General features: G+C 52.4%; 9 protein-coding genes across 12 annotated transcripts; 4 read left to right on the top strand and 5 right to left on the bottom strand.

The window, feature by feature from the left end:
- Positions 1-14480: 14480 nt before the first annotated feature.
- Positions 14481-21779, bottom strand: CRYGS (crystallin gamma S; the record flags this gene model as incomplete). The annotated part of the gene is made up of 3 exons (XM_084211959.1): positions 14481-14753; positions 16908-17150; positions 21759-21779. The coding sequence occupies 3 exons, from the start codon at positions 21777-21779 to the stop codon at positions 14481-14483; spliced, it is 537 nt and encodes a 178-aa protein (XP_084068085.1).
- A 1819-nt stretch (positions 21780-23598) lies between these two features.
- On the bottom strand, positions 23599-32983 carry TBCCD1 (TBCC domain containing 1). Its single transcript, XM_084212192.1, has 7 exons — positions 32631-32983; positions 32380-32529; positions 30560-30926; positions 29368-29554; positions 27863-28360; positions 24602-24777; positions 23599-24035 (listed from the first exon to the last, which is right to left on the bottom strand). Exons 1-6 carry the CDS (start codon positions 32970-32972, stop codon positions 24648-24650), a joined length of 1674 nt encoding a protein of 557 aa, XP_084068318.1. The 5' UTR covers positions 32973-32983; the 3' UTR covers positions 23599-24035; positions 24602-24647.
- Positions 32984-33292: 309 nt separating this feature from the next.
- Positions 33293-45341, top strand: DNAJB11 (DnaJ heat shock protein family (Hsp40) member B11). Its single transcript, XM_084212464.1, has 10 exons — positions 33293-33433; positions 33672-33828; positions 36873-36970; positions 37825-37957; positions 38867-39009; positions 39562-39644; positions 40139-40196; positions 40692-40803; positions 41323-41482; positions 44528-45341. Exons 1-10 carry the CDS (start codon positions 33366-33368, stop codon positions 44590-44592), a joined length of 1077 nt encoding a protein of 358 aa, XP_084068590.1. The 5' UTR covers positions 33293-33365; the 3' UTR covers positions 44593-45341.
- Positions 45342-50452: 5111 nt separating this feature from the next.
- Positions 50453-53347, bottom strand: PROCR (protein C receptor). Its single transcript, XM_084212319.1, has 4 exons — positions 53185-53347; positions 52860-53096; positions 51763-52029; positions 50453-51681 (listed from the first exon to the last, which is right to left on the bottom strand). The coding sequence occupies exons 1-4, from the start codon at positions 53237-53239 to the stop codon at positions 51569-51571; spliced, it is 672 nt and encodes a 223-aa protein (XP_084068445.1). The 5' UTR covers positions 53240-53347; the 3' UTR covers positions 50453-51568.
- A 2360-nt stretch (positions 53348-55707) lies between these two features.
- PFKL (phosphofructokinase, liver type) lies at positions 55708-61961 on the top strand. Of its 2 annotated transcripts, XM_084212182.1 has the most exons (22): positions 55708-55832; positions 56355-56428; positions 56525-56602; positions 56687-56876; positions 57016-57181; positions 57267-57311; positions 57396-57504; positions 57834-57929; positions 58009-58101; positions 58390-58515; positions 58603-58667; positions 58845-58908; positions 58995-59141; positions 59239-59309; positions 59396-59483; positions 59604-59756; positions 59894-60058; positions 60220-60281; positions 60584-60695; positions 60776-60875; positions 60991-61096; positions 61181-61961. In XM_084212182.1, the coding sequence occupies exons 1-22, from the start codon at positions 55748-55750 to the stop codon at positions 61326-61328; spliced, it is 2343 nt and encodes a 780-aa protein (XP_084068308.1). In that variant the 5' UTR covers positions 55708-55747; the 3' UTR covers positions 61329-61961. The 2 variants fall into 2 exon arrangements, with proteins under 2 accessions (XP_084068308.1, XP_084068307.1); XM_084212181.1 differs by having other exon boundaries at positions 59396-59756.
- A 3062-nt stretch (positions 61962-65023) lies between these two features.
- Positions 65024-70846, bottom strand: CFAP410 (cilia and flagella associated protein 410). Its single transcript, XM_084212259.1, has 7 exons — positions 70746-70846; positions 69983-70001; positions 69366-69412; positions 68445-68674; positions 67532-67700; positions 67063-67156; positions 65024-65916 (listed from the first exon to the last, which is right to left on the bottom strand). Exons 1-7 carry the CDS (start codon positions 70820-70822, stop codon positions 65791-65793), a joined length of 762 nt encoding a protein of 253 aa, XP_084068385.1. The 5' UTR covers positions 70823-70846; the 3' UTR covers positions 65024-65790.
- Positions 70847-81690: 10844 nt separating this feature from the next.
- Positions 81691-97077, top strand: TRA2B (transformer 2 beta homolog). 2 transcript variants are annotated; one of them, XM_084212151.1, is made up of 9 exons: positions 81699-81811; positions 87919-88052; positions 91401-91563; positions 91789-91977; positions 92793-92908; positions 93786-93869; positions 95597-95659; positions 96093-96166; positions 96672-97077. In XM_084212151.1, the coding sequence occupies exons 1-9, from the start codon at positions 81776-81778 to the stop codon at positions 96680-96682; spliced, it is 870 nt and encodes a 289-aa protein (XP_084068277.1). In that variant the 5' UTR covers positions 81699-81775; the 3' UTR covers positions 96683-97077. The 2 variants fall into 2 exon arrangements, with proteins under 2 accessions (XP_084068278.1, XP_084068277.1); XM_084212152.1 differs by lacking the exon at positions 87919-88052 and having other exon boundaries at positions 81691-81811.
- Positions 97078-102643: 5566 nt separating this feature from the next.
- Positions 102644-124439, top strand: IGF2BP2 (insulin like growth factor 2 mRNA binding protein 2). Of its 2 annotated transcripts, none has more exons than XM_084212481.1 (17): positions 102644-102939; positions 103428-103488; positions 112168-112216; positions 112514-112565; positions 113094-113157; positions 114449-114721; positions 118339-118473; positions 118626-118748; positions 119244-119379; positions 119550-119678; positions 120402-120422; positions 120998-121066; positions 121288-121404; positions 121638-121712; positions 121921-122052; positions 122363-122476; positions 122905-124439. In XM_084212481.1, exons 1-17 carry the CDS (start codon positions 102750-102752, stop codon positions 122998-123000), a joined length of 1836 nt encoding a protein of 611 aa, XP_084068607.1. In that variant the 5' UTR covers positions 102644-102749; the 3' UTR covers positions 123001-124439. The 2 variants fall into 2 exon arrangements, with proteins under 2 accessions (XP_084068607.1, XP_084068606.1); XM_084212480.1 differs by having other exon boundaries at positions 120399-120422.
- A 729-nt stretch (positions 124440-125168) lies between these two features.
- On the bottom strand, positions 125169-134799 carry SENP2 (SUMO specific peptidase 2). Its single transcript, XM_084212118.1, has 17 exons — positions 134665-134799; positions 133528-133583; positions 132705-132835; positions 132410-132476; positions 131688-131766; positions 130943-131072; positions 130713-130816; positions 130209-130297; positions 129542-129599; positions 128447-128510; positions 127954-128097; positions 127684-127815; positions 127130-127333; positions 126944-127023; positions 126197-126281; positions 125854-125949; positions 125169-125386 (listed from the first exon to the last, which is right to left on the bottom strand). The coding sequence occupies exons 1-17, from the start codon at positions 134790-134792 to the stop codon at positions 125309-125311; spliced, it is 1725 nt and encodes a 574-aa protein (XP_084068244.1). The 5' UTR covers positions 134793-134799; the 3' UTR covers positions 125169-125308.
- Between the last annotated feature and the right edge of the window lie 1008 nt (positions 134800-135807).

Here is a 135807-nt window from a genome sequence, read left to right as displayed (position 1 = left end):
CTCACTCCCCACGTCAGCACAAACCTTGCTCCTCTCCAGGGAGATCTGAGTCTGGAGGATGGTGGAGGGGCTCCTCCCCAGGCCCTTGCTCTGCCTTCAGGAACTGATTGAAGGAACTGAAGCTGAAGTTTCTCCCAGTTCAGTCCCATTTCTCCCAGTATCATCATTCCCTTGGATCCAAATGAGCCACCAACCACTCCAGTGCACTCTGTCTGGGAGTAGAGAAAGCAGCACCCAAACCTCCTGGCACAACCACAGGCTGAGTGATTAATTACTATTTTAATTAAAGTTTTGCCTTGTAGCTCTAGTCAAGAATCAAACATCAGTATCATGGAATCAGAGAATCATGGAATGGTTTGGAAGGATCACTAAAGCCCATCCCACCCCCTGCCATGGGCAGGGACACCTTCCACTATCCCAGGTAGCTCCAAGCCCCATCCAACCTGGCCTGGAACACTTCCAAGGGGAGATGTTGACCTGAAGTGAACATGTGTCCTTCTGGAGAGACCAAAACCAACACATCTGGCAGTGGGAGGACTGATGAGTGCCACAGGGCTTTGGAGACACTAAAAGCTGTGGGCTCCTGTGACACTTGGGATTGCACCTCTACGGGAGCCAGCTGGGGTGGATGTGCCACACAGCCTCAGCACCAGGTTGGCACCTGGAATAAGGATAACTGGCCCATGTGTCACCAGATTTGGGGTTATGGCTCAGATGAGCCTCCTATTTCTCTTTCTTTTCCATTTCTCTGCCCTCTGCCAGTGCTGAGCACAAAAGCCCTCAGTACTGGGAGAGCCCTGGGCTCTCCAGGCAGTTACAGCCACATCCCAAACCTCCTCTTCTGCTTTGTCTTCCTTTGGAAACCCCAAGCTCTGCTGCTGCAGTGGAGACAAACCATAAGGAACAATCAAAAAGGTAAACAAAAAAGTTGAAAACACTCTTAAATGACAGCTCAGGCTGGAAATGTGAGTCTTCTATTTGTTTTTCTTTGTAGCCTGCCCTGAATATCCCTGCTAATTTTCTGACTATTGCTGGCATGTACAGAAGAATTGCTGATGACACATTTTCCTAACACACACATTACACAAAAGGAGATTATATTTTAGCCTCTTTTAGGGACTATAAAATCAGATTCATCCTAACGAAACAGCAAATAAAAAGGGGTTTCCCTTTTCTTCCTCAATCTCTTGGCATTTTTCCTCCTGTGGTTTTATTCCTCTCCTCCCACCCCCCCACCCCCCCCCCCTTCTCCCTGTTATCTGTGTTTCCTGCTCATTCCAACTTGATGACATGTTGCTGGGACAACTAAGTCTCGTAACCTTCTTAACTTTGCCATTGTTACTGCCTGGAGTGTATTTAGAAGGAGTGTTTTAATTTCTTTTCGAATGCAGAGCGCCTGCCCCGTCGGAAGATATTAGAAATGGGGAAGAAGGGGGGGGAGGAAGCTTTTCTTCTCTAAATGTCTGCTATTCAAATCACCTCTTTTTTTATTTCCTTTAAACCCATCATTTGTATGCTGTAGGTCGCTACTTTAAAACCCAGCTCGCTGTTGCTGAAAGGATCACCCGTATAATGATGTCATCCATATTCAGCTGGAATCTTGGCTCTGCTGGAGCCCAGCGCTTCCCTCCTCTCCCGCTGGAAGCTCAGCCCCAGGCTCCCCTCTGCTGCTCCGCGCTCACCTGGAACTTCCCAGCGGGAATGAGCGGGCTCGGATGGGTGTTGGGATTACCAATAGTGCGGACGGGACCTGCCCTGGCTTGTCTGGCCCCTAGGTGCTGAACTAAATAGTGGCAACTGTGGTGTTTCACCCCAGAGACACTTTTTGGCTAGCTGGATGTTGCAGCTGGGTGCTTGGAGACAAGTCCAAGCATGCCGGGGCTCTGGTGGCTGCAGGATGGAGCTTCCCCCCATAACTGGGTCTGATCCTCAGGTTTCCCTCTGATGGAGAAGCTTTAATGTGATGGTGAAGGAAAGGAGTCGGTTCTGATGGAGGGTTTAGATCCAGAGCTTTATTCCTGGCCCACAGGCCTCTGAATGCAGCAACTCCTCCAACAGAGCTCTCAGACCGTGTGGTTGCTGGCTGTTTTAACCCCAGGGAGAGGGGGAGGGAAGGGGTAGGAATCCCACCAGCCAGGTACAGGAGAGGAGGTCTCAAGGGACAAAGGACACCTGGATGGCCCAATGCCCACCCCAGGGGCATCTTTTGAATCTGTCAATCACTCGATGCCCTTCTGGAATGCCAGGATTGACAGACAGTGCTCAGCAGGGCTCAGGGTGGGGAAAGGAGAGGTGATTGACACACCTGGGAGGGAATCTTCAGGGGAGGAACCCAGGGTCCTGAGGTAAAACCTGAAATCACACCACAGCAGATGGGGATGGGGGAGGAAGCGGGTCCTGGCAGGAGGGGCATCAGGCATGCAGAAACACGCCCTGATGTACAGATTATGGATCAGGAAGTAGTGAAACACCTGGCTTGGAAACCATCCTGGTGGAAAGTCCTTCCTTGGGGTCATCCCACACAGGAGAAGCATCTGCTGTCACTGACATCGCAGGAGAGAGAGCTGGGGGTGCTCACCTGGAGAGGAGAAGATTACAAGGAGACCTCAGAGCCCCTTCCAGAGCCTAAAAGGCCTCCAGGAGAGCTGGAGAGGGATATTGGACTAGGGCCTGGAGTCACAGGACAAAGGGGAATGGCTTCCCACTGCCAGATGCTAGTGTTAGATGGCGTATTGGGAAAGAATTCCTGGCTGTTAGGGTGAAGAGGCCCTGGAAAAGGTTGCCCAGAGAAGCTGTGGCTGCCCCTGGATCCCTGGAAGTGGTCAAGGCCAGGCTGGATGGGGCTTGAAGCAACCTGGAATAGTGGAAGATGTCCCTGCCCATGGCAGGGAGTGGAATGGGATGAGCTTTAAGGTCCCAACCCAAACCATTCTGGGATTCTCTGGCTGGGTCTGTCCTGGCTGTCCCAGCCCTGCCAGCCTGGGAAGAGCCAGGTTTCACACATGGAGCAATATCTCAAGCCCACCTGGATGCCTCCTGCCCACTCTAGCTTGTCTTTATTAAAATCCTAATTGTACACATGTCGTGCACAAATCCCCCAGCCCCTTCCATGTCAGCCCTGATGTTTCCCTGACACACTCATTGTACCTGGATCAATGCTCTGTTAGCAACTAATTGATCTTTTATTAACATATAATAACTTACTTATTAAATAGAAATTAAAGACTTAATTGCAACACTTAATCTAGAGTGGCTCAGTATATCACCCTCATAAGCATAATGTATAATTTAATTAATTGACAGAGCTGATAATAGCATGTCATCTGTCACCAGTTCTCCTGACCTGGGAGCTGGTTGCAGCCGGAGGTGTTTGCCACGGATACAAACACAGGGCTCTCCCAGGAATGGTACCGTGGGATTTGGGATATTCTGGCTCATTATGCCCAGCACAGACAACTGCAAGTGATCTCCATCCTGCCAAAATGCACTCAGAGAATGTGGCCAGGGTCATAAATCCATTCTGAAATTTATCTGTGGATAAGGAGAAGGCTGATGGGATGGACCAGCTCATCCCAGTGCTCCCCAGTGCTGGCAGGGGAGGAAGCAAGGACATGGCTGTGCTGCCTCTCTCTTCCCTCCAAGCAGAGATGTCTCTCCAAAAACAGGATTCAGGCAGCACCCCCCAAGTGGGGAAGTGGCCCCACATTCCTTGGACCAAGCAAACAGGGATTTATTTTCCCACTGGTCACTATTCCTTCTGTGCCAGCTAAAATTTGGGTCCGTGCACCATTTTTTCACAGCCAGGCACTTACATCCTGCTCCCCCTTCCCCATCACCATCTCCCAGCAATAAAGAATTTCATTTTAAAAACTGAAAGATTTAATTTAAAAGTACAAAATGGCAAAGGGAGGGTTTTTTAAATAAAAAAATAAAGGTAAAGAGATGATGGTTGGAACAAAATGTTCTAGAAGAAAGCTGTTCCCTTGGGGTTTCTTTTCTTTAAGCTTTGCATATTACAATTTGAAATTTTTGTAAAGAGATCCCCATTTTATATTCACACTGGTAGCCTGAATTTAAATATCTCTCTCACCTGAGATTAATACAGGCTTCACCCTGAATTACTTCCCAGCTCTGAAGTACAGCTCTGGAGAGCTCAACTCTCCACAAATTCACTTCTCTTTTAGAAGCATAAAAGCTTATGAAATATATGAAATATTAAAATAGCATGTGTGCCAGGGCAGAGAGGGGGAAGGGAAGGCTGGGTCAGTGCAGGGGGGCTCCTTTGATATGAAAACACACTTTTCCCTCAGATGAAACCACGGATCTGTTAGCACAGGACAAGAGCCCCATTAAACACTGAAGGCAAAGATTTGAGCCCACAGGATGATGCTTTTCTTTATTTAATTTAATTATTAAGCCCTTCAATCCGTGTTGTGTGGGACAGAAATTGTCATTCCCCTCTGCAATAGAAAATATCAAGTTTCTCTGGAGCAAAACAAAGTATTCCCTGCAAACCGGGTTATAAACAAAGTTGTAAATGCTGGCTCCTTGTCAGGCCAGCTCAATAATAACCAAATCCACCTGAAGGAGGGAAAATACCTTGTTTAGATGCTGAGCACCCATTAGCTGATTGCCACAGAAATCCAGCAGTTTATAAAAGGATTTAATCCCTGAGGAGCTGTCAGGCTGGTGGGAGAGGCTGGCTGGCACAGCAGCAGGGTGGGCAGGGCAGGAGGACATCCTGATGCACCCACATGGATCTCCTCTCCTCCTGGGCTGTGACATTCCTTGTCTGCTTCCTTGGTTTTACAGACTGGAGGATCGTGGTGCTGTGAAAACCAGCTCCTGCTCACCCTGAGTTTCCTTTCATCCTCTGTATCTACAAAGAAATCAACTCCATCAAATTTAGAGGGAGGTGATCTTTTAAGGTTAGAAGGTGATCCCTTTTAACCCAAACCATTTCATGAAAATTAAGCTGTTTTCTTCTCAAACACCTGCTGGTGCCTGGTAGCCCCTCTCACTGTCCCCATCTCTACTTTTCCCCTCCTTGGTGTTTTTCCATGTCCTTTCCTCTCTGGCTGCCCCCACCAGCCTGCACAGCCCAAAGCAGGAGCCCTGTCCCCACCTGGCAGGGAGGACAGAAGCCAGGATAGGTAGGGTGAGACAAGGTGAGACCTCCTGGAGACCCAACACTGCTCAAGGGAATTCTCAGGAGCTGGAAGTCCTGCAAATCCCTGTTTCCTCATAAGCCATGAGTGGAAGATGGTGGAATCACAGTCACAGAATGGTTTGGGTTGGGAGGGATTTAAATTTCCATCCACTCCCACCCCTGCCATGGGCTGGGACACCTTCCACAGTCCCAGGTTGCTCCAAGCCCCGACCAACATGGCCTTGGGCACTTCCAGGGATCCAGGGACAGCCACAGCTTCCCTGGCAGCTTCTTTGTTCATCTGCAGTGAGCACCAAGCCCAGGAAATGGTGGCCCATCTCCAGCTTGGGATATCCTGGATGTCCCCAAGGCCAACGTGGTGGCTGCCAAAGTCAGCTGGACAGGTACATCTTGGGAGATGTCATGATGTCAACACAAGGTTTGCTCTTGATAGGATGAGAAGAAATAATTTCAAGCTGGATCAGGAGAGGCTCAGATTGGATCTTTTATTATGTCTCTCAGCCTTGGCACAGCTGCCAGGACAGTGGTGGAGTCCCCATCCCTGGAGGGATTTAAAAGCCGTGTGGATGTGGCACTTGGGGACATGGTTTAAAGGTGGCTTTGGCAGCGCTGGGGGAGCAGCTGGACTCAGTGATCTCACTGGCCTTTTCCAAGCTAAACCTTTCCATGATTCCGTGATTCTACAGAGGTTTCTCTTCGCTGCAGCATTTCCCAGGTGCCCAATGATCCATGTAAGCTGTTCCTGGGGAAGGTCCCCAGTGCTGTGGCACAACGACTTCAGTGCAGCTGCTCCATTCTGCCAGCTGAAATAAATTCCTTTGCTAGCACTGCTCATCTGAATCGAATATAGTTTATTTCATTTTAAGAAGTCCTTTTTCTTTTTTTTTTTTTTTCATTTCAGGAAAATGAATGTTAGAGCCAGATAAGAAACTATAGTCTGCTTTCAAGAAGGTTACAAGAAAACTGCATCTTGCATTACTAATCCTTTATCTTTCATGTTAACAAAAAGATTACTGACATATTTTTGAATGAAAGAAAATAAAATAGCAAACGCATCTAAAGAACTGTGTAACTTTCATGCAACACACAAATCGGTTGTTAAACGGGGCAAAAAAAAAGGAGGAGAATGAAGGGAAAATTCATAATACATTTCCCTTTGTAAAGTGAGCAAATCAACTTTCTATAATAAGAGAAAACTAGTGGAGGACTAGAAGATGCTCCTTTCATGAGCAGAAAACCATGCTATTTTTGCCAGAGGCTGGATTCAGGCAGCAGAGGAGGAAATCTCCCTTGCCCAGGTTTTCCAGGGAGGGGATCAGGAGATGCCAGCCATCCTGCTGCATCCCACAGCTCCTTCCAGCAGCTCTGGCTCCAAAGAGCTGTGGATCTGCCCAAACTCAGAGGTGGGGGGAACATGTCCCACCCCAGGGACATGTCTAGGAGAGACAGCCATCAAAGAGAGCCTGGATGGTGGCAGATGGAGCTCACAGCAACCCGGTCTAGTGGAAGGTGCTTCTTTCCATGGCACGTTGGAATGAGATGAGATTTAAGGTCCCTTCCAACCCAAACCATTCTGGGATTCCATGATTCGATGATCCCTGTCCCCCCTGCACCAAATCCACTCGGGAGGAGTTTCTCTCCCAGTCCCAGCCCTGATCCTCAGCCGTGCTTCTCCAGAAGAAAGCATCCCCCTGCCTTGGCACAGAGTGGTTCATTAGGAAACCCATAATTGAATTCCCTGACCATTCAGTTCTAAAACCCCTTTGATCGCGAATTAGTTAATTACATTGGGCCCGGTCTATTCCTTGTCACAAATTTTGCCCATGTCCCCCAGATATGCGGCGGCAGGATCCGCTCCGCATTGTGTCCTTTGAAACGCATTTAGGAGCCTTTGAAGCTCTCCCCCCTTAATGACGCATTGTTCGTTAATAAGTTGCCTGTAACGTTTCCCCATTAGGAAATAGCTGTCTGCGGCTCGCTTGGGCTTCAATGAGGAATAATAATCCAAATGTAATTGATCATGTTGGAGAATAAACGGGGAGAGGCGCTACCTGGGGAATGGGCTGGAGCGGGGCGCAGGGGGAGAGCGGGGTCCCCGCAGCCTCCCCGCAGCATCCCCGCCACCGCCCGACCTTGGGCGCGCTCGCCCCGCCAGAAAATCCGTTTGACTTTGAGACAGGGGCTCGATCAGGATTCAGGGAGCCTGATAAGAGCCGGGGAGATCACAGGTGGGGAGTCTGGGCAGCCGGCCCTGCCCCCAGCACGCTGGCTCTCCGGGAAGGTGAGAGGAGATAAGGAGCATCTGGAAGCGTGGCAGGAGAGGAGGCAGATCGGGAGATAACGCTGAGATGGGCAGATCGCACCGCGCTCGTCTCGGCAAGGACGGGCTTAATGAGGCGGGTGGGGGGCTCCGCAGAGGAAGGTGGGGACGACCCTTCCTTCTTCTCCTCTAAGACCAGAGCCCAGTTGTGCTCTCTCCAAGAAGCAGCAGCTTAACAGAAAAGCCTACGCCAGACTCCCAAAAAAACATCCTTTTTTTCCTGAGGTCGCACCCCACAGTGGCAGCAGCGGGGTGGGGCTCTGCCCGATAAAACCCCAGAGCTGCTTCCTGGGGTGTCAGGCCCTCCTGGGCATCCTGCCTGTTCCCAGCCACCTGCAGCTGCGAGCCACAGGGATTTGAGCCTTCCTTTTGAAATAATTGTTGTTTGTCCCCAAAAAAAGACGAGGTCTCAAGCGGGAATCTGCCAGGAGTGACTCCCCCTGTGGCTCTGCAGATGCCCTGTCCCGGCTGCGAGGATCACGCTCCTGCCATGGAACACTTCCCTTGTTAAACGTCCTTGTGCGACTCCAAAGAGTTTGGACCAAAAAAAGCTTAAAAGCCCTAGGGAGGTGACCTGGATATGTGGGAAATCCAGCCGGGAATATCTGCCTAGCCGGGCAGGAGCGTGCAGGGAGCAGGAACAGAGAACAGGAGAGGAACTCCTGCCCAAGCTCCGTCCCAGCTGCTCCAGCAGCAGGAAGGTGGAAGGGAATGCCGTTCCCAACTCTTCCCTGCTGCTTCGCCCCCACAGCCTGTCGTTGTTTTCCCTCTGCAGGGAGGAAGGGAGCCCGTGGCCACTGCCAGCCCTAGCCTAGCACACCCCTCCTGCCAGGGCTCAGGCAGAACCCAGAGAAGGCTCCAGGCACGCGTGGAATTTGGTTTCCAAGAGAAACTGAGCTGGGCTCAGTCACACAATTAATATAATCGGGGCTGGGAATTCTCAGAGCCTTCCCTCTCAGCATCATCCACTGGAGGTGCTAAACCGTGCAGCGCGTTTCGTTAAAACTGACATCAAATCCAGAAAGTTTAAACCAAAGGGTTAAATATTTCCCTTTCCTTTTCCATCCAGCCCCAAAGCGCTGAATTTAGGAGTTAAGAAAGCATCGGTTTGCTTTAACTCCTTACCAAAATAACCTTTAATTGCTGTTTTGCTCCTTCAGCACCCGCCCCCAGCTCTGCTCCCCGCGCAGCGCTCCGGGCGCACGGTCCCTGCTCTTACACCTCCCTCAGCCTGTACATCCCTCCTGCACATCCCTCCTGCACATTCCTTCTGCACATCCCTCAGCCTGTACATCCTCCTGCACATCCCTCCTGCACATCCCTCAGCCTGTACATCCTCCTGCACATCCCTCAGCCTGTACATCCTCCTGCACATCCCTCAGCCTGCACATCCCTCCTGCACATCCCTCCGCTTCCAGATCACTCTGCCTTGGAATCTGCTCCTGCCGCACGTCCCTCATAAGGTTTCCTTTCTTCCATTTGCTTCTATTGCCCTCTGCTGGGCTCTGGCAAAGGGAAGGATGGGTAGTGAGTGCCCTTTCCCTCTTTCCCTCCTCTCCTGCCCTCTCCTCTCCTGTTCCTCTGCAATTCTAGGGGATCTCAGAGCCGCATTTGGGGTGTCAGCATCCCTCAGGGCCGTGCACACATCCTGGAGAGGCAGGTCCCTCACACGCTCACAGACACGGCCAGCCCGGCACCTCTGGGTGACAGGACATGTGTGACAGTGGCCAGACACTGATGGAGTCTCCAGAACGTCTGTGTGTGTGAGAGATACAAACCAGCTCCATCTCTCCCTGCCCAGATTTCAGCCAGACTTTCTCCATGATGTCTCGGGTTTTAGCTTTTATATTTTTCAGATTCTGTGCTGCTTTAGTCATTCTGAGCTTCATAGTAGGGGATGGTGAGCTCTCTGCACAGAGCAGGGAGACAAAATTCCTTCTCTAGCTGGGCACCAAGGACAAATGATCCAGATCTCAGGCCCAAGAGCACAAACAACGTGGGCTGGAGAGAGAAAAACAAGCAGGATGGGACTTCATAAGCTGAAGCTGAAACTGGACAATTAACTCCAATATGCAAATGGAGCAGAACTTATAAGAGACCCTGTGACTGGTTGTGCATTTTGTGACTATTTAGGGTTCATCTGGGGTGCAGCCCTGGCTGGGCTCTTGTGCTGCCCAAAGTGCATCCATTGAGGCTTTCTAATAAATTCCTCTTTTATTCTTTAACTCTGTCCAGCCTCTGTTCTAGGGCAGCCTTCACAAGGCATCACCCACAGGCTCAGAGCAGGATGGAAGGAGCACCCTGAAACCACAATTCAGCCAGGCCCAACAAGGAAGGCACAGGGTGAGTCACATATAAAACAGAGAAAAAAACAACTCCTGGAAAGAGTTTTTGCCAAAACCAAAGTGGGGCTGCAGTCATCTTCAGACTGCCCAGGCAGGGGTGGAGGTGGAGGCTGAATCCCTGATTCAGGGACTTGGGGTTCAGTGAGCAGATGGTGGGAAATGCGGGATCTGAAGTGGAAGGGATCCAAGGGACGGCAATGAAGTGCTGCCCTGAGTCACAGAATCATGGAAGGGTAGAATCATAGACCATAGAATCATGGAATTGTGAAATCGCAGAATTATAGAATTGCTTAAGTTGGAAAAGTCCCCCAAAAGCACCAGTTGTTCTCCCAGCACTGCCAAGCCCAACCCTAAACCAAAAATTAAGAACTAAAATCAAGAAAGTTTAAACAAAAAGATTAAACATCTCCCCCTCTTTCTCCATCCAACACCAAAACCATTAATTTTGCAGTTTTGAAAACATTGTTTTTCTTTAACTCCCACCAAAGTGGCCTGGAATTGCTCTGTTTTGCCACATCTCTGTCCCTAAGTGCCAACATCCACACACTTCTTGAGCCCTCCCAGGGAGGGGAAGGAAGGAACAGTGGCTTTCATCCAGGAGTGATCTTTGCTGGCAGAAGAAAGATGCATCAAGGTGCTGACACCTTGAGACCAAGGAGCACCAGCAACACCAAGGGAAGACCCACAAAGCCCTGAGGACCTCAGGAAGAGGAGGGAAAATGGGAGCCTGGGCTGGTTGTGGCGGCTGTGTCCCACTGTCAGGGCCTGGGAGCAGTTTGGGGGGAACAGAGCTGAGTTTGAGTGTCCCACTGGGGCTGTGCAGTAAATTCCTGGCCAGATCCCAGAGATGTGCTGCTCCATCACAGTGACATCCGTGCCCCATGCTGGGCCACCACCAGCCAGCCCAGGAAAGGAACAAATTTGCAGCTTTTAGAGGAATATTCTGTAGGCACACAGCTTGTGGTAGTTGAGGGTGGGGCTGAGCCTCATCCCTGATGGGCTCCAGCTGTGAGCAGCAGGTGAGCAGCACTGACAGCAACGAGCCAGGGAGTGCCCAGGGGCACTGAGCAACCACCAAAGGGAGCAGAGGGCACACAGGGGCAAGGCATCAACAGGAGGGGATAAAAGGCTGAGCTAAAGAACAAGAGGAGCAGACCCTTGCAGCCTTCTGAAGTGCTGAGGTGTTACTCTGTATGGGCTGAAGCCTTCTGAAATTGTGTGGTGATATTCTCTGTGTATCATGCCTGTCTCTACTGCAACAACATTCTTCATTTTCCAAGCACATCATTTCTGTCCTTTGGCAAAATAACACCCCCCTCAGCTTTTGTGTTTTGTCAGGCTGGACCCAAGATGGAAAAGGGAAGAAACTGGCCAGCAAGGACAGGTCAAGGAGCAGGAGAAAGAACCAGGATGCCCTGGAATCCACTGGGGATGACCAGCTCTCAGGGGGATGTTCTTTCCTCCTTCAACACAGTGCCACCTCCCACCATTGCCTCATCCCATCCTGACCTGCTTTCCCCAGCAGCCAGAGAAAAATTTTGGAGGAGAGTGGCACAGGAAGGAAAAGAGGGAAACATTACAAGAGGTCCTTGGGTACCAAGGGGATGGAAATGAAGGTGACTTCAAAATTTCCAAACCAGACAGTGTTGGGCAGGCTGAGGAGGGGGGACAGACAGACAGACGCCTGCCTGGAGGTCTCTGCTTCCAGAAGTCCTCACACACCCACCGGATTACGGATGATGGAGGAGAGGAATGCCTTATACCAATTAATTCCCAAAGTGTAATTAACATCTGGGCCTGCTCTGTGTGATCCCCAGCTGCTAATGAAGCATGGCACCGCTTTAATTCCTGCTATGCCACACCATCTTCTCATTAAATCCAGGAGCAGGTTCCATCACATTTCCCTTAGAGGGGAAAAAGGGAAAGAGAAAGGGAGCAGAATTTGTCTCAATGAAATATGATAGATTAGAGTTTTCTGGATAAAGAAAGTAGGGATGGGGGGAGGGCATGGAATGGGAAATTTCGAGGGTGTGTGCACGCGGGCATCTGGAAATTCTCTCTCCCCATGACCTCCTTACACCCCATCCATCAGCCTGGGGTTGGCTTATTCCAAGCAGCAGAGCCTTTGCTCGTGTCTAACAGGCCCACCGGACACAATCTGCATGCCAATTACTGGAGCAGACCCCCTGATACTGGGGAATGGAAATTAGCTGTCAAGGAAAACCCGGCATCAGCACGGCTGGGCTCGCATTGCTGCGCTCCCCGCTCATCTCCACAGGCACCCTGCTCTGCTGTGGCAGGGGAAAAATGGAAAAAGTCACCTGGAATAAGAATAGAATAAAAACTAATGGTAAAAAAAACACCCAAGTAGCAGTTTATTGTTATTTGTGTCAGTTGCAAATGTGGAGGACACGACGTTCACCCAAGGGCAAGAGCCTGTGTCACTGTGATATTTTATGAAAAATCCTTTCACCAGGATTTCTACTCCTGGCAAGATGAGAAGCCTCAGCTTCTCCACATTCTGTTGCTCTGAAATGTGATTTGGAGAATTGTTTACCCAGCATGTGAATTGTTTTAACTTAATGACCAACCCCAGTCGAGCTGTGTCAGCACTCTGGTCAGTCAGGAGTTTTTATTATTCATTCTTTTACAGCCTCCTGAGGTATCCTTTCTCTTTCTCTGGTATAGTTTTAGTATATTTTTTTCTTTTAATATAATATCATAAAATAATAAATCAGCCTTCTGAGAACTTGGAGTCAAATTCTCATATCTCACCTCCTCCTGGGGACCCACAACACCACAACAAGCCTGGAGGACAAGGAGAAGGAGGGAAGACTTGGGTTAATTGGGTTTTAAAAGTGGGGAGGTCAGCAGTGAAAGGGTAGGACATGAGAAAATGTTACCTTAAGGGCAAAGCAGATCCAGGTCTGGCTTCTCCAGTGCTCTGGGGTGGATGCATACCAGCAGCCACAGAGCTGGAGCATCCCAAACCCATCCAGTGCAGGGCATGTGGGATGGGGACAGGGGGACATTGCCCAAAATCAGGGTGGGAGGTGGCTGGAAATGCACTGGGTGGAGCTCCTACCTACAGGTTTTCCACCCACAACAGGGACAGCAACAGGCTCACTGTCAAAAAAAAAAAATAAAAACAGGAGCCAGGCTGTGCTCAAGCTGCTGCACTCAGAGAGCTTTGGCAGGAGCCAGGGGGGAAAGGGAAGCTGGAGCTGAGGGTTGGTCCTGGAGAAATATTGTGGAGAAAAATAGAGTGAAACCAAACTGTGTTGTTGGACCATCTGCATCCTGCTGATCCATGATGGAGAGGAGTGAGGAGGGATGGAGGTGGGTGAAGATGCATCACCATTTGCAGGGAAAGGCTGGAATGGGGCAGGGTGCTAAGGGAGGGGATGACAGCAGGGAGAGGAAGAAGAGGGGGAAGGCAACTCTTCAGCTCCTCTTTGTGCTGGGGTAAGTCCAGGGGGCTGGACTTGGCAGCTCCTTCCCCTTCCCCACTGGCAGCACCTTTCCCAGGAGGTGGCAGCCCTGTGGCTCCCTGCTCCATAATAACCTCATCCATCAGGGGGAAGAGGCTGCAGAGCATGGCTGGGAGGGTTCTGCTTCCACCTCCAGCCTCATTGTCCCAAAGCCCCTCAGCTCCATGTGCAAACAGGCTACAGCTCCCTGGGCTTCCCAGGGGAAGAGTGCCCAGCCGCCAGTTATTCCTGCCTGGGAGGCTGTGCCGGGGAGCTGCCTCTCCTCTGGCAGCACTGGGCAAAATGGGATGTTCCTGGCGGCAAATTGGGAGCCCCCTGTACTTCCTGCACATCTCAGGTGTGCAGGGAGCTCTTTCTGCCTTCAGCAGCCACCTCCCAGAGGCACTGACTGCCTCTATCCCACACCCAGCCTGCTCTCCTGCTTCCAGCTCCCGGCTCCATGCAGTGCCCAGCCCCAGTTTAAGCAGCTGAATCCCTTGGCTCACACTCCAGGGGACGTCCTGTACCTGACACACTGGGCTGCCAGTGTCCCCAGCATTCCCCATGGAGATTATGGCTCTTCCCCTCCTGCTCCATCTGGGATCTCCATTTTTTCCCAGTCCTGTCACCCCGTGCATCACAAGAAGCACAAACACATCCAGTACCAGCACAGTAGCTGCCTGCTCAGGGTGTCCAGGAGGACACATGGCAGCGACAAAAACCTCATCCCTTCTCCCAAACCACCATGGAGCAACAACAGAGCAGGCAGGGACTCCACAGGGACGTGACAGACCGAGCCACCCACAGCCACCATCGACAACTGGAACCCAGGGATGTGTGGTGCCACTGCTCCACCCGCATGGCCAAACACTGGAGCACAAACTCCAGCTTGGGGATGGCTTTTTCCTAAAGGAACGGTGGGACAGAGGGCAGGGGATGGGGAAGGGGGTGACAATCAGGAAGGGAAGGCTCTGCTCCACCCCAGCTCCCCCGGGATCAGAAGGGCAGGGGATGGGGAAGGGGGTGACAATCATGCAGGGAAGGCTGCGCTCCACCCCAGCTCCCCCGAGGCAGGACACGTCGCACGCAAATCCCGGGAATAAGGAGGACAAGGCGGAGCTGAGCGACTCAGTTGCTTTATTGGGGGGGGTGTGGCAGCCCTCCACGGGGCTGGCTCACTCGGAGATGCTGCGGAAGGACTGGACGGCGGGGCTGGCCGCGCCCCACTCCACGGGCTTGCGGTACTCCCCCTTGGGCAGCACGTACTGCCGACCCCGGTAGTTGGGATGCTCGTAGAACACCCAGACGCCCTCCAGCACCCTGCAGGCGTGCACCTCACGCATGTGCCACTCCTCCATGATGGAGGGGCAGTCTTCGGTGGCTTCGAACATCTGCCCGCCAAAATCTCCCTTCTCAAACACCTGGATGTGGCCTCGGCCTCCACTTGGCTAGAAAAGAAAAAAAGGAGGGGGGGGGGAGAGAGAAAATTATAGAGTCATGGAAAGGTTTGGGTTGGAAGGAATTTAAAGATTATCCAGTTCTACCTCCCTGCCGTGGGCAGGGTCACCTCCCACTACCCCAGGCTCCTCCAAGCCCCCTCCACCCTGGCCTTGGACACTTCAGGGGTGGGGCAGCCACAGCTGCTCTGGGTGACTCCATTGGCAACCTGAACATCGGATGGAGGCACTGACACATTCCAGCTCTGACGTGGGGGCAGAATATGGGCACAGCCAGACTCAAATCAGGTACCTGCCACCCCCAGCACACCAAGACAGGGCTGAAATCTCATCTCAGCCTCCAAAAGCACAGGGAGAAGCAGCTAGGGTAAATTTTAACATGCAGAACCGGGATAAGCTTGAGTCAGCGGTGCCAGTCTCGCTATCCCGGGCAGCCTTGAACCCTTCTGTGCCCCTTGTGAGCATCAGAGAGCCAGACCCCCTCCAGTCCCCTCTCCTCCGGGCGCAGAGCAGTTTAATGAGCTGCTGGCGCCGGCGGGGCCGTGTTGCTGCGGAGGCAGCTCTGGTTCCCACCGGGATTGGAAGCGCTCCTTGCCCCAAGGCACCGCGGCAGCGCCTAATCTGCAGCTGCCCCGACACCTCTTCCCCCGCCTCCCCAGCCCTCCCCAGCCGAGCTCTGCGGGGTCTCGGGGTCTCCCCAGGGCAGGGGAAAGCCAGGACCAGGTGGATATGCAGGATAAGGCTCCCACATTTCATCCTGGTGGAGGAAGCTGTGCTGCTCTTACGTCTCACACGTGTTTTGACTCCGTGTCTTAACCCAGATCAGTGCTCTGAACGGGCTGGAAACTCTCCTTGCCCCATGAAAAGGGATTTAGACCCAGCTCAAAGCCAGAACAGGCTCAGAGGGGCGTTGGACTCCCAGGCAGAAAAGCAGAACCCGTTCTCAGTTGTGAGATCTGCTCCATGCAGTGGGAATTCACGGCCTTGCTCCAAGTCAGCAACCCAGGGATCACCAGAGTCTGCCCCACTACTGGAGATCCTCAGCAGCAGCAGCACCAATCCACACTTCACCCACAATTCTGGTTTTAAAGGATGCTCCTCCCCACAGGCTTCCCAAAAGGATCATTCCCTCTGTTCCTTTCTCCCATCATCAATTAGGAGGGGATTAGCACTCCTCCTGTGCTCTCCTCACACCAGGAGGCACCAGGCTGCTCCAAGCAGGGCTCCAGGAACCCCTCCTGTTTCTGGGCACTCCAGGGCTGCTCCTGGGCTTGGCTGTCCGCACCCAGAGGGGTTTGGTGACACAGATTTAGTTCCCTGTATCAGAAGGGAGTCCTGGCTTGCTGGAGAGAAAACTTCCCCTCATTTCAAATGTTCCTGCAAAACCTACATTCAGCTGTTACAGGCCTTGAGTCTGTTTGGGTCAGTTGGTTACACGTTAGGGAAAAGGCGAGAGGCAAACTCTGGAGCAACCTGCCTGGACACTAAAATCCCTAAAGGAACATGCTGATGAAACTACCTATGGAAACTCACCCACACTCAAAGGGACCTGTGTCATGGACATATTTTATGAGAAATCCTTTTGCTAGGATTTTTTCTCCTGAGAAGCTGAGAGGCCTTAGAAACTAAATGTAAACAATTTTCTGCTGCTGTGGAATGCAACAGGTGCAGCTTTGATTGGTCTCATGTGGTTGTTTTTAATTAATGGCCAGTCACAGTCCAGCTGTCTCAGACTGTCTCTGGTCAGTCACAAGATTTTATTATTATTCCTTTTTTTTCCTTTCAAGCCTTCTGCTGAAATCCTTTCTTCTATTCTTTTAGTATAGTTTTAATATTATATATATTAAATAAAATAATAAATCAGCCTTCTGAAACACGGAGTCAAGATTCTCATCCCTTCCCTCATCCTGGGACCCCTGTGAACACCCCCACAGATCTGCCTTTTCCCACTGCAATCCAGACTGGGAGCCATTCACCTTCTCCCCACACCAAACACCTTGTACTCCCTACAGCAGCACGGTGGGAGCAAACCCCTGCAGCCCCCCCTCTGTGGCTCCCCAGGGAGATGAACCCCACATTCCCCCGTGTGAAACCCTCCCTCCATGGGATAAATGGCAGCATCCCCTGGCAAGGGGTGACACCTACGATCTGGATGTACTTGCAGGAGCCCAGGCGGTCGTTGAGGCCCATCCAGTGGTGGTAGTCGGGGTACTCGCCGTGGGTCAGCACGTACATGTTCCCAGCGTAGTTGGGTCTCTCGTAGGCCACCCAGGTGCCTCCATCCACACGGATGGAGTTGCAGCGGCTCAGGTAGGTGTGGAAATCGGGGCAGTCGCTGTCGCACTCGTAGTAACGGCCCAGGAAGTTCTTGTCTTCATAGAAGGTGACCTGAAACGAGCAGAGGGGGCAGAGAGGGGAGGTTCCTCATCCAGCACAGCTCCATATTCCAGCCACGTCATGGCAGGAAATATCTGAAAGCAGAGCCCTCAAGTGTGGCATTCATGTCCTCTGAAAAATCCCTTCACCCAGGATTTTTCTCCTGGGAAGCTGAGAATCCTCAGAAAAAAAGGAAAACAATTCTTATCTCATTTGAGTCTCCTGTGTTTTACTTGTCTAGAATGTGTTTGGAGATTGTTTACCCACAGGTGATTGTTTCATTGGATTCTGGTGAGTTGTTTTCACTCTTTGGCCAATCAGGGCCAAGCTGTGTTGAGACTCTGGAGAGAGTCACCAGTTTTCATTATTATCTTTTTAGCATTCAGTAAGTATCCTTTCTGTATTCTTTAGTATAGTTTAGTTTAGTATTCTTCAATATGATATAGTATCATAACATAATAAATTCGCCTTCTGAAAACATGGAGTCAGATTCATCATTCCTCCCCTCATTGGGGCACCCCACAAATACAACACCTGAGATATCAGAAATCATCAAGCCCAGCCTTGGAACGGGACCAACTGCAGTCAGTCAGACTAATTCACCTGTCTGGCTCCAATGCCTCCAGCTGCCACCAATGTTCTGCCCTTCCCAGACCTTTGTTCTGTCCCGGTCCAACAACACTCCCACAGAGAAGTCCCTGTCCTTTTGCCAGCAAAACACCATCAAAGCAATTCCCTCCCGCCTTCCCTAGATCAGGAGTTACTGAATTATGGCTGGAGAGCTGTGAAAAGTCAATGGAATGTACAAAGCAGGTTTCTGGGGACATGGGTGGGTCTGGAAGCACTGGGTTAGTAGTTGACTTAATGCCTTTAGAGGGTTTTTTCAGCCTTAACAATTCTATTATTTCCTTTATACTGACCTACCAAGTGTTTGCAGCAAGTTCTTTACTGATGAGAGGGTGGAGAAGTCTCTTTCCTCCCAGCTCATGTCTTCCAGCCCATCCTTGTGCCCACTTGAACAACCCAAAACTTCCTTTCTCAAAACTCACTGCCCAAAGCTGGACATCACACAAGCTTTGCCCTTGCCAGGAGAAACTAAGGGAGCACTCCATGTTCATGGTGGGGAGCAGTTTTATGGATATCCAAGGATTGTATTTGCAGTTGGCTCGTTCTGCTTTGCTTGCTGCAAATCCACAAAACCTCTCACAAATTCACAATCCATCCCCACATTTCTTTCCCAAGAGCTGCTCTATAGCCAGGCTGCTGACCCCAAAGCACTTTATCCTTGATCACAACCTGGCTTGAGATGATCTTGGGAGCTGATGAGCAAATCCCATTCCTCCCACACAAGGCATCACCCACCCAGCCAACCCTGGAGAGGAGACCCAGTTTTCCTCACAAATCCCTTCATTAAAATATTACCAAGCCCTAGACCAGACCAGTCCTTTCTCCAGCCCCGTTTTTAGATCCTCCCAGGTGACAATTACCCATCAAACATTGCTCTTTCCAAGAGGATTCCCAAGCCATCACGTCTATCTTGACTACATCCCTTGCTTGCTCACGACACCAGATGGTCTAGAGAGATTCTTTCTGGCCACACCCAACATGCAGTGGTCCACAATCAATTTTTCCCTTTTTTTTTTTTCCCATAGTTTGAGTATTAAGACACACTCCCACCTGCAGTACTTCACCTACAGCGCTTTGGCTACTGGTATTGATATAACCTCCCTGTTCTTAAAAAAATCATTCTTTGTCAATGTTTCAACACAAATCCAGGACAACTCTCTCACTTTTTATTTTTAATCATTTGTTTTGTGCTAAAAATTAAATTAGCCAGAGTTTTCCTGGAGCTGGTTGGTCAGCGTGCCCCACCAGCCTGACCAAGGGGTCTGGGGAGTCAGACTGGTCGTGCCAGAGGATTCCTGCTCTTGATTTTGTGGCCTGTTACTGGACATTTATTAGGATAATTCTGTTTTCCTCTTAATTTCAAGGACTGATTTGCCATCACAAAGCAGTTGGTGCACACAAAACACCCTGAGCAAGCTCTTCCCACCTTCAGTGGAGAGCTGGGAATCACTCTGACCTTTCCAGCAGTGAATAAAGGCTGTGAAAGGAGAGCACTGAAATGCCCAGCTCCTGTTTTCCCACTCTTGGGCAGTTCCCCATACTGGCCAGGTCTTCCTGGCCACACCCCACTGCCTTTTCCAGATCCTGCTTTTGGATCATTGTCCCTAAAGGTATCACCCAAAAAATGACCCAAAGACAATCCTGAAAGCTCAGCTCGCTGGGTTTGGCAGTCATGCATCACCAGTCACCCTCTTCTCAAAGCCACTGGTCAAGGAAGCCACAGCACCCCTGGAAAACCCTCTGCAGGGATTCATTTACTCCCAGTGTAGCATTATCCTCTGCTGGGCTGGCTGATCCCTCTCTCTAATATCTGTCCCCAAGCTCTGATCCTGTCCCACTCCTGTCCAACATGGTTGATGATGATGAACTCTGCCCAATGTGGACCTACTTTAAACTGGAAGAGTTCAAGGCCAGGCTGGACAGGGCTTGCAGCAACCTGAGGTAGTGGAAGGTGTCCCTGCCCAAGGAAGGGGGTGGAATTGGATGGGCTTTAAGGTCCTTTCCAACTCAAACTATTGTGGGATTCAGTGATGTTCCTTCCCCACCCAGCCTAACAAAACCAAACTGGAGCCTGATGTTTCCAGGGGGGATTTCCCCTGTATTTATAAAATCACAAAGACAAAGAAATCCAAAGGCACATTAAGCATATGGCTGCTCCTACAGAACTGTGTCCAACCTAAGTCCTGCTCCTTGGTTTAATTTCAGAATTTAAGGGATCCTCCCCACCTGTTCTCGAGCACAGCCCTTCAGACACACCCTCCTTTCAGACCTTTCCTTCCCAGCTTTCCTGCATGGATTCAGGCACCAACAGAGCAGGTTGATGTTTCACCCACAGAATAATTACAGGCGAATTACAGATTCCAATTCCAGATTTGCAGTTTTATTTCTGTCCCCTCTCACTTGCAGGGAAATCACTTTCCTTCAGCCAAACCCTGCAGGAGCTCTGCTCCCAGCACTCTCCTGTTAACCTCTCTGTGCCCAAACCTTGCCTTTTGGAGGTTACCAGGCACATACCACATTTGCCAGAGCAGATCTTCCTTGCAGGAATGTAAAACACTCACTTTGGTCACGTCACCTGAATTATCACTTATTTCTTTTCAACAGTAGCTTAGCTAGAAGGAAACTCACAAAAAATATCGAGTAGTGCCTCCTCTGTCAGCAGTGATCCCTTTCCAGGGCAAATGACTCACCAGGGTTGTGAGAAATGGTGTTTAATTCCCTATTTTGCCCTTTTCTTCTCCCTGGAATGTGCTAAATGAGAGCACAGCACAGAGAACTAGGAGGTAAATCCTTCTGGCCATCTTGCTGCCCCCCAGCAGTACATAGTCCATTAATTCCCCATGGTACACTCCGAGGGGACACAGCTTTCGGCAGGGGAAAGGCAGAATGTGCTCAAGGCTTTCCAAGCTGACAGGACACTTAAGGATGGAGCAGTTGCAGTTCCCCAGCACCTTTTTTAGGTTTAGGTACAGCAAGTTTGCACCTTGGGATCCGGGAGCCACCAGCACTCCCTCCTCAGCTTCCCAGCCCAACAGCCCAAGCCCTGAGAGCCACAGAGCTGAAGGACACAGAAAAGCCAGGACCAGATCTCCCACAGCATTGCCCAGTGCCTCCAAACCCACTGTGCTTCCAAAGCCCCTTGGGTCTCACAGCCTCCACAGGCTGAAAGGAATCCAGCCCAAAAGCTAAACTCAGATGAAGCTCTTCCTGCAGCCTCCTAACAGTGTTTGGCATTCCACAGGGGACACTGGCCCAAGTCCTCGCCCTCCTTTCCTTTCCCAGCTGTTTATCCCTGCCCAGTCCCAGACCCAGCACAAGCTCTGTAGGATCAGCCAGCTCAGCTCTGCTAAACCCAAGCCTGAGGTGCTGGATCCCCACCTGAGATGTCAGTCCAGCTGAAGCTGAGCTTCCCAACCTACCTCCTTCTGTGATTTCAGTTCATCCCTGCCGATTGCACCGAGTCCCAAGGCCGGTGTGCATCCCTCAGGGAACACTATTCCCTTCCGTTCCACGGCCAACCATGGAGCCTTTCTGTCCCAGCACACCCTCTGCTCCACCATGGAAAAGGGATGTGGCAGCTCTGCTGGTGCTGGCAGTCAGGCTCTCTCCAAGGGAGCCTTCCATGAGACCCCGCTCTGCGAGCGCAGTGATTCCCGGCTGGCACAGCCCCTCCACCCCCAGTTCCCAAGGCATCAGACCCTGCTGATTTAGAACCACTTCAAAATGCCTCTCACCAGTCACTGCGCTTGACTCCATCCTCTGGCAGAGCCACACCTAGAGGAACCAGCCAAAATCTGGGAAAATACTTGGGAGGGCTCAGCTCCAGCTTCCCTCCATGTTAGGTGGGATTTCAAGCATCTCCCCCTGCCCACACGCTGACAGAGGGGGAAGCTGTCAGCAGAACAAAAAAAACCAAAGTTTCTCCACAATTCATCCCTGCGAAATTCTGCAGTTTTAGCCAAAATCATGAATACACACTGCAAAAAAACTTACCTTGGTTCCAGCTCTGGACATTTTCCGTTCCAGCCAAGCTCCCCTGTGCCGGAGGAACGTCAGCAGCTGTTACAAACAGCCAGGATCTGAGGTGCCCTTTTTATAACGGGCTTGTTTTAAACCAGACAGCCGCTTTGTCATGAGAATAGGATCCAAAAATTGAGTCAGTGATTCTGAGGCTATAGCCGATTTCCAGAAAAGCAAACAGGATTATGGAATAAAGGAAGGCTTCGCCATCCTCCCTTTGTTACCATTTGCTGAGTCAGAACACCAAAACTCTGCCAAATGCACTCAAAACACGCAGTCCCCTGCCAAGGACGGGTGGTAATTGGCTGCTCCCTCCCTTCCAAGCTTGTTAAACAAGAAGGAATCCTCGTTGGCTCTTAGAGACCCACCCCATTTGTAAGGAGGGCACATGGTATTCATCAGGGAATGTTCTGGTGCAGTGAAGGATGCAGTTAAGGAATGACAAACAAGTGCTCAGAGCAGACACCAGAGGATTGCAAAGACCAGCTCTGCACTGAAAGCTCTCAATGGAGACATCTATGCAGCAAAGAGGCTGCAGATTTTCCTGGGACACCCTCAGCTGGAGCCACACCGCTCCAAATACCTCCTGACATAGAGGGGAAGAAGGATGTGTGGCCACCTCCCCACTCCCCACTCCCCACAAAGTGAGTGATTTCACACATCAAACAGTGCTCAGATTTCTGGTTGTCTCTTCAAGTGTCACAAATTCAACCCCAACTCTCAGCCCAGCACCTGAGGTTGGAGCAGAGGAGTTTTCCCTTCAGCCACACTTCGGCCCTGGGAGCGGGGAGGCCGAGGATCACTGGCTTCCACAGCCACCCCCCCGCCAGTGCATTATGAAAAACCACCTCTGCAGCTATTCAGTGCCCCAGCCCAAAGGCTTAGTGAGACAAAGGGACACGAATTTGGCACAGCAGCGCCCGAAACACGCAGCCCCTCTTTCAAATCTGTCAGGACAAGCACTCTCGCAACAGCAGCTCTGTAAATGCAGGCAGATGGGAGAGCCTGGGGCACACACAATCAGCAGCTGCTCCTCTTCCCATTTTAGGAGCCTTGAATCACCCAGAGCTGTTGCTCTCACTGAGGCCACTTGGATTGGTTTAGTTTTGAACTCCTGAAGATCACATCTCAAGCACAAGCTGGGTTCTATCAGCACATTCACAGCTCAAAGCTGTGGTCACTCTGCATATCCCTCCTTTAGAGGTTGGTTAAATACAATAAACTCATCTTAGATAAATAGAAAAAATATCATAAACTCACCTCACCTGCCTGCCCAGGAGCCAAGGGAGACCTTCAGAGGAATTCTGGGGCTGTGCACTCCAGAGCACCGTGCCTCCCCTCACTCAGCTTGGAGAGCTCTTCCCAAGGCACCACCAGCTGCTGCCTCCACTCACCCATGCAATGCCTTTGCCTATTTTCCAAGCTTATTTAAGTGCTCAGCTATGAGCACATCTCCCCAAAACACATCCCACCAGCACATGAGAATGGTGCTTATTCAAGCTGATAATCTTTATGAAAATTATGAGAGATAGGAATAGGGCTTGTATCAAAACTTTGTGCCAGGGCAGCCTTCAGCTGCATGGCTGAAGTTTACAGGAGTTTTGCTTTCAGCCTGGCAGGACTTACATTAGTTTTTTGCCCCACTTTCCCCACAAATTAGCAGTTTCTCTCTCTGACAGGTTCATATTTCATTAGGATAAAAGATGCTGTGTCCCCCTAAGACCAATTCTACAGGTAAAACCCCTTCCCCAGGACATGTGCCAGGTTCATCCAACAAATATGGTTTATTGACATTTGTCAAAACAATGCAACCATATACAAAAATTAATCTTCAAAAAGTGCTATCTTCATATTAAAAAACAAACTGTTTGATTTCATTCTTAAAAAATTTAAACATTTCTTTTTCACATTTATAAAAACAGCACCACTGGTTCGTACCATGAGGATGCAGGTGATGCCCAGGGCCTGCATCCAGTTTTGTCCCAGGAAACCTGGTGTGTTAGACACTAATAGCTGTGACAGCTCTGCAACAAGGCATACTTCATCTTCCTCTAGTGCCAGGCACCTCTAATTCACCAACAGGATGGCTACAGCACATTCCTGGGAAAGCAGCAATGCTCAGGAATCCTACAGCAGCCAGGCAGTCCCATCCACACCAGGGCTGGGTGTCACATCCAGTGGGTGCAGGTGGGATGGCACAAAGTCTTAATGAGAACTGGGCTGAGTGCATCACTGGCTGCCCCCAGAGCTCTGGAACAAAATAAAAGGAGACAATTTTACTTCTAACACCAGCAAAGAAAAAGGAATTCAAAGGCTAAATCAGAAATAAACCAATTTTCTAACAGTTTGAAACATGCCATGGCAGAAGAACACAATAAGGGCAGGTCCCCAGCTCCTAAACCACTTCTGCTTGGGAAGAGGAAGTGAGAATTATCTAAAGTCTTATTGTAAGAATTACCCAAAGTCCCACTCAACTCTCTTTAGCAAAAAGTGAGATGGGCAGACATCAATGCACAGAGTTTCTTTGAAAGAGCAGCTATTCCAATCAGTTTTATATCTCAGTATGTGCAATATGCCCATCTGCCTTACAGATGCCTCCAACAAATCAAACTCGGCAACAAGGCAGTCCTGAGGACACAAATTTCAGCTCAGAATGGGTTTTGGCAGGAAAATAAGAACTAAACCCAAATGCCAGGCTCTTGTGAGAACATTCCCTCAGATTGCTGCTTCTCCTACCTCTGCCTTGGCTGTGCACACCAACAGTTTTTTTTGGGGGGGGGCAAAGAAGAAGCAAGAGAAGGAGGCCTTTTACTCACCTCCCTTTCCTTCTGCTGCCCAGGAATGTTATCCTGGCCAGGAATGTTATCCTGCTGCCTGCTTGGAGCCTGGGGCAGGAGGGACCAGGCTGTCCAGCTGCTGCCTGTTCCCTGTCTGAACCAGCCACTCATAGAATTTGTTTTCTACCACAGTCTGGAACTGTTTCCTCTGATCCCTGAAACAGACACAGCAGCAGGGAAATATGGAAAAATCACATTTATTCACAGTATTATACTTCTACCATGTCTTCACTATCCAAACAAGCCTCCAGATGGATCAGGAAGAGCCAGGCTTGGTTCCTGAACCTTGCAGAGACAACCAGAAAAGGTTTTCACTGAGTGAACGTGATGATAACAAACCCCAAAGGCAGAACCTGGTAGAGTTGGAGAAGTCATACAACATTTCCCATCCCACCACCACAACCACCCTGCTCCAGGGCTGCCTCCACTTTCCCCTCAGAGCACAGCTGAAAAACTGTCTGAAAAGGGAGAAGACTATGATTAGCAATGTGTGTTTAAGGACACAAAATTCTGTTCTGACAGCACCAGAGAGGATGGAGATCAGGGGAAAAATGCACCTCTAAACACACCTCACATCATTCCTGTTGCTCATTATGAACTTCTGAGGTGTTTTTGGCAAGCCTAACAGGGTGGGCCACTCAGCTCAGGCTAACTGGCACTGGTCAGATGCCCAAAAGCATCTCCAGAACAGCATCCCAGCCCTCTGGGATCAGCTCACATCTGGAATTTGTTAAGCCAAAGGTGGCACAGGAGTTGAGTAGCTCCTGATGGACTTTTTCAAGGAGTTAACACAATTCATCTCTGAACAGCAATGAAACATGAACATTTTTCAGTAGTCTGGAGATTTTATGTAGGTTTACTTTGAACCCATTCCTAATTTGATGTGCTGACCCCATTCTGTACTGGGAAAAGCAGAAAACCAGCTCCAGAGGAGACCACAAAGGTGATCAGAGGGATGGAGCACCCCTCCTCTAAGGAAAGGCTGGGAGATTTGCAATTGTTCAGCCTGGAGAAGAGAAGCTTCAGGGTGAAATCACTGTGGCCTTCCAGTGCCTGAAGGACCTACAAGAAACATGGACTGAGACTCTTTCCAAGAGGCTGAAGTGACAGCACAAGGGGAGGTGGCTTCCCACTGCCAGAGGGCAGGGTCAGGTGGGATACTGGGAAGAAATCCTTCCCTGTGAGGGTGCTGAGGCTCTGGCACAGGGTGCCCAGAGCAGCTGTGGCTGCCCCTGGATCCCTGGAAGTGTCCAAGGCCAGGCTGGACAGGGCTTGGAGCAGTCTGGGACAGTGGGAGCTGTCCCTGCCCATGGCAGGGGGTGGAATGTGGTTGGGTTTTTAAGGTCCCTTCCAATTCAGGCCATTCTATTCAGTTTTGTCCCACTCACCCTCAGACTGGCTCCATGTATCCACACCCTTTTTTCAAGTTAAGGCTGCTGTCTGTATGTTCTCTTCCATTTGAGCCATTCCCCACAAAGCAGGGTTTTGGAACACAAACTAACCCAAATTCCTCCCCAGTGAACACAAAGGCAGCCACTTCTTTCTTCCCTTGTGGATTTATCTTCTCCAAGAGCTTTTTCTCTACCTTGATCTGCTACTGACCCTGAAAGACTTTCTGTCTGATACGCTCAGAAAAATGAATAAACAGGATTTTATGCTTTTGCAAGTTGTTCCTCAAGCTGTCTTCTTGGTCCTGTCTTACGGGGGTTTTACTTTCAGCCTGGCAGGATTTACATTCTTTTTTTGCCCCACTTTCCTCAATCAGACAACTTCAACTTCTTGAAAGATGTCTTCTTATTTCTAACACTCTCTTTCACCTCCCCGCTTGAGCACAGCGGCTTTTTTCTTTCTACAAGCCTGATATCCTGTTTGCTCTAAGCTTCCTACTTGTCTCCCTTCTTGTTTCCCTGCCTGCAGGAGACAACAGACATTTTCCACTGTCAGCTGCCCAGTTTCTTTTCAACAAGCTTTTAAACTTGCCAGAGTTTCCCCCCTTTTATGGAATAAGCAGCAAGCTCTTGCCTCCTGTGCCTGCAGCAGATGATGGCAAATCTAAGCACATCATCCCTATTTCCTCACATTTCTTTCACAGGAAGGTTCTGACAGGCCCAACTCCTTCCCAAAACTGTGCAGGGAAGCAGCAGCCTGGGAAGAACAACAGATATTTGAAATGGGGCTTCATTCCCATTCTGTGCTTGCCAAGGAAGCTGGGCAGAGGATTCAATGTGATCTGCTCCAGAGGAATTTAAAAGTTACTGCCCAAAGGTGATCTGCTGCAATGATGCACGTGCACATTCCCAGCTCACCTCAGCAAGGGCTGGGACAGCCATTGACAGCTTCAATCCCAAGGGGAAGGCTGGGCAGCTCAGGGTGCACACCCAGCCCTGGCCCAATCCACTGCCAGGGTGGATCCCTCACCTCAGCAGCATCTGGGAATGGTTTTCCTGGAGTCTCACAAGCTGGGAAAAGGCAGCCATTTGTGGGAAATGAGAAAGCATCTCCTCAGGAGCAGTGTGGGTGAGGGAAGGGACTGTCCCCCTTCACTCCACTTGGTGAGACTCCACCTGCAGAGCTGCCTTCAGCTCTGGGATACCCAGCACAACACAGATGTGCTGCTGCTGGAATCCAGAGGAGGCCATGGAGCTGTTCCAGGGGCTGGAGCCAGGCTGGGAGAGCTGGGGGTGTTCACCTGGAGAAGAGAAGGCTCCAGGGAGACATCACAGCTCCTTCCAGCGCCTAAAGGGGCTCCAGACGAGCTGGAGAGGGACTTTGGACAAGGGACTGGAGTGACAGGACATAGGGAAATGGGTTCCTACTGCCAGAGGGCAGATTTAGATCAGATATTGGGAAGAAATTCTTCCCTGTGAGGATGCTGAGGTCCTGGAACAGGTTGCCCAGAGAAGCTGTGGCTGCCCCATCCCTGGACTGTTCAAGGCCAGGTTGGACAGGGCTTGGAGCAACCTGGGATAGTGGAAGGTGTGCCACAGCAGGGGGTGCAACAGGATGAGCTTTAAGGTCCCTTCCAACCCAAGGCATTTTGGGATTCTACAACTCTGAGCTATGCCTGTGAGCATCAGTCTTCCCACATCACCATGCAGAATCCCAGGATTGCTAATTAGGAACACTCTAGGACTGCAAGACTCACACAACCCAAGCCACCCTCCAGGGATTTCTGTGGAACCCCATCAAACAACCCTCTGTCCACCTGGCTGAGCTCTGCCCTTTCTGGGGGACACTCACCTGGTCAGCCCTGCCTCCTTCACCATGCGCTGCCACACCTGCACCTTCTGCTCCCGCTGCCTCAGCACCTCCTGGTACTCCTGGGGAAGCCCCCCTGGGGTCTCTGTGGTGTCTCCTTCCATCTCAAAGGGAATCACAAAGGTGTAGAAGTCTGAGGGGGGCAGGAGGCGGAAGACGCTGGTGTCACCGCTGTCCCTGCACACCAGCATGGGGCTGTCCCAGTAGTTTGGCAGGGTGGCCAAGCCCACCTGAGCCATGTGGTCTTCCAGCATGGGATAATGGGTGTGGAAAGGGGCAAAGCTGACTGCCTGGTTCCCCGAGAGGATGAGGGGCTGAGTGGGTGTGAGGGTGTGGAAAGTACAGCCCTTGGTGGATGAAAGGGACAGGCGATGGCAAACAGCGATGACCTTGACGTTGTCACAGCTCTGGACGTGGACTGACATCTCCACAGGGCCCAGGACAAAGGTGCTATTCCTGCACTTCTCGATGGTCACTGATCTGCCAAGGAAATACAGCACCATCAGGGCAGGAAGGAACCTCCTCCATCCAGTCCAAGGCAGGGTCACTGTCACAGATATGTTTTATGAAAAATCTTTTTGCCGGGATTTTTTCTCCTGAGAAGCTGAGAAGCCTCAGAGGAAAAGAAAAACAACAATTATCTGCTGCTGTGGAATGCAACAGGTGCATCTTTGATTGGTCCATGTGGTTGTTTTTAATTAATGGCCAATCAAAGTCCAGCTGTCTCAGACCCTCTGATCAGTCACATGATTTTATCATCATTCCTTTCCTTTGCTAGCCTTCTGATGAAATCCTTTTCTCTCCAATCTTTTACCGTAGTTTTAATATATAATTTTCTTTTAATATATCATAAAATAATAAATCAGCCTTCTGAAACATAGAGTCAAGATTCTCATCCCTTCCCTCCTCCTGGGACCCCTGTGAACACCAGCACAGGGTCACCTGCAGCAGGTGACACAGGAACGTGTCCAGGTGGGTTTGGAATGTCTCCAGAGAGGGAGACTCCACCTCTTCCCTGGGCACCTGCAATGGAAGGAAGTTCTTCCTCATGCTGAGGTGAAACTTGCTGTGGTTTAGTTTATGGTCTTTGCTCCCTATCCTGTCACTGGCACCGCTGAGCAAAGCCTGGCACCACCTGGAGATCTCTGTATGGATTGATGGGATCCCACCTCAGTCTGGTCTTCTCCAGACTAACCAGGCCCAGCTCCCTCAGCCTTTCCTTATCAGGGAGATGCTCCATTCCCTTCATCATCTCCATACCACCCCCTGGACCCTCCCAGGAGCTCCTTGCCCCTCCTGAGGAACCCAGACCTGAACACAGCAGCCCAGCTGTGCCTCACAGGGCTGAGCAGAGGGGCAGGATCCCTCCCTCCCTACTGAGAACGCTCCTCCTAACATCCCCCAGGATCCCATGGGGCTCCTGGCCCCCAGGACACACTCATGGTCAGCCAGGAGTCCAGCTGTGTCCCAGGAGAAGCCAAACTCACCGCAGAGGGGACAGCAGGTAGATGAAGGACTCGCTGCAGCGATGGATTCTGACGTGAGCCCCCACCAGAGTGTCTGAGCTCTTGGCCAGGGTCTGCCTGTACACCTGGCTCATGATCACCAGGGGGGACACCTCTGGCACCACCCGGGCACTGCAGCAGATCCTGGCTCTCCTGGTTGTTCCTTCCACTGCAAAACAAAGCCCACAGAAGTTCTGGGTGCAGCAATCCCTCAGGAAAATAACCAGCCCCAAAGTGCAAGGATGGTACATCCCACAGCAGCCACACCATCCCTGATGCCTCCTGGGCAGGTCAGCAGCACGAGGCACCAGAAATTTCAGAAACTGAGAGACACTGAAGGATCAAAACCACTTCAAGATTACTTAGGAGCACTCAAAGCCTCCCACAAGCTCCAGAATCTCCAGTTCCACAAGCTTATTGCTGAACACAAGACTCAGCTTAGCAGGAAGATCCTGAAGGTGAGTTTTAAACAGGAATTGTGTGTTTTAAAAAGGGAAATGCTCCCTCTAGGACACAATCCTTAAGCCTTTCCCCATCCTCCCTGCTCCTCTTGGGATCCTGCAGTCAGGGAAACAAAACATTGAGTTAAATTCCTTATCCTAAGGGGGAAAGTACCTTGGCTCCACTGCCATGTCCCTGAAGGAGAGGGGCTGGACTGGAGACAAGGAAACCTAGACCAGGTCCCACCCCACTGCCAGATCCCTGGTCAGCAACAAGAGCTGCATTCCCATTTCTGTTTTTTTTTTTTCCTTAAAATTTTATTAATACTATTTATCTAGATTTTTTCCCTGTATTTCTAAATTTATTTCTGTATTTCCAATTATTTTTATTTCTAATTTTTGATTTCTCTATACTTTTGTAATTCTATTTCTTTCTACATATTTTTATTTAATATATTTATACCTTTATAATATTTGTTATATTTATATATTTTATTATATTTATTTGTGTATATTTATTTCTAATTTATTTCTGTACACTTCTGCTTTTGTTTTTCCATACTCATACTTGCCGTATTTCTGTATATGTCTATATATTTCTATTTTGCTCATATATTTCCATTCCCCCAATGGACATTCCAATGTCTCCCCACATCCCAATGTCCCTCCCCACATCCCAAGGTCCCTCCCCATTTCTGTCTATCTAAGAACACCTTCCCAGCAGTTCTGCCCACCTTGGTGCGCCCACGCGAGCTTCTTGCCAGCCTTGAGGCAGACGGTTATTCCCAAGGGATTGGCAGTGAGGGAGGAACGCAGCCAGCTCTCCAGCTTGGGCAGGGAGAAGGTTCTGGAGCCCTTGGAATACCCATTGTGGCCCTGGCAGGGCTGCCTGAGGGCCAGCTCGTGCAGGGGCCGGACAGTGCCCGAATTGCTGACGGTGCCCTCCAGCAGGAAGCTGAGGGCACACACGGCCTCAAAGGACACCAGGCTGCTGCAGCTGGAATGGGAAGAGGCTGAGAGCTGCTCTGGCTCCAGCAGCAGCTCCAAGATATCCAAGAGGTGGCTCTGCACAAAGTCAAGGTGCTCCTGGTCGTTCCAATTCTGCAGGGGCGGGAAAACACACGAGGGAGTGAGTTCGCCAAGATGAGAAGCTGCATGGACATCGTGTGTACAAATCCTTGCTTAGAATGCTTAGAATCCTTCTAGAAGAAGGAAACCCAGTCAGGCACAGTGCTCATTTCTGCTGCTCTGCTCTCACAAAGCTGGAAAGACACTTCCCCCCCAAAAACTCAAAATAAAGCATTTCATTCCAACTCAAGTACCAAGTACTCATTCCAGTTCTGGAGGGGCAGGAAAACACATGAGGGGGTGAGTTCTCCAAGCTGAGAAGCTCCATGGACATCATATATAGAAATCCTTGCTTAGAATCCTTCTAGAAGAAGGAAACCCAGTCAGGCACAGTGCTCATTCCTGCTGCTCTGCTCTCACAAGGCTGGATAGACACTTCCCCCCAAAAACTCAAAATAAAGCATTTCATTCCAACTCAAGTACCAAGTATTTCCTTCTAAAGAGCAGCACCAGGCTCTTCTACAGTCCTCCACAAACCCAGGCCACTGCTGCTGGCATTCAAAGGGAGGACACAAATCACTAACTGACACTCAAGGTCTTGGAGCTGCTCCAATGGAAAATCCCTGCAGCCAGGATTCAGTGCCAGGATAAAAAGCAGAGGGTCATTTCTCCAATAAACCAAACCCTCTGAAAGAATCCTCATTTCAAATTCTAAAGGGCTGCAGCCCAAAAAAAGCAGGATACTGCAATTCAGGCAGAAATTCATAAAGCTGAGCTTTGCTGAGGGAACACAAGGCTGTGGTTGCACCTTGTCCTCACCACTTTTGTTCAACATTTCAGGATAAAGTTATCCAGCTCCTATTTTTAATCACTCCATCTTGCCCCAAGCTACATTTCACCAGCTCATCCCACTCACAGCAGCACATCTGAGCTAGAATTCCAGAGGCTGGCATGGCCTTACACAGGGTTGCAAATTGTGATGCATTCTCCCACACAGAGCTGCCCACAGGACACATCCAACTCACTCCTTCCTAAATACCTGGCAGTATTTTAAAAGGAAACAGCATTTCCATGTGGTTGATCTAAGGCTGAACAACCAACTCCCCTCTCAGAAACAGAATGTGATGCCCTGGAATCCAAAATTTCTCACTGGATCATGGGAAAGGCACTATGAGCATGAGGAGAGCTCCCTGCTTGCCTAACAAAAAGGCTTCTCAAAAGGAGACTCACCAAGACTCTCAGGGAATATTCAGTCAGCTTTGGACCCCAGGAAAGTCTCACGGAAAACTTTAAAGAATCTTTTAATAAATTGTAGAGATCACAACAACTTCACTTCGTTAACGATGGAACAGGAGTTCTGCAGCTGGAGCTTTGCTCACAGGTGAAACCCTCCCGGGAACAAACCAGCCCCTTCCCCAGCCCGCTCAGGGCGGTTCCCCAGAGCGGAGAGGCTCCTGCACACGGACAATCCCGGAGGCACGAGTACCTTATTCCCGGTGGCCGATTTTTCTGACAGGCTGGGAGACTTGGTCCTGGGGCTGGGCCACTCGTCCCCGCGCAGAGAGCGCCGCAGGGACACGTTGTGGAACTGCTGCACGTAGAGGAAGAGCAGGAACTGCAGCGTGTCCACGGAGAGCTGCAGAGCACGGGAGAGACACAGAACGGTCAGCCTGGGCCGGGCCCCCCTCCAGGCGGGCTCGGGGCTCCCCCTGCCTTAGGCCGGGCCCGGGCTCTTGCCTTGCTCCGCTGCTCCTCCAGCTCCTCGGCGGTGGCGCAGGCCGCCTCAGCCTCGGCCCAGCGCAGGCGGTGCGGCGGGGAGGGCCCGAGGAGGCCGCGGAAGAGCTCGAAGTAGAGCCAGGCGATGTCGCCGCTCAGCTGCAGCTTGGCGCAGGCGATGCGCAGCCAGCAGGGCCAGCGCAGCCGCGGGAAGCAGCCCTGGTCCGCCCGCGCGCGGGCGTAGGCGGCCGCCTTGCGCAGGTAGTGCGGCGTGAGGCGGGCGGGCGGCGGGACCGGGAGCGCTCCCACCAGGAACGGCTCCGTGCGCACCCACAGCCGCACCGGCCCCGCCGCCGCCGCCATCGCCGCCGCCACTTCCGGGTTCCGCGGCGGGCACCATAGAGACGGCCCTTCCCGCCTGCCGGGAGCCGCCGCCCATTGGCTGAGACTGCCAGCTCGGGGGCGGGAAAAAGCAATGCGCTCGCTGATTGGCTATTCGGAAGGAAGTCACCCTGGAGGGGCGGCGGGGAGTGGCCGGCGCTGTCGGCGGCGACGCTCCGGCAGGCGATTGGCCGGCGGCGGTGAAGTGTGAGCAGCCCATTGGCCGGCGTTGCGCGGCGGCGCGCTCGGATTGGGTAGCGTGGAACACCCCGCGCTCCCATTGGCTGTTGGCGGCCGCCGGGGCCGGGGCGCTGCGGAGCCGCCAGGACGCGCCGCTCCCGCCGCTCCCCCTCAGCCGGCAGGGCCGGGCCCGCCATGGCCCCCGCCTGGATCGGCCGCCTCTGCCTGCTCCTGCTCTGCCTCTGCGGGGAGGCCGCCGCGGGGTGAGTGCGCCGGGCCGCGCCCCGGATCCGCCTCAGCACCGGGCCTTCCCCCTGCTCAGGGTCGGCGGCCGCGGCGCTGCCGGGACCCCGCTCCCTTCCCCTCATCGCTCTCCTCTCTCCCGTTTCCCCTCGCTCCTCTCCCTTCCCGGCTCCTTCCATCCCCTCTCTCTCCCATCCCCGTTCTCCTTCACCCTCTCCCCGTTCCCCTTCCCTCACCTTCTCTCTCCCCCCACGGCAGGAGAGACTTCTACAAGATCCTGGGGGTGTCCCGCGGCGCCTCCATCAAGGACATCAAGAAGGCCTATCGCAAACTGGCGCTGCAGCTCCATCCCGACAGGAACCCCGACGACCCCCGGGCGCAGGAGAAGTTCCAGGACCTGGGCGCTGCCTACGAGGTGAGGGAATGTCCCTAGGGGAGCCGGGAATGTCCTCCCCGGGCTGGGAAGGCTGGGATGGAGCTCGGAGTAAAACAGGCTGGAGCTTGGCCATTGAGACTTGTGAGGATTCATCCTGGAGCGTTCAGGGGATGGGAAAGGAGGTTTGTAGGGAATTAAAGGCTCTTCCTAAGATGCAGCTGGGATCCATCCTTCTCCTGTTACCATGTGAAATTCCATCCTCCCCCTGTTAATATATTGAATTCCATCCTACATCTTTTACTATCACAGAATCCCAGGATGGTTTAGGTTGGAAGGGGACTTAAAGATGATCTCATTCCGTACCTTCACCATGGGCAGAGACACCTTCCACATCAAATTCCCTCCCTTCCTTCTCCTTCTCATCAATTTCCATCCTCTTCCTATTACTACACCAAATTCCATCCTGCCCCTGTTAATACATCCAGTTCCAGATACTCTCCCAAATGAAAAACAGAGACCCAGAGCCTACCAAGTTGCCTTATAAGGGACACCCAATTCTGGTTCCATTTCACCCAAAACAACCAAATCAACTCACTGTGTCCCGCAGCCAATTCAGCAGAAGGATTTCCAAGCTGTCCTGGCTAAACACAGATAAAGACCTTGCAAGGAAGGGCAGGTTGCTTTCCATCCTCCCCCCTATTACTACACCAGGTTCCATCCTGCCCCTGTTAATACATCCAGTTCCAGATACTCTCCCAAATAAATAACAAAGATCCACAGCCTACCAGGTTGCTTGGAGAGCTGCTCCTGCCAGAGGACAGTCCAACACCTCTCAGCCAGGAGGAAGCCAAGGCACCAGCTTGAAGTTCTTTGGAATTTATTCCCAGTTTCTTAAGGGAGGAGTGGACATGCAGCAGCTCCAAGTGTGTGTAGGGCTTGGCTGGGATTAGTCTGAGCTGATGGGAAGTGAAAGGTGCTGGCCTTGGGTTTGGAGGATGTTAAGTGAGAAAAGTAATTGTGGGTCACAGCAGGATTCCTGTTATTCCATGATGGTGTTGTGGCATGCAAATGACCCCCCACACTAATAGCACAGTGCATTAAATAAATCAAATACAGATTATTGTATTGCCCAAAGGTGTGAAGGCAAAGCCTGCTTTCCTTGGCTGTACATACATAGTGATGGAATGTTTCCTCCATCTTTTCTGTCCTTTTTGTCCTCCTTCTGTCACTGTTGGATTCCATCTGCTCCTGCTCCCCCCTGTGCAGGAAGATGATGCTGAAAAATTCCATTAGCAGAAATTCCTAGCAGTGACTTGCTCTTTGGGTGGGAGCCTGGGGTCCTTTGGGAAAAACCCAGCTGCAGAGAAAAGGGTTTGTAGCCTGGCTCCTGCTTCCATCCCTGGTGCTCCTCAGATATGCAAATATTCCTCAAAAGAGGAAGTGAGAGAACCAGCTGGCATTTATTTCTCTGTGTTGAGACAGAAAACTCTTCACTTTTGTTTTCTCTGAAAGCTGGGACCCCTCTTTAGTTCAGACTTAAATAAACTGGCTTTATTATCACAGGGAAAATGAATATAAAGACATTTTTTTGTGGAAAAAAGTAATCCCCTGTCATTTGCAGCACTTCAGGATTGATGCACATGGAACTGTGAGGTTGGTGCTGCTTCTGTGAGCTGGGATCTTGTTGGCACTTCCTGCTGGCAAATGATTTCTCTGCCTCTTCCTTGAGCTCCAGCTGGTTTAAGTGTTTGCCAGCAGCTGAGATTATTCTTTCTATTTAAAAGCTGAGTGAAAAATGTTTGTGAAATCAAATCAGAAATCCAGTATTCATGTGTGTGAGGTTTGGAGGAAGCTTTTGTTGCCCTTCCTGCCAGGTCTTTATCTGTGTTTAGCCAGGACAGCTTGGAAATCCTTCTGCTGAGGTAGCTGTGGGACACAGTGAGTTGATTTTTGGGCAGATTGGAACCAGAATTGGGTGTCCCTTATAAAGCAGAATTTTCCTTACCATAAAGCCTCTGTTAACAGCACTGCTGCTCAGGGGCTGGGTAGCTGATTATGGCAAAGCTTTCCCAAAAAATTGAGGTGAAAGTAGGTTAATGAACCTGCTCAGTGTCTTCATTTTCACAGGCTCGGTGATTCCAGCCTGGATCTGCTTGCTCTGAATTCAGCTCTTTGAACCAGGAAAGAGACTGATGCCAGGAGAGGGAGTAAACTCTTCTCCAAAGAGTCATGAATCTCAGGATGGGTTTGGGAGGAGTTTCCATGGGAATCTCAAGTGGCAAAGGGACAACTGGGTGAAAGTAGTCACCTACTGGGTGAAATCACTGCTAATTTTCCCTTGTTGCTAGCATTTATCAATGGTTATAATTCCACAGAATCTAAGCATGGTTTGAGTTTGGAGGCCTTAAAGCCCATCCAGTCCCACCCCCTGCCATGGGCAGGGACACCTTCCACTATCCCAGGTTGCTCCAAGCCCCATCCAACCTGGCCCTGGACCCTTCCAGGGATGGGGCAGCCACAGCTTCTCCAAACACCCAAATTCAGCTGGTTTTCATCTTTTAGCTGCTTCTCCACCTGTTGAGTTGCTTCTCCATCTGTTCCCACTCCTCTACAGCCTTCTGAAAGCCAACCTGCCAACTCTGGCTTTTCCAAAAATGATCAATGAGGGAGGAAGGGCAAGGAAGACTAAATGTGACCTGAGACTTCTAGATCTCTGAGGCAGGAAAGAGCAAAGATCAAAACTTAGGAAATAAAATCAATGCTTAAAAGTCATGGCTGAGGCACAGGGATGGTGGTATGTGATTGTTTCATGTTGTCTCAGCATGTCCTACTTTGTAGGATTTAAGTTATTCCTTCAGATTCTTCTCTTAATATTTAAGATAAACTCAATGTTTATGTTTTCCAGGCTGCTCCTGCTTTTTTAATGAACAAAATATGCTTGTTATGGGCTTAACTTTTGCAGACAGCACAGCAAGCAGGGCTCCTGTAGAGTCCCCATGAAAAGTGCTGGGAGCCCTCAGAGCCTTGTCCAACACCTCCCCTCAGCTCCAGATGAGCCTTTCCTCCATCCCTGCCTTTTCCAGGTGCTGTCAGATGAGGAGAAGAGGAAGCAGTACGATGCCTATGGAGAGGAGGGCCTGAAGGATGGGCACCAGAGCTCCCACGGAGACATCTTCTCCCAGTAAGGAGTTTTAACCCCTTTGGAATGTCTTGCAGCTGCTGCTCTGATTCTGGGATGCTCAAGCACCCTTTTGCTGGGGTTTTTACCTGGCCCAGGGTCTCTGATGTGCAAGTTGAGAATTTGAAGAAATACATTTACAGTGGGTAAATCCCACATGCAATTTCCAGTTTTGATGTGCCCCACTCCTTGCTGCAAGCAGGATCCAGTAGAGACTTCCCACGTGGGTACCTTTGGGCACTGTGGGTGATTTTTCAGGTGCAGCACCTGCTTCAAACACCTGGAAACTTTCTCAGGTTTAACTTGTTGTTACACACCACTTTGGGGACACTTTTCCTTCTGCAAAGCAATGCTGTGGTTATTTGCACAGCCCCTGTAGTATTTGGAGCATTAAAAACCAAAGGCACTTGCACATTGCTTGGACAGAACCTGATTTTCTGCCCCTTTGGATAAATTTCCTAAAATAATTCCAGAAGTTGCTCAGCTCCTGTAATCCTGGGTGAGGACTTGCACTTCTGCTCTGCTCTGCTCTGCTCTGCTCTGCTCTGAGGGACAATATGCAGAATTTTCCTCATCCCTCTTGTCCTCAAACTACTGAAAACCAACCTGCTAGCAGTGACTTGCAGTGCTGCTCAGAGTTTACACCTTTTGGTGGTGGCAGCTGAGCAGCAGTGCAGTGTGGAGAGGTCAGATTTTGTTTTCCTTAGTGCAGAAGACTTTAGTTGTGTTCTGCAGGAACAAGAAGAGGTTCCTGGGTTTACTCTGGAACTTTAGAACTGCAAGGAGGCTGCTTTTTAGTGGAGTAGAAGCATTTGCCTAGAATCCCTTCCTGAGTTAACCAGTGTGCTTAACTCCAGTTTCTTTGGGGACTTTGGATTCATGTTTGGAGGAAGCCCTCGGCAGCAAGACAGGAATATTCCCCGGGGAAGTGACATCATCGTGGACCTGGAGGTCACACTGGAGGAGGTGTATTCAGGAAACTTTGTAGAAGTAAGTTTACATGTCTCAGTGTTTCTTGTGTTCCCAGGTTTGAGGTGCCTAACCAGAGCTCAGAATATCTTCTCCCAAAAATTAGAGCTGAAACAGATGCTCCTTTTCTGTGCCTGGCAGTGGAGGATGTTGTGGTGCTGTTTCCTGTAGGTTAATGAAAAAACCACACATTTATTCATCTTTTGCATTGGCAGTGTCTCCATTAGGTGTGATAATACTGATTTGTTGGCTGTCAGTCAGCAGCTCAACTTGATTAGTGCAGCAGCCCAGTTGGAAGAGGTGTAAATTGTCCCTCTGCAGAATTTAGGAATATTTCAGGGGCTGTTGATAAGCTTCAAATTCACTTTGCAATTCTTGTAAAACCACATTGAGGATTTTTCAGTCTCCTTCTATGGCCTAACATGTCACTGCAAGTTTTCAGATTATATAACTGAGAAGAGTATGTGGAATATTATTATCTTCTTTCAAGCAAGCTCCATCTCTGGTTCTGACAATCCCTCCTGTCTGCACGTTGGCTTTCCATTGGTTGATTTTGTGTTGTGGCTGTTGGGGGAACTCCAGATAATTTCCCCATTGTGTGGGACAAGGGAGTGTCATGACCAAAGTGTGGGATGTTCCATCCTAGTGTTATCTTTACTGTGTGGAAAGAGAATGGCAATAGTGATGTCAGAGAGAGCTTTTTTGGTGTTTCACATGTGATCACAAGGTGAAAGCCTGTCATTGTTTTGCCAAGGCCACATTTGGAGCTATTGTGGCAGCACCACACAACATGTCCCTGCCCGTGGCACAAGGCTGGAATTAGGTGATCTTTAAGGTCCCTTCCAAGCCAAACCATTCTCTGTTCAGAGAAATCCAGATCCTTATAGAGACCCAGGAACACTGACATCAGCCTCTCCCTCTTCCCTGCAGGTTGTCAGGAACAAGCCAGTGGCAAGACAGGCACCTGGCAAACGGAAATGCAACTGCAGGCAGGAGATGAGAACCACCCAGCTGGGCCCTGGGCGCTTCCAGATGACTCAGGAAGTTGTTTGTGATGAGTGTCCCAACGTCAAGTGAGTTCGGTGCTCGTTTCTGCTTCACAGAATCCTGAATTCCGTGATTTTATGGAGGTGTATTCCAAAACCCACCGCTAGGTGGGGGAACGCGCCTGTGTTCCCAGGAAGAGCTGGGGCCTTCGGGAAGGTTTAACACCGGCTTCTCATTTCCCGGGAGCCACTCTAGATTCTTACATCTGTTGGATGTAAAGCTCCCCAGTTTCCTCTTCCAGCCTTTTATTCCTTGCACAAAGTTCCACAGCTAGATCTGAACGGGAAGCAGTCAGCTGGGAGCAGCTGGATATGGAATGCCATGCTGAAATGGAATGCCATCACACCCCCTGATGCTGACTGTGTATTTGGGAGCTTTCAACTTCACCTTCTCTACTCCCTGAGTCTCAGCTCACCAGAAAGGCAGCTCTGACTCTCTTGGTTTAGATGTGAGCAAGGACAGCATGTGTGAGCTTATGGGGGTGCTCTCCTTACCCCAGGGACACAAAAGTTGAGATGAAGTTGAAATAAATAAATAAAGTTGCAAACTGAGTGCTGGGTTGCTCTTCCCGTTTTCAGGCTGGTGAATGAGGAGCGGACGCTGGAAGTGGAGATAGAGCCAGGGGTGAGGGATGGCATGGAGTATCCCTTCATTGGGGAAGGTGAGTGTGTGCTCAGCTCTGAGCTGCTCCTCCTCCATGGTTCTCTGGCACTGGCAGTGCCCAAGCCCCTGCGTGTGGTTGGAAGTGCTGTGTTCTCTGCATGTGCTGAGTTCCAGGAGCATGTTCCCAAGTCTGGATAACACAGTTCCACTCCATTAGCTGGGAGTGGGGACAACACCTGAGCAGGAGCATCTGTTCCAGGCTTGAGCCTTTAAAGGGATCCCCTCTGCCCTTCAGTGACTAAAGGGCATCATTAACATGCAGACAGGTCTTTTAGAAAAGCAGAGGTGTCACCTTGCTGAGGCAGCACTCAGAAAGCCCTAAGCTCTTTAGGAGATGTTTAAGCAGAATTTTGGTAATCTAGAGATCAATTAGTTGTTTGTTTTTTTTTTTTTTCCCTTTCACTTGTGAGCTGCAAGTCTGTAATATCCTGCTTGTCTCTCCACCCATTCCTGACAATTTCCTTTAAACAAATCTTTTCTTTCTCCCCCCAGGTGAGCCCCACGTGGATGGGGAGCCAGGAGATTTGCGCTTCCGAATAAAAGTTCTTAAGTAAGTCTCTGGCCTAGTTAGGCTCTTGCTTGACCAGATGGAGCTTGTCCTTCAGCAGGGCAGGTGCAGGTCTGGCACTCAGGGCTGGGCAGGATGCTCAGCCCTCGTGGTGCTGCAGGAGCTGGACTTTATGATGTTAAAAGTGAAATTATCAAAGTATCTTAATTTTTTTGGCTTGAATTCACCGTGTGTGATTCAGAATAAATATCTGCTTTTCCCTAACACACAATCTCATTATTGTAAGGAAATGCACTACTAAGAAAATTGCTGTGTGAGTCAGGACTTCTTGCCACACCTCACCACTCAGTGCCCTAGAAATAGAAAAGGCATTTATCAGTGCATATCTTACACAGGAAAATGAAGCTAAATTTGATTCATTCCTCACTTCCCCTCCTATTTTTGATTTCTCCAACCTCCCAAACTGAAGGAAAGAAGCTCAAGGACCTGTTTCCCCTCTGGGGAAGGATTAAAGTTCAATGGCTTTTATTTCCACAGGCACCCAGTGTTTGAAAGGAGAGGAGATGACTTGTACACAAATGTGACGATCTCGCTGGTCGAGGCACTGACAGGCTTTGAGATGGATATTGCCCACTTGGATGGGCACAAGGTGAGGCCCAGGGTGTTGTGTGCATCCCAAATTCCCCTGCAGCTCTGTGCTGAGGGTTGGCTTGCTCAGGGTCTGGTTATCCACAGTATTCCCTCTCTTGGAGCATTCCAGGCCAATGGAGTGTCTATGAGGGGTGCCCAGTGTGTGCCTCACTTCCAGGCTGTCCCAGCAGAGGGTGGTGTTAGTTCTGGCATGTGTCCAGTGAAACAGCCTGGACCCGTGGGATATCACTGGTTTTGGCAAGGAATCAATGCCAGTTGGAGCTTTCCAGTGGGTTGGAAAGAGTGTTGGAGTATTGGGGTGCACACACAGATCATGGGCTGCCCAGGGAGGGGGTGGAGTCCCCATCCCTGGATGTGTTCAAAGAACATCAGGATGTGGCCCTCGGTGCTCTGTTCTGGTTGACAAGGTCAGAATCAGTCATGGCTTGGACTCTGTGATCTTGGAAGTCTTTCCCAACCTCAGTGATCCTGGGATGCTGTAACACCACTCATGTTCTAACTTTCCTTTTCTCTCCAGGTTCACATTGTGCGGGATAAAACCACAAAACCCGGCGCCAAGCTGTGGAAGAAGGGGGAAGGTCTTCCAAACTTTGATAACAACAACATCAAAGGCTCCCTAATAATCACCTTCGACGTGGAGTTCCCCAAGGAGCAGCTGACGCCGGAGCAGCGGGAAGGTGCGTGCCCAGAGCCCTCAGCCTGAACCTGGCACAGCTCCTCCAGGGCTGGAGCAGTCAGGAGGGGCTGTCCTGTCCCTGTGCCCCTTGTCCAACATAACACAGTTGGCTGATGGCCTGTGATGAACTCCCACTTCCCTTGGAAGCGAGGGAGCTTGGCTGCTGAGGTTGGGATATGCTGCTGCTGGAATGCAGCTCTTGGCAAGTTTGCAGGTGCTTTGTTTTGGTGTTGCCCATCTGTCTGACCCCACAGCCTTGCTGGGCTCAGCCTCTGTCTGCTTTGCCTCGGCTGGAATGGGATCACAAAGGGTTTTCCAGCCCCTGCTGCTACTTTCTTGGAGGCAAGACTTGTGGAAATCTCTCTGCTGCCGAGGGTAAGGAATGTGTTAGGAGAAGGGTTGTTCCTTCCCACAGCTCCTTCCAGCCTACTCCCTCTAGGACAGATCTGCTGCTCAGCTTCAAATTGAAACCTGATGAGCCATGTAGGAATCCTGAAATTGCCAGGAGGGTAAATCCTTAAATCCTATACTCCTAGCAGGGAGTTCTTTGCTCCAGCAGCCTCTGTGGTTCTTCTGCTCCACATCAGAGTAGGAATCAAGGGCCTCATCCTCTGCCACGGGACAAAGATATGCCTGGCATGGACTAGTGCAGCTCTTCAGGAAATCCCCAGAACTTCTTCCAGGGCTTCTTCTGAAGTGGATTGACTTCTTTTAGTGGATTTCCTGGACTCCTCAAGTTTATAGTGGGAAGCCAAGCACTGGTTGGGTTTTATTCCACTGGCTTGGACACACTGTGCCAGCTGCCCTGTGCAGTCCAGCTGGTGACTGCAGCTCCAGATGTCCTGAGATTCTTCCTGCAGCTCTTTGGGCTGGGAGGTCTGTACCTCTGGGCTGGGCTTAGAGTGATCCTGCTTCGTGGTTTCATCCCTGTGCTTTCCCTCTTGTTCTAAGAATGTTGTACAGGGCACAATGGTCTCATCACTGTGGAGTCTCAGTCCAGGCTCTGCTGCCCTTCCAGAAGCTTCATCAGGCAACAGCAGCTCTGAAACACATGTGAGGTTATTCCAGCTGTTGCTCTTGGCAGTTTAGAGGACACTGGGCAAGGAGCAGTGACAGAAGCCTCCATATTTTTGATGGAATTGCTCACACACCTCTACAGATATTGGGGAACAGTGAGAGGATGGCACTGGCATGGGTGTGTTCAGTCACAGGGCCTTGGGTGTTTCTCTCCCTCCCAAAGCAATTACACATTTCCCAGGGGAAGGTGACTGGGTAGGCAGTCAGATGCCTTTCTGTGTGCTGGGTATCTCCAAACATTCATGATATCAGGAGTTTTATGAGGGAATAGGTCTATCGCTGTGTGTGGCAGCAGCTCAGTGTACACATTCAAAGGAAAACTGTGGGTTTCAGAATTCAAAACATCCCTTTTTTCCTTATTGTTGGCAGTGGTCCTCATCTCTTATCTCCTAACCACATATCCAGCTCCTGGGGCTGTCAGAAGATACTCTGGCTCCAAGAGCACCACCCTCAGCTTTGGAGTCACAGAAATAATATCCCTTCTTTCCTGCAGTGGGACTTGATCACTGCTGATCAGACCTTCCTCTCCCTCTGTGCTGTAACCTGTCACTTCTTGGAATCAGCAACATTTCAAAGGAAAAAGTGCCTGAAGTAGCACCAATTGTTAGGATTCCTGGTTGGAATTCCTGATTTAGCTTTGGGTACACATTGAAATATCCTGTGCACTACTGGGGGTGTTCTGCCAGAGGCGTGGGAGCTGCTGGGAAATGAGGTGTGGGATGGTGCTAATCCCAGTTTTTTCAGGATTACACCTTTCTCCAGCTACAGCCTTCCTTTCTAAGAACCAGACATCCAGGAGCCACATCCTCTCACCCACCAGCTGGAAAGTGACTTGGAGGTTCCTCTGGATGCAGGAGAGGAAGTGAATTTGCCTCAGAGAATGACCTGTTTCTAATAATGAGCAGCTCCTGGACATGTGTTCACTTTGTCCTGGTGTTCCTGAAAAACGTTCAGGAATCTCTGGCCATCAGGCAAGGCACATGAGAAGGCACATGCCTAGCAGAGAGACATCCTGCTTCCAGTTACTACTTCCAGGGCAGTTTTTCAGTTTTTTAACACAGCTACTATAACCCTTATGCATCCCATCACTGGTTTTCAAGGACAGTAGAATGTGTAGCCAAAAAGGTCTAAGGATAGACAAGCAGGACAAGGGTTGCAGGGAGACAAACTGGTTTTTAGCAGGATTTCCTGAAGGATTTGCATTCCTGATAGTTGGAATTTTCTTCTGTACAAGTAAATTGGTTGGTTTCATTACTGATAGTCAATCTAAACCTCCCCTGGAGCAACTTGAGGCCATTTCCTCTCATCCTGTCCCTTGTTCCCCTGAGCAGAGTCTGACCCCCACCTGGCTGCCTCCTCCTGTCAGGAGTTGTGCAGAGGCAGAAGGTTCCCCCTGAGCCTCCTTTTCTCCAAGCTGAGCCCCTTTCCCAGCTCCCTCAGCCACTCCTGGTGCTCTGTTCCCTTCCCTGGTCATGCTCCAGCCCTCAATGTCTTTCTTTTAGTTAATTAAAGGTTGCCCACAGTGTTGGGAGTTTCCCTCTGTTTTGAGCTCAGTGGTTTTTGAGGCTGCTCTGAGCTGTGTCCTGAGGGGTTCCAGAGCAGTGAGTGACCAGGCTGAGTTAATCAGAGGGGACTCCCTCTCTAATCTCTGGAAAAACAGTGACACATCCACCCTTGCCACTCTGCTTCCTCTGCTCCCTGTGGGCTTGCCCTTTAAGCAGCAGTGGAGACCTGCCAACCCTTCCTTGTCGTGCCGTGCCGACCCCAGGAGATGAGCTATTATTTAGGATTTAAGGGCTGACTCACTCTTTAGCCTGTTTGGTAAGAATTTGATACTGCCAGATCCTTGAACTGCCAGTTCCTTGGAGTGTTTAGTGTATGGGATTTCAGGAATGGGGAAGAAGTGCTGGAAAAGTCATCCTGACATCTTTGCCGTGCTCGGCGTGTGACGCTCTCCCTTCCCTTGCAGGTCTCAAGCAGCTGTTGAAGCAAGGATCAGTGCAGAAGGTCTACAATGGACTGCAGGGATATTGATGTGTGGAAAAATTGGACTTCCCTGGAAATGCAAAGTCAGATTTGTTTGCAGTCTTTTCTCCTGCCCACTGTAGAAGGGGGAAGAGGGAGGGGGGCGATGGTTGAGGTTTAGCTCATCTTTGGTTTGTAAATTATGGAAGTGCTCAGAGTTTGGGGAAATACTTTTTCAGGACATAACTGGTGCTGCCTATCATGTTCCACGTCCTGGAACAACAGAGATTCCTTGAGCAGGAAAACATAGGTGGGGGAAAGGAGTTTTAAATTCCACACAGATTGGAATTTCTGGTTTTTAAATATATTTTGATGTGACTTTTCTTGGCCATCTCAACATATTTTCATAGCTGCTCCTGCTTTTTACGTCCTTCGTGTCAATTTCTTCCAAATTCCTGTTGCTTTGGGGTGATATTTTTAATGCCAGCCCTTCCTCCCCTTCCCCTCTGAGTCCAGAGTGAAGTATTGGTTCAGAGTCTGGTTTTGGGGCAGGAATACTGGTGCTGTTGGAAGTGGGGCTGTGTTAGGCCCCAAAATTGGTTGGGAAAAGAGTCTGTCAAGGCCTCTGTGGGCTCTCCTAACTAGCAAGTCCCAAAAATTGGTCAGAAATTTGAAGTTGCACCAGCTTAGCAAGGACTCCTTGATCATGGTGGAATTTGGGAATGGCTCCTCCTTGGTTGTCCCTCGTTGGCCCCACATGGAACCAGTCTGGAAAAGCTCCCTCCCCTCCTGCGCTCTGTCCTCCGTGAGGACGGGTGAGGCTGATGGGAATAAAGTGTTTGTTGGAGTTGGAATGGCAAAACCTCCCTGGTGATGTGTTTCTGGGACAGACCTGAGCTTCCCTGTGCCAGGCAGCAACAGAAATCATGGGATCAGTAAGGCTGGAAAAGCCCTCTGAGGTCAAGTCCAACCGCTCCCCCAGCACTGCCAAGGGGAACCACTGCCCCATGTCCCCAGGTGCCACATCCACAGGTCTGTCCAACCCCTCCAGGGGTGGGGACTCCACCACTGCCCTGGGCAGCTTTGCCAGTGCTTGCCCACCCTTTTGGGGAAGGAATTTTCTGTCATATCCAATCTAAACCTCCCCTGGAGCAACTTGAGGCTGTTTCCTCTTGTCCTGTTGCTTGCTCCCTGGGAGAAGAGCCCAATACCACCTGGCTCCACAGTCCTCCCAGTTCCTTCAGGAATCTTGGGGGCTGTACAGTGGGATCCTTCCATCTTCTCCCTACCCCATTCCCTGTTTGGGAAGTGGATGGACTCTGGTTTTCCTACAGGGAAGTGTTTGCTGGGGAGCAGCAGATGCAGCCTCAAGGTAGTTTTGTTTTCAGTGTATTCCCTGTTTTCCTTCCTTGGGAGCAGGAAGCAGCTCGAGGTGGGCACAGCCCCTGTGTCCATGCTGCTCTGTGTCCAGCAAGTCCCACCCTCCCTGCAGCTCCTGGGGGAGTGACGCAGGGGAAGCAGCAGCCCCAGGAAGATTTCCTGTTAGATCTTGTGTACATTTGCCTTGGCAGAGCACAGCAGGGACTTGGGGAGCAGCTGAGACAAACCCACAGTGACAAACTCCTGCTTCTCAGAATCCATGAGGATAAAGTGGTAACTCCAGCTGAGGTTGCTTCCTCTGCCCATGATTCCCAGTCTTTTCCAGGTGCTGCCTCTGCTCCCCCTTAGCTCAAATTTCTAGGAAACCTCAGATTTCAAAGAAATTCCTTCCCATATCCCTGTGCAGGGAGTTGTTTCCTGTTATTCCAGCCCCTTGCAACCCTGCTCACCTGTAGCAATAAATCCAAAAAGCCAGGATTTCACCCCTAAGCTCCATTGTGTAACCTCTCCTACCTGCACCCCCAGCAGCAGCCTGCAGGTTTATTTTGGGCCCGAGTCCTTGTTCCCATTGCTGCTTTTCCTCCCTGCTAATTCCTTTCCTTCCTGTGGTTTGTTTTTATTGCATTGTGGGGCCAGACTCTTTGGAGAACACAACAATGGCTGCAGAGCTCTAGCTTGCACACCAGCAGGAAGAAAGACAGGTGAAAAAAGCCCCAAATTCCAACCAAAACCCTCTGCTTCCTTCCACCCTTCCCCCCTGCTGTGGGGTGTGTTCACAGCCAGCTTCCAACGCCTTTCCCACCTCCAGACAGAGCTTCCAGGCCTTCCATGCTTTTGCCCAGCAGCAGCAGCAGTGCTTGCTCAAACATTCCCAGTGGTTTGGTTCTGGCCCACTCACAGTGTGCTTATTTTAGCACATGGAATATTTGTTCTCCAAGGACTGGGGCTGCAGAGGGTGTTGGGTGTGCATGGCATTCCCTGTCCCTTCTCCTGTGACATGGAGCTGGTGGCAGTGAGTCATGGCACACATGGACTCCCTTATCCATAGAAATGCTTCCCACCAGGTTTAGATGTTCACACCTTGGTCTGGCACCAAACAAGGATCCTGACTGAACCTCCAGGCTGGGAATTCTGAAATGCACGGCTTAAATTTCCAGTCCTTTCTAAGCAACACCATTCCCAAACTGGAACAAATAAACATAAATTTCCTCTTTTAACCTCAATCCTTGGAACAGTGAGGATTGTGAACAAGATGAAGGCCTCTTGTTCAAGTCTGCTAGGAAAACACTTGTCCTTGGAATGCACTCCCAGAAGTCCCTGCTGCTTTGGGAAGGCCTGGATGAAATGGGGTCCTGGTTTATTCCTGAAGGGAATGGTTTTCAGCACCTCCAGGGGCTGTGTGTGTTCTTTCAGGGCCTCGCCACAGGCTGGCTTTTAGATGTCATCACCTCCATCAGCTGTGTTCCCACCCTTTGGCTGTATCCCTCCCATCCCAGGGGAGGGGAAGGAGCAGATGGGATGAGGATTCCATAGCAGGTTGATGATGGGAGGGAATACAGGGCTCAGATCCATCATGCCCTGCAGCCTTGTCCGTGTCTTCTGTCCCTCCACAGCCTGGGCTGGCTGCACCTAGAGCCACATTCCCCATCCCAGACTGCAGGGTGAAGTTTTGGGGCTGCTCCAAGGAGTTTCAGCCGTTAGTGTGGGGGTCCTGGGAGGAGGGCTTTGCTCCCAATGGCTTCAGTCACACCAAAGGCTGCTCCCAACTCTGGGAAATGGGTGAAAGTGTTCCCAAGCTATTTTTCCAGGGAAACGTCTCTGAGGATGAAGTGCAAGCAAGCTTGGGTTTTCTGCAAAGCAAAATCTCGTTTTTTCATGTCTTTATCTCCCTCTGAACCTTTCTGCTCCAGGGCTGGGCAGTGGAGGAAGAAAGGAGAAGGGACTGGTGCCAGGAGAAGTTTGGTTTGGAGTGGGAACCTCCAGCTGGGACGGGAAAGTGAAGCAATGATTTTTCGCTGGAATCCTGACCGTGCTTCCCAGCCAGGAGTCCCCATCCCATCCCATCCCATCCCATCCCTGCTCGCCTGCATTGCAGGAGCTGCTGGAGCAGCCCCCAGGGAGAGGGCAGCCCTCCGGGGCAGGGCAGCGGTGTGCGATGGGTGGTACCGCTGCCTTCATCCCGCCTGCCACCTATCCCTGCTCCTGGCCAGCAGCCAGCTCTCTCCTCCCGTTTCCTCCGGCCGACCTGGGAGGTGAGCGGGAAGGGGAGAGGGCAGCGCGGGGCACCGACCGCCCTGCGAGGAGGGAGTGGCCGGCGCGGCCCTTCCCTGTGCTGAGAGGCTTCTCCAGGGAGCTGCTCCTTTCCATGTGGGAGCAGGCAGCAGATCCCCTCACCCCCAGTGCAGCCCCTGGTGTTAACAAGCATGTCCCTAAGTCAGGAATTAAAACATCTGTGGCTGTGACACCACGACCTCTGAGAATTTGGAAGGGTTTGTTTAGTCCTGAAAAGCCACAATGACACCAGCGCAGGCTCCGAGTGCGTAAGAGGTGTTTACAGGGATAATCCCGCTTCCTTCCAGATGGATCCCATCAGCCCCACTTTTTTCCCCCCTCCCACCCCAGCAGGCACCAGAGCCCATCACTGGTTTTGGGCAGCTCCTGGAGCCATCCAGCCCTTTGTCCTGAGGCACAGCAGCTCCCAAAGGACACGGGGGTGGAGATAACAACCTTGCAGAAGGAGCTGATGTCCAAAAGGAAACGGGGTGACCTGCCCATCCCACCCAAGTTCCCCATGGGATGGGTGAGGGAAAGAGCTGGTACACAAGGACATTGCCTCACTGGAACAAGTGAGGATCACTTGTTGGATCAAGGCTAGGGCATCTTATCTGAGCCCTTATCCAAGACAGCGGCAGCGGCAGCGGAGCAGGCTGATGGAAACCATGCGTGGAAAACAAAGCCTTGCCTGGCAATCCCTGCAGATAACAGGGATGGGTCACTCTGGGAGCTGGTTAAAGCTGCCAGAGGCCTCCATGCGGGTTCATTCACCCTCCTGCAGAACACAGAAGTCCTCCAAGGAGAAAATTGAAACCACCCCTCGCTGATGGGATACACACTGGCGCCTGTCCCAAGCTGTGATCCAGGGAGGAAGAGCAACCAAATTTGGGAAATGGTGAGCCGTGCATGTGGCTGCTGGCTGCCAGGAAGCTGTGTTGGAGTGGCGGTGGAACAGGAGCCCAGCTCCCAGTTGTGAGGCAGCTGGGCTACTGTCCCTGGCTGCCACACCCAGCCAGGCCTCAGTGGCCCCACCATGAGGCACTTGAGGGTTTTGAGGAGAGGAAGAGAAATTTTGGGGCTATGATGTGTTGGAGGTGGATGCTGCCACCACATCCAGGTCGGACACTGATACTGGTCACTGCCAGGGAGGTGCCATGGGATGGAGGTGCCAGGTTTGGGTGCATTGCCCATGGACACCAATGGAGATGAGGCTCTTCTTTGGGGTTCTACATTTTTGGGGGATCCCCCCTGCCCAGTCCCTTATGGAAACACAAGAGCAGCAGCAGAGTCAGCTCTGTTCTGGAGCGTTCTCCAGACACACACGAGGAGCTCAGGGGCAGGAAAACAGCTTTTCCAGAGCTGTGTGAAGTGGGCAAGCTCAGACTTGCTCATCTGTCCAAAAGATGACACATTTCTGGAGCAAGAAGCAAAGTTCTGCTGTTCCAGGCCTCCCCCCGCACAGTGTTTGCCACCTGGGTCTGTCAGTCCTGGGTCCCATCCCTGCTCCACTGCAGCCACGGGCATCCCACAGCATCCACACTCAGCCATGCCAGCCAGAGCAAGGAGCTGCAGCCCAGGGAGAGGGGATTGAGATCAGGAATCACTGCAAGTCTTGGGGACCACAGCAGCAGGTAGCAGACATGCCCCGTGAGTCTGAAACTCAAAGCAGAGCTGGGAATGCAGCGGTTCCTCCCGGCTGGAAGGGCTGGAATCCCTTTGCAGACAGCAGAGGCGGCACGTGTGACCTCGGGCACTGCCCTGGTGTCCCCGGATGCCGGCGCAGGGACGCGGAGCGCTCGGCCCACGGCGCGGCTCCTGCCAAGGGCGCTGCTCCAAGGGCCGAGCCGTGACGTTCCCGAGCCTCGGCCGCGTTGTTTTGGATCCTCCGGCCTCTCGGAGCCCGCCAAGGGTGGGGAGCGCCCCGGCCCCTGCCCCAGGAGCCTGGGGGAGGCGGGGGCTGCTCCAGGGGTGGCTGGGGGCCAGGGTGATGAGATGTGGGCTCCTCCTCCTCCTCCATCCCTCCATGAGGACAACCCCTAAGGTCATCTTCGCATCCCTTCTGTCCCTCCTCTCTTTTCCCATCTTCCCTCATCCCACCCTCTCTTGCAGGGAGTTTAGAAAAGAGCTGGAAGCTAATCCAGAAAAGCCTGCTGTCCCCAGCCAGCTCCTGGCTCCCTTCCTGCCACTGGAGCAGTGGAGATGCACAGGAGAGCTCAAAATCCACTTTCGGGTGAAAAGGAAACGTGGCCAAGAGTTTCTTATCGACACAATCAAAGTTTAAACAGTCAGAGTGGAGGTTTTAGCTCAGATTTGGATTGTGGGAAAGGAAAACTGTCCCCTCACAGCTGTGTGTACTTGACCTCAGCATCTCATACCGAGCAAGGTAATGAAAAACGTTGAAAAAATTACTTAATTGAGTCAAACCAAAGCTGAGAGAGGGTTGAAATGAGCTCAGGAGGTGCAACACCCTCCTGCAAACACCACCAGTGTCTTTCCAGAGACCTGGAAAACTTAGCACACAACCTAAGGTCTGGCACAGGGGCTAGCAACACCAACGAGCCCACCCAGCACCAGCAGCCCAGGATGGATCCACAGCCCCACATCGGTGCTGCCAAGGGGAACAAATGCAGCCAGAGGTGTGGAGGGAGCTGATGGGTGGTTTTATTACACAAGGTGTGAAATCCTCCCTCCATCCCCACTGGAGCAGGGATGAATGAGGCTTTAACACCATCCTTTTAACCATTCCATGGCCGTTTCTCCTGCTGCTTTCCCCCCACGCCTCTCCCCCCCATTTTCCCATCCACGCCCAGTGTTTCTGTGTGGAAGCTCAGTGCATTGCCTGAAGTGAGGAGGACCTTCCACAGGACTAAGGGCTGCTGGAGGGGTCAGCCCAGCTGGGACAGGACTGGGAAACCACCGGCGTCCTTGGGGAACAAAGCCTGTGGCACTGGGGACATGCATCCCTTGTGAGGGATGGGCTTGGTCCCCTGATGGGCTTTCATCCCCCTTAGTCTCTATGCAGGGATGATGGATCCATCCCTGCCTCCCCAGGGTGATGATGGATCCATGGAGAGCTGCTGGATCCTTGGGAAGATGAGAGTTGCTGGATCCTTGGGAAGATGATGGATCCACCCCTGACTCCACAGGGTCATGATGGATCCATGGAGAGCTGCTGGATCCTTGGGAAGATGATGGATCCATCCCTGCCTCGCCAGGGTGATGATGGATCCATGGAGAGCTGCTGGATCCTTGGGAAGATGATGGATCCATCCCTGCCTCCCCGGGGAGATGATGGGTCTGTCCCCTGCCTCCGCGGGGTGGTGATGGCTGCACGGGGAGATGCCAGGTCTGTCCCCTGTGTCCATGGGGTGACATGGGACAGCTGCCCACGCTAGCAGCTCCCTCCCGTGCACAGGAAGATGCCCAGGGCCATGCCCAGCATGCCGAGGCTTCCCAGGACCAGCCCCAGCACCAGCGGAGTGCGCGATCGGCCGCTGACTTTTCCTGCAAGAGGCGAGAGGGACAGAGGTGACAACTGGGCCACGCCACCGCGTCCCTGTCCCCATCCTCGGCCCCAGCACGGACCTGTCCTGGCGCTCTGAGCCTGCAGGATGCTGACACAGGTGGTGTTGAGGAAATACTGCAGGTCCTCGGTGGTTATGGGGTATTTCATCAGCTCTTGCTCGGCGAAGGCGGCCACCGGGAGCTCTCCGGGCCAGCGCCGCTCCCAGGTGGCGCTGGGGACGTGGAAGCTGAGGAACGCTGTCCTGTTGAGGGTCACCTCGTAGAAGCTCTGGGCTGTGCCGTTGGGGTGGAGGCGGCAGCCGAGGCGGCAGACCAGGTGTTGGGTGACTGCGGGGATAGAGGGAGGGGACAGGGTCACCACGCTCCCGCCCCGAGCGCCCCGTGGTCCTCGGCAGCAGCAAACTGGGCACTGGGCTCACAGGGCCTCAGCACCACCCACAGCTTTGCTTCCCCTCGGTTTGGGCATGGCAGAGACCGGGATTTTTTTCCCTCCCTTGTCCCCACACAGCGCAGCTCCGGTTTTGCAGAGAGGGAGGCTCTGGGCACAGAGCTGCTCGTGGCTCCCGCGGATGGAGCGAGACACCGGGACAGGGACACCGGGAGGGGGGGACGGGTCATGCCAGAGACTCCGCGGTGACAGCGGGCTCCCCAAGGGCACAGGAGTGTGGGGCTGTGGCAAAACCGGTTTGGGGGCAACCAAGGAAAGGAAAGGAGTAGCAAAGGCGACAGGGCTTGTGGGGCGGAGCGAGCAGGAGCACGAAACCATCGGCAGCAGCGTCCGCAGCTCCCACAGGCTGCGGGATGCAGGCAGGATGCAGGCAGGGTGCCAGTGGGATGCAGGCGGGATGCAGGCAGAGCACAGGCAGGGAGCAGACAGGGTTCCTGCACCTCACCACCCCACAGGCTGAAGCCCCCAGCCCTTTTCCTGACGAGCAGCAACAGGTCGAGTGAGCATCATCCCGTTCCCAGGTGTGCTCCGGGTAAGAAATTCCCGGCTCCACAGAAGGGTTCCCTTTGCCCACAGAGAGGTTTTGCACATGGCCGTGTCCCCAGCCCTTCGCCCGTCTGTCCCTGCAGAGCCACCCCCGTGCCCTGGCAGCAGGGAAGAGGCTCCCATTCCCCGGGGCGCCCACCCCCGTCCCCCGGGCACCACTCACAATCGGTGGGTCTCTCCTTCTGGAAGAGCATCACCAGCTGCCTGAAGTTCCCCAGGTAGGTGAACACCTCGTCCTTCCGCCGGGCCCAGGCGTCCGGAGGCTCCAGCGGGAGCACCTGGGTGACATTATTCCCTTCCAGGACATGGCTGAGCTGCCCATTCAGGCTGGCGTTCCCCCGGAACATGGAATAGCCCTGGTAGACGCGGGTCAGCTGGATCATGGTGAAGGCGAGCGGAGCTGCGGGAGACGTGGGACATCAGCCACCGTCCCGTCACCCGCCGCGAGCCCCGTGTGCCCCCCGCCATCCCCGGTGTCCCTGCCTTACCCGCCTGCTCCGCTGCACAGCCCAGGACCCCGCCGAGCAGCAGCAGCCGCAGCATCGTGGGGACGGGCACGGCGCTGGGGACACGCTGGGGACACGCTGGGGACACGCGGCTGTCCCGGCTCGCAGCTCCGCCCGGGCACCGCGCTGGGTTGGCGCTGCTGGCCCCGAGGCCGGCCCGGGGGATGTTAAGCGGGCCGGGGAGGTGGGGCTGCGGGGGGAGGAGAGCGGGACTCCGGCCAGGTCTCTCCCATTTCCTTAACCCGAGCCACCCCTTCCCTGCCGGATGTGCCAGGCCCCGCCGCTCCTGAGGATGCAGGATGAGGCTCCAAGCTCCTCCTGGCACAGATGGAATTGGGCGAGCTGCCAACCCCTGACTCAGTTTCCCCATTCTTTGGCTGTCCCACTCCCCAGGGGGATGTGGGAGAGCAGGAGGTCACGGTGATGGGGGCCATTGCCAGGGACTATTGGAGGGAGCAGCCTCACAGCACCACACTGCACCCACCTGGACCCCATTCCCTGTGGGGTGCAGGGTCCCATGGGGTTCCTCCTGCTCGAAGGGACACCTCAGGGTCACCTGTAGGATCCCATCCTCTGTGGAGAGGGCATCCAGCAACAGGAGCCCCCTCCCTGGAAAGGGGTGACACTCTTGGGTAGCTGAGCTGGGCAGTGGGGATGAGAAATCCGTGGCAGGTCCAAACCTCCGTAGGTTTGTTTTTTAATTACACCTAAAATAATTATAAATTAAAAAATTTAAAATGTGAAATTTCTGCTAAAAGTTCCAGCTCATCGCATTGGCAGAGCATGGCACAGCCTGGGGTGGCACATAACAGCATCCATGGCGTGGCATGGAATACAGACATGGAATGCTCTGGGTGGGCAGGGATCTGAAAGCCCAACTCATTCCACCCCGTGCCATAGGCAGGGACCCCCAGGTGGCTCCAAGCCCTGTCCAACCTGGCCGTGGACACTTCCAGGGATGGGACAGCCACAGCTCCTCTGGGCAGCCGATGCCAAGGCCTCAGCACCCTCACAGCCAAGAACTTCTTCCCAGCATCTCATCTAATCCAGCCCTCTGGCAGTTTGAAGCCATCCCCCCCTGCCCCCATCAGGGCCCTTGGGAATATTCCTCTCCATCTTCTTGCTGGTTCTTTCAGGTACTGACAGTGAGGTCACCCCAGACCTTCCCTTCTCCAGGTGAACACTCCCAGCTGTGCCAGCCTTTCCTCCCAGCAGAGCTGCTCCATCCCTCTGCTCACCCTGCTGCCTCCTCTGGACTCTCTCCAGCAGCTCCAGGTCCTTCCTGTGCTGGCCCCAGGGCTGGGGCAGCTCTGCAGGTGGGGTCTCACCTGAGCAGGGCAGAGGGGCACAATCCCAATCCCTTTCCTGCTGCCCACCCTGGGATCAGCCCAGCACAGGGTTGGACTGGGATGGGGCATGGCCAGCCCTCACCACCTGCAGCCCCAAGTCCCTCTCCCAGGGCTGCTCCCTCTGCTCATCCCCAGCCTGCCTTGATCCCGGGGTTTGCCCTGACCCAGGGGCAGCACCAGCACTTGGTGGTGTTAAACCTCAGGAGATTCCCATGGGTCACTTCTGGAGCTTCTCCAGGGCCCTCTGCATGGCCCTGTCCTTCAGGAGTGTCACTGCACCCTCAGCCTGGTGTCACCTGCAAACCTGCTGAGGCTGCCCTGCACCCTCTGTGCCAGAGATGCAGATCTTAAATATCACTGCTCCTAGAACAGACCCTGGGACACCACTGGTCACTGATGGCCACTGATGGCCACTGACCCCCCGGATGTGACCATCCAGCCAATCCCTTATCCATCTGACAGTCCATCCATGGAATCCAGCTCCCTCCAATGCAGAGAGAAGGATGTTGGGTGGGATTGTGTGCAGGCTGTATAGAAATCAGGATAAATGTCATCCATAACCTTTCCCTTGCCCACTGAGGGAGTCACTCCATCAGAGAAGGCCACTGGCTTGGTCTGGCAGGACTTGCCCTTGGTGCAGCCGTGCTGGCTGTCCCGGGTCACCTCCTGTCCTCCGTGCCCCTGCCTCGGCAGAGCTTCCAGGAGGGTCTGTCCCAGGATCCTCCCGAGCACAGAGGGGGGGATGACGGGCCGGTAGGTCCGCGCCCCAGGCTCCTCCTTTCCACCCTTTTTGAAGATGGGGACAAGGACTCTCGTGTTTTTTCCAGGCACCGGGGACCTGACCGCACATTCCCAATATCCTGGGGAGCGGCTGGGCAGCTCCATCAGCCAATTCCTTCAGGACTCAGCGACGAACCTCGCGCAGGATGGCGCCGTCCGGGATGGCGGGGCATGTCCCCACGGTCTGGCACGACATAGCGCACCATGTCGCGACACGGCGCGACGTGTCCCGCCGTCCGTCTCTCCGCGGCGGCGGGCGGGGCGTGTCGCCTTGGTCGGGGCGTGTCCCGGGGCGTGTCCCGGGGCGTGTCGCCTGGGTCGGTGCGTGTCCCGGGGCGTGTCCCGGGGCGTGTCGCCGGTCCGTGCGTGTCCCGGGGCGTGTCCTCGGCGGCGGCGCCGGCACCGGGAGCGCAGCGATGGCGGCGGCGGAGCTGGAGCGGCTGCGGATGGCGGGGGCCGGGATGGCCATCGCCGTTCTCACCAGTGGCGGCGACGCGCAAGGTGCGCCCGGCGGGGCGGGGGGCTCGGCCCGGGTCCGCGGCGTCCCCGCGTGTCCGTGCCCGCGACCGCGACCGCCCGGGGCCGGAGCCCGCGGCCCGCGCTGCTCCCCGGGCGGGCGGATGGGGACCCCCCTTCCGTGTGCCCCCCGCCCGCGCCGCTTCCCCGTCCCCGTCACCCTCGGGCCGTGGCCGTGGGAGGGCAGGGGCCCCACGGGGGGAGCCCCACGGAGGGGTGTGCCCGTCCCGGTCCCCATCCCCGGCCCCCCGGGATAAGCAACTCGCTCCCGGGCAGTTTCTCGTCCCCAGCTGCGCGCTGAGTTTGCCCGGTCTCAGCCCACGTGGCTCCCCGCCCACTCCAGGGGACACATCAGGGTCATCGATCGGATCCCATTCCCTGTGGAGTGCAGGGTCCCATGGGGCTCCCCCCGCTCGAAGGGATACCTCAGGGTCACCTGTAGGATCCCATCCCCCGTGGGGCGCAGGATCCCATGGGAATGCTCCAGCTCACATATCACTTTTCCAGGCATGAACGCCGCTGTCCGCGCTGTCACCCGCATGGGGATATACGTGGGAGCCAAGGTCTTCCTCATCTATGAGGTTGGGGTTCCCCCCTGCTCCCCATCATGGCTGGGGGGATCCAACATCCCCCCCTTTGCCAGGCACCTTTCACCTCCACCCTCTGCTTCTCCACAGGGCTACGAGGGGCTGGTGGAGGGGGGTGACAACATCAAGCAAGCCAACTGGCTCAGCGTCTCCAACATCATCCAGCTGGTGAGGGTCACCATGGGCCCGCGGGACTCCAGATCCCGGCCCTCCTGAGGTGTGTGACGAGCCACGTGTCCCTTCTGTCCCCAGGGCGGGACGGTGATCGGCAGTGCCCGCTGCAAGGCCTTCACCACGCGGGCGGGCCGGCTCCGCGCTGCCCGCAACCTGGTGGAGCACGGCATCACCAACCTGTGCGTCATCGGCGGCGACGGCAGCCTCACCGGCGCGGACATCTTCCGCTCCGAGTGGGCCGGGTTGCTCGAGGAGCTGCTCCGAGATGGTGGGTGAGCCCCCCACAGCCCGTTTGGGGGTGCTGAGGTCCGGAGGGTCACCCCGGTGCTCTGACCCCAAGGAGGCCTGGGCTCCAGCCCCGGGATGGTGCCCTGAAATAACCGGTGTGCTGGCCGTGACCCCCCCAGGGCAGATCAGCGAGGAGGTGGCGAGGAAGAACTGTCACCTGAACATCGTGGGGCTGGTGGGTTCCATCGACAACGACTTCTGTGGCACCGACATGACCATCGGCACCGACTCGGCGCTGCACCGCATCATGGAGGTCGTGGATGCCATCACCACCACGGCTCAGAGGTGAGGGGGACGGGGGACTGGGGGTTGCAGCACCCTGGCCATTGCACCCACCCACCTCCTTCTCTTCCCACCCGTGTCCTTGCAGCCACCAGCGGACGTTCGTGCTGGAGGTGATGGGTCGCCACTGCGGGTAAGCCCCCGTGAGTGGGGAAGCCATTGGAGGGATGGGATGCCACGTTTCGGGGCCAGTGCTGCCACCTCCGTGTCCCCCCAGGTACCTGGCGCTGGTGTCCGGCCTGGCCTCGGGCGCTGACTGGCTCTTCATCCCTGAATCCCCTCCGGAGGACGGCTGGGAGGACCTCATGTGCGAGAGGCTCGGGGAGGTGAGGGGGGGTTCCCGCCATCCCATCCCAAGCCCTGTTCCCCCCGGGGAGTCCCTGTGGGGGCCCAGGCTGAGCCCTGCGGCCGTGCCCGGCCCCTGCGAAGCTTCGGGAGCTGCCGCCATTGTCCCTGTGAACCGGGGCACTCAGCCGAGCGCAAACGCAGCCCTCGCGTGCCAGGGGCAGCGCTGGCTTGGGGGCTCAGCTGCCCGTGACCTGAGCCAGCCCCGGGGCAGCACAGAGGGCGGGAAGGGGAGGGGAGGGCGCTCACACACGGCCCACGCTGAGTTTTGGCTGAGCCGTGGTGGCCGTTTGTCCTCCCCTCGTGGCAGACACGCAGCCGGGGCTCGCGGCTCAACATCATCATCATCGCCGAGGGCGCCATCGACCGCAGCGGCAAACCCATCACCTCCAACTACGTGAAGGACGTAAGGGACTGCCCCGGCGCCACCCCGGCACCCAGGGACACCGGCGGGTCCCCAACATGGTGTCCCCTCTTCCCCACAGCTGGTGGTGCAACGCCTGGGCTTCGACACGCGGGTCACCGTCCTCGGCCACGTGCAGCGCGGAGGGACCCCGTCCGCCTTTGACCGCGTGCTGGTAGGTGCAGGGGAGGACACAGAGAGGGGGAGCCCTGCTCCTGCCATCCCTCTGCCCCATGGAAAGGGGTGAGGCTCAGATGGGCTCAGTCCTGCTGTGCTGGGCAGAGCTGTGCACCCATTTCTCCTCATTTACTCCAAATTTCGTGGATTTTTAAATAAAACCATCAGCTTTCTAGCAGTGAATCAGCAGCCACATGGTTTCCAAGGCTGTGGGAGCATCTCTGAGCATCCCACCCAGCTGGCACTGCTGGGCTCCAGTGTCACAGGTGCCACTGTCCCTTTGCAGAGCAGCAAGATGGGGATGGAGGCGGTGATGGCACTGCTGGAGGCCACGCCGGACACCCCAGCCTGCGTGGTCAGCCACTCCGGGAACCAGTCGGTGCGGCTGCCACTCATGGAGTGTGTCCAGGTGGTGAGTACCAGGGAAGCTGGGTGGGGGTCTCACTCCCCTCCCTGTGAATGTGGGTGTTATGGTGCTGCATCTTTCTCCCCGCTCAAGACAAAAGATGTGCAGAAGGCCATGGATGAGAAGAGGTTTGAGGAAGCCATCCAGCTCCGTGGAAGGTGAGGAGCAGGGACCAGGACCAGGGGAGACATCCCTCTTAGATAGGGGCTTTTCCTTCTGGGGAAGCTGTTGGCTCCTGCAGCCAGGAGGGTGTCCCCAGTCACACCCCAGGGGCACTGGGGAAACTTCCCCTTCTCCCAGACATTCCTTGGGGACACATCACCGTGTCCTTGCAGGAGCTTTGAGAACAACTGGAACATCTACAAGCTGCTGGCACACCAGAAGCCAGCTCAGGAGAAGGTGAGGGGTGATGGGGGGCAGCAGGGTACACCATCCCTGCTCTGGGGACACGTGGGGATGTGCTGTTCCCATCCCTGTCCCCGCAGAGCCCCTTCAGCATGGCCATTCTGAACGTGGGAGCGCCGGCCGCCGGCATGAACGCTGCCGTGCGCTCGGCCGTGCGCATCGGCATCTGCCAGGGACACACCATCTACGTGGTGAACGACGGCTTCGAGGGCCTGGCCAAGGGGCAGGTAAGGGGGACCCTGAGCCTGGGATGTCCTGGAGGATGGGGCTGGGCTTGGGGGAGGAGGGCTGTTCCCACCCCTAACGTGTCGCTGGTGCCTGCAGGTCCGCGAGGTGGGCTGGCATGACGTGGCAGGATGGCTGGGCCGTGGTGGCTCCATGCTGGGCACCAAGCGGTGAGTGCAGCCCTGGGGACAGAGACATAGGGAAAGGGTGTCCCCACCATCCTCACCCCACCGTCTGCCCCCCTTCCCCACCACAGGACACTGCCCAAGACCTGCATGGAGAAGATCGTAGAGAACGTGCGCAAATTCAACATCCAGGGGCTGCTGGTCATTGGGGGCTTTGAGGTACAGCAGAATCCTCGGTTCAGTGGGGACCGGGGTGACTCTGGGCATCCCAGAGGAGTCTTTCTGGGATGTGGGTCTGGCTGCAGGGCCAGCATTTCCCAGTCCCTCGGCTGCTTGCAGGCGTACGAGGGGGTGCTGCAGCTGGTGGAGGCACGCGGGCAGTACGAGGAGCTCTGCATCGTCATGTGCGTCATCCCCGCCACCATCAGCAACAACGTGCCCGGCACCGACTTCAGCCTGGGCTCCGACACGGCCGTCAACGCTGCCATGGAGGTGAGGGACACGGACGGGGACAGCTCACGGGGCTGCTGTGCTCCACCGCCTTCACCACGGCCTGCAGTGGCCAATGTCCCACGCCAGGGAACCAAAGGTGACTTTCCCTGGTGTGACCTCCCCTTGTCTGGGCACAGAGCTGTGACCGCATCAAGCAGTCGGCCTCGGGCACCAAGCGCCGCGTGTTCATCGTGGAGACCATGGGGGGCTACTGCGGGTACCTGTCCACGGTCACCGGCATCGCCGTGGGCGCCGACGCTGCCTACGTCTATGAAGATCCCTTCACTATCCACGACTTAAAGGTGGGCGGGCAGGAGCGGCTCTCTCTGGCTAAAATGAGAAGGGAAATCGGGGAAGGGAGGGCTCCAGGGCAGGGCAGGAGGTGGAGGACATGGCCATGCTGGGTTGGTGTCTGCGGGATGGCTGCGGGATGGCTGCTGGCATCTTGGTGTTCATCTTGCAGGCCAACGTGGAGCACTTGACTGACAAAATGAAGACGGATATCCAGAGAGGGCTGGTGCTGCGGTGAGTTGGGGGCACCTGGGGACAGTCACTGCAAACCCCAGCCCTGTGGCAGGGAGCAAGGCTGGAGCTGAGCCCTTCCCATGGCCAGAGAGGGGTCTTGGGCGTGGTGAGGTTTGGCACTTGGCCCTGGGGACACTGGGTGCCTCCGCTGCCATCCCCACCCCAGCCCCAGGGTCCCCCTGGGGACACAGACTGGGGCTCTGGGTGTCAGGGAGAACAGAAAAGGTGTTATGGGAAACAAAGGGGGACCCCCTGGGCATGGCAGGGGAGCAGCCCTCCAAGCCCTTCCCTCTGCTCCCCAGCAATGAGAAGTGCCACGAGCACTACACCACTGAGTTCCTCTACAACCTTTACTCCTCCGAGGGCAAAGGCATCTTCGACTGCAGAATCAATGTCCTGGGCCACCTCCAGCAGGTACAGGGGACAGGGTGGCAAGGGTCCTGCTGGCCCTGAGAGCTGGGCAAAGCCTGACATCCCCATTCCTTTGTCCCTAGGGGGGAGCCCCGACCCCCTTTGACCGGAACTATGGGACCAAGCTGGGAGTGAAGGCGGTGCTGTGGATGTCAGAGAAGCTGCAGCAAGTCTACAGCAAGGGTGAGCCGAGGGCTGGGGATCCCACAGCAGGTAGGGAAGGCTGGTGGCTGCTGCTCCAGACTTCCAGGCTTGGCCCCCAGTGAGATGGCCAAGGTCAGCAGTGTCCCTCTCCCAGGGCGTGTGTTTGCCAACTCTGGAGACACTGCCTGTGTGATTGGGCTGCGGAAGAAGGTGGTGGCCTTCAGCCCTGTGACAGAACTCAAGAAAGTCACAGATTTTGAGTAAGTTCCCGTGCCCCAGCGGTTCACCAGCTCCTGGGGGAACCTTGCCAGGGTGTCTGCTCTAGAGCTATGTCCCCTGCACAGGCACAGGCTGCCCCAGGAGCAGTGGTGGCTGAACCTACGGCTGATGCTGAAGATGCTCGCCAACTACCAGATCAGCCTCACCGAGTACATCTCGGGGCAGATGGAGCACGTCACCCGTCGCACCCTCAGCATCGAGAAGGGCTTCTAGTCCCACCAGCCTGGCCCATAGCCCCCGCCATGTCCTCTCTGTGCCCACATGCTGCTGGGGGAGCACTGTGTCCCCTCTGTTCTCAGTAGCCCTGTAGCTTTGCCATCGACCCCTTACAGCAGGCAGAGCCTGGTGCTGTGTCCCAGAACGGCACAATCCTGCCCCAAATCACTGCTGCGGGTTCTGGTCCCTGTGCGGATGCAGAAGAGTTGCTTGAGCCCAGCCGCACAGCCCAGGCCCTTAATCTTCCCTTAACAGTTTATTATTATTTAATCATGGGATATTTTGAGTCCTTATTTAGCGGCTTGACCGCCTGAGCCAACTGCTGCTGCTTGTAGCCGCCTGCCCCACGTGCGGGAGGGGAGTGAGGAGGATGCAGAGCCATCCCGGAGTGGGTCGGAGCAGTTCCATGGGGCTTCTGGGTGCCCCTGTGGAGCTCCATCCCCCGTGGGGGTCTCGAGGGCTGAGCACGGGGGTCCTGGCGAGCCCCTGTCCCCTTGCATGACGCTTGGCTGCGACCGTCACCGCGTGGCTGTGGGCGCCGTGTCTGTCACCTCACCGCTGCTCCATGACCTCCTGCACCGCCCGCGGCGCTGCTCCTCTCCTCTAGAGATAAAACCTGCTGGAGCCAAACCTGCCTGCTGGAGTGGTCATTGCGGGGGGAATGGGTGGCAGGACACGGCTGGGGTGCGGGGAATAGCAAAGCCTGGTGGGTTTCCCAATCAGGGTCAATGCCGGGCCAAGACGTTCCCTGGTTTTGTGCATCCTCAGAGCCTGGGAGAGTGGGACCACTCCTCCCTGTCCAAGTCATGGTGGGTGCAAGGTCAGCATCCTTTCGCAATCACTTCACGATTCCAGAGAAAAGCCACTGGCTTCCCACCTCCAAGGGAACCACCCAAGTGCTTTAGGGTGGTGCTGTGCTTGTTTGAGAGGCAGTTTCTCAGAGCACTGGCCAAGCGCGCCGGCCTGGCCGGGCTCTGCGCGCTCGGGCTGCGCCAGACGGTCACAGGGAGCCCCCCTTTCCCAGGCCACTTCCCTCCTGGGGCTGCTGGCTGACGGCTACAGCCTGTGGGACAGCATCAGCATGCATCACAGTCTTTGGGGTCAATTATTTTGTCCTCCCCACGGAGCTGTCCTCAAGTGAAAGTTCCCCCAGACTTGCCCCCTGCCTTTTTCTGATGGAGTGACTCCCTCAGTGGGCAAGGGAAAGGTTATGGATGACATTTATCCTGATTTCTATACAGCCTGCACACAATCCCACCCAACATCCTTCTCTCTGCATTGGAGGGAGCTGGATTCCATGGATGGACTGTCAGATGGATAAGGGATTGGCTGGATGGTCACATCCGGGGGGTCAGTGGCCATCAGTGGCCATCAGTGACCAGTGGTGTCCCAGGGTCTGTTCTAGGAGCAGTGATATTTAAGATCTGCATCTCTGGCACAGAGGGTTCAGGGCAGCCTCAGCAGGTTTGCAGGTGACACCAGGCTGAGGGTGCAGTGACACTCCTGAAGGACAGGGCCATGCAGAGGGCCCTGGAGAAGCTCCAGAAGTGACCCATGGGAATCTCCTGAAGTTTAACACCACCAAGTGCTGGTGCTGCCCCTGGGTCAGGGCAAACCCCGGGATCAAGCCAGGCTGGGGATGAGCAGAGGGAGCAGCCCTGGGAGAGGGACTTGGGGCTGCAGGTGGTGAGGGCTGGCCATGCCCCATCCCAGTCCAACCCTGTGCTGGGCTGATCCCAGGGTGGGCAGCAGGAAAGGGATTGGGATTGTGCCCCTCTGCCCTGCTCAGGTGAGACCCCACCTGCAGAGCTGCCCCAGCCCTGGGGCCAGCACAGGAAGGACCTGGAGCTGCTGGAGAGAGTCCAGAGGAGGCAGCAGGGTGAGCAGAGGGATGGAGCAGCTCTGCTGGGAGGAAAGGCTGGCACAGCTGGGAGTGTTCACCTGGAGAAGGGAAGGTCTGGGGTGACCTCACTGTCAGTACCTGAAAGAGCCAACAAGGAAGCTGGAGAAGGACTTTGGACAAGGGCCTGGAGTGACACACCAAGGGGGAATGGCTTCCCACTGCCGCAGGGTTAGATGGGATATTGGGAAGAAATTTCTCCCTGTGAGGAAGGTGAGGCCCTGGCACAGGCTGCTCAGAGCAGCTGTGGCTGCCCCTGGACCCCAGGCAGAGACCTGGCTTCTCCTGGAGCCCCATCTCCTGGGTGGGAAATGGGCTCTTCCACTCTCCCATGTGCCACTCCACTTTGGGGAACCCCAGCCTACTCCTTCCCTCCCTCCCTCAGCCATGGACCTCACACCTGCCTCACCACCAGCCCCTCAGTCTCTGAGGGTGGTTTGAAGGGAAGTGGCTCAGTACAGCTGCTGGCAATTTCCAGAGCTGGAATCATCTGCATTCACGGCTCGATATTCCCGGCTGAGGCAGGGCAGGGTGACAGCAGGTCATGTGGAAAATCTGTCGGCAGCACTGCCCTGCAGCAAACAGGTTTAGGATGTGAATGGGGACAGGGCTCAGACCAGCTGCATGTTGAGGGACAGGAGTCACTGCAGCCCCCACACCTCATTTTCACAAAAAAAAATACCTGGAGGGCCAAATTCCTGGGAGAAAAGGCACAGGCACAGCCACTGAATTCCAAGGATGAGGAGGAGGGGTGTGACTGTGCTCCCAGACGTGCCAGCACATCCAGCCCACCCTGAAGAGAGGGCAGAGCAAGCCTCCAGAAGCATCCTGCAGGGGAAGGCAGGCTGCCGGGGCCCTGGAGGGGCTGAGCTCCCACTGGGGTTTGCTGGGATGCTGCAAGGAGCAGTTGGGAGCCCCGAGGGCAGCACCAGCAGCAGCCAAGGATTACAAGCACGGCACTGCACGTAGGCAGCAAACAGCCCAACTTCTCCAGGAATTGTGTCAGTGTAGCCTCAAGGGCACAGTGATTGCTCCATCAGCTCCATGACCGAGTCCTGATGGACACTTCCTTCGATCACTCATATTCCAGAGAAGCTGAGGGTCCGGCTCACCCCAACAGTAATTCCCTTGTTCCTTGACATGGACAAGCCAAGGGCCTGGGAGAAGACTTGCACTCAGCAGGGTGAGTCTCCCAGGCCCTGGATGTCAGTCTGGGACATCATAAATCGCAAGTGCAGCTGGCTTTAACGCAAAAGGCAAGAACAAAGGTCCTTAGAGGAGTTAAAGACATCAGCAAATCTCCCCCTGAGTGATGAGGGTCAAGCTCTGTCTGTTCCCACCAAGGTCAGGCAAACAGGCTTGTGGACACAGGGCTGTCCCCATCCCTGAGGAGCATTCCTTCCTGGTAGCACTGCACAAAAGGGACAGGGGGCCATGGAAAGGCCACATCACCAGTGCAGCACTGGGAGACACAGAGGGCTTGTGTCCTGTATCTCAGGGCCATCATCCTGCCCAGGTGGCTCTGCACTGAGCTTTCCTCAGCACTCTTTTGCTCCCTGCCGTTGCTGTGGTCACAAGAAGGGTGTAAGACAGCGCAGTGCCCCTGCAGAGCGGCGCTGGGAGCAGGCTCACCGTTCCAGAGGCGCAGTGAAGCGGGAAGGCGCGGGGCTCCCAGCCCTCCTCCTGCTCTGCAGGGCTCACAATGCACTCCCTGAACCAGAGGTAATGGAGCAGCGCCCCCAGCCAGGCCTTTGCTGAACTCCAGCCACCACTTACACAGCCTTCAGGGATAATTGGGTTTATTTGGTATGTCACAACAGTTTAGTTTGTTCTTAACAGCTCTACAAAACTTGGTAAATGCAGTTTTATCAGTTAAAGAGCAACACCCACCCTGATGCCTGTGCAAAGCAGGCAGAATGCTCAGGGCCTTTTAACTGGGATGTTTCTTTAAGCTGCTCTAATGCCTGCAGGGAATGCTGGGGTGAGAGTACAGCTGAGCATTCAGGATGTGGGAGTCATTCCTGGTTCACCTAGGCTGCTCTAAGATTTCCTTTGGGCTGCCTGACCGGCAGGCACTGCGTGCACCAGGGAGGACCTGAGGAAGTCAGCCAGGAGCTGGAAAATAAATTAAGAATTGGACATTGACCTTCACCACCTGCACCAGACAGGTCTTGGTGACCATCTCAGGCAATGTCTCCCTGTCAGACTCCACCAAAGCAGATCTCTGTGGTACAAACTGCCCTCAGAGGTGCCGTGCACCCCAAGGCTGGTGGAGGGGTGCAGTCCCTCCCAGCCATCAGCAGGCTCTGCTCCCCCTCGGATCACACAGCACCTCTGGCTGCAGCCCTGTTCCCTTCTGCTTTGCAGATTTGCCTGCAGCTGCCATCCAGGAGCCCCAGCCACACAGGGTACAGTGTCAGAGCCTGCTGCACAAGCAGGAAATCTCCAGAGAAGAAGCCTCCCATCCCATGCCCGAGGCTTTGGCTGCAGCCAGAGATGTGGGCAGGACAGTGCCGCGGGGCCAGAGCTCCAGGGAGGTTGGAAGGGGGATGGGTGCTGTCACTCCTCCTGCAGCTCCTTCTTCTGGAAGGCCTGGAGCCTCCTCGCCACCGTCTGCTGGATGATCTCGAGTCCCTCTGTGTCCAGTTCCTTCATGAGAAGCAGGATGGCATCCAGGACATTGTTCTGTCGGGATAAGGCACACACTGCTTTGTACCAGCCAGCCAGGACAAGGCCACTCGATTTGCCCTGCTCTTTCTAGGAACTCATCCTCCACCACCACCACCACCACAGGCAGCAGTTTGGAACAGCCACCTGCAGCCACGGGACCGGGACTAACAACCGAGCCCTCGGGGCAAACACAGGCAGAGGCGCATGCGGCACGTGACGAGGCTGGAATGCAGGACAAACCCATCCTCCGCCCAGCCCTGCGCCGGCTGCCCACAGCCTCTGGCGGCCGGCCACGCTCCAGCCTGCCTTCTGTAAGGAAAGACACCTCCCGGAGCAGCTGCACTCGCTCTCCAGCCTGTGCAGGACGGGAAAGGACAGCCCTGCTCTGAGGAAGGAGGAGAGCTGGTGCTCTCTGCAAAGGACCCTTGAAGGTCCCCAGCCCTGCCACCACCACAGGACCAATGCCAACACCAGGTCGTGGCTCTGTCAAATCAGGTCCTGAAGAACTCCAGGGAGAGATTCCACAGCCTAAATAGCTGTCCTTCTAGGGAGAATCTTTTGCCCAACATCCAACCTGAACCTTTTCAGCTGCAATGGGGGACCACTTCCCCCATTTTTAAAGGTCAGAGCTTGTGGTACTGCTCCAGGCAGCTATGGCAGAGAGGCAATGTGGGTTAGATCTTGCTCTTCTGATTGATGCAATGGCACCAAGTCCAGCACTCTGCAATTCCCAGCTGAACCACTAAAATCCAGATTCATCCAAGGCTACATGATGGAGGGAGCTGAGGAACCACTTACGCTTCCTGTTCAGCAGCCACTTCCCAAGGTTTGACCCTCCTCTTGCTAAAGAAACACTTCCTAATGTCCAGTCTGAACGTGCCCTGGCACAGCTTTGAACCATTCCCAAGTAGAACACACAGCATCCTTTCCCTATATCCCCTCCTCAGGAAGCTGCAGAGGGGCATGAGCAGCTTGGCTGGGCCTCCTTCTCTCCAAATCAAACAAACCCAGAGCCCTTAGCTGCTCCTGGACATTTCTTCCAGCCCTGGCATCAGCTCTATTCCCCTACTCTGGGGACATCCAAGGCTCTTCACGTCCTTCAATGCTGGGGCTCAGTCCCACGTACAAGGAAAAGCAATTTAGTTCTTAAAAGATACTCACTCTCTTCTTGCAGCTGCAGTCTGTCTCTTGAGGGGAAAAGCAGGAGTATTTATCCCTGGGAACAGGCTTCATATCAAGCTCATCCTGAGTTTTGCTAAAAAAAGGGAGGAAAAGCAAATGTTATTATGACCAGGTGGGAGAACCTTCTTCTTCCAGGCCAATCCTCCCTCATCACAGGCAACCATGCAAGGAGTACCCAGCTGCAGGACCCCAGGGAATGGACTGGAGCTCCCAGATCAGAGAGGATCCACCCCTGCTTGCACATGCAGCTGATGAGCTCAAACCACCCCCACAGCAGAGCCTGTTTGCCAGACACAGAACCAGCCCCACTGAAGCAGCACAGCTCCACTGCAGCAAGGAGCACAATGGGAACCTGCACCGGCTGCGGGGCTGGCCCCTGGCCTGTCAGGCTCCCTTCTTGCTACGCACGGATTCAGCCCAGGAATGCTGGCAGCTGCCCAGCCCTCACTTGGTCTCCTCCAGGCTGCAGCTGAGCAGCTGGCTCTCGGGCTCCGTGGTGCACCCGGCGGCGCTGGACGCGGTGCTGGACCAGCCGTTCTCCACGCGGCTGCGGGCCGGCGGCGCTGTGATCTCCACGCCATCCACCAGGGCCTGCGACAGCTCCTCCTCTGTCACAGCTGCAAAGGCCACAACAAATGCCTGTTGCTACGAACTGCAGCAGCCCAAGGGGATGGCATCTCTAGCGGGGCAGGTTCTGCTGCTGCAGAGAATGCAGGAGAATGCTGGAAGCAATCACGAGCCTCCCAAAGCGAGAAGGGTATCAGGGAGGGATGCAAACATGCTTTACTATTTCTTGTCTCTGGAGAAGGCTCCAAAAGCAACCAAATTTCTGCTACTGGATGGAAAAAAAAAAAACAGAGAAGCTTTTCTACAGCAGCAGATCCAGTTATAGAACCTTTGTCTCACCACAGCAAAGAGAGAGCTCTAAAAAACCACTAATTAGTGGTACTGTCCGAGCTATAATGAGGCACTCAGTCCTGCTACCGGAGGGAAGGGAAAAGGGGAGGGGGGAAAAGGGAAGGGGGGAAAAGGGGAGAGGGAAAGGATAAGGGGATAGGAAAGGGAAAAGGGGAAAGAGGAAGAGGAGGCAGATGGGAAAGGGGAAGAAAAACGGAAAAGGAAGACAAAGAGAGCAAACAGCTTAGAAGCACCGGATCTAACTCAACTCCTAACACCTCTTGACTCTAGAAAAACTCAAAGGACGCCCTTGAGAAGAGCCAACACATCTCCATTTCCCAGGTGGCGCTGGCCCGGGGCTGTGCGCAGGTGACCAGAGCCCACCCTGGTGGCCCGGGGCTGTGCGCAGGTGACCAGAGCCCACCCTGGTGGCCCGGGGCTGTGTGCAGGTGACCAGAGCCCACCCTGGTTGTCGAGCTTCTGCAGGCTGGGCAGGTTGCGCAGCACGGTCATGCGGTAGCGGTGCGGGTCGGGCCCGCAGCAGGGGTTCTCCGCCAGCCACAGCACCCGCAGCCGCGGCAGCGTCTTCAGGTAGAAGAGCTCATCCAGGCTTCTGATGTTGTTCCTCCTCAGGTACAGCTCGCTCAGGTTCTGGCACTGGTGCAGCGGCTCGAGGTCCGAGATGCCGTTCACACTGCAGAGACATGGTCAGAGCCCATCCTGCCCCATCCAGGGGGGAGCACAGCACTTCCCAGTTCCCGTTCCTGCAACAGCCTCACCCCAGCACGGCACAGCAAGGGGCGTTCAGCCCATGGCTTGTGGCATTTCATCTTGGTCAGCAGAGGGAAGAATTGAAAGAGCTGTTGCTCCACCCTGCTGAGGATGAGAAAGAGCCTCTTCTTCCCCCAAAACTGCCTCCTCCTCTGTAGCAGCTCCTCAGACCCAACCAAGGAGAACCCATGTAAGATTCCCAAGTTAAAAGGCTCAAATTCACAGAGCGTTGGCTCCATGGGATCCCCAGAATAGGTGAAAGTTGAGCTTATTATGGAAAGGGAAAGCTCTGGGAGATTCACGAAATATTTCAACAAGTATTTTGGAAACAGGCCACATAGAGAGGCCAAGAACATCCCTGTCGAAACTGTGGAGTAGAATTTCAGGAGCAACAATCCTAAGGAGTTTTATCACTTGTCAAAACAGAGAATATTTTCTCAGGAGCACAGGGAGTAGTGCAGAGATGCTGCTAAGGAATAATCATTTCAGTATCTCTGCTGCTTGAGAAATGGGGCACGAAGAGCCAGGCAGCTCACACACACAACCCCAGCAACATGGGAAGAAATCATCCCCAGGAAAAGGTGATTTCCCAAAGCTGGCAAACTGGCATTCACCTGAACGTGATCACCTCGATGTTGGGCAAATCCCGGCATATGGATATCTGGGCAGGAAGAGACAGAAACAACAAGTTGGCACTCATGGGGGAAAATATAAATAAACCCAATTGAAATCCCAAAAAGCACCATCAGGAATTTGGGATTGCTTCAGTCTAACCCGAGCTTAACAACATCAGAGATTTTCTGACACAGTGAGTGCAGTGTCAGCAGCCCCTCCAGCCTCTGCTCAGGAGTGGAAGTGCAGTTACCAGCCAGTGTCACATTGCTCTTCTGCTCCAGCAACTCTGCAGCCTCCACATGCAAGAAAGGCTCCCTGCCACCCCTCCCCTAGCGACAGAACCTCATCCAAAATTACCACAGAGGTACGACTCAGGGTCCTGCTCTCTGAGGCTCCATGCTGGGCCTTGGAAAGAAATTTTCCAATGTGGAAACAGCAGCAATCACATTTTTTTTTATGGTGTGAGATGATAATCAACCCTGAAAAGCCCTGCAGTGCACAGGCACCAGGCCAGCCCAAAGCCAGGCCCTCCCCAGTGCCCTGCCAACCCCATGGCCTCTATGGCGTCCCCGCTTCAGCTGTGGGCCCAGGCTCCTCTGGCTCCTCCAGTACTTACATCTGTCAGGTGGCTGCCCCTGCAAGAGGAGAAGGGAGTCAGGGAGAGCACGGCAGGGCTCAGCCTCCCCCTGCACCCCCCACAGCCGGGTTCACAGCCCCAGCCCCCAGCCTGGCCCCACCAAACTGCTCCAGCACAGTCTGTCATGGGCCTTGCTGTGCCTCCCCTTCCCCAGCCCTGCCTGTTCTCTCTCACCCAGGCCTACCTGAACCCCCACATCCAGCACTGCCTGTTCCCCACTCCTGCCCATCTGCCCCTACCCACCCCTGTCCCACCTCCCCATCCCTGCCTGACACCCCTGATCTCCCTCCATCCTTGTCCCCCCTCCCCATCCCTGCCTGACACCCCTGATCTCCCTCCATCCTTGTCTCCCCTCCCCAGCCCTGCCTGACACCCCTGCCCTCCCTCCATCCTTGTCTCCCCTCCCCATCCCTGCCTGACACCCCTGCCCTCTCTCCATCCTTGTCCCTCCTCCCCAGCCCTGTCTGAACCCCCTCCCCATCTCTGCCCATGTCCCCAGCCTCACCCCTGCCTATCCGACCTCCATCCCTGCCTGTCCCCTCCCCATCCTGACCTGCCACCCCTCATCCATCCCTGCCCGCCCTCTCTCCTGATCCCAGCCCGTGTCCCCATCCCAGGCCTGCCTGTGCCCCCTCCATCGCTGTCCTCTCAAGCCTCATCCGAGCCTGTCCTCCTTCCCCATCCCTGCCTGTCCCCCCTCAGCCCCTGTCCCCCGGCCCGTCCCTGCCGTCCCCGCGCCCACCAGCAGTTGAGGCGGCGGACGCCGTCGAGCGCGGCCGCCTTGGCCTGTGCCAGCACGGCCGCCCGGCTCAGCCTCATGCCGGGCCGGGCCGCGGCGGCAGGGGCGGCGCCTCTGGGCTCAGGCCCCGCCCGGCCGGGGCGGCTCCGCAGCTCCGGGGCTGGATTCGCCTCCTCCTCCCCGTCCCCAGCTCCAGGGCTGGATTCGCCTCCTCCTCCCCGTCCCCAGCTCCGGGGCTGGATTCGCCTCCTCCTCCCCGTCCCCAGCTCCAGGGCTGGATTCGCCTCCTCCTCCCCGTCCCCGGCTCCGGGGCTGGATTCGCCTCCCCCTCCCCGCCCCGCCGCGGGCCCGGCACCGCCGCAGCCCCCGGGCCCCGCCCGCCCGAGCGCCGCTGCCGCAACGGGCGCGCGTTCAGGTGGTTATTCGTGTTTACGGGTAAATCCTATTAGGAATTTAATTATGTCTTATTAGAGAATGTTTTGTACACAGACCTGCGCCTTTGTGGGTGTATGTTTATGTGGAAGGATCACCATGGAACGGTTTGGGCTGGATGGGAAAAGCCCATCTCATTCCAAACGCCTGCCATGGGCAGGGACAACTTTCACTATCCCAGGTTGCTCCAAGTCGCATCCAGACTGCCTTGAAGACGTCCAGGGTTGGGCATAGTTTGCTTCTCTAGGCAACCTGTGCCAGGGCCTGACCACCCTCACATGGAGGATTTTTTTCCTAATATCTAATCTAAACCCACTCTTTCAATTTGAACCCATTCCCCCTTGAAATAACACATGAATGTATAATTTTATACACTTGTGTGGTTTATGTGACTTTACACATATATCTCCATATATTCCTCTATCTATACACATATGCAGTGTGTATAAATAAAATATATCTACATTTTCTATAATAAATTTATAAATAAATCAATTTTCTATAGTAAATATAGAACTTACACTCTCTCACCTATTCCTGCCTGCTCCCCATCTGCATCTTTGGCCCCTCTCTCCTCAATCAGTTCCTAAACATTCCAACAGGTGATAGTTCAGCCCTTGAACTATTGCACAAATAATAGTTAATGACTATCTCAAGAATGACTAATACAGCACTGCAGTTTCTTACTCCTCTTATCCCATGTGGCAATAAGAAAACTAACACTCACCTTTGAATCAGCCTTGGGACTCAAGTGGTTCAGGACTCGTTTTTACAGAGCCAAAGTCCTTTAGGAATCTTCTGGACTGCTGGGTTTCTACACCACTGTATGATGTGGTGCAGGGAAACTTCCAGTTTGTATCTTCACGGGTGTAGCAGCAGCAGGTGGTTAAAAGGGAGAGCTAGAATAAAAAGGTCTGGAGAAGCAGTATGGTTAGCCCAAAAAAGGGATTAATGCAGAGTTTCCCAGTATTTTTCTGCGTGCTTCCACCTGATTTGGCAACAGAAACAACTGCAGGATGGGGGCTGGGTGTTCCCTGTTTGGTTGTGTGGGTGTTTGGGTGCTGCTGCAAAAGGAAGGTTTCAGGTGTGTCAATGGGGCACTTAGGGACACAGTTTACAAAATCACAGAATCATTGAGGTAGGAAAACACCTCCAAGCTCATTAAGTCCAACCTGTGACCAATCCCCACTGTTGTAGGCACAGAGTTTGTGGTGGTTGGGGTGGGGCTGAGCCCCATCCCCAGTGGGCACAGCTGTGAGCAGCACTGACAGCAATGAGCCAGGGAGTGCCCAGGGGCACTGACCAACCACCAAAGGGAGCAGAGGGCACACAGGGGCAAGGCATGTGGGATGAAGAGTATGAAATGTTGTACTGTAGAACAACAAAGAGCCGCAGATGCTTGAAGCTTTCTGCAGTGACACAATGTTACTCTGTATGGGCAGATGCCTGAAGCTTTCTGATGAGGTAAGATGTAACTCTGCAATGTTACTCTGTATGAGCAGATGCCTGAAGCCTTCTGATGAGGTAAGATGTCACTCTGCTTGGGCAAATGCTTAAAGCCTTCTGAAATTGTGTGGTGATACTCTGTATATTGTGCCCTCCTCGACTGCAATGTGTGCTGTGACACCTCACCTTGTGACCAGCCCAGAGCACTGAGTGCCATGTCCAGGCATTCCTTGGACACCTGCAGGGATGGGGACTCCAAACCTCCCTGGGCAGCCCCTTCCAAGGCCTGTTCACCCTTACAGTGGGGGAATTCCTCATGATGTCAAACCTGAGCCTTTCCTGGCACAGCTTGAGGTCGTTTCCTCTTGTCCTGTCCCTGTTCCCTGGGAGCAGAGCCTGACCACCCCCAGCTGTCCCCTCCTGTCACAGAGTTGTGCAGAGCCACAAGGTCCCCCCTGAGCCTCCTCTTCTCCAGGCTGAGCCCCTTTCCAGCTCCCTCAGCCTCTCCTGCTGCTCCATTCCCTTCCCCAGCTCTGTTCCCTTCCCAGGACACGCTCCAGCCCTTGATGTCCTTCCAGAATTGCTGGGCCCAGAACTGTCCCCATGGCTGGAGGTGTCTCACATGTGCCAGCACAGAGGGACAGTCACTGCCCTGGGCCTGCTGGACCCCCTGGTCCTGATATGAGCCAGTGGTGAACATGGTGGTGCCTGGTTAATGGCTGGACTCGAAGTTAGAGAGCATTTCCAGCCTTAATTATTCCATGATTCTATGGAACACCCTGGAAGTGAACCCTTGCTTGTGGTGATGGCCTTGTGTTGGGTGAGGAGATGGGTGGCACTGAACTCCTTCCCCTCCTGACTGCCACACTTCCAGATAAGGGAAGGGCTGAGGGATGCGTGGTTTGGGATCAGTGAGCATGCACTTTTCAGGGAAAATATGGGATAAATGGGTTAGGCAGATCATCCCACTGCACTTCCCTCTCTCTGTCTCAGCACTTAGCTGCCATCACACCCACAGACAGCCAGGACACAGGTGGTGCATGAGGATTTTAGAGCTGGATATGCAAGGACTCAGATGGAGCAATTCTGGGAATTTTTAGGCTTTCTGTACGCAGCTGTCCACAGGCCAGCTGGCATGAGGAAACTCAGCATCGGGGCACTTGGGCTGTGTGTCGGTGAGGGCAGCAGCAGCACCTGAGGAAGAGCAATATCCAGGACTTAGTGGTCCTTTTGTTCACCAAATCCCAGGCTGCTTTCACTTCCACTGGAACATGGAACGCCCAAGCATGATTCCAACCACCCAGCTCTGCAATCCCAGCCCCTGCACAGTTGGCAGCCAAGCCAGTCCCCGAGACAGGCTAAGGAGATTAAGGAATCTTCTCTAGATGCCACAGAGAGATATTTGTGCTCATCCTGCTGGAAAAAGCACAGGTCAGTCAGTTTTACTGGCACTGTCTGATCTGACACCTCTCCTGAGACTGAATCAGACACAAACATTTATTTCATTCAGGTTAATTAAATAAAATCTATTTTAATCCACATTTTAATTCTGCAAGCAGTAGCAATCATCATCTAAGGCAAACTCTGCCCCAGTCTTTTAAAAAGAGAGCAGTTAAATAATGCATTTAGGCTTGTGAAGTGCATGGAGAGAACAGGAGAACCCCTGAGGCCTGGGAGCACGTGGCCTCTCCAGGCTGCACAGGATCACCTATAATCCGTGGCACATCCTGCTCATAGCCCTGCAGTGTCACTAAAGGATCTTTCAATGTTCCAGAGCAGGGGTCAGGTATCCCCATGGTCCTGATGAGGCCCCATCTCACCCCCTAATTCCTGGTGGTGGGTTGTGGTCACTTTTTGAGTCTGTGGGAGCCAGAGAGCAAAAAGCTCTTTGCACATTTGGGCTCACATCTGGAATATCTTCCATCAGGTCTGTACTACACAGCAGCCTCACATTTCTTTTCCAGCTTTGTATCAGTGTTTTATAAATGAGCCTATTAGAACCTGTTTAATGGCTTTATGGAGGGTGCAGGAAAGCCACTGCTTGCATGCAACCCTTGTATGTATTTTTTCCTCTCATTTCCAACCAGGACATTTGCTGTGATCTGTGATTCCTTTATGCAGGGTCTCACAGCTCACTTGTGATTCCCACAAGAGTCTCAGAAGGAAAATGTGGAACCCCACAAATGTCCTGGCTACTGAACTGAACCGCCTGGATGTGGTGTGGGATTGCTGTTAGAGTGGGAGTCACACACAGGGAATTTGAAGCACCTGAGAGCTGCCAGTAGCAGCCACATGTCCACACTGCTCTCCAGACTTGTCACTGTCACTGATGGGTGTCTGTCCTCCCAGGAATCATGGAACCACACATAGAATCACACAATACACAAGCTGGAAGGGATCCACAAGGATCATCGAGTCCAACTCCTGGCCCTGCACAGACACCCCAACAATCCCACCCTGAGCATCCCTGAGAGCATTGTCCAAATGCTCCTGGAGCTCTGGTAGCCTTGGGGCTGTGCCCATTCCCTGAGGAGCCTGGGCAGTGCTCCACCACTTCTGAGGGGGAAGAATCTTTTCCTGTTATCCTACCCATATCTCCCACCAGCATAGTTTCCTGACATTCCTTCAGGTCCTGCATGGAGTGGTTTTTTCTTCCATTGGCCATGTCAGATCTCACTAACCCTTTGTGGGGATGGAGATAGATGGCAGTGCCTGTAGGAGACACCTCTTGAGTCCTGGCAGCTGGGAGTGCAACCAGAGCCACCTCTCCTGGTGCAACCCCACAGCAGCTTTATGTGTTCCAGAAGTTGATCCCTATCAAGCACCATCCTGGTCGAGGAAAAGATGTTAAACAGGATAGAAGGAGCAACATAGCTTTGGGAGAGTTTTATTTTTCTGGTATCCTGGACAGGGGCTCAGCCCTCCTGAGATGAGCTCTGCTCCCTGCCCTTTCCTTTTCCTTGGAAAAGCCTCATGCATTTGAGAATGCCTCATTTCTGAGCAACAAGTTGTTTCTGTAACTGCTGCAGTGTGGGTCACAGCAGGCTAGGCCATGCTGTAGTTTGAGGATGCTCATGGCAGCTCTCCAGCAGGACATTCCCTGTTTGCACCTACAGGACATTCACTGCCCTGGGTCCAGAACACCATGTGCAATCACTATTTAGATGTGTGCAGGAAATGCCAAAGTTTGGCAAGAGCAAACAAAATAATCATGTCATGGTGATGGATGGAGACAGGCACGTCACACAGGCTCCATCAGTTTTCAGTTTGGGAAATATCCCCCCTTATTCCCTCTGAAGAGCCAGCTAAGAGGAACACCTGTTCTACAAGACACTTCCCAGAGCTAGGGAGGCAGATGAGCACTCCAGTGCCAAATTAACAGAGGAGCTTCTGCAGAATTTCTGGGGAAAAACTTTGGAGAGGATGTCCAGAAAAGCTCCTGCTCCCTCTGTTGTCCTGTGATGACACCAGCACTAGCCCTGTTTCACCAGAAAGCAGCTGTACAGACACCACAGCCACACCTGAAGCTACCTGGGGACACTGCACAGCTCCAGTGGCCTGAGCAGGATGAGGAATTTCCCAACAGACAAGATCTGTCTCACCCAACAAATATGAATTCCCAAGGCAGACATCCACAGTAAAGGGAAATCACAGCCAAGAGCATAAAATGTGTATTGAGGAGTTGGTGTGAGTCCAGAGAAGGGAAAATGAGCCGGGGAAAGGGCTGGAGCACCAGGAGGGGCTGAGGGAGATGGGAAAGGGGCTCAGCCTGGAGAAAAAGAGGCTCAGGGGGAATCTTCTGGCTCTGCACAACTCCCTGACAGGGTCAGGAGTCTGCCTCTGTTCCCAGGGAACAAGTTGTGGACTCAGCAATGTAAGGTTGATGGTTGGACTTGATTTTTCCAGCCTAAATGATTCTGATCTGCTCTGCTCACTTCCCTCTGCTCTTTTGGCAGGAAGTTGAGCTGGCACTTGGGGATAAAGGTTACTCCTCGCAGGATGGTTTCTGTGATCCCCTTGCAGCAGAGAGCTGCACAGGCGCTGGGCGTGGCAGAGCTCTGGGCAGCACAGAGCCAGGAAAGGCTGCGGTGGGAGTCACAGGGAAAAGGTGCCACACACGCTCCAGGGAAAAGCTGTTTGAGAGCCTGGTCCGCCCCCTTCGGCAGCACAGCCTCCAACGTTCACTATGGTTCCCGAGCCGGCTCACTCCCTCCTGTGGTTCCTGCTGCTCTGGAATGGTGTCCATGTGCTATGTGGGTGGTGTGGGGGAAGAGAGGCTGAGGGCAGCAGGAGCTGCCGGGCTGGCTCTGCAGCTGCCCACGTGTGCTGCTGGAACAAACAAACTCCTTTCCACAAGTGTGGCTTTTTCAGCCTGCAATTCAGTAGGCAAATGCCACAACCCCCCCCGCTGAGCATCCCTGTTTGCCTTTTACATGGTACACATGGCAAATATAGCAGGTGACTCATTCCATCGATCCTGAAAAGAAACTCTGCAGGTGCGTTTGTGAAACTTCCAAGACGAACTTGGAATCTGGAATTGAAGTAATTCCCACCTTTGTTTTTATGGTGGTTTTTTCCCCCTTTGGTTGGTTATCTGTTGAAAAAACCCTGAAAAAATTAACATCAAAGTTCAATCTCAGTTAGCACAGACTAGCAGGATGTATGGATGTACTTCAGCATTTGCTCAGCTGAGGAACAGCTGGAAGGTTTCCACCAGGAGTTGATTTGGATGTAGTCAGAGCAGCCCAGACACCTCAGCAGTGTAGGCATGAGCCAGTCTTCTCCACTTGGGATCAATTTTGGGTACTACACATAACTGGATAGAGGGAAATTGCTGTTCTGGGAACTGTTACTGCAGCTCTGAGCCACAGACCTTTCACTCATTCTTTGTTCCTAATCTTTAATCTTCACTTAAATGTTCTTAATCGTCACTTAATCTTTGTTCTTGCATGACACTGACCTCCTAAGGGGGTGTGTGAGGAAGGAACAGGATTAAGAGGTGAAACAACTTGGCTGCAAAGCAGCATTGTCCTTGGTAGATCAGACTGGAGAAAAGTGCTGGTTCAGCTCCCTGTGCCTTTTTGCGCCCTTCTCCAGATCCTTTTTAAAATTCCTTACAGCTCCCACTCTGTTTGGGCTCCCTTCAGACTAAATCCTCAGAAGGAAGGAAGGCAAGAGGGAGCCTCCTGGGCCACCTTGACTCTAATGTTATGCCTTTTCCCCATGTTTTTTGGTCTCTTTATAAGGAAAGGACATATCATCCTGATCCCTTCAGGCTCCTTCCTGTGCATCTCACAGCATCACACACTCTGCATAAAGAAACATCATATTTCACTTTGATTTTCAAATCAGCAGGATCCCAATTCCCATGTAAATGTATTCACAGGATGCATGTTATTGGCAAAAGGAGCTGATAACAACTGTCTCTACAGAGCCCTGGGTGCAGTGGAACTTGCTCCTTATTTTGTCATTTCAGCTGTAACCACCAGGCTGTTTCCTCTCATCCTGTCCCCGTTCCCTGGGAGCAGAGCCTGACCACCCCCAGCTGTCCCCTCCTGTCAGAGAGTTGTGCAGAGCCACAAGGTCCCCCCTGAGCCTCCTTTGCTCCAGGCTGAGCCCCTTTCCAGCTCCCTCAGCCTCTCCTGCTGCTCCATTCCCTTCCCCAGCTCCGTTCCCTTCCCAGGACACACTCCAGCCCTCGATGTCCTTCCTGAATTGCTGGGCCTGGAACTGTCCCCATGGCTGGAGGTGTCTCACATGTGCCAGCACAGAGGGATAGCCACTGCCCTGGGCCTGCTGGACACACCATGGCTGGGACAGCCCAGGGGCCATTGGCCTCTTGCCCACCTGGGCACACCTGGGCTCATGGCTGGCTGCTGTCACCAGCATCCCCAGGGCCTGTCCCAGCTTTCCAGCCACTGTCCCCAGCCTGGAGCTGCATGGGCTTGGTGTGACCCAAGGGCAGGACCTGGAACTTGGCCTTGTTGACCCTCACCCTGTTCCCCTTGGATCCAGCCTGTCCAGATCCCCCTGGAGAGCCTTCCTGCTCTCCACACTCCCACCCAACTTGGTGTCACCTATGAATGTACTGAGGGTGACCAAAGCCCTTGTCCAGATCATGGATAAAGATATTAAACAGTGCTGGGTCCAACACTGAGCCCTGGGGTGCCCCAGTGGTGCCCAGCCCAAGCTGGATGTAACTCCATTCCCACCATTCCCTGTGCCCAGCCATCAGCCAGGTTTTTGCCCAGCAAATGGTGCATCGATGGAAGCCATGAGCAGCCAGTTTCTCAGGGAGAATGCTGTAGGAAACAGTGTCCAAGGCACAGGTGAGACTGTAAATTTAACTGCAAAAGGTGTTTCACAAACTTTGGCAGGAATATATTTGTGGAGACCATGGGCAGGAGGCCCCCAAATCCAGATTGACATTGCAATACAAGCTGAAAGTGGCCTAAGCAAACAGAAAAATGCCTCTCCAATCCAGCTGCACTCCCTGCACAAAAGGCTGCCTCTCTGGATGCTGCTGGGAGCAGGGAGATAATCTCCTTGGGATCATCTCACTCATCTCTGTAACTGCTGCAGAGGCCAGGCACAGCAGGCTCAGGTGTTCCCCAAAGGTAGGGGGGGCTTCCCTAACTGCTGGTTACCCACATTTAAATGTGAAGGAAAGGATCAAAGCATGCTCACAACAGCTGTTTCTTTTCCTCCATGCCCTCTTCACCTGCTCAGAGTATTTTTGGGAGCATTGGGGTGTCTGCCAGACAGGGAAGAGGCCCTCATTCCTAGGAGATTCCAGATTATTTATCCCTGCTGGTGTCTTCTTGTCCCACTGGTGAATGGGAAGAACTTGAGGAGAGGTGGGCAATGCCTTGCCCTGCAGTGAGGGTTGTAGGCAGTTCTGGGGTTTGCAGTCTCTGAGGGTCAAGTACTGCTTAGATTTGCAAATATAGACCAAGGACTGAAAAACAAACGTCCATTAAACTTCCTGCAAGATAGCAGGAGGAGCTGAGGTCACTTGGTCTGTTCAGCCTGGGGAGGGGGAGGCTGAGGGCAGAGCTTCCTCCCAAGGGGCAGCTCCAACCTCTGCTCTCTGTGACCACAGACAGGACTCAGGGAATGGCTGGAGCTGTGTCAGGTTAGATTGCATATCAGGAAAAGGTTCTTCCTCCAGAGGGTGCTGGGGCACTGCCCAGGTTTCCAGTGAATGGGCACAGCCCCAGGACTGCCAGAGCTCCAGGGGCATTTGAATAACACTCCCAGGCACAGGGTGAGATTATTGGAGTGTCTGTACAGGGACAGGGTTTGGACTGGATCATCCTTGTGGCTCCCTTCCAGCTCAGGATCAGCGTGTCAGTAGCTGTGCTGTAGCACAAGCAAAGCACTGAGATGAAACCACTGGCATAAAAAAAACCCTGTGGTATTTTTAAATCAGCAAAAGCCGTGAAAATACTGTTTACCTTCCTCTTTAGCTGATAAATTCACCTTTGTGTTCTGGGGCTGGCAGGGAGAAGGAAGGCAGCCAAGCAACCTCTGGCTTGTCTCTTCTCACAAGTGTCAGAGGTGATGGAAATGGAGCTGGGGTTCCCCCTGGGTGTCTCTGTAGTCATCACCTGGGAATGCAGGGCAAAGCCATCAGCGATTTGCTCTCTTCCCTTTGCACTTTGCCTCCAGCCTGCTCTCCTGGCATTCTCACCTGCTGCCACTTCTTAAATCTGTGTGGGAAACGGCACCAAGAATAATCGTGGTGGCCAAAAATCCCACTTAGAAGAGGTCCAGACCTGTTCAGGTCTCTGCCTCGCTGCTTTTTACCAGCACAATGGGGCAGGCAGGGCATTACCCAGCCCTCACTGCACAGGAAATGCATTTCAGGGAAGAAAAATAGTCCCTGCTGGGATGTCAGGTGGTTACGGAAGCATTTCTGGAGCAGGATTACATCCTGGAGCAGCAGCTTGCGGGATAACAGGTGCACTTTCAACTTGAGAGCTGGTTTAGATTAGATATTAGGGGAAAAATTGTTCCCTGTGAGGCTGGGGAGGCCCTGGCACAGGTTGTCCAGAGAAGCTGTGGCTGCCACATCCCTGGAAGTGTTCCAGGACAGGTTGGACAGGACTTGGAATATCTGGGCTAGTGGAAGGTGTCCCTGCCTGTGGCAGGGAGTGGAAATGGATGAGCTTTAAGGTCCCTTTCAAACTAGACAATTCTGGGACTCCCTGGGATGAGCTGAGCAGGTGCAATGTCTCCTCCTGTCTCCCAACTCCAAGCCTTGTGCGGTGCTGAGGTTTGAAAAGCGCTGAAGAAGTCGGTGTTTTGGTTAAACCACAGCTGTGTGTTTTTGTCCGGGTGGTCCTCTCTGTCTGGGTGTCCTTTACTAATCCCTGCGCAGTCCTGGCCCTTTGGGGCTGCCGGTGCTTTACTGGTGCTGCTTGTGACATCAGATACAATGGAGGTGTTTGTGACACTCGTCGCCGCACATATTTTGTGGGAAACAATGCCAAGGACGGAGGAAAACCCGCCATTTCAGCGGCACTCTGCTGCCCTCGAGTGGGTGCCTAAGAAATATTCCGCTCTTCCCTGCCCACGTGCTCTGAACTAATGCTTTAACACTCAGAAAAAGCCCCTCGCAATCACATTTTTAAACTGTTTGCGCGGCCTGCCAAGGGTGAGGGCCACAACCTCACCTGAGGCGAAGGCGCGGGGCCTCACCTGACGGGTGGAGGGGCGGGGCCTTAATGGGGCGGGGCTTCCTGGGGGCGGGGTCGTAGCTGTCGCCTCACGACTGGCGCCAGGGGCGTGGCCTGAAGTTGAGGGGCGTGGCCATCGGATACTGCTCGATGAGGGCCGTGGGGTTTGGGGATGGGCGAAGGGGCGTGTCCACGGGGGGCGTGGTCTCGCATCACGGGCGGTCGCAGGGGCGTGGCCTTTTGTTAAGGCGCGGTCTACGGTAAGGGGCGTGGCTTTCTCTTCGAGGGCAGTGCCGCGTGGGGCGTGGCTTTGGGGCGCGGCCTCCGGTTTAGGGATGTCCCCCCCGGGGGCGTGTCCTGCCGAGCGCGCGCGCGCGGCCCCGCGGTCTCGTCACTTCCCGCGCGGACGGCGCTGTCGCCGGGGTCGGTCGTGTCCGGTTCGGGCGCCGGTGGCAGGAGCAGCGGGACGGGAGGATGAGCGACAGCGGAGAACAAAACTACGGCGAGCGGGTAATACACGGAGCCCGAGCACGCTGCGCGGCCGGGCCCCCCCTCCCTCCCTTGCCTCCCCAACCCACACCCCCCTCCATCGCCTTCGGGTGGCGCCGGTTCCCCCGTGTCCCCTTTTGCGGGTGGCGGAGCCTCCGCGGGAGCGGAGAGGCGGGTGAGGCGGCGCGGCGGGGTCGATGGCGGAGGGGCCGCTCCCCGCATGAGGCGCCCGGCGCCATCTTGGGCCGGGACCGCGCGCCCGGGAGGGACAAAATGGCGGCCCCGGGCCCTCGGGGGCCCCTCGCCCTCCATCCCACCCCTGGAAAAGGGGAATCCTGTTATTATCCTCTCTCCAGAGCCGCCTTGCAATCCGCTCTTGAGTTGCTCTCTAATTTAGACCGCTTTTCGCTCCCTCTGCCCTGTGACTATAACTCTGCTTCTCGGGCCTGGCGTCCAGGTGTCTCGGGCTCTCTAATTTAAACTTGATAATGGAGGCAACCCCTTGGCTTTGTGAAACCTGCAGCAGATATCTCCCAGGGCTCCTAACTTCGGAAAGATCTCACTGTCCAAAAGAGTATTTATTAGTGTCCATATAGATGACTTGCTAACCTTCACGTTTGTGATACGCATCTGTAGTTGCTTTTTATTTACTGCATCAGCCTTGTTTGCCTTTGATGTCTTTATTTAGGGTCACTGCTGTGCGTTGGGGATTTTTTTAGCATAATTCAAATATTTTGCTGCAGTACCGGAGGGAGTTTTGGAGGTGATAAGTTCCCAAGTTTTAAACTGGAGGGGGCAAGAAATATTTTAAAAGGTAGTAATTCTGAGCAATATCTTTTTTAGAATATGGTTTTATCTTATTAATTCGCTATAAGTAGCTGTAATATGTGGGTGTTTCTGCTTCAAGGTAGGTAAGATTAGAAAAAATTGGTGTCCAGGGAGCTAAAAATGGGAATGAATGGTGAAAGACAGGGATTAAGGAATAGGCTTATGCTAGGCACCTGTGTTTTCCTTTGTATCTTCATTCGTTCTGAAGTTTTTTTAGTGAGGGGGTGTTTTTTGCTCTGGGTGAATTATTTATGTGTTAGTTTTTTTAAGATGCTTTATTTATTGTGCAGGTCACACTGGAAGCCAATGTAGTCTTAATAAAGTTTGTCAGGATAACCTGCATTGTATTTTCAGTCAGAAAGAGTAGAAATAATAAAGCTTCTATAGTAAAGCCTTTTTGTGCGAAACAATCGTGCAGAGTACTGGGACAGAAATTGTTGTCTTCTGCTTCATTGTATTTTTAATATAAAAAAATGTATTAAAGCATTTGTTGGCAGTCTTTGCCAGCGCCTAGAATGAATTATCTCTGAACTTTTGTGACCTTTAAATAGGTAAGTTGTTCGAAATGTGTTTGTAAAGGTGAAACCATAGAGCTGCACACCTGCTATTCCAGACTGGAGCAGGGATTGCTTTTCCTTCTGCTCTTGCCAGTGTTATTTATGGGTTTTTTTTTGCTTACTTAAGGCTTATGTTTTACTGAGTCAATGGCTTTTGTGCTTTTCCAGGCTGGAGTCTCTGCAGACTTGAGTTAGTGTTTGGATATGGAATATCCAAATAATAATCTGGAATATGATTGCAACTGCCTTAAACTGTCCCAAGTGCAGGCTGCCAGCAGGAATGGAGCTCCTGCTCTCTCCCTTAGTGATGTTCCTTCAGGCAGTCAGATCTGGGAATTCAGTCAGCTGGAGCTCGTTTTGCTCCATTTCCAGCTGCATTGGTTTGCAGGCCTGACTTGATTGAGCCCTCATGGCAGCTTTTGGGATGAAGAAATTCCAGGTGCTTTCGCCAGGAGTGGGACTTGTTTAAGCAGCAGCACGAATTTACTCCGGATTATGGCGTTTTTAAAAAGGGAGAGGAAAGATAAGAAGAAAAAATCCCCACTTGAATTCTCTTTTACAGCTTATGTTCCATAGGAGGATGAACTGAAGAAACTATAAATTGTTAAATACTGGAATATACTTGAGATGCTGTTGTTACACTGCAGTGCCATGGTTTTCCAACTTAACTTTGTTTTCACTGAAATTGTTGATGGGATTCAGGCTTGGAGAGGTTGGAAAAAGACAAGTTAAAGGCCAAATTAATGAATTCTACCCTGTGAATTAGTTAATTATGATAGTGATGGTTTGGTGTGTGGTTCAGAAGCTGTTCAATATGCAAGTCAGGATGGGGGGGTGTTTTGTTTGTTTGGGGGCTTTTTATGTATAAAAGGTCAGTTTACAGATTACTTACAAGGTATTTAATGCATGTATTTTCAAGAAAGAGTGATTTTTATTACTAATTGGTGTGAGAAGGAGGTCTGAGGAAGCAGTTTGAGATTAGAGATGAGCTGATCACTGAGTGCCACCACAGGGATGGACCATGCCCTGTGTTCCTCCCTCACCAGCTGGCACTTGATGGGACCTCTTGGGGAGCTCATTCAATGCCCAAACCTGTCAGGAGATCATTTGGGTTTTGCTGGTGGGTGATTTCCTTCCAGGTTGGGCACTGGAGGCACCACAGAGCCAGTGGCAGAGGTGGTGGGAGGAAGCTGTGGCCTGATTTTTCAGTACACGCTGTTCTTTCTGTTTGGAGTTTGGAAACCTGTGGAAAGGGATGGTTCTGCTTTCCCTCCAGTGAATCCCCAGCTCCCCCAGCAGTGATCTCGTGTCCCTCAGGGGAAGGGAGGCAATTTCCATACGGGAGAGGTTGGGGAATGTGCAGTCAGCTCAGTGACACCTTGAATAAGGAGGCTGCAGATCTGATGGTGTGAGGTGAGGCTGCACCTTTCCTTAGGAAAACAAGTGGAAATACATAACTTCTTAGGACTATATGTTTATAAAACCTTAAAACTTTTATTTCTCTGTGTCTTACATTACTGACTGAAATCTGTAACTCTCATTCCTGTGAGGAAAACCTGGATCTCAGAAGTGCAAAGAACTCTGTCCATCATCTACAGCTGCTTCTGTCCATGGAAACATTTCCCACCTACTGCCCCCCAAATAACCCTGCCTTGGGACATTCCCTGCTCAGAGTCCATGGCTGTAAGGCTCTTTGTGAATGTGCTTAGAGCTGTTAACATCATCCCAGCACTTGGTTTGCATGTGCTCAAGGTCTGGAATGAACCATTTGGAATCCACAAGCCTGGACTTCAGGGCTTCCACGTGAATTCCAGAAGTGCCTGATGAAGGGGAAGAACTGTTGATAAAGACCAAGGGATGTGGGGAGGGAGGTTAAATTCACACTTGACAAACTTAAGGTTGGGGGGAATATGGTTATTGTGTAGTGAATACCAGTCTGGATCTGCTGACCAGCAGTGCTGGAATGTAGGCAGGGTAAGAAGGTTGTTTCTTCCCTCTTCCCCATGTCGTGCCAGGAGCACACTTGGGTATTTTTGTGAAAGAGCAAAGAGTAGGAAAAGCAAACATAAAGAACAACAAAAAAGGATGCAAGAAAGAAACTGTGGGAGTGACTGATGTGGACCCTCAAGGGTGTAAAATAAATTTGCAGTGCTGCAGGCCCCTGGTACTTGGAATTTTGGATAGGGAGGATTTCCTGGGGTTTGGGGTGGAAAAGGGGCAGCTTGGTAATTTTGGGGTTATTTCCAGTCCTGGTGATATCCAGAGCAGGTGAGGTGCACTGAATTCCTTTAAGGCTGGAATAAAGTGCAATAATCCTGTATAATGGGTGGATTGAAGGATGATGTGGGGGGAAAAAAGTGGATTTTTAAAGACTGGGAAACGTGAAATGCAAAGGAGTTAAATGAAAAATAGGCCAGCTGTTAAATTGTTTTGATTGTGGTAGATAGTTGTCTTTAAGACGTTTTCTTCCTGAGTTTCTGCTCAGCTCCTCAGTGTCCAGATTCCATATCAACCTTAGCATAGTACAGCAAAGACTGCCTGAAAAATGTGCCAAATATATGAAGACTTGCCTGTTCTTTACTCATTTCTTCAAAGCTTTTTGACTTTTAAAAGCTCTGAAAAAGGGTTTGGTGTGTGTGTTTGTGGGCAAAATCCTCCCAACTGCTTCCCTCCAGTCTTGCATTTCTCCTTTTCTTTCTGATCTCCACCTGTATTTGGACACAGCTCCTTCTGTTTAGCCGAGATTATCTTTTGTGAATTGAAGTATTTTTCCTCAGGTGAAAAGCAGCCTTGGTTTGGGTTTTTATCCTTCTTCAATCTTGCTTTCTCTAACTTTGTTAAAGAGCTAAGACTTCTTATGGCAAAATTAATATATTAACTCAGAACTCATCTCTGTGGAGTGTTTTCTGTGGAAGGTACTAATGGATTTACGTTAAATTAGTTATTTGTAACTTAAATTGTTCCTAAATATTCCCCCTGCCCTTTGCAGTGTTAGTACCTGGGGAATCTGTAGTTTAGAACAAAACATTAAACATCTGTATGAAGAATACAGCCTTGGCCAACTTTGTGCTATTTCTGTTGCTCTTGGGATTAATTGCAAACCTGCTTTGTCCTGTGCATCTTGTTTCTTTCCCCTGTATGTTAGGGAATTGTAAAATGGTAACAATTGTAAAATGGTAACATTTAGTTGAAATTGTATGTAAGTGATTGAAGTGTGTAAATTTCGGGTTAGCAAATGAATTTCTGAATGCTTAGTACAGGATTCCCATTAAGTTAGTGTTCAGGCTTAAGAGATGTTAGAAAGATAAGACAGGGGATTTTTGAAAAAAAGCTGGTACCCAGTTACATTGGTGAGATTTCTTCATCAGAATTTACACTAAATTAAGGATTGTTTTTATAAAGAAGTATAATTCTGCAGAATTTTAACTTTTCTCTAATATCTTGAAATGAAGAATACTTTTTACTAGTGTGTTCAGGTGTTTAAGGCATATGAGTAAAGCCAAGCATTATATTGATTTAAAAATAAAAATACATAAGTTGAAACTGCTAATTAGGTCATGTCACTGCCAGAGGAGATTGCCAGTAAATAACAGAGCAGGTGGGGTGTTAGTCCAGAGCAGTTTGGAGTGTGGGGCTCCAGTGCAGTTCTGATCAGTGGGGAATGCAGATTTCTGTGGAAACACAAAGCCTGCACATGTAATCCCACTTGTGCAGGCAGCTGGGGGTGTGTGCTCCTAAACCTTCACACCAGGGCTGCCAAACTGCAGGAGGGGCCCAAAATTCAGATAATTGGAGTTCATGGAAGGATCAATGCTGTGCTTTCTGCATTCAAAAGCACATCCATCAGTGGCCGCAGCAGGACCTCACTGGAGTCACTCCTTGGTGATTTTGTCTCAGTGTGTGGCTGATAGTGCAAATTATTTTGAGTTTCCTGATGCTGCAATTCCTTAGTAGGTACTCAGTTGATCCAGTTGCATTTGCTGTTAAATACAGGCATAAATAGCAATTCAGCTACTTAGGGCTAAGTTAAACTGAGTTGACTGAACCTGTTAATAAAATTTTAGGGCTTTGGTAGATTCAATTCTTGAACTGCATTTATAGTAAAAGTCCACAACACTTTTTTTTTTCTAGTTTCAGTTTTGGCACTAGATTTTATCCTGGAGTTCTTAAATATTCTTCATCCTGTTCTTTTTCTATTAAGGTTAATGTTGAAGAAGGAAAATGCGGAAGTCGCCATTTGACAAGTTTTATAAATGAGAATTATTTGAAGCTCAGGAATAAGTGAAGCTGAAATTTGAAAAAAAAGAAAGTGAATGCATGCTAATTATCAGACCAGAAGTCCCACTTGTAGAATATTGAGCAATTTGTGTGAAGTGGGGAAGATGAAAGAAGTCAGAATTTGAAACGGAAGAATGAAGAAAAGGAATAAAAATGAAGTTAAGATAAGAAGTAATCTGGAATCTGAAAGCACTACGCTAAGTAATTACTAGTCTGTTTATGTGTCCCTGTATATTTTGCTAAACATGCATGCATTATCTGTTTAATAGCAAAAGTACATGCAGGGTAAAGAAGTGTCTACCAGGGAAAAAAAAAAAAACCTCCTTAAAAATCTAGGCAGTGCTAATGCTGACTGCCCGGACACATAGCTATGAATATTTACCATTTATTTCACTGGAGCTTGTTTACAGCCCCTAGGTGAACAAGGAATTGTGTACAAATTAGGCTTTCAATATCTGCGTGCAGGAATCCCGTTCTGCTTCCAGAAGCGGAAGTGCTCATGGGTCTGGCAAGTCGGGGAGGCACACCCCTGCAAGATCTCGCTCTAAGGAGGATTCCAGGCGCTCCAGGTCAAAATCTAGATCCAGGTCTGAATCCAGGTGAGTTTCCTTCTTTTACCTCTTCCTCCTCCTCACAAGTCAGATGATTGTCAGAGGTGGCCCAGCTTAGCCAGTTCTGTTTCCAGAGTTAGTGGATCTTCTGTGGACATGGAATACAAAGGGGCGTGCGTGGTTTCAGGATTGGGAAAGCCAAATTATATCAATTCAGATATTTTTGCTGCTTCTTCCAATAGTTCAGTCAGCTATGTAGCTTTGTACCCTTGCTGATACACTTTGGAAGTGCCTGGCTTTTATCTCTTGGGATACTGACTTGTGTCTGAGTGTGGAGTTTAGATCTTAGGGTTTTTTGTATATTAGCAGAGTTTGGTGTATCCGCAGATTTCCCATTTTAAGCCACATTCATGTATTACATTTCTTCACTGGAAGCAGTGATGTTCCTGGAGTAGTGGAAAGAAGCAGTAGAGATAAATGCGAATTTCACAGTCTGACATTTTAAATACGTTGATTTACCTTGAAAATTAACGGGGTAGGAAGCTTTGAATATTAGACAGCTCTGCAAGCTCTCCAGGAAAGTTGTGGAGAACTTGCTTATTGTATTTGTTATGTGGCAGCACAAACATCCATGTGCCTATTGCACTGTGTTAACTCTCCTGATACTCACCTGCCAAACAAGCTGTGTGCAGAGTCAGAATTCCTCTTAAAAGAGTAGATAGTTGACTGCTGACTACAGAAATTAACGTGTTGTTCATTTCTTTACTCATTTGTAGGCATTCAGGGTAAAAAAGGTGAGGTTTCAGCAGTGTGGTTTTTAGGTGGGTTGTTCACAACACCCTTTTTATGTGAACATGCAATGCATTGCCAAAGCCTGGGGGGCAGGCTGGAGGAAGATACTGTGCTGTCAGCAATCACCCAGGATTGAAAACATAATCAAATAGTGTGTTGAATCTTGCAAGATCAAACAGAAAGGCTTTTTAAGAAGGAATGCAATTGGGAAGTTTTGACAGCAGAAGAATGAGGTTTTTTTGTTTAATTCAGGCACAGTCACAAGTGTCATATCATGCACCTGGCAGTCCCTGTAGTGTAAGAAGAAATGCATTGAATAAAAGGAATAAATACTTGTTAGAGTAGTACCATTACCAAGTGTGGAATTGGAGTGACCTGTGGGAGTGCCAGCAGTGAGAGATGATGGGGCAGCTCAGAAAGGGCCCAGTCCCAGGTCCTGCTCTGGGCTCTGACCCTGCTGTCAGGGCTTTATCCAGTTAGGGTTTGAAAACCTTGGGGGAGGGATGCTGCAGAACTTAATATTAAAACAGCAAAGTCAAGACACCCTCCCAGCATGTTCTTCTGCCCTTTAATCCATATGACTCCAGGGATTCCATACTCCTTAAAATATTTCCTACTTACAGAATAACCACAATGCTGAGTAAACATACAGTCACAAATGGTACACAATTCTGAGGAAGCAAATAGAAGATGTAGAATTTATAAGAGACCTGGCAAATCTTACTTTTGCTTAAACAATACCCTGGCAACTGGCTTTCTACTTTTTGATGACCAAAAAGTAGGAGTTTATAACTACCATGGCCTCCTGAGCATTTAACAGCTGTCTTGAAGGTGCCTATGGCTGGAAATAATGGAATTATGTGCCAGAGTTAGTGTTGATTGGTAGATTTGGACAGAATTGTGTCGAGGCACATATTTAGAAACAGCATACTTTAATCTCTGTTCAGTGCTGTCACACGTGTGGATGTGGTCGTGGGCAGGTCTTTGAGCTCTGGCTTTCCCCAGAGAAATAACCCTGTAATAACTTCTATATTTCTTGGTAGTTTCTGTTGCAAATGTATTTTTGAGTTACCAGCTTTATAAATTAAACTTTGATTTGGGAACCAACCTGTGTCTTGGTGTTTTTATCAGTTGGGGTGTGGATATACTTGATTTTAAAATCTACTTTTATTGATCTTTGGCTGATACCATTCTGGTACCTGAAATACCAGTTCTGTGTTTGCTTTAATTTTTTTTTCCTATATCAGTGGCTGAAATGTGACTGTGTGCATGTGTGGAGCTTCTTTTTTTTTGTTATTGATATTATAATTTCTCTTTTTTACTGTTTTCCCAGCTTCAGGGAAGTTTTTTCTCTCTTTTTTTTTTTTTTGGGTGTGTTTTTTTTTGTTTGTTTGTTTTTTGTTTTTTTGTTGCTAAAAATAATGTTTTCTTTATAAATACGTATTGAGAAGTGCAGTAATGGGACATGCTGAATTAATTTCTCCTGGACATGAATATGCATTTTAAGTTGAGCTTCTGTGGCTCTCTCCTGATGAGGTTGGAGGTGTTTTTTGAGGAGCTAGATTGAACAGTTTGGCTGCCTGATGACACTTGGTGGGAAATCCTGGAAGAAGCTGTTAAATGCTCAGGAGTAAAAGCAGTTCAGGTTCAGTGCTTCCCTCACACCAGTGTTGTGGTGCTGCTGTGGAATTAGAGGAAGGGGACATTTAAGACACGGGAGCCTGAAAATCAGCAATTTGTGACTCAGATCCATTGACTGTTACACTGTTTATTGCACTTCTTAGCCTTTAGGGGTTTTTTGTTGGAGTGGTGTGGAGTGCAGGTTACTCAGTACAGCCATCAGCAGACCAAGATCAGGTGTAGATCCCTGTGTGAGTGCCCAGCTTCTCCTCTAGGATTGGCTATATTGGGAGGGGTGAGACTTTGGGAGAAGGAATTGAAGAATTTTAGACCCTCATGTCCACAGAGCTTGTGATGTAAGAAAATATTCTTGGGGGAAAAAAATTAGTGAGCAGTTGCACCTTTGCAGAAGTGCACTTAAGAGCGTGAACATGTAAATATTCATGAACAAACAGTGCAAAATAACTGCTGAAATACCAGCAGGTAAATGAGCCAGCTCAGGATTGATTTCTTCAGATTGTGTTCAGCTCTGTTTCAGGGGCATTTTTTCAGTGTCACCCAAGGCAGCACTAAGAGAGTGTCCCCCTTAGTGGTGCATGCTTTGTGTTAAAGTATATTTACTGTTCCCTTTGTCTGATACATGTGAAAAGAAAGCCACCCCCCTTGTTTTTACCTAAACACTGAATATTCTAAGCACTAGCAGGTCACACCCAGATAGCTTTGTTAAAGGAAGAGCTGACTGTGATCAAGTGCAAGTTCCTGGACTGCAGCAGAAATGCCCTGAGACTATCTGCAGTAATCTGATAGTAAAGATGTAGCACACAGTCCTTGAGAGTAGTGAGTAAATAGATTATAGCTGAAGTATGTGGTACTGCAGGATTTTGGGGAACAATTATTTGAGCTTTTTGTGACTGTCTGCTGGTTTTTTGAAATATTGAACACCCCAACAAGCCCAACACTGTACCTTTCTCCTCTCTCCCTCAGGTCTAGGTCGAGGAGGAGTTCCCGAAGACACTACACCAGGTCGCGCTCCCGGTCCCGCTCGCACAGGAGATCCAGAAGCAGGTCGTACAGTCGGGACTACCGGCGGCGGCACAGTCACAGCCATTCCCCCATGTCTACTCGCAGGCGTCACATCGGGAACAGGGTACGTGTGTGAGGGATGAGTCATGCTCCTGCATCCATCCTGCAGTCAGTCTGTGCCCTGAGAAACACAAAGGGATTTTGTGGAAGGCTTGTGCTCCTCTAGGTTTAATCCCAAATCTCAGCCCCACCTTAGTTGTTCTTGAATCCCTGACAGTCACAACCTGAGAAATCAGTTGCACTGTAAATAAACCCAATTTGATCTTGATATCTGTGTCCTTTCCTTTAGGCAAATCCTGATCCAAACTGTTGTCTCGGAGTGTTTGGGCTGAGTCTGTACACTACAGAACGAGACCTGCGAGAGGTTTTCTCCAAGTATGGGCCCATTGCTGATGTTTCCATCGTGTACGATCAGCAGTCGCGGCGCTCCCGAGGGTTCGCCTTCGTCTACTTCGAGAACGTCGAGGATGCCAAGGAAGTAGGTTGGGGTACACAGTGTGGGCCATGTTTGCTGGGCTCTGAGCTCCTGGGGTGTGTGTTCTGTCACAGGGGAAACTCACAGCCTGGAAAATACTTGGAATCTCGTAATCATAGAATTGGGCTTACTAATGCTGCAGAATGAATCGGGAGTTCACCCAAGAATCCTACACTCATACCAATTCTTGTAAAGCAGCCCTTTATGGGCTGGAACGAGGCTTATATTCTGCATAAACTCCACTCCAGAAAATCTCCAGTCTTTTCCACATCTGGCATGAAGTCTTCCATTTTGGTTTGCAGCTTGATATGTAGGTCCTGCTACCTGGCAGATAATAAAGAACCAAAGCGCAATTGGTTTTGGTTTTTTACTTTTTATTTGTAACTTTCTATACTATATTCTTGATACTATATTCAAGGCTATGGTAATTTGAAGGATGTATTTGAATATCTTAGTGATGTTCTTTTAACCTTTAAATGTTTCATGTTGTGTGGTGGAGTAGTTACATCTCCCTACATCAGCATGTTTAAAGGTTGCTCTTAGTCATGTCAGAGGCACTGAAACAATTGCCCAGTGATGTTCCTTTCAGGATTTGAATGCCACAGAAATCACATTTTTGGTGGTTACTGGCACTTAAATCCAGCTGGCCTAGAGTGTCTTATACAGTACATTCACTGCAAGATGTGACACGCAGACCTGCCTCCAAACTGAGCTGGTTTTTAGGACGTTTTAACACTTTAAGCAGAGGTTAGAAATTTGTGTTTCGTGTTGTTGCTGAAGTTCATACCTACAGCTAATGGTCTTCTGTCATTCCTTAGGCAAAGGAACGTGCCAATGGAATGGAGCTGGATGGAAGAAGGATCCGAGTAGACTTTTCGATAACAAAAAGACCTCACACACCTACCCCTGGAATCTATATGGGAAGACCCACTTAGTAAGTTTTATCTGTGGTTTGGTTGGGTTTTTTTCTCCCCCAACCAGTACAGGATAGGATTCATTGTTTTGTGAGAACTCCTCTTGCTCCTCTGAGAGGCCTGATTCTGAGTGGTTTTCCTGGTTTCTTGGGCTTCCACATTAATGCACAAGTTGTGTTTCCTTGTTCATGGCTGCTTTGCTGTACACTGAAAACACTAGACATGAGCATCAGTAGTAATGCATGTGTCTACAGGAAGACACTTTGACAATTTCTAAATTACTTTAAGTAGTTTTCCTGTGTACCTTCAAATATTCATGTCCTTTGCAAGCTCAGGTTTTCAAGAGTGAATGAACAAGTACTGCTCAAGGAGCTGGGTGGCTCAGTTAGCATTAGGGCTTAGCAGTTTGCTGTGTTGACGCACTGCACGTTTGATTTCAAGTTACCAACAGTGTCAATTGTTTTCCCAAGTCATTCCCCAGTTCATTTCCCAAGACTCAGCTTACTGATGGTTATGGTGATGTTGAGACTACAGATTTGTGATTTTTTTTAGTCAGTTGATTGAACAGGAGTTTTTTCAGAGTTAGAAGGGGATGAAGACTTGTCTCAGAATGGAATTCCTCATGTGCCTGTGATACCAAAAGGTTGAGATTTATAAAGGTTGAGGAAAACAACTGGAAGTTCAAGCATTTAAAAAGCAATTATTTAAGTAGTTCTGTTTCCACCTGCACTAGTAGGAAAACAGGAGTGCTCACAGTCTTTCAGCTGTAAGGATGGGACATAATGTAAGGATGGGACATAACAATACAATCTAGTTTAAATAGTGTAAAATTAACAGACTGCAAACAAAGTTAAAGTTCTATATCTTAGTAAATGCATTTTCCTTTACTCCCTGCAGTGGCAGCTCACGGCGACGAGATTACTATGACAGAGGCTATGACAGAGGCTATGATGACCGTGACTATTACAGCAGGTCATACAGGTGAGCATATTTGGAATATTGTGCTGCTTTCTAAACTCTGCTTTCTCATCTGCCTGTGCAAGCATTAGGCAGTTCATCCTACATAACTATTCCAGAATACTTTTGCACTCACTCTCATTCTGGAATCTTCCTGTGAAATCTCCACCGAAATGATTGCTCAGTGCAAATCCAATTGGTTGGATTGAGAAATACTTGATGGTGTTTGACCTGTGGCCTAGCTTAGTCCAGAATGTTTTTTGAATCTGCACTGAAGTTTTGAAAAACAAAGTGTATTCTTTGCATTTTCAATTTAGAATCTTTAGTTGGTTCATCTGTTAGCCCTGAAATGGTGCAGATTAATATTTGAGTTGGTATTATAGTGTCAACTTATATTTTGAGCACAGTGTAGTAATAAAAAGTGGGAAATTTATGTGGTCCCCAGTATCTCCTGCTGGTAATTATGGCACCTCAGATGTTGTCAGAAATAAAGAATTGGGGATTGGACATCTGCATTAAAAGGCTTTTTTAACACCCCTTGTCAGGTTGGATATGTGTGTAATCATTATTGGTTTTGGTGATAGCATTTTCCAGCAAAATCCTTTTCTCTAAAATCCTCACAATTTCTGGGATACTGTTAAGTTGAACACAAAAAGAATTGATTTTTTTCTGTCTGCACTACCAAACATTCCTGCAATTGCAGAATTCTGTGTTAAAGTTACGATGTGGGCCCAGATCTTCAGTGGTGCCTTTTCCTTCTGATAGGGTTTGTGGATGTTAGCAGAAGCTGTGATTGGGTCAGGAGAAAGCCAGTGAGTGAGAGTGACCTGCTCTAGTGGGAGGTGTCCCTGCCTGTGGCGGGGGTGTGCCCCTGGATGATGTTTAGGGTCCCAACCCAAACCATTATGGCATTCTGTGAATAAATATGGATCCACAAATGACTCCTGGGTGGCTACTTGAAAAATGTCACAGTGCTACTTTCCCCTCCTACAGACATGGGTTGGTTGAGGAAGAGAGAAGTGTTACTATGTTGTCAGGGCTTCCCTGAGGAAGAAAAAGTTGGAATTGTTCAAGATGCAGTGGAGCATTGCATACCCCACCCTAAAAATTCCATTGGTAACAATTCCTTTGCATTCCCTGCCCTCTCTGAAAATAATGCCCTAAGGGAAATGCAGTGTCAGATGGGAATTGTCCTGTTAAAACTTCAGTTTCTCCTTGTTGCTTTGAGAAGCTTAATTTTGCCTGAAAAACTGTCTGTAAATGAGGGAATAAACTTTTAAAAAAGCAATCCCCCAAAAACAACTGGGCATGACTTTAAACTTGATTTAGTCTCCTGGTAAAGTTTTGCTCGTCTGAATCTGAGGAGGTTCCAGTCCAACCACTCAGTGTTACTGCTATATGGTGTTGTTTTTGTTCTCCTTAAGAAATTATATCACAGTTCTTGTTTAAATGTGACTCTAAAGTGTTAAAATGTCAGGATAGGAGGGTTTTCCCTGCCTCCACCTTGGAATCAATGTTTTTCTTCAGGATAGTGAGGTGATCTTGCTACTTGAAAATAATAAGTGAGAGGGATTTCCTTGAGTAGGTATGTGTGTAAACATCAGTATTAAATGAAGTAATTCAGCATGACCAGTGTAGGAACTAATGCTGTCTTATCTTCACATCATTTTCTTACTCAATGGGGGGGTTTTGTACAGTGAACTTTTTTATTTTTGAAATTCCTAAAAGTCATTCTGCTTTTGTTTTCACAGAGGAGGAGGTGGTGGCGGAGGAGGAGGCTGGAGAGCTGTTCAGGACAGGGATCAGTTTTACAGGTGTGTACTGGATTAGTGGAACTAGGCAAGGAAACACAACACTTGGGAGTGCCTGGGTTGGAGGGGTTTGGGGGTGCCTGGCTGTAGCACTGCAAGTCACAGACATCTTCACCTTGGACAAGTAATTCAGATTAAAAGTGAAGGTGGATTTGGCTTACCCTCCTTGTGTGGGATGCTCCTGGCTTCAAACTAAATTCACATGGAAGCAGATTGTGTGTGCAATAGCTTGTATTTGTTGTGTTAGTCAAAAAAAGAGAATTCAGATCTTTGCTTTTATTACCCAGTAGAAACGTTGGTTGCGTCTCCTCTGCTTGTTGGCTTTCCCAAGTGCATTTCTGAGAGCAGGGTGGGGTTAGAGCTACCCACATAAAGCTGCTGCCACTCACCTGTGCAGGTTTTAACTCAGGGATTGTTTGTGTCACCCCTGTCCCAGGAGGAGGTCACCCTCCCCGTACTACAGCCGAGGGGGCTACAGATCCCGCTCCAGATCCCGGTCCTACTCACCTCGTAAGTAGCCATGGACTCATGGAATGCTTTGGGTTGGGAGGGACCTTACAGCTCATCCCATTTCACCCCCTGCCATGGCCAGGGACACCTTCCATGGACCAGGTTGCTCCAAGCCCCTCCAACCTTACCATACCTGGGCCTAGCCCAGTCACAGAGTTCATGTCTCAAAAGTAAATTTACCGTTCCTTGAACGTCTTTTGAGCTTCTGTGTCCACTAAGATTGACTTTGGTGTGGAAATTTTATTGAGCCACAATTTCTTTAATGCTTCATTGGGAAACCTTGAGGACAGAGTAAATACTTAGGAAAAACCAAGTGGGATAGCAGCCCTTGTTTTTAGTCTGAGATCCTGTTTCTTCCTCCAGAATTCTGTTAAAACAGGAGTTTGGGAGCTTGGTTACCTCTAGGACATCAGCTCAGATGTGATGCAAGTTTTAAGAGAGGCAGTGGATTTAGCCAGAAATCTCTCAATCCATGAAGTCTGACTCTTGGGTTTTTGTCTTTCAGGTCGCTATTAAAGCATGACACATAGAGGAATTTCTAGCTACAGCCTTTGAGTTGAAATTGCGAGTTTGTGGACAATATTTTTTTATTGTCTTTTTTGTTTAACCAAGTGACAGTGCCTAGTGAATTAGGTGACTTTTACACTTTTTATGAAGACAACTTCTGTGGTGTTCAATGCTGTTTCATTCTGCATATTTGTGTAGTTTGGTGCTTTGTTTCCAGTTGTGTTTTGAAAGGAGTATGTTTTGCATGTATTTTTTTAGTCTCCATTTTGACTCCTGAAAGGTTTCTATTGTAAAGACAAATACTGTTCAGTAAGTTTTTTCTACTGATTCCAAGTTATTCCCAAGATCCAAACCTGTGTAAAATGCTTTCCGAAAGTGAGAAAATAAAATAAAAAGACGTTTGTTTTTTCTTTCCCTTCTTATTTTTGCCAAGAAAACAAAAGCATGGAGGTAATTCCAGGGCAAGTGCCATCCACTCCTTCCAGGAAGAACCAGTCTTTTGGTGTCCCACAAGTAAATTGCATCTGAGGTGCTTCTCAGGTCCATTTCTCACTTGTGAAATCAGCACTGAATCCCTGATTTGGGTGTTTAGCTGTTGCCCCCTGTATTAAAAGCTTTTGGGCCAACGCTTCATGTGTATTTGTCATACCACATAGTGAGTTTGTGAATTGGATCTGTGAGCCAGTTATTTTTTAATTTTTTTAATCTTGTGTTGGAGGAGCTTTGCACATTGGTTTGTGGTGAGAGTGTGGGGTTTTGTGGAAACAATGGAAATTTCTAGACTCAAAGCTGATGATTTCTTAGGATATAGGGAACAAAGTTTAGGAGTGGTGTACCATCATGCAAAGGAAGAGACTGAGGAACAGACCCCACCTGCTTCAGCTGCCTGGAGAGGAGGTGGCCAGCAGCAGCACTCCACGTGTCTTAGGGATTTACAAATTATCCAGATATTTGTTAGAACTTCTCTGGTTTTACTCTCCAGAGTGGACAACAGGACCATGGCAGTAATTATTTTAAATTGTTTGAGCTGCTCCTGGTGACACAATTTAGAGTTGGCTGTTCCTGGTGACGCATTTTGTGCAATGTGTCACTGCCCCCTCTGCTGAGCACGTCCCAAATCCCTGTGCCAGGTCTGTGCTTGGTGTGAGCATTGCAAGGCCATGGTGCATCACGAAATCATTTTCTTTGGAAAAGCCCTCTCAGATGGACTCCAACCACTCCCCAGCACTGCCAAGACCACCGCATGCCTCAAGAGCCATATCCACAGCATTTTTAAATCCCTGAGGAATGGGGACTCCACCACCTCCCTCAGCAGCTCCTTCCAGTGCCTGACCACCCCTTCCATGAAGAAATCCCTTCTGATGTCCAGCTTGAACTTCCCCTGGCACAACTTGAGGCCATTTCCCCTTGTCCTGCCCTGTTCCCTGGGAGCAGAGCCCGACCACCCCCGGCTGTCCCCTCCTGTCAGGAGTTGTGCAGAGCCACAAGGTCCCTCCTGAGCCTTCTTTGCTCCAGGCTGAGTTCCCCCAGCTCCTTCAGCCACTCCTCATGGTCCATTCCCTTCCCCAGCTCTGTTCCCTTCCCTGGACACACTCCAGCCCCTCGATGTCATTGTGAGGAGCAGGGGTGCTGATAAGGCTCAGATCCAGATGAAAATTCCACCAAGGGTGCCAGAGGGAATTAGTGTTGTCTGTGAGCAGCAGCTTGCTGAGGTGCACCCCATAACCCATGTTAAAGCTGTTCTGGGGTTTGGGGAAGCAGCTGCTCTAGCTGCCCTGGGGAGGAGAGCCTGTTGTCCAGCATTTCCTGCTGCTGAATCATTCCACGGGCTCTCAGTCCAGGGGCAGCCCAGGCTCCAATGCTCCCAGGCTGGGGTGTTGCCCTGGGGCAGGGCTGGCAGGCGGCTGTGGGATGTGTGCTGGAACCCACAGCTGGCTGGCCTGCTGCTCTGCCAGCAGTGAGGCAGGAATTATCCCTGGGAGGGGGGAGCCTACCCTGACCCCCAGCATGGATCCCACCAGGGCAGCATCTGCTGGCTGGATGTGACAGGCTGTGCCCTTTCCAGACCTGCTTTCCTGTCAGCAGAGGACAAATAAAAACCTTGGAAGCACGTGGAGGGGAAAAAGGAAACCAGGAGCTGTTTGTGCTGCTGTCCACTCCCCACACATGCAGGTGGAATTTCCTCTGGGGCAGTTTGAGCCTCTCCCTGTGCAGGCCATGCTCCTGTCCCTGCAGCATCTCCTGGCTTTCCCTAGGCACGAGGAGGGGGCCTGGAGGGATTGTGGAGCTTGAGGGACCTGTGCAGTATCAAGGCCGTTGTGGGTTCAGTACATTCAGGCACCCCTTGTACAGGCAGTGCAGTAGCTCTCTGCTCCTCATGGAATTCCATGAGCTCCTAAAAATCCCATTTTTCCTTCCATCTCCTTCCTTGGGGTTCAAGTGATTTATTTTGCAGATTGATGACACAAAAGGCAGGTGCTCCCAGCCCAATGGAGCTGCTTTGGAGCTGGGAGAAGCTGATCCTTTCATTTTCTTGCTTGCTTAGGAAGTGTACAGCTCCACAGGACCCTTCCTAGTGCCCACCTCTGGCACCTGGCCTGTGCTCCACACCGTGTTCCCACAGATCCATACCTTTGACATCACCTCAGGAGAGTCAGCAAAACTTGGAGCTCATTGGGATGCAGCTCCTGGTGCCTGCCCACCATTCCCATCGTTCATGTCTCACTCATGCTCAGCCCCAGTTGCAGCTGTAATTAACACAGACACGAATTTAATTACCCAGCCATGCCAGTGCCTCCACCTCAGCATTCCTGACTGCTGCAGACTTGGAAATCCAGTGAGTAGTGAGTAAATTTTCACTCATGTCCCAGCAATGGGTGAGCAAAACGGTTGAAAACCATGAATGCATTTTCCAACCAAATTGTGAATTATTTTTTCAGCTCTGCTCTTCCTATCTCCCAAGGTGGGATGCTTCCATGCCAGTCCTTCATGTTCTTCCCTCTCCTCCATAGCATCTGCACCATCCTCCAGCTGGGAGGTTTCTGAAAGCCAAAAATTGCCTTTCAGACAGTTCATCACTACCTCATGAGGGAAATTTGGGATCAGCCCAGCCTGGAGCTGCCTGGTGCCTTGCTCGGAGTGGTGAGGGGCAGGTGGGAGCTGCTCTGGCAGCATGTCCCAATCCCACTGTGCCCATTGTGGCACAGAGTCATCTCTGCCACATGCTTGGGAGGACAAAGGACAACAACCAAGTCCTTTCCTAAAGTAAACAGGTTCATTCCTAGGACAGGGTTTACTTGGGGCTTTGTTTTGGCGCTGCCTGACTTGTGCATCTCTGCAGCCACAGGTGTCCCCCAAGGAGCAATGAGCAGCTGCATTCCCACCTTGTTCCCAATCCCAACAGTGCAGGGGTGGGATGAAGCTCTCCTGAGATTCTCTGTGCGATGAATAGTGAAAAATATCCTTTAGGCTTCAAGGAAAACTTGCAAGTCAGAGAGGTGAGGTGGGTTCCTCCTGGGCCAGGTCACTGGCTTTTTCCCACTTGGATTACTGCAGCCTCCTGGGGTAACTTCTGGAGCCACCACACCCCTGCTGGCTGGAGGCAGGATCCTCCCTCCCCCTGCTGTCCTTTCTCTCCTGTTCCCAGCACCCTCTGGGGATGTGGGGTCCAAGGAGAAATCCCAGCACACGTGCTCCAGCATGCCCAACCATTGCCCTGAGTGCAGGTCCCAGTAAGAACCAGTCTGCCAGAACAGAGCGTTGGAACCTTGTGGATCCCAACCTGCCTGCTCTTGAGACAGGCTTACCAAAGGGTTGGGATAAATGGAGTTGTGGGCCAGACCGTTTCTCCTGAGCTGGGAGGAGACTCAGGAACCCTCCAGGCTGGCCCCAACATGGATTTGGTAGTTCCAGATGTTTGCTTGACCTCCTCCCAAAATCTCCAGCTGAGGAATGGCATCTCCTGCTCTTCCCATGTTCAACCGACCAAACACTCTGTTTTTTTCCTAGTTTGTCCCGTTTTTTCAAGGCAGCCCTTCACACACAGTGGGTTATCCTGTCCTTTTCCAGACTAAACAAACCCTCCTTCAACCTCTCATGGCCTTTTGCTCATTTTATCAGTCTTGCTGCTGCATTCCAGACTCATTCCATGCCAGCATCTCTTTCCAGGGAGGGATGATCTTGCCTACAAGGCTGCCCTTGGAAGATGCTTTCCCTTTCCTGCTGGATCCTGCACCACTTTTAGGACCCTTTTTCCATCTAGTTGTCACCTCTCCAGCTGTTTTGTACTAGTGCTCTGACATCTTCCTCCCCAAAGCACAGACTTCCCTTGAACATCACATCTGGACCAAGACAGATCCACCAAAACTGGGAAACAGTATCAGCTCCATAGGGTTGGGAAAGCATCTGCAGGAGTTTGTTGAGCTCTTTCTGCAAAGCAAAAAATCAGGGGCAGGAGGGATGAGCTCATGCAGGTCACTGCAGGAGACTCCTCTGTTACACCTAGCTCCAGCAGAAGTCTGATTTGAGGAGTAGTGAATGAGTATGGCATCCCACGGGCACTAATTAATCCCAAAACCTCGTGTTTCCCCCGCTGCTTCCCAGCAGCAGTGACCTCACACAATGAACCCGCAGCTTCCTACCCCATTCCTGTTGATAGCTCATCCCAAGATCTTTGAAAAGGACTTTATCAACCAATTTCAGCCTAAAATCACCCCAAAAAATGTACTGGGGATGGAGGAGCCATGAGCACCGGTGACAAATGACAGCCAGGCAGGAGCTGCACTGAAAGCATAGCCGGAGAAATCGGAGGAGAAGGATTCTTCTGGCTTTGCATCATCACAGCCCAACCACATCTATTTTTGCTGTAGGCATGGCATTGAGCACCCGTCACCGCTATTCCTACTCCATCCATCTCCGTATGCCAGGGAAGACTGGCAGTGGGATGGAGCAGCAGGAGGAGCGGTGCTTTGTGTCCTTAATTGCCTTAAAATCCGGGGAATTCAGATTATTGCCCTTCACCCCCCCAGCACAGGAAGGGACACCTGGCCCTGGACACAATGCTCCGTTCCAAGAGCACAAGGCCACTTGTCACCCACCCAGGCAGGATTATTCTGCACCTTATTTCTGCCTCCAATCATGTCCTCAATGCAATTCCACGAGGATTATGCTTTTATTCTCAAAAGGAGCGAGAAAAATGTCACTTAACCTGCAGGTCCTGGTGACCTGAGGACACCCTTCAGCCGTCAGCAGAGGCCCAGAGGCTGCAGGAGCCATCTACCAGCAGGCAGAGAACATGCACAGCTCATGGCTGGAGTGTCTGGCACAGGCTCGGCATCTCCTGGAGCCTTTCCGACAATGGGATCACACGCAGTGATGGCTGGTTGGATCTGGCTTGGGAAGGGTTCACACATTCTTGTTTTCAAAAAAAAGCACTGTAAAAACATTATTATTTCTGTTATTTATCATGTTTATGTATTTGTTTTAATTGTATTAAGTAATTATGTAGATAAATATATAAATACAAATATGTATTTCTTATTTATTTCTTTTCTTTGGATCCTGAGCAAAGCGGTTTTCCTCTCCCTGAAGGAATTCCTGAAGGGTTGGGGCTGCTGGGCTGTGGTGGTTTCCAGGGCAAAGGGGTTGGAGCAATGTGGGGCAGTGGGTTCAGGACAGAGGGATTTAGGGTGATGGGGTACGGTGGGGTGCAGGGCAGAGGGCTCGGGGCTGAGGTCAGGGTACGGGGTTTAGGGGGAATGGGGTCCAATGGGTTCCAGGGCAGAGGGGTCGGGGTGCGGCGGGTGCTGGGTGCGGGGCGTTCCCGTACAGAAGGGCGGGGGGCGCGGGGCCGGTCCCCCCCGCCCATCCCGTCCCCGCGGGGGTCTGGCGGCTCCACCTGCCCCCCCGCGGGGCGGCCCCGGGGCCGGGCCGGGCCGGGCTCCGCCCGCCGCTGTCGGAGGCTCCGCCGGGCCGGGGCCGGTGGCGCAGAGCGGGACCCTCCCGAGCCCGCGTCCGTCCCGCTCCCGGGAGGGGAGGAGCCGGGGGGGCTCCCGGGGAGGAGCCCGGGGGGCTCCCGATGAGGCGCCGGAGGATGAACCAGCTGTACATCGGCAACCTCAGCCCCGCCGCCACCGCCCAGGACCTCCGGCAGCTCTTCGGGGAGCGGCAGCTGCCCCTGCCCGGCCAGGTCCTCCTCAAGTCCGGCTACGCCTTCGTGGACTACCCGGACCAAAACTGGGCCATCCGGGCCATCGAGACCCTCTCGGGTGAGCGACCCCCCCCCCCCCCCCCCCCCCGCGCCCCCCGCATCCCCCCCGCGACCCCCTCATCACCCCCCCCCGTCGCCCCCTCCCCGGGCATCTCCCGGTCCCCCCTTCCCTCCCTCCTTTCCCTCCTTCCCTCCCTCCTCCCGCCCCGGCTCTTCCCGACCTCGCCTCTATTTTTCGCTGATTTTTTTCTCCGATTTTATTGGGAGCCCCCGGGGCGCGGCGCCCCCCGCCCCGCCGCCCCGCCGCCCCCCGCGGCCCCCCGGGGACCCGATTACGAGGTGCCCAACCCCAACTCCCCGGGGGCGCCGAGCGGGGGGAGCCGGGGGGCCGGGGGGCGCGGGGGGCGCGGGGACAGCCCGGGAGGGCCGGGGGGTCGGGACGCGGTGGGATCCGATGGGGTGGGATGGCGTGGGACGGGATTTAGCGGGGGGGATGCTGCTGTGCCCCATCCCGGGGGGATGCTGAGCGCCCCGCTGTCTCCGCAGGGAAAGTGGAGCTGCACGGCAAAGTGATGGAAGTGGATTATTCCGTGCCCAAAAAGCTCAGGTAACCTCTCGCCGTCACCCCCAGAGTCCCCGGGGTGCCCGTGTCCATCGCTGCGGGACGGGGGGCGCGCCGGGCGCTCCGGGAGCTGGGATGCGGGGGACGGGGGGGGGGGCGGGGGGAGCCCCGTCGGTTTTACTTTCGCTCCGGAGCGCAGCGCGGCGGAGGAAGGAGCTGCCGGCCCACGGCCGCGTTCCCACGGGTGGGCACCCCCGTGATGCCCCCTCACCCCACGCTCCCCACCGCTCCCGGGGAAAACAGCCGCTTATTTAGCAGGAAAACACGAGAAAACCCCTTTCCTCCCACTTTCCGCGGCGCGGACGGAGCTTTTCCCGGCAGCGCAGCCACCCGCACCCTTAGGCTTATTATTTTTAGTCCGTAATTAATCAATTTTCCCTCTCCAAACACCTCATCCCCCCTTTACCCCAAACCCGAAGCGTTTTTTATTTAACGCCTCGCGGCGAGCGCGCCCTCTCATTCCCATCAGGTGCCCGAGGCCGGGCTGATGGGCACACGCGTTCCGCAGGGAAAACAAACCCCGGCACCGTGTGGCGTAGCCTCATCCCGAGGTTTATCCCCCCCCCACACCCCGTCATGTGTCGGGATAAAAGGGAACAAAACAAAAATAAATAAAATAAACCATCATCGGCTGCTCCGGGCGGGGAATTTGGCGCCGCTGGGCGCGGAGGCTTGGCCTGGGCTGGGAGGTGGGGTACGGATTTGGGCCGGGATTGCTGCTGGGGTATTAATTTGGAAATGACGGGGGGGTTGGAAATGCTGTTGTGTAATTGAGGCTTACGGGGGGGGAATGGCTCGTGCCCGGCATCACGTGTGCCGGAGTGGGATTTCGTCTTCGGCAGGGATCGCACGCTCCCTACCTTCAAAAACCCATCCAGAGGAGCCCCCCAGAAATCCCCAGGTGCGGCATTTCCCAGCTAAACCTCTGCAGCTGCCTCAGGCTGGGCCGGCGGTGGCTTTGGAAGAGGGATGGAGGCAGAAATTGGGAGTTTGGGGCGATAGTACGGAGCCGGGGCTCGACCTTTACCGTGTAGCCGCGGATGTAAACAAGGAATTCATCTTTAAATCGGGGCCGGGGTGCGCCTGCTTTTCCTCCCGAGTTTTAAAATTAGAAAAAAAGCCATTTAACCGGCCCAGAAATAAATACTGATTTATTTTACATCGCTCTGTGTTCAGCTGGCTCCAAGTTTTCTATTCCCAAGTTTCTTCTGATTATTGAGATCTAATTTAAGCCGGTGTCTTTTTATGCCCAGCTCAAAAAAATCTACCCTGCTAATTTATATTAATATCCCCAGTTTGGGGGGCTGTGCCTTGACTCGGTAGATTGTAGATTTTATTTTTGTAATGTGATTTTTGGCCGGGGACGGAGCCTCACGTGGTTGTGTTTATTCCCCCTCTCCCACTTTGAATTTGTAGAAAATCCAATTTTTATGGTGGTGGTTGAGTCCCGGAGAGACGCTGGGATTTCGGGGAGTGACATGGTAAAAATCCCCCCGTTCCTGAAAAGAATTTGGGGTTATTGGTTTGGAAAACCCGAGCTGGGTTGGCTCCCATCCCTCGGCATTCCTGCGTCACGGGGATGTGAGGAGGTGCCGATGCCCGGCGCTTCCCTCCGTGCCCGACCTCACCTGGAATGGTGAATTTTTACATTAAAATCGAATCCAGATCTATGCCATCAATAGATGGATACACGTATAAACACGTTTGGGTAAGGAACCGGCTGGAAAACCCCTGGGACATCTGGCCGCGGGAAGTAGGGAAGGGAATTCCTCGAGGGGAGGTGCTGGCACAGGGGTTGTTTCTGTTTCTCCGAAGGCAGGAATTGAATGTGACAGCGGTGGGAAGGAGCCTGAATCCTGCCCAGCCCATCGATTCCCCTCCCATGGGTTTAAAATCAGCCCTTCTGCTGCCATCCCGATGGTCCGGGCTCCTGTAGGAAGTATCCAACAGCCTCACAATTTTTTGTTTCCCCTTGTAGACAATTAAAGAAAAAAAAACCCCACTTTATATTTTATATTTAAATCAACATTATCAATTTTTGAATTCTTTTAAAATTGATATTGAACTCAGCAGGAGTAGGGAATCCTTCTTTAACTTGCTTGAAGCAATCCCTCCCCAAGAGTATTTTGCTTTTTTGGCCGTGGGGAAAGCAGCAGCATCTTCCTCCTTAAAGATTGGTTGTGTATTCCTAAAATCTTTAAAAAATCATCTTAATGGAAAAAAAAGATAGAAAAGAAAGAGCATGCAAAGTTATGTAAAGAAAGAGTATTTTAGAAAAATAAAAATGCGAAAAATGGGAAGTAAAACTCAGCTCACCCAGTGCTGACTTGTGTACAAGAATTGTATTAATATGAGGAGTTTAAAAAGTAGCAGAGCTCCAGTTATTGTCCCCAAACCAGTCAAATTTGGGGGGTTTTGGTTGTAAAGGTGCCTTTTAATTTCTGCTTGTGCCATAATTGTCAGAAATGAGAAAGGAAAGCGTGAGGGAGATGTGAAGAGCAGTGAGGGGAGCCTGAAAATCACAGAAATATTAAATGATTATATACAAACACCTCATTATGTCTAAAACTCGGGTGGTTCTGTCCCAGATAAAGGTGGCTGGAGGGGGAGAGGTGCTGGTGCCTGCCCGAGGGGCTTTGCTGGGGCTGATTTTATGGCACTTTCTCCTGTTTCAAAAGGAATTACCCTTAAATAATTCTCTTTTGAGCATCAGTTCAATTCTCATTTCTGGGTGGTTTTGCTTTATTGGTTATTTACTTATTTCCCTGTGCTTTTCAGCCCATAAATTTTGGTGATGTTAAAGCTTGTGATAAACATCCAGGCCCTTTGTTCTTCCTCTGGACACCCCATCTTTGCTTTCCTTATCAATAATTGCTTGTAGTCAGTGAGCTGCTTAATTAGCAGAGAGGAATTCCCCTTGCTGTGGCAGGAAAAGCCCCTGGAACCTCCCCAGGTGTGTCTGGAAATGCTCACGGGGAGCAGAAAATTGAATTTGGGGTGGCAGGAGTGGGGCTGCTCTCAGACCTAGTCCTGCATCCTTAAATAGATACATTTTAAAACTTTTAATGTGTTATATATAGATACAAATTAATAATTTTTGGTGGTGTGTTTAAAGTATTTGGTGTCTTTTATGTAGATAGAAATAAAAGCTATTACGTGTATAAAGACACTATATAAAAAGTGCATGTATATATATATATTTTATAAGTATAAAAATATACTTCTAATACATATTTTTTCTGCGAAATTTATGGACTAGATGAACTCTAAAGTTCCAACCCAAACTACTCTATGATTCTGTATTTCTGTATGTTTATATGAAACATTTGTTTAAAGATATTAAATTACATGAAATACACAAATATTCCTATATAATATATAAAATTTTATAAGACATATTCATGTACAAAAAGAGAATTTATATATATTTTTTAATATATAGACATATGTATGAAGTTGCCAGGGCAATGTTGGTCACATCCAGGGTGGGAAACCCCCCTCCTGCTGCCCACTGGATGTGTGCCCACTTTCCCATAGGTCTGGGATGCTGTTCCCCATGGAGCTGGCCAGGAGAATCCCCTTGGAACTGATCCTTTTCCAGACTCCAGTGCTGGCTCTGAACAGGGGTGATACCAGTGCTTATTTTATTATTTTATTTTATTTTATTTTATTTTATTTTATTTTATTTTATTTTATTTTGATTTTTAATTTTTTAAATTTTTAAAATTTATTTTAATTTTATTAATTTCATTTCATTCCTATTTGCAGGTGTGGGTGAACTGGGAGTTGGTGGTGTTCGAGTTTGGGTTTTCTTTAGATTCCTTTCCATGTGGGTCTTTGCTTCCATTAATATTTTATCCCTTCTTTCCCCTGTTTGTTTCCCCCCATTTCCTTTCCCTGATTTCTTTTTCCCCCTTCTTTTTCCTCCCATTCTTCCCCCCTTCTTTTTCCACCTCTTTCTTTCCTCCTTCTTTCCCCACATTATTTTCTTCCCATTTTTTCCTCCCCTCTTCTTTCCCCTATTCCCCCCTCTTCTTTTCACCCCTTTCTTTTCTCCCTCTTTTTTCTCCCCTTCTCTTCTCTTCTCTTCTCTTCTCTTCTCTTCTCTTCTCTTCTCTTCTCTTCTCTTCTCTTCTCTTCTCTTCTCTTCTCTTCTCTTCTCTTCTCTTCTCTTCTCTTCTCTTCTCTTCTCTTCTCTTCTCTTCTCTTCTCTTCTCTTCTCTTCTCTTCTTTTTTCTTTTCTCCCTTTTCTTTTCCCTTTCCCTTTTCTCCCCCTCTTCTTTTCCCCTTTTTCCCCTCCTCTCTCCTTTTCCTTTCTCTCCTTTTCCACTCTACTTTCCCCTCCTTTTTTCCCCTCCCTTCCCCTTTTTCCCCCACCTTCCTTTCCTCCTTCCTTTTCCCCCTTATCTTTTATCCCCTTTCCTTCTTTTCACCTCTTTCTTTCTTTTTTCTTGTTTTTTCTCCCCCCTTTCTTTCTCCCTTATTTTCCCTTTTCTCCCCCTCTTCTTTTCCCCCTCTTTTCACCTTTCATTTCCCCCTTTCCCTCCTCTCTCCTTTTCCTTTCTCTCATTTTCCACTCTTCTTTCCCCCCTTCTTTTTCCCTCTCTTCCCCCTTTTCCCCCACCTTCCTTTCCTCCTTCTTTTTTCCTCTTATCTTTTATCCCCTTTCCTTCTTTTCCCTTTCATTTCCCCCTTTTCCCCTCTTCTTTCTCCCTTCTTTTTCCCTCCCTTCCCCCTTTTCCCCCACCTTTCTTCCCTCTTTCTTTTCCCCTTATCTTTTATCCCCTTTCCATCTTTCCCCCCTTTTTCTTTCCCCTCTTCTTTCCATCCCCCCACCCTCCTTTCCTCCTCCTTTTCCCCCTTATCCTTTATCCCCCTTCCTTCTTTTCCCCTCCTTTCTTTCCCCCCTTCTTCCTCTCCCCCCACCCCTCCCATTTCTCTATTTTCCCATCATTTTCACCCCCTCTCTTTGTTTTTTTCCCCTCCTTTTTTGCACCTTCTCCTTTCCCCCCTCCTCCTCCCCACCCTCTTTTGTTCCGGTGACAGATGGGCCGGATTCCCGATTCCCCTCCGTCCCCATTGTTGATCCACGCACGGATCCATGCATGCCCGGCCCTTTTCCAGCCAGGCATTTTAATTCCTTAACAGCAAAGCCCCCGGGCCGGGCCGGGAGGGGAACTGGAGCAGCCTCCTGGCAACTGGTGGAAACTGGGGCAGCTCTTTAATGCTCCTGGAGCTGCTGCTCCGCGGGATCCGCTGCTGGCTGGGCTTGGGAGACGGCAAAACTCCTCCAGGACAGCCCCAGAAAATCGATGTGATAATGGGAAATCCCAAATCCAGCAGCCACTTCCTTCCCTGCCCGCTCAGGGGGCTGTGGCTGGCTCAGGCTCTGAGCTGCTGGGTCTGGAAAATTCAGCTGGGACAGAGTTTGGTCCCTGCCTGATGATGGGAATAATTTTTTTTGTAGATTTTTTCTTGCTTGGGACGAACATTTCTTAAAGCAGGCAGAGCCCCCACTGGGTTTTCAGCGTGTTTTCCCTTTGCTTTTTTTCCCCCCAGTTCTCTTGCAAATTGATTTTTATGGAAAACAGGAGGTGTCAGGGCGTGTTTTCTCTGCCCTCAGCACTGATCCGAGGTGGAAGGTGATAAAATCCCTTTAAGCTTTATTATAGTAAGATATTACAAAGCATAAATAGGAAAAAAAAATCTGTGTTTTTTAGGGCAGAGGGTGCTGAAGCCATTCCTTATATTCCACTGTATTAATTATATACCATTATATATTCTTTTTCTGTATTACTGTATGATATTACTATATAGCTTTATATCACAATATTTTTTATTATTGAATTATTTTGTTGAGGTTTTATTATTATATTATGGAGCTTATATTGAAGCTAGCTTGTTTCTAATTCCCAAATTTGTGGGAGACAAAGCCCCTCTGGAGCTTCACCTTGACTAAGGGATGGGTGGGTGATGCATGGGGCCAACAGGGAAAATCCAGGAAGGGCTTGTGGATGTTGGGCAGGGAGTTGGTGGCTCATTCTCATTTCACAGCTCTGTGACATTTTCATGCTTCTCCTTCTGTGTCCCGGGAATTTGAGGGGGTTGTTACCCACTATTTCCCTGGAAGCCACGCTGGAAAAGGGGGAGATTGTGCCAGAACCCCCTCAATCCTCCTGATTCTGGGGAATAAACCCCAAGTTTTAAGGCTTTCCTGTTTTACTGCATTTCAGCAAGTGCAGGTAGCAGCACCTGGCAGGGGTGGTGATGGCAGGGTGTGGATGGCTGGGGCTTGGTTTTCCATCCCCTTTCCCTGCAGGGTTGTGATGCCAGCCCCATGATTCTGCTCTGATGGAGGCAGGAGAGGACACACAGCCCCATCCTGGATTATTTCACGAGCCCACTTTACCTCCTCACTCCCTGCTCGATCCTCCCTGTGCTGCCAGCAGCTCCCAGTACCCAAACCCTGCTCTGGGGTGGAGGAGCTGCTTCCTCCTCGAGCTGCTGGTGAGCAGGACTAGTTGGAGATCAATTTAGAAGGAAATAAAGAGCAGCTGAACCTGGTTTCTACAGCCCTTGAAGCTGCTGAGGCAGCGAGGTGGGTGTGTGGAGGTAGGGAAGAGCCAGAGGGCTGCAGCTCTCCAGGTTATCTGAGGGCACTCACCACAGCAGGGCCAGTTGCATCACACAGCTGAGTGTTTTTCCCCCATCTGGTTATTAGGATTTATTTCATTCCTTAAATTCCCACCAGTCTGCTGCAAAACAGGGTGGGTGAAACGTGGCCACCATCAGCTCCTGCGCCGGCGTCCTGCGCGTGCCCCGGGGTTTGGGAAAATGAAACTAAAATAAAAACAAAAATCAAAGTCACAATCAAAGGGGGTTTCTGCCACAAAGTTCTCCTGGGAGTGGTGCTGGGAATGGATGAGTTATTCCCCTGGGAATAACTCCTGCACCTGTCATGGCTCCAGATGTACATCCCTGGCTCCATCAGTGATGGCTGTGTGTGGTCCAGCGCTGCTTCATCCAGGTGTGGAATTACCAGAGCCATGAGCACACCCAGTGGGAGTAATAACCCTGTCTGAGATGCTGAGTGGGGATGTTGAGCTGCTGGGAGTGCTGCCCGTGGGACCTGAGGCCTGAGTGCCCTTTGGGTGCCTTTAAATGCTGTGCACGGCTTTGGATGGATGTTGGAAGTGGGAATATGCTCTCATCTCCCCTTGGGAAGGGGGGTTATGGGCACCTGCTGTGCTCCTTCTGTTTGGGTGTTTTGGGAGCTGGGCCAGGAGGGTGAGGCAGCACCTGGGGAGACCAAGGCTGCTCTGGCATCTCCCCTGGCATCTCCCTTGGCAGAGGAGTAGGGAAATTATGGCTCTGGAGCAATTCAATTCAAGGCAGGGCTTTCCCAGGAGTGGCAAAGGAATTTGTCCAGCTGCTGTGCTGGTTTCTCTTGGATGTGCCCCTTCCAAGTGCCCTGTGTCCCCTGGGCTCCTGGGCTTTGGGCACAGGTGGGCTGAGCCAAATGAGCCCCAAATGGAGAGCAGCTCTGGGATGCCCAACCTGAGGCATCCCAGGCATCCCACACTGGGAGAGGAAGGTGGCTGTGGTGATGCTTTGGCTTGGAGCTGAGTAGTGGCACCTTGGGGTGAAGGTGCACCCCGTGGGTTTGGGTCTGGGAGGTGGTGGGGGTGACTGGGCAGCATGTCCAGCTCTCTCCAGTGGTTTGGAACTCGCTGGGATTTGTTCAGCCCATCATCTCAGGGGTGAGATGTGTCTCTTGGAGGTCACTCAAACTCTCAGTGCAGGAAAAGTTGGTTGTGAGGCATAGTTTTCATTTTTCCATCTAACAGTGTAAAAGCAGTTTGTACAGGTGTTAGTTGTGTTTCACCTAGGAATAGATTGTCATGCTAAGGAGCTGCCCTCCCTGGGATTGTTTTCACCTGTGTTGTCATCACAGCCAGGCTGAGGAGATGTCTGGGGGCTCTTGCAGGGCTTCCTGTGCAGCCACAGCCAGGTTGGCAATGAAGCCAGGGCCAGTTTGGGAATGAAATCACAGTTTGGGAATGCAACCATACCGAGGTTGGGAATGAAACCATGTCCAGGTTGGGAATGGAGCCACAGCCAGGCTGGGAGTGAGCCGTGTTGCCCTGTGAGTTTGGAAGTGCCCCTGGACAAGGCTGGGTGTGTTGGCCATCTCCAAGCTCTGGCTTACAAGCATATTTATTTGGGTTTCCCTAAGGAAAGCAGTCCCACGTTGCTGGGAAGTGGTGAGCCTCAGCTGGATGTACTTTTGAAGGGCTCCCCTCAGTGTGTAGCAGGGCTGGCCCTGGTGGGGCTGGGGTCCTGTTCCCAGCCCAGAGCAGCGTGGGCAGGGCTGTCTGTGCGTCCCTGTGCGGTCATGACTCTGCAGAGGCTCCTTTCAGGAGGTTTCCTTGGAAACCTGACAGCCAGCATGAGGAGGGAGCATTCCAGAGAGAGCTTCAGCCCCAGTGGTGACCAGGGCACAGCGAGGAGAAATGGCTTTGCCTGGGGATGAGCTGCCCTGGCTCGGTTGGGGAGGTGGGATGCTTTGGGGAGCTGTCAACAGCTGCTGTCTGATTCCCAGAGAGGCTTTTCCCCCTGCTGTGAGGTGCCTGCAGACCCTAACCCAGGGCTTTGTCTTCGCAGGAGCAGGAAGATCCAGATCCGAAACATCCCTCCCCACCTCCAGTGGGAGGTAAGAAGTGGCTGATCCCAAAAACATCCCGTTCCTCTCCTTCTCCAGCAGCATGAGCTGTGCTGCTGGAGCACCTGGGACACCCTTTAACTTCCCAGTAACCTCAGGAGGGAGCCTGAACTGGGCTCCAGGTCATTCCTGCTTCTGGGTGGCAGGGCCGTGGGCCAGCTTGGAGTGCAGGGTCAGCTTTGGGATGTGGATGCAGGTGGGTGGTGCTGGAGGGTGTTTGTGGGTGGAGTGGGCTCCTGCCCTGCCTGCCTGGGGCCTCACCTGCCCTGTTTGCTGCTCTGTCCCCAGGTGCTGGATGGCCTCTTAGCTCAGTATGGCACGGTGGAGAATGTAGAGCAAGGTAAGATGGTCCAGCGTGGTCCTCATCCCTGCAAAATTCCCTGTGCTGCTCCCCAGCTCTGCCCAGGCTGCAGGAAGCCCACTGGGATGAAACTTAGTTGGGTAACCAGACCAGCAGCACTGGTCTGAAATGGGTTTTGGACACAAACCCTGCTGGTGGAGGTGGGGCTCACATCATCCCTTTCCAGTGGTGGGATGATGCGAGTCATCCGTCCAGCATCCCTGGGAATGCGCCTGGTCCCTGAAAAATTGAAAAAACTATTATTCCTGGAAGCAAAAACGAGCTGAGTGTAGCCTGGGATCCACTGGTGGGTCAGGGATGTCCAGCCTTGCATTCTGCTTGGATCCAGCCATGGATCCAGGCCAGTCCTTGTGCTGGGGGAAAACGCAGGATGCCCAGGCATGCCATGGGACAGGCATCTCCCTCTCCCCATGCCAGCTGTATCCCCCCCTCTGGAGCGTGCTGAGGGCAGTGGTGACACCTCTCCCATCCATCCCTGCTCCAACTCTGCTTCTCTTGCTCCCACAGTGAACACAGACACTGAAACTGCCGTTGTCAACGTGACCTACGCCACGAAGGAGGAGGCAAAAGTGTGAGTGGGGTTTGTTTTGGTTTGCCCATGATTTCACACCACACCAGCTTTCCCAAGGAGTCCCAGGTATCTTCCAGGCTTCTCTAAGCTGTGCCACCACTGGGCTGTCCTCTGCCTTCTCCCCTGGCGTGGGAGATGGGGTAGTACAGATTGTTTCAGTATGGTTCCAAACAGAATGTTTTGTTCCAGTCTTGTAGAGGCCTCAGCCCTGTGCTGGAGACCAGCCAGTCAGTAGTGAGCTTATTATTATTATTATTAGTGGCCAGGGCATTTCTTACATGGTCAAGAGCAGATCCCAGGCCCCAGAGAGCTTTTGTGAGTCCATTTGTTGGTGGATGTTCCACCAGCCTCCCATCTGAGTTGACCCATTGTGGTGTTGGATAAATGAGGACAGAGATGGGGACGGTGATCTGCTGGTCCAGGAGGGCAGAGGAAAATCCTTCTGGTGCCTCCAGATGTGCTGTGGAGCACAGATAAACATGACATGAGTGTCTTAGAATCATGGAGCTGGAAGGGACCCACAATGATCACTGAGTCCAAATCCTGGAAAGCCCCAAAAATTGCACCCTGGTATTGGGAGTTGTGGCAATAAAGGAAGACAAAGAGTTTCCCCAGCACAGCAGTGCTTAATGCTTTGGGATAAGAGACATTTTTGGACTTAGGAAGAGGATGGTGAAGCTGCAGAAGTCCTCAGAGGATGTGGGATTCAGGCTGGCAAGGAGCTGCTTGTGATCTGTAGCAGCAGCAGTGGGATGTGGTAGGAGCAGGAAGAGCTGGAGCCAAGCAGGGTCATGGCAGATGCCAACATCCCTGCTGAGGGGGGGCTTGGGGGATGAGGAGTCCAGGTGCTGCCTCCCAGCCTCATCCAGCTGGGAAGGGAGTCGGGGTTCCCAGCAGAGGGGGCACCACATGCTGCTTCCTTCTCCCTGGTGGCTCAGAGCTGCTCTGTCACCTTTGCCATGTCCAAAGAGCCCGTGAGACCATTCCCATGCTGCATGGTGGACTTTGCCCAGGGGAATGGGCAGGTCCCTGGGCTGCCATCCCACCTCTGCTGGGGGGAAAAGTCGTGTGCCAGCTTTGGAATGGCCCACGTGGATGCTGTCCCACCAGGTTGTGGGGCTTGCTCCTCATGGGAAAAGTGTGGGGCTCTGTTTTCCCATGGCCACCTTCTCCACACTGGGGAGGGAGGAAGATGCAAGTTGGGAGCCACGTTCTGCGTGTGGTGGGGGTGCTGGAGGGGAACCCCTCCCTGGGGAGCCCCTCACCACCCCCTGTGTCTCCCTGCATGCAGAGCAATAGAGAAGCTGAGCGACCAGCAGTTTGAGAACTGTTCCTTCAAGATTTCCTACATCCCGGATGAAGAGGTGAGCTCCCCTCCGCCCCCCCAGCGATCCCGCCGCGGGGGCCACTCTTCCAGGGAGCGGGGCTCCTCCCCAGGGGGCTCCTCACAGCCCAAACAGCTCGAGTTCCCACTGAGGATGCTGGTGCCCACGCAGTTTGTTGGTGCGATCATAGGAAAGGAGGGCTTGACCATAAAGAACCTTACTAAGCAAACCCAGTCCAAGTAAGTACTTCCAATGGTTTTGTTTCCTTCCCTAGGGTGCTGTAGGTTCCCAGCTCGGGTTCTCCCTGCACTGGGGGCTTTGGAGGGCCAGCCACTGCTGGTTTCTTGGGGTGCACAGCCTTCAGGGGGTGGTGCTAAACCATCGTCAGGTGCTGAACCGTTTTCCTGCTGGCCAGGGTGGTCTGGGTGCTGCAGGAGGGGGATGCACGCTGGAAAAGGCCTGGAATGAGTTCCTAAAGCCTCATGAGAACAGCTGGGGATGAGGCTTTAGGGAGAAATGGCAAGTTTGGGGATAAAATCCTAAAGGCGAATCCTCAGTGCGGTGGTCTTTGTGCTTGGGGTTTGCTCATCCTGCAGCGTCCCTTATGGGCTGGAGCTGTTGAGGGGAAAGGGACACTGTGGGAGCGCTGCCACAAGAAGGATGGGCTTTTGTAACTGTTTGAAGCCTTTTTTAGCTATTAACGTGTTTGTTTTTGAACTAAAAAAGGAAAAAAGAACAAAAAAGTGGGGGTTGTCTTGCCGAAGTTTTCCATGTTTCTCTTGTTGCTATTCTCCTGATCTCACCGCTCATTCTCTGCATGGTTTTCCTGCATGGTTTGTTCCTGCCCAGGTGTGTTTGTGTTTAACCCCAAGCTGTCTTCTCCTGTGCTCATCATCCTGAACCTGGTGATCCCATGGGACGTAGGAGTCCTGTCCCAGAGCATCCTAGTTCTCAGAGGAGTTTTTAGAGGCAAATCTTTGGTAGTAGCGTGGCTGGAGGTAGAAAGACAAGCCAAACCCTGGTGCTGGGTTGGCAGGAAGAGGTTTGTATGGAAAGGGGGCAGAGGAGTAGGGAGAGGAGCTCATGGAGCCTGGCTCAGCCCAGGGCGTGGCCACCTGGTAGCCGTGAGCAGATCCTGGTTGGCTGCAAGCCCTTCTCCAGGTGAGTCCTGGTGGCATGAGCAGCAGGTGTAGCTGTGTCCTCACCACCCAGGAACGGAATTTGCCCTTTCCAAGCCCTGAGCCTAGCAAGGAAGGTGGGAAGGTGCCAGTTTCTCCCAGCCATGAAGCCAAATGCTGTTGCTTGGAGCAGTTTCTGCTGCTGAATTGTCCCTCCTTGTGGGGTGTGCCTGCCCCGAAGAGCCGGTGCCGTGGAGGAAGGTCCTGCTCAGTGCTCTGCCCTCTCCTGCCCTGCCTGCAGTGAGGCACTACCTCTGCTCAGGCTTGGGCCAAGGGAACCCTCAAGAATCCGTCCCAGGCGGTCACAGGAGCCCCTGTCCTTCACTTTGGGTGTCATCCCACACTCTGTCCCTGCCCAGGCCACCCTCACCTGCCGGTGATGATCCAAGGGTGACATCCTGTTGCCCGGCCCCTGCTCCTCCCCAGAGCGATGTTGGATTCTGGATTCCTCTGGTCATGTTGGATTTCACCCCTGGTTCCACACAGAGATCCCAGAGATGCTTCTGAGCCCCAGGAGGCAAAACTGTCCCCAGGCTGAGCTGTGTTTTTCCAAGAAGAAACCCAGACCAAGAGCCCACCCCAGCAGGTGACCTTCCACAGCCCCTGGAGCTCCATGAGGAGAGGATCATGGCTAGCCAGCAGCCTTGGGAGCAGGATAACCCTACAGGCACACTATTGTCCACCTGGAGAGAGCTGTCCCTCATGGCAGCCACTCCCTGAAGCATTCCCAGCCCCCTGGAAGGACTCTTGGAGGCTTTTCCTGCTGCACCGTTGGCAAACCCTGTCCCCACAGCGCTGGTCATCCCTCCCTGCAGCACCTGGGGCTGGTGTGAAGGTGCTGAAAGTCCCTTCTTCATCCTCCTGTTGGAATGGAGCAGTTCAGCAGCGGCACTGGGATGTGCTGGGAGCTCCAGAGCTCTCCCTTCTCCAGCTCCCTGGGGTGGGACGTGCCTGAAAGCAGCGGCCCCTTCCTGGCATCCCTTTTTCTCTTTGGCAAGTGAGCTTGTGCCCACACACCCAGACATGGGATGTGTCTTCTCCTGTGCTCATCATCCTGAACCTGGTGATCCCGTGGGTTGGCCAGCCAGGAGCATGGCTTGTGCCCCTTTCTGGTCCTCATCTCCTCGGTGCCTCCATCCAGCACTTCCATGGCCCTTGGTCCCTCTCTGGCACGAAGGCTCAGCCGTGTTCTCCTCTCCACCAGCCCCAGCTGCTCGTGGGTCCAAGGAGCTGCGTGGCTCCCATCTGTGGGGTTTGTCGGGATTCCTCATCAATTCCCCCTACCTTGGGAGCATCAGCCTGGTCTGTCATCACCTCGTGTGGCCGTCCTGACGTGTTCACCCTGTCCCCGGCGAAGGGGTGGCAGCAGGTGTCCCTGTGCCTGCTGGGAATGGATCCTCCAGGCCAACCTGCAGGAGTTCCATGGCTGGGAGCACCAGCTGAAGCCATGGGAGATGGAGTCTGCAAAGGGAGTCACACAGTCTTCCCTCCCTGTTCAGCGCTTGGATGGAACCACTCTGGGTCCCCTTGGAGCGGGCGGGGTCGGCCCTGCCCTTCTCTCGGGGAAGGCTCTCCCAGCTGCTCCCCTTGCCCCGTCCGTGTTCCCAAGTGCTGGCTCTTCAAGAGTTGACCTGTGCAAACCCCCCTGGACCCCTGAGGGCCCAGCATGGCGCCGTGTGCTGACTCTGCCCCGCCGCCCTCGGCCTGGCACCCTGGATGACCCCGGCGGGACAGGACCTCGGAGACGTGGCCGGAGGGGACCCGCCGTGTCAGAGCTGAGCGCCGGCCGCATTCCAGAGCGGCTGAGCTGCGACGCCCGCTCGGAAGATCCGGCCCTGGCTGCAGCAGTGGCAGGGACACCAAGGCGGTGGCCGATGGCAGGATGGCCGCACGGCGCCAGCCTCCGGTGGGAAGAGCGCGCGGATCGCGCGGAGAAGACAGAGAGGTTCTTCCCCCTGTTGCCCAAGGCGCGTGGTTGAGGTGCGGGAGTCTCCTACCCTGCTTTCCTCTCTCCCTCTCTCTCAGGGCTTTGCCAGGTACGGTTGAGCGTGAGGAGCGAGCTGGAGGCCGTGCCTCCTCCCGCCATGAGCTGAGGGAGGACCAGAGGAGTAGAGCACGGTCCCTGCCGCTGCGCACGGGAGCCTTCTGGTCTCCCCGGGAAGGGCGTGAGTACCAGCGCTGTTGTTGCCGGGTGCCTCCGTGTCGTGACAGACGCTGCCCACGGGTAAGTGCTCTCTGTGCCCGAGGACGTGGGCGCTGCACAGCCTCGGGGGTCGTGCAGAGAGAGGCGGAGCTCGGCAGGGCCTCTGATCCGCTCTCCTGCCCCGAGCGGGACTGGCGTCAGGGATGATGATAGGCCAGGTCGCTCAGGGCTTTTGTCCGGTTGAGGATTCGTTCTGCCCCCTCTAAGCACTGGTTGATGTTGTGACGCCCCTCAGCTTCCAGGACCTCGGGTCCTACAGGCGAACGTGGTCCAAATCTGATCCGAACCGCCCGAAACCAAACGCTGCCCGGGCTTGCGTGAGCCGGGTGCTGGTAGAGGCAGCTGACACCCAGGTTCACCCCAAAGCTTGAGCAAGTGTTGAAATGAGTTTTTCTCAGCTCCTGAGCTCTCAGAAACTCCCGTGTGACCCCAGACCCATCTGAGGGGCCCGTCTCTGCTGGTTGTTTCGCCGCAGGGTTGACATCCATCGCAAGGAGAACGCCGGCGCCGCCGAGAAGCCCATCACCATCCACGCCACGCCGGAGGGGTGCTCGGAAGCGTGCCGCATGATCCTGGATATCATGCAGAAGGAGGCTGATGAAACAAAATCGTGAGTGCTCCTGGCTCAGCCACAGCGTGGTGGGACACGGTGGTGGTGGTCCTTCTCCTTTCCAACACATCCTAAGCACCTGTGGCTGGAAATTTCTGTGTGGCCTGACTGGCTGGACCTTTAGATTTGATTTTTTTCTGAATCCATTTTAGAGCAGAAGAGATTCCCTTGAAAATCCTGGCACACAACAGCCTGGTGGGGAGGTTGATCGGCAAGGAGGGCCGCAACCTCAAGAAGATTGAGCAGGACACGGGCACAAAGATCACCATCTCCCCGTAAGTTCCCGTGACAGGACCAGGGGAATGGCTTCCCACAGTCAGGGTTAGATGGGATTTTGGGAAGGAATTGTGAGGCTGGTAGAAAAGATACAGCTGCCCTGTTCCTGGAAGTGTTGCAGGCCAGGTTGGACAGGTCTTGGAGCAATCTGGTCTAGTGAGAGGCGTCCCTGCCCATGGCAGGGGGTGGAACAGGATGCGCTTTCACGTCCCTTCCAACCCAAACCATTCCATGATTCCATGATTCAATGATTTAGTGAAGTCCTGGTGAACACCAGGCCACCCCATTCTGTCCAGCATGGTACAAGCAGTGCTGGAGCTGAAAACCAGAGCAGCTGTGCCCTCCCATGTGCATTCCCTATCCCGGGTGTGGGGCAGGGAGAGGGCGCGTGGCTCTCACCCTGTCCCGTGGGCAGAGCGGTTTCAGTTTCCCTGGGGTTCCCCTTGACTTGAGGAAGGGATGTGACCGTGCCTCTGGGTTTTCCCGTGGGGCAGCTTGCAGGACCTGACCATCTACAACCCCGAGCGCACCATCACGGTGAAGGGCAGCACGGAGGCCTGCTCCAACGCCGAGGTGGAGATCATGAAGAAGCTGCGCGAGGCCTACGAGAGCGACGTGGTGGCCGTCAGCGTAAGCCCAGCCCTGCCCCGTGCCTGCCCCTCTGCAGGCAGCCACACAAACCAAAACTCACAGTGCAGGTCGATGTGCTACGGCAAGGGCTGGGCCTCGCCCGTGCCCGCGTTGAGACGCCCAGTGCTCCTCCACCTCTCACACCTTTCTCCGTGTCTTTCCTTTCCCAGCAACAGGCCAACCTGATCCCAGGGCTGAACCTCAGTGCTTTGGGCATCTTCTCCACAGGGCTGTCCATGCTGCCGTCCACCCCCGGCGCCCGAGGGGCTGCAGCCGCCACCCCCTACCACCGCTTTGCAGTAAGTGTGCCATGTTCCTGGGGCTTGGGGTTGGGTGGACACTGGAGCTGTAGGAGCCACCTCATGGGCAGCTCTGGCTCTCATTTTGGGGAGGATGCTCATTGCAGCAGCAAAGCAGAGAGGACAGGCAATGAAGGTGGCAAGCCCCTGGGAAGATCAGCTGCATCCCTGGGTTGTGCTGCATCCCTGGGTTCCACCAGTGTTTAAGGACTGGCTGTGCCCCAAGGGTGCTGCTCTCTGAAGAGAGCATGGAAAAGCCATGCAGGTGGTCTTCAGTCCTGACCCCAAGCCCACCACTGGATTGTGATGGTGGGTTGTGCCCTGTGGGTCTAGTCTTGGTGGCCACCAGAGCTCCTGGTGTGGCCACAGGGCGTGCAAGGGACAAGCAGCCTGCCCTGTGCATCCACTGCCATCAGCCTGGACCCTGCCCTGGCATGCCAGGGGCTGTGCTTGTGAGGAGCCTGTCTCCATCCCACCTCCCAGAGGAGAGCTCTCCTTGTTCTTGGGGTGCTGGAACCTCGGCAAGGCTGTTCACAAGCCCTGGGGTGACAGTGGGCAGGGAGGGTGCAGTGCCAGGAGAACAGGATGGCCAAGGTGCTGGTGGAGAAGGTCCACCCCAGGTCACTCAGGCGCCGTGGGCTGCCTCTGTTAGTCCCTAAATAATTTATTCTGAGCTGTGGGTTAATTTACCTGTGCTGTTTTCTTTCCCTGGAATGCCAGCAGCAGAGCGGGCGGAGGAGGACGGTGAGTGCCTGGGAGGATGTGGGGGCTGTGTGGTGGCTCTGGAGGGCTCCAGGAGGGTTGGTTGGTCACTCTCAGTTTGTGGAGGGAGGGTGCTGTGCCTGTATCCACAACCTTTGGGAGACAGCTGTGGGAAGTATTTATGTGGGGTGTGATGGAGAGGAGCAGGACAGGTCTCCTGAAGGGCAGTGTTTGGTGTGGGGTCCTTCACCCCAAAGCTTTGTATGGCCTTTTTCAAGCCCCCTGGTGAGGCTAGAAGGAGATCTTTTTTCTGATGCAAACATCAGCAGGACAAAGCCAAAAAAACAGCAGTGGGGAGGGACTGGGGTTAACTGGGAGCTCCCATCCCCATCCCAGCCTCATGCTGTGCCATAGGCACAGGATCCACGCTGCAGCTCATCCTTGGATGTGCCTGTGCTCTCCTGGAGGGGTTTCAGGAGATGAGGGACATTGCTGTGTTCCTCGTGTTGCTCCTGGTGGTGACACACTCCCCATGTCAGGGTGGGGGTGTTGGGAATGGGCTGACACCTTGAGGACACCACTGATGTCACTGCCCCTCACTTTCTCTCCCACCACAGGGCTCCTCAGCCTATCTGTCGAGTCTGTACGGAGCCCCTCCAGCTGGAGCCTTCCCCCATCAGCACCCCGTGAGTTTCCCTTCCCCAAAAATGCTCTGGCACCTCCTGCCATGAGGTTTTCCCTTGGGCACCTTGTGGGAGGGCAGGACCACAAATCAGCTCAAGAGAACCCAACCCAACCCTGCCCAACCCAGCCCACCACCTCTTCAAGCCTGGAATGCTGGCAGGGGGAAGCAGCCCCCTGGTCCAGCTGTTCCCCTGACCCTCTGGCTCTTCCGTGCCCTTTGCAGCTGCCGGAGCAGGAGGTTGTGAACTTGTTCATCCCAACACAGGCAGTGGGGGCCATCATTGGGAAGAAGGGGCAGCACATCAAGCAGCTGGCACGGTTTGCTGGTGCCTCCATCAAGGTGAGTGGGAATGAAGGGCTGGGTCAGGGCTTTGTGCCTCAGTTTCCCCTTCCCATTGCTGAGGGCTGAGAAGGGAGCCCTTGGTCACTGGTTTTGCTCCCCATGTGAGTAGAAACCCAGTCCTGCAGCATCCTGATGGTTACCACTGCTCGGGTAGGGGGGTGTCTCTGTCCCTGCATGGGGGGTGTCCCACAGGAGGGGTGACACTCACACTCCTTCTCATCCCTCTGCAGATTGCCCCGGCAGAAGGGCCGGATGCCAGCGAACGCATGGTGATCATCACGGGGCCACCCGAGGCTCAGTTCAAGGTGCGATGGCCACAGGGGGGGGGCTGCCTTGGGGACATGGGTAGGGGCAAGGTGAGAGCATTCCTTTGGTCCCCACCGTGCCAGGGGGGCTTCTCAGCTTGGGACCGTGGTTTTGGGACCACATCATTGCCTGTGGGAATGAAGGGCACAGCAGGCTGCCTCCAGGATGGTGCCCACCATCTCTGTGTCCCTTTTGTGCCCTCTCCAGGCCCAGGGGCGAATATTTGGGAAGCTGAAAGAGGAAAACTTCTTTAACCCGAAAGAAGAAGTGAAGCTCGAAGCACACATCAAGGTGCCTTCCTTTGCCGCCGGCCGTGTCATCGGCAAAGGTGGCAAGACGGTAGGTGGGGGTGTGTGGGGTCCCACCTGCTCTGGGAATAGAGGGCTGGGCACCCCCTATCCATCTCCTATCCATCTCTTATCCGTCCCCTATCTATCCCCTATCCACCCCCTATCCATCCCATCAGCTCTGTCCAGGTGCTCTGTGGTATCAGTGGTGTCTCAGTCCCCGTGTTCTGGGGCTGCCTCTTGGATGGCCGCCATCCCAAGGGCTGTGAGCAGCCTGGTGCCATGACTCAGAGCTGCGCTGGCACCAGCAGTGGAGGATTTTGGCTCCTCCACAGCAAAACCTGGATCTCTCATTTGCTCAGGTGAATGAACTGCAGAACTTGACGAGCGCAGAAGTCATCGTGCCGCGAGACCAAACGCCGGACGAGAACGAGGAGGTCGTCGTCAAAATCATTGGGCATTTCTTTGCCAGTCAGGTAAGGTTTGGCCATGGCTCTCCCAACATTCCCAGTTTGAGGAAAGCTGCCAAGCACAGCATCCCCTGAGCCGCTCTGAGTGGTTTCTATGCACCCAAGGTGCACTGAAGGGGTTTTTGGCTGCATTAAAATTAAAGATTGGCTCGATTCAGCCAAAATCTGTGCCTTGGACACAGGGTGGGGACGGCTCCTGCATCCCACTTGGGTGCATCTAACCAGGCTGAGTTTGTGACTGCGAGGGCGTGGTGACACCCCAAAATCTTGAGTGATGAAAGAACAAGCCAAACCTTTGCTTTAACAAAGCAAAAGTATCACAGCATCGCTTGCATGCTTGGCCTGGTGTTGGAATCTGTAGGGTCGTGCTGCCGTTGTGCTTGGTGGGGGCTCAGCTCTGGTGTGCCTACCCCCGTTTCTTGCCCCCTTCTCAGACCGCCCAGCGCAAGATCAGGGAAATCGTGCAGCAGGTGAAGCAGCAGGAGCACAAACACGCTCAGGGAGCCGCGGCCTCGCAGCACAGCAAGTGAGGCTCCCGCCAGCACCGCCCGACGAATGTAACCCCCGCCGCCACCGCCGGCCCCAGCAGGTCAGGGGACAAACCAAAGACCCCCGAGCCCCCCGGCTGCGCTGAGCCGGGGCACGGGGGGCTCTCTCCAGCCCGCAGCTTCCGCCTTACTCCACCGCCTCCCCCGCCAGGCAGTCGGACTAACACAGGCAGAGGGAGGTGGTTTTCAGTTCGGAATTCTCCCCAAACCTGCCCATTCCACCCCCAAGAGCTCGCCCGGCCTAGGGTGGGGCAGCGGCACCCGTTAATTTAGAATTAATATATCAGTAACAGAACTAACGCCGATTTTTAAGTTTTGTAAGATTTTATTTTTTAACTCACTTTTTAAAAAATTTTTTGGGGGAGGGGGGCTGTTTGTTTTTAGCAAAAGCAGGCTTTTCTAGAGGTTTAATGCAGGAGCTGGTTCATTGGTTCTCTAATGCACCGTAGAGCAGAGCTGTAGGATCGCCAGCAGGGAAAAAAATACTAAATAAGTGTTTAAAAGCGATTTCTGAAGGGCTTTGAGAAGAGCAGGGCCTGTAGGAACCAAGAAGATTCCTCATGTAGGAATTGTTCCTCTCCTTCACACATCTTTTCCTCTTTGCTTTGGATTCCAAAAATGGGGTTTGCATCCGTTCTGTCCCCCCTTTCTGTCTGTCTGTCCTCTCTCCATCACTGCCCAGCACTGACATCCCTGGAAAATGAAGGGCAGCACCAGCCCTGCCCACTTTGGACTGGGATCTTTGGGGTAAAGATCCCTGTTGCAGGGAGAGGAGGGGGAAATGGGGGAAAAAAAAACCACATTTACAAGAGGTTGTCAGCCCAGGGCTGGAAAACCCAACCAGCAACATTGGCTTCAAGTGAAAAATAACCCAAATAACCCTCCCAACAAACACACACACACACAGAAAAACTACCTCAGGTTTTCGTACCTCAGCACCTTGCGCTTGTGTTGCCCTTTTAGAGATTTTTGTATGCCTTGTAAAACTGATAGTTGGAGCATTTTTTTATTTTTGTAATAAAAAAAAACCGAGTTGGAAAAATGATCTCGACCAAGTCAGCTGCGAGGTGGAAGAAGGAAACCATCCCCCGTGTCCCAGAGCTCTTCCGTAGTCTCCTGCAAGCCGAGAGCCAGTGGCTGTTCCTTCGGAGAAAGCTTGAGAAATGGTTAAAAAGAACAAAAAAAAAAAAAAAGGGAAAAAATAAAAAAGCCAAACACACTAAACAAGAAAAGGGTTTAAGCAAATCCAAGTGATGGATGGAAGCGATGAAAGCCGACGGGCAGAGCAGGAATGGGAGCGGAGGTGCCAGCGCCGCTCCCGTGGGCTGCGAATCCGTGTTTTCCTCTACTGCAAAGTGTTCTGTGCAAACCAACCCAAGACACCAACAAAAGAGAAATATATCCAGCTAACCAGAGCCTGAGCCTGCTCTCTGTTGCTTTCTTTGGGGTCCCTTGTGGTGGTCATGGCTGGGAGTTCCTCCCTGGTGCCCAATTCCCTGCTGCCAGGGAGGGAAGGGCTGGATGGGGGTTGCAGGCATTGCCTGGGAAGTGTTGCCATCACAAAGCCACCTCTCCCTCCTTGCACATCCCTGGATGGAGCATCCGGGGGAAAAGGCACCAAATGGGGCTGGGATGACCTTTGGGGACAGGGTGGGGCTGCCTGAGATGCTGACAGGTGCCACAATGAGGGGATCCCCCCTCGATGAGCCCCAGAGCCAGCCTCTTCCCCTCCCACCCCTCCAGCACTGGGAATGCTGCTCTGGTGGCACCTGGGACAGTCAAAACTGCAGCCCCAAACAGAAGTAACCAAAGGGAAGGGGGAAGGGACACCTCAGACATTCCCAGCTGCAGCACCCTCATGCTCAGATCTTCTGCATCCTCAGGGAAGATTAATTATCCCTGATAAATTATTTGTAGGGATAAAACACAAGTGTCTTTGGAATTGTTTGTCCTTTGGAGAATCTGCCCTGAGGTTGTGGCAGATTGGTTCAATCAGCAAAAGCAGAGACAGACAAAGCCCCTCTGCAGGGCTCTTGTAGGTCTTTGGGTCAGGAGCAGCACAGGGATGGCCCCAGAGCCACCAGGAGATGAGACAGCCCCCATTCTTCTTCAGATGGGGAGTAAGTTAAAAACCACACAGAGACAGCAGATCAGCTTTCAATTAAAAAATAAATCACTCTATTAACAAGTAACCTCCCATACAATAAGGCTCTTACATAAGTTAATATTTATCTTCTCTTCACCTAAACAATAAGAAATAAATACTACTCTTTTACAGAACAGTGTTTTGCTAACAGTGCATGTCTCCCAGCAGCTGCTGATGGATTATTTCCCACACCATCTTCCTGCGGAAATAAGGCATGTGTTCCTGAAAAGAAACAGAAAAGATCCATCACACAGGAAGCCAGGGGAGAAAGAGGCAGGAAATCTCCATTAACACCCAGGGAATTCTTGAGTGGGAAGCTGCTTTTGAGCACCTGCCAGTTGGGTACAAGGTGGGTTTCACACCAGGGTGACACAACCAACCAAAAAACACCCACTTTTCTTTACAGGGACATTTATTACAGCCCACCACATTGGGGGAAACCTATTTCACCAAGAGATAGACAGGCCAGATATCCCAAGCCCCTGGCTGCAGCATCCTGACATTGGAAGGGGATGGTCTTTAAGGTCCAACCCAAACCACCCTGGGATTCCACAATTCCATGATCTTGCCCAAGAGGCAGACACCAGACATGAGGAACAACCCTCAGCCCCTGCCCCAGCTGCTGAGCAGCTTCCCTGGCTCCCACATGGGTGTGGGAAAGGCTGGAGCTGTTTCCACCCCCCTCTCACCGGGGTGAAGATGATGGGTTTGTCTCTGGAGATGAAATCGGCAAATTTGCAAACGAAAACTCCACAGTCATTTCCATTATTTTGTTGAGGGATTTCCTGAGGAATACAAAAACATGGAGAATTTTTATCTGTCTTGAAAGAGCAGCAATCTGGTTGTAGCACACATTTTACCCACACCTACTCCTGAAAACCAATTTCCATAATCCATTTACCACTCCCAAACCCAAGGAACAGTCCCAGTTAACTGCACATCATCTCCCTCTGCTTGCCTGGGAAGTGTTAAATCCTCTGTGACAAGGAGGAGTTCTAGCTCCCATTCCAAATCCAGGCATTGGTCCCATACCTCTGTGCCCATGCTGTGAAGGGTCCACTCAGAAGCAGTCAATTCAATGTTTCTCTTTTCCCTGCTTTCCTCTTCCAGGTATTTTCTGTTGAAAACAACACAAAAATCACTTTTCATCTCCCTGATTTAGGGCAACAACAACAATAAAAAAAGCTATTGAAAGGTGTCAGGAAGATAAATTGCAGTGAAATTCCAGAGGATCCTCACAGCACAGGATTTAAGGAATGCGGAGGGAAAATTCCCATCTTAGCCTCTCAGTGTCTCTGTGAGCAGGGCTCCCCAGGGCCCAGCCCTGTGTAATGTCTTCATCCATGACCTGGATGAGGGGATTGGGCACCCTCAGTGCCTTTGTAGGTGACACCAAGTTGGGTGGGAGTGTGGAGGGCAGGAAGGCTCTGCACAGGGCCCTGGGCTGGTGACAAGGTGAGGATCAGTCATGGGATGGACTCAGTGATCCTGGAGGGCTTTTCCAACCTCAGTGACTCTGGGATTTGTCTCTGTGGGGCTGCTCTCCTGCTCTCACCCTACAAAGCTGCTGGATGAAGGGTTTTTACTAAGAAAGACATGTCAGGATGTGTAGCACATGTGAAAACTTGCACCTCTGACACTCTGGAGGATTCAAAACACCGAGCAGAACAGATGAGGTACAAAGTGAGGAGCACCATGGGACAGGGCAGAAACACTTCACATGGGGAGGGGAAAAGCCCTCAAAAATAGCCAGAAGGGATAAAAAAAGCAGCTACTCACAAGATAGTTTCACAAATGTGATCTCCTTTCTGTCCCAAGGAGTCAAAGTATTTGATGGTTTTCTCTCGGAGATCTACAACCTGGGGTTGAAAGGAGACTTAGACAAAGCACACCCCAAACACTGAAAGACTTTGCTTGCTAGTTTTGTCCTCCTCATCCCCTAAATAAAAAACCAGTTTGACTCACCAGCAGTGTCCAGTGAATTCTGAGGTGAATAGGCACCAAGATGACATCGTGCTCAAAGATATCCACACCTTTAGTCCATTTCTTCACTCCCTTGTGGCTTGTAGAACTTAGCTTAGAATAAAAGAAGGTATTAAAAGCATAGACTGCTGGATATCCTTCCTTCTTGCTTCTTTCCACCAGAAGGCCCATGTAGAAATTCATAATCTGGAACAGAGAGAGGCAAAGTGAGATGTGAAATAAGACACTAAATTAAAAGACAGCAACATGTCTTTGCTGGCCACCCCTGAGCTGAGAAAACTCCAGCTTGGCAGCTTTTGCTCCCAGAATTTCACACTGGAGGACTTGTGCTGCTGGATAAAGCCCCCACACCCACTCTAATAACCCAGACTGACTCCCGGGAGCTGCATCATCCAAGTGAAAGCTTCCAGAAACAGCAGCCCACACAGTACCCAAAATAAGGAGCGTACAGCTATTTCTGGGCTCTGCAGTGGAGCTCCTGGAAGACTCCTGTGCCCAGGGAGGGGGGATTTCCCAGGAAGTACAGGATCCCATACCCTGTCGTTGAGCCAGCCCAGGGGCTGCAGGGTGCAGATGTCCTCACGGGTGACAGTGAGTTTGAAGGCCTTGCTCAGGATGTCCTCAGGCTCACCAGTGTCAAAGGCAGCAGAGATCTCACTCTCCATGGCCTGGAACAAAGGGTTCAGTGGGGAAGGGCTGGTGGAACTCCAGCCCCCAGAAGGCTCCAAGTGCAGCTCCAGAGCAAGCAGCCTGGCAGGCCTTTGCTGAACCAGCCACAGCACTGGCTGGCTGCTGAGCACAGGTACCTCTGTCAGTGGAGCCAGATCATCTCCTGGCTTTTCCAGGCATGGCAGTGGCTCACTGTCCACAAAGAAGAGGTCCTTGGACAGGACAGGTGTCACATGGAACTGGAATAACTTTCTTTGGGGGACTTCGGCTTCACGGTGGCCCTGCCAGGCACAAGGACAGAAATCAGAGAGAAGCACAAGGGGTTTGCTGGGGGACAGGGCAGAGAATCCTGCAAGAAACTGCAAGGGGTTGTGTAAACACATCCCAGCAGCAATCCCCAAAGTCACATTTGATTGGTGACTGCATTCCAACTGTGCCCAGAGAGGCAGGGCTTTCCTTGGCCTTGGATTAACATCCCCAGCAAAGCCTCCACATGCAGGTATCAAGCTGAGATCAAGGTAAGTATTTCTGATTTCCACACTTCAAATTTTATTTTGGATCTCAATCCTGAGCAGAGGTGAGTTATACTTTCCAGAAAACAAAGGGAAGTAGTCACTAACTCAAGCTTACCACTGAAGCAGCTCGTTTCTCTCGTTTTCCCTGTCCACGAGAGTCTTCTGGTGGTGTGTAGTAGCTGTCAGAAGAGAGAGAAAAAGTGAGCTGGATATCCACACTGACCCATGAAACTCTCAAAAATTCACCTTCTGCATAAGAAATGCTTTTTCAAGGCTGATTCTGACACATGACAACATCTCAGTCTCCTTCCCCACTCCTTTTGTAGCAGCCAGACCAGGACAGATGAAGAGCTGGAAGCTTCACAAACTTTCATCCACCATCAGGTGCCAAACTCTCTTTTTTCCCCCTCAGTTTTAATCTTTGGAAAACAGGGAAGCAACCAGCACTTCCTCTGTCAAGTGCTTTGTGACTTCCTGGTGACAAATGCCACTGCACCAGTTATGTCCTCTCTTCCCTTGAGCTTAGGGGACAGTGACAATTTAACTCAGGACAAATGCTCAGCTCAATACAGTGCTCGTGTCTAAGGGGGAAAGAGAACAGGGACAAAATCACCCCAAACCACACCTGCCACAACCAAACCTCTGCCCCCACCTGCACTCTCTCCCTCTCTTGTTTGAGGGGAGGAGGAGGATGGCACCAAGCTGCCACACCAAAATCCCTCCCTGGAGCTGGAGCCAAAAGCCCTTTTCCCTTCACTCCTGCACTCCCATCCTGCCACCATGGAGTCCACTGGCCCCGGCTGAGGGACAGCAATGCTCCCTTTTTGGTCCATTCCAACCCAAGCCTCAAAAACTGCCTCAGTCCCCCCAGGCTTTACAAGCTCCCTACTCCTTTTGCTCAGGATCCACAGGAAATGCAAAGTCAGCTCATTAATGGTGTGGCAGAATGACACTCAGGAGCAAAAACAGATTCTGCAAACCCAAGGACAACCTGGGCTGCCACCCCTACTTCCTTCTCCCAAAAAACACCCAGCACATCCCACAGCTGCCCAGCTGTGGCAATGGAGCTGGATTTGAGGGACAACTGGCTGTGAGCAATTCCTCAAACCAGCTGCTCCTCTCCCCCAGCACTGAGGCACTGAACAGGACTGGGCTTCTGGAGGCTGACAGAGCCAAAAGAAATCAGAGCCATGGTTAGAGAGACTCTTACCTGACCATGACACCTCTCTGAGGCAGCTGGGGGCTGAAGACATCCCCATGTTTGACACCTGCAGGGAAAAGCAGCAATATGAGAACAGAGAGGGGATTTCCCATTCCAGCAGCTGCACAGAGCTCTCAGTTTCTGGGTGACATCACAGACATTTCATCACCGTTTTCAACTTAGATGTTCAAACCCTGGCACCTGCTCAGAAATCATTTCAGTCCCCATACAATCATGTCACAAAGTCCAAGATATAAGAGTTAGTGATGAAAAGGTATTTAAGTAACGAACAGGGGGGAAAAAACCCCTGGGGCAATATTAAACATATAAGTAATTAGTTTACTTGTTTTGGAAGCTCTGCTTTTATGGAAGTAGTCCTGTCTAGCATTAAAAAGAGATTAAAGTGCAGCTCTGAGGGTGCAGAGTCAAATATCCCCCTCCCCTGGTATATAAAAAAGCAGGTAAAACAGGTAATACAACCTTCTCCTGTGCAGTGGGGTCACCTCCAGCTACAAACTGCACTGCCACAGTCACAGCTCTCAAATACCATTTTAAACCACTTCCCCTGCAGTAAAACCCTCACAAACCCAGTTTAGCCAATAATGAGGAAAATGCCCTGGTTGGGCTGGACTTCTACCAACAGAGTGGAGCAGCCCTGGGTCTTGGGGATACTCACTGGTCCTTTCTGGCACAGGTGGAGAGGCACCTCTGGGTTTTTGTTCTTTCAGGGGACTCCCAGTCATCCCTGGTTCCTTGGTTTGAACTCTTTGGTGTAGCAGAAGAAAAGGACAGAGTTTTTACAGGTGATTTGTTACCAGTGCACCTCAATTCACTGCAGAGGACACGGCTATTTGTACACAACTGGCTAAATGAAAGCAACAGAAATATATAAAGGAAAATTAGGCTGTTTAATCCTTAATAGAGCTATGCTGTCACTGGTTCCATGACAAGATGCAAAGGGCATTTTGAGGAGTTTACATCCAGAAGTTTGGCCACCTTCAGCACAGGCATACTGGACATACAAGAGTCAAATTTTCTGTCTCCACTATTCCAAAAGAGACTCAATCATTACATTTGATTCTGTCCAGAACCCTGAGAGTAGAAAAGATCAATTCTCCTCCCCTTCCACATACAACAAACTCACCACCAGAAAGTTAAGGGTTATTTTGCTCATAATTACTTGTTGAGTCTTGCTGACCGTGGAGAAGTAAGTCTTCCAGAATATTTCTCTTTGAACAGACTCAAGAGCTCTTTGTATTTCTTATTTTCAGCTTGCTGAACATCCTTGCAGAAGGGAAGGAAAAAAGAGATTTTAGGAGGCATTCCCAGCCCTTCCTTTTGTCTCAGCCTAACTGTACAGGAACCCCACAGCTGTTTCATGCCAAAACAATTCCCTTCTCCCCAGTTTACCTCTTCAGCAGCACACAAAGGCCTCCTGGTGCCACTGACTCCTGGAGAGTTGGGACCTGGCTCCTTAATGGGGGGCCTGGGTGTGACAGGGCTCTCTGGAGCAGCTCGGATGTGGTTATTCCTGCTCAGGCTGGAAACACCAAAGGCAGAAGAAATGGTATTAAGAGACCATTCAAAACTCCTGATTTATTAATTAGGTTTTAATCAGCACCTCCTGATTCAAGGAGGCACAGCAGGCTGCCCAGGAGGGTTTTCCAACACCTCTCTAGGTGACCTGTGGCAGTAGCTGAACACCCTTAGAGGAAAAACACAAAAGTGTTTCCCAATGGAGTTCCCTGGGGAAATGGAAATTCTTTGGGGTTTTTGGGGGATTTTTTTCTTTTGTAGTTGTGGGTTTTTCCGGTTTGCATTCCTGGTCTCAGCCTCTCCCAGAGTTCAACACTTCCTCTTAGCAGGGGAGGTGAGAGGGTTGAACTTGTTCATCTTTCTCTGATCTCCTGAGTCTACCAACTGTCTGGATTTAAGGAGAAACTTTAAAATTGGTCAAAGGCAAGAACACAGCCATCTCTCCACAGCTGAGGACCTCCCTCAGTAGGGCAGCCAGGAGAAGCCCCAAAACACCCTGGAAAAACGTTGCTCTGTGGGCACAAATACAAATGTTGGGCAACACAGGAAGTTCAAGGACGAAAGTGAGAAGCAAGAAACCTTTCAAAGCAGAAGTGGAAGAAAACAGAAGGTTTTTTACCTCAGATATGGAACTCTCTTGCAAAGAGAGGATGGTGTTTCCTCAGTCAAGCACGGATTGGTGTCACAAGGCATTTCGTCTGTGGGACAAGAGCACAAGCCATCAGCAACTGGTCAGGAAAACAGGAGTTATACAAGTTTGGGGAGCTTCACCAAAGATAAATCATTCTCATTTCATCCCTCATTTCCTAATAGTATTTGTTATGTTGCTTCAGGATATTTACACAGAACGTTGCCAGCCTATGCCTAATACAAAAGGGTTCTGAGGTTCTGCTACCTAAAATCAGCATTTACAACAATTTCTTTCTGGCAGTCCAGCAGTGGGACACACTAGAACTGCATCCAAGGCAGTTAATATCCAGGATCCACAACCACATGAGCGTCCTGGGATAAATCTCACTTGGAATGGATCCACAGAATCATCCAGTCCAACCCCAGGCCCTGCACAGACACCCCAACCATCCCTGAGAGCACTGTCCAAATGCTGCTGGAGCTCTGGCAGCCTTGGGGCTGTGCCCATTCCCTGGGGAGCCTGCTCCCAGCCCTGGCTCCAATCCAGAAGCAATACCAGGATGCAGGGAAGAAACAGAGCTCACCCTCCACTACTCCTGGCTGCTACCCAGATATTTTGCCTTCAGCAACCAGCCCCCAGCCTGGGCAGAGCTGCCCAGGCCCAGAGCAGCAGGAAAAAGGAACAGGCAAAGGACTTGCTATCAGCCTTACCAGGTTCTGTTGTGTCCTCATCTTCTGCAGAAGCTACAAATGAAGAGTCAGAAGAAACGTACGCAACCTGAAATAAAAGCAAGTACCAGAGTGAGCATAACCTGAACGTGAGTCCAAGCAAGCACCTCCCCTTCCTGAAATTCAGCCAGCTGTGTTCTGACTCAGAGCCCATGGTTTTGCTTGGGCTGCAGCAGAAGGCAGGGGCACTGATGGCACCACTTTTGTAACACAGGCTCTCACACCTGCAGGGATTGTGGGAGCTGATCCCTGAGCTCCCCTCAAAATCCTTGCTCACCTCATCTTCAGGCTCAGAGAAGAAGAAGTCATCTCTCTTTTCAGTCTCCTGGCTTCTACTTGTTGCCTCAGGTAGCAACCTGGCAGCTACAGAAACCTCTTCAGGCTCCTTGTTAGCTCCAGAGACACATTCTGCAAAATCCACACCATCAGGCCATAAAAAATGGGACTGGAAACAGGGCTTGGGACTTCTGCTTGCACCCAAACACAGCTCCTTGATCCCACGTGAAGCAGACAACTCATTTCAACAACACAGCACAGCCCAGCAGCACCCCCACCCCACCACTGGGGATCTTGTTCCTAAGCAGGAATTAGGGAGCTCCACATCCCCCATGGAACAGCAACAGCCTTGATTGAAAAGGCTCTTTGTGCTGCCCTGCAGGGCTCAGTGCCAGGGAGAGCTGGGATATGCCCTGCTGCAGCCAGGATTTATCCTTGGTGCAAATATGTGACCCTCCCAGGATGGAAAAAGTTGCTCCCTGCTTCTCTTCCTGCCTTCATCTGACCAGGATCTCCCATCCTCCACTTGGTTTGCAAATCCCAGAACCATCAAGGCTGGATAAACCCTATAAGCACATCTAGTCCAACTGTTCCCACAGCACTGCCAAGGCCACCACTGCCCCACGTGCCCAAGTGCCACCTCCATGAACACTGGGACACATCATCAATGGGCCCAGGCCCCATGAGACCCCCTCCAGCCACAGGAGTGGCTCAGAAACCCTCAGATTCAGCAGCAATGCTGAAGTACCAAATCCAGAGTTCCCCAAGGTACCCCAAACCCAAGGAAAATCAGGCATATTAAACCTCTCTGTGAGGGGCAATACCTGCTTTTGGCCTCTTTGCAGGGAGCTCCTCAGGATCTTCCACAGGTGACAGAACACTGGGGGAAGAACAGACACAACAATGTTTTGCAAGCACAATTCAACTTCCAAAGGGGGGGTTTCCTATTTCCCAAAGATCATCTCCCAGAGAGCTGATCATCCCACTAAAGCAGATCAGGCCTCTTTTTCTCCTTCTGTTAATGCTTCCATGTGTTTCATGTGCGTTCCTACCACCAAAAAATGCCTTAATATGTAATGCTTCCCTCTTTCCTCCAGGAAAGAAGCACTCCAGAGGTCACTAAGCCATCCAAGTTCATGTCACTCGGCTGAGCTGCAAAGGAAACTTTAGGCAGAACAGGAAATGCAAGGTGGGAATGCCAGTCCTGCTTACATCCACTCCAGCAGCTTCCTGCTGAGTCAGCTCGGGAACAAACCCTCGAAACAATCCCCAGCCTCACCCTTTCCCACCCAAGGATTTTCACCAGCTGATACCATCGTTAAGTCCGGTAAAAACGTCTCACTTTAGGAACAGAGCACAAAGAACGTCCCTATTTTTATTTTTTCCCCCCTCCCAAGAGCTAATTCCTTCCGAGCCGCTCCTCGGTGAAAACTCCTGGCGCAACACGCGGCTCCTTGCACAGACACTCCCGGCTCTCCGTCCCTGCCACGGGGCATCGAGGGAAGGAGCGGTCGCCCTGCCCAGCCCCAGAGCACACAGTGCCCTCCGTACATCCCACGGAGCAGCAGGCACCGAGGTGCTTCGGCCATCGCCCCCGGCAGCAAAATGGTTAAGGCGTGGGCAGGGACCCTCCTTTTATCCCGCGCACACCCGCGATGCACGGCGCGCCCCCAGCCCCCCATCCCCCGGGCTCGGTGTGTGTGTGCCCCGCTCCACAGCGCATCTAAACACCTCTAATGGCCCAGCCCCGCTCCCCGAGCCGGCGCAAAGGGAACGAGGGGGTTATTGGGAACACCTGGGACCCACAGCCAGCGGGCACCGGTGTCCGCGACCCGCAGTCACCGCCGCACCTGCGGACAGCCTCACGGGGAACACCTGGCCTTTATCAGCGGCTGCCCAGACCCACACGGGGAGCCCGGGGGCCGAGCGGCGGGGCAGCAGGGGCGGCGGGAAGGGCTGACCTGGGGTGCGGTTTCTTTCGGGGCGGCGGCTCCGGGCGCGGGTCCGGGCTGAGGGCGAGGGCCGGGGCCGGGGCCTGGCGGGCGGCGTCGCGGAGGGCGCGGAGGACCGCGAGCAGCCATTGGTACATGGACCGCGCGCACTTCCGGCGCCGGGCCCCGCCCCGCGCCGCCAACGGCGGGCACGCCCCGCCCGCGGCCCCGATGGACCCGCCCACAGGCACACACGCCCCGCCCACAGATCTGATGGATGCGCCCACGGCCACACACGCCCCGCCCACGGCACGGATAGACACGCCCACGGCCCTGATGCACCCCGCTCCCGTCCGGCCACGCCCACAGTCCTGATAGACCTGCCCACACCCACACACGCCCCGCCCACGACCCGTATGGTCCCCGCCCACATCCCTGATGGCCACAGCCACACGCCCCGCCCCCGACCAACCCCCACAGCGCTGATGGCCACGCCCACACATCTGATGTCCCCGCCCACATCCCCGCACGCCCCGCCCCCCGCGCATCGCCCCGCCCCTCCCGCTCCCCGCGGGCTGGGGCCATGTGCGCGCGCGGCCTGCGACATTCCCGGTCCACAATTTGGGTTATTTCTGCCCATTCTGCCCCTGCCCCGGCCCGTTTTCTCTCCCCCAGCGCTGCCACGGCTGGGCCAGGGGGTTTGCTCTCTCCTAGAGTCACGAGGTTTTGCCGTCTCGGAGGGTCAGGAGCTTTCCCGGCTCCGAGAGTCGGGAGCTTTGTCCCTTTGCAGGGTCGGAGCTTTGTCCCCCTGCAGGGTCGGGATCTTCTGCCCTCGCCCACTCAGCTTTCCCTACTCCGGCACTCGGTCCTCGGGCGTTGGTGGGCACCCGCCGCGGGTGCCTGCGGGGCGGTGGGACTCGCTGGGCGTTTCCCGGGACTCCGGGGGGCAGAACCCCCGGCATCCCAGGAAAAGCAGGGACTGCGTCTCCCCGTGTCTCCCTATGTCTCCCCTCCCGCCCTCTCCGTGCCCCCCGGTGCGGAATCCCCGGCGCTCACCGAGCCGTGCTGGGCTCACGTCGGTGAATTCTGCTCATCGGCATCGCTCTGCCCTGCTGCTGTCGCGACCGAGCGCGACCGCGGGGCTCGAGCCGGGGCTTCCAGCGCGAGGTGCGG

The sequence above is a fragment of the Fringilla coelebs genome (assembly GCF_963513975.1).
Source record: "Fringilla coelebs genome assembly, chromosome: 10".
NCBI classification, from domain to species: domain Eukaryota; kingdom Metazoa; phylum Chordata; class Aves; order Passeriformes; family Fringillidae; genus Fringilla; species Fringilla coelebs.
The sequence above is the reverse complement of the archived record's forward strand: the minus strand, read 5'-3'. Positions and strand labels throughout refer to the sequence as shown.

Excerpts from the sequence above, each read along its gene's own strand:
- DNAJB11 (XM_084212464.1), top strand. The coding sequence starts at position 33,366 with ATGGCCCCCGCCTGGATCGGCCGCCTCTGCCTGCTCCTGCTCTGCCTC. Across the intron at positions 39,010-39,561 it reads GATGAGTGTCCCAACGTCAA|GCTGGTGAATGAGGAGCGGA; the intron begins GTGAGTTCGGTG and ends TCCCGTTTTCAG. Across the intron at positions 40,804-41,322 it reads CCCACTTGGATGGGCACAAG|GTTCACATTGTGCGGGATAA; the intron begins GTGAGGCCCAGG and ends TTTTCTCTCCAG.
- SENP2 (XM_084212118.1), bottom strand. The coding sequence starts at position 134,792 with ATGTACCAATGGCTGCTCGCGGTCCTCCGCGCCCTCCGCGACGCCGCC. Across the intron at positions 131,767-132,409 it reads TGAGGACACAACAGAACCTG|ACGAAATGCCTTGTGACACC; the intron begins GTAAGGCTGATA and ends CTTGTCCCACAG. Across the intron at positions 127,816-127,953 it reads ATCTGGCTCCACTGACAGAG|GCCATGGAGAGTGAGATCTC; the intron begins GTACCTGTGCTC and ends CCTTTGTTCCAG.
- PFKL (XM_084212181.1), top strand. The coding sequence starts at position 55,748 with ATGGCGGCGGCGGAGCTGGAGCGGCTGCGGATGGCGGGGGCCGGGATG. Across the intron at positions 57,182-57,266 it reads ATCACCACCACGGCTCAGAG|CCACCAGCGGACGTTCGTGC; the intron begins GTGAGGGGGACG and ends GTGTCCTTGCAG. Across the intron at positions 60,876-60,990 it reads GCAGCAAGTCTACAGCAAGG|GGCGTGTGTTTGCCAACTCT; the intron begins GTGAGCCGAGGG and ends TCCCTCTCCCAG.
- TBCCD1 (XM_084212192.1), bottom strand. The coding sequence starts at position 32,972 with ATGGCGGCGGCGGCGGGGCCGGTGCGGCTGTGGGTGCGCACGGAGCCG. Across the intron at positions 30,927-32,379 it reads AATCGGCCACCGGGAATAAG|AATTGGAACGACCAGGAGCA; the intron begins GTACTCGTGCCT and ends CCGCCCCTGCAG. Across the intron at positions 29,555-30,559 it reads GCTCGCGTGGGCGCACCAAG|TGGAAGGAACAACCAGGAGA; the intron begins GTGGGCAGAACT and ends TTTGTTTTGCAG.
- PROCR (XM_084212319.1), bottom strand. The coding sequence starts at position 53,239 with ATGCTGCGGCTGCTGCTGCTCGGCGGGGTCCTGGGCTGTGCAGCGGAG. Across the intron at positions 53,097-53,184 it reads CTGTGCAGCGGAGCAGGCGG|CTCCGCTCGCCTTCACCATG; the intron begins GTAAGGCAGGGA and ends CGTCTCCCGCAG. Across the intron at positions 52,030-52,859 it reads GAAGGAGAGACCCACCGATT|TCACCCAACACCTGGTCTGC; the intron begins GTGAGTGGTGCC and ends CTATCCCCGCAG.
- IGF2BP2 (XM_084212480.1), top strand. The coding sequence starts at position 102,750 with ATGAGGCGCCGGAGGATGAACCAGCTGTACATCGGCAACCTCAGCCCC. Across the intron at positions 112,217-112,513 it reads CTCCCCACCTCCAGTGGGAG|GTGCTGGATGGCCTCTTAGC; the intron begins GTAAGAAGTGGC and ends CTCTGTCCCCAG. Across the intron at positions 114,722-118,338 it reads ACTAAGCAAACCCAGTCCAA|GGTTGACATCCATCGCAAGG; the intron begins GTAAGTACTTCC and ends GTTTCGCCGCAG.
- CFAP410 (XM_084212259.1), bottom strand. The coding sequence starts at position 70,822 with ATGAGGCTGAGCCGGGCGGCCGTGCTGGCACAGGCCAAGGCGGCCGCG. Across the intron at positions 68,675-69,365 it reads ATCGAGGTGATCACGTTCAG|TGTGAACGGCATCTCGGACC; the intron begins GTGAATGCCAGT and ends ATGTCTCTGCAG. Across the intron at positions 67,701-68,444 it reads GCAGAAGCTCGACAACCAGG|CTGTGACAGAGGAGGAGCTG; the intron begins GTGGGCTCTGGT and ends TGGCCTTTGCAG.
- TRA2B (XM_084212151.1), top strand. The coding sequence starts at position 81,776 with ATGAGCGACAGCGGAGAACAAAACTACGGCGAGCGG. Across the intron at positions 93,870-95,596 it reads TATTACAGCAGGTCATACAG|AGGAGGAGGTGGTGGCGGAG; the intron begins GTGAGCATATTT and ends TTGTTTTCACAG. Across the intron at positions 95,660-96,092 it reads GACAGGGATCAGTTTTACAG|GAGGAGGTCACCCTCCCCGT; the intron begins GTGTGTACTGGA and ends CCCCTGTCCCAG.